This window comes from Melospiza georgiana, chromosome 15, assembly GCF_028018845.1.
Source record: "Melospiza georgiana isolate bMelGeo1 chromosome 15, bMelGeo1.pri, whole genome shotgun sequence".
In the NCBI taxonomy this organism is placed as follows: domain Eukaryota; kingdom Metazoa; phylum Chordata; class Aves; order Passeriformes; family Passerellidae; genus Melospiza; species Melospiza georgiana.
This window is the reverse complement of record NC_080444.1, coordinates 10933313-11073697: the sequence shown is the minus strand read 5'-3', so window position 1 is coordinate 11073697 and position 140385 is coordinate 10933313. Positions and strand designations below refer to the sequence as shown.

The 140385-nt window shown below is 46.2% G+C and overlaps 6 protein-coding genes across 8 annotated transcripts; 3 read left to right on the top strand and 3 right to left on the bottom strand.

Moving 5' to 3' along the window:
* Positions 1-2268: 2268 nt before the first annotated feature.
* On the top strand, positions 2269-10152 carry LOC131090028 (protein Shroom1-like). Its single transcript, XM_058035101.1, has 6 exons — positions 2269-3524; positions 4625-4704; positions 5489-5939; positions 6335-6482; positions 7593-7865; positions 9898-10152. Exons 1-6 carry the CDS (start codon positions 2269-2271, stop codon positions 10150-10152), a joined length of 2463 nt encoding a protein of 820 aa, XP_057891084.1.
* Positions 10153-17333: 7181 nt separating this feature from the next.
* SOWAHA (sosondowah ankyrin repeat domain family member A) lies at positions 17334-20590 on the bottom strand. Its single transcript, XM_058034701.1, has one exon. The coding sequence runs from the start codon at positions 20498-20500 to the stop codon at positions 19127-19129; it is 1374 nt and encodes a 457-aa protein (XP_057890684.1). The 5' UTR covers positions 20501-20590; the 3' UTR covers positions 17334-19126.
* A 9596-nt stretch (positions 20591-30186) lies between these two features.
* SEPTIN8 (septin 8) lies at positions 30187-70797 on the top strand. 3 transcript variants are annotated; one of them, XM_058035096.1, is made up of 10 exons: positions 30187-30267; positions 46443-46557; positions 47851-48046; positions 48700-48886; positions 54312-54473; positions 55846-55942; positions 56239-56407; positions 56658-56790; positions 57448-57638; positions 63891-70797. In XM_058035096.1, exons 1-10 carry the CDS (start codon positions 30238-30240, stop codon positions 63943-63945), a joined length of 1335 nt encoding a protein of 444 aa, XP_057891079.1. In that variant the 5' UTR covers positions 30187-30237; the 3' UTR covers positions 63946-70797. The 3 variants fall into 3 exon arrangements, with proteins under 3 accessions (XP_057891079.1, XP_057891081.1, XP_057891082.1); XM_058035098.1 differs by lacking the exon at positions 63891-70797 and adding an exon at positions 59437-62283; XM_058035099.1 differs by lacking the exon at positions 63891-70797 and having other exon boundaries at positions 48706-48886; positions 57448-57642.
* Positions 69794-77851, bottom strand: LOC131090027 (cyclin-I-like). Its single transcript, XM_058035100.1, is given in 9 exon segments — positions 69794-69952; positions 70789-71019; positions 72044-72184; positions 73248-73319; positions 74253-74296; positions 74299-74358; positions 74361-74385; positions 75519-75656; positions 77783-77851. Coding segments are annotated over 9 exon segments (939 nt in total).
* A 1884-nt stretch (positions 77852-79735) lies between these two features.
* Positions 79736-98724, top strand: KIF3A (kinesin family member 3A). Its single transcript, XM_058034685.1, has 19 exons — positions 79736-79819; positions 81044-81326; positions 81971-82115; positions 82370-82454; positions 82943-83048; positions 83803-83942; positions 84609-84806; positions 85173-85347; positions 86335-86424; positions 87989-88060; positions 89914-89922; positions 91500-91656; positions 92475-92655; positions 92937-93047; positions 93803-93928; positions 94571-94624; positions 94774-94842; positions 95047-95171; positions 95698-98724. The coding sequence occupies exons 1-19, from the start codon at positions 79814-79816 to the stop codon at positions 95744-95746; spliced, it is 2181 nt and encodes a 726-aa protein (XP_057890668.1). The 5' UTR covers positions 79736-79813; the 3' UTR covers positions 95747-98724.
* Positions 98725-115317: 16593 nt separating this feature from the next.
* Positions 115318-134952, bottom strand: RAD50 (RAD50 double strand break repair protein). The gene is made up of 26 exons (XM_058035023.1): positions 134921-134952; positions 133782-133958; positions 133306-133389; positions 132929-133080; positions 131955-132140; positions 131605-131809; positions 131061-131189; positions 130684-130849; positions 129822-130015; positions 129099-129305; positions 128066-128248; positions 127696-127853; positions 126848-127023; positions 126511-126748; positions 125845-126034; positions 124866-124992; positions 124450-124643; positions 124029-124139; positions 123405-123497; positions 123193-123306; positions 122281-122408; positions 121291-121515; positions 118114-118199; positions 117576-117718; positions 116120-116253; positions 115318-115805 (listed from the first exon to the last, which is right to left on the bottom strand). The coding sequence occupies exons 2-26, from the start codon at positions 133908-133910 to the stop codon at positions 115619-115621; spliced, it is 3939 nt and encodes a 1312-aa protein (XP_057891006.1). The 5' UTR covers positions 133911-133958; positions 134921-134952; the 3' UTR covers positions 115318-115618.
* Positions 134953-140385: the final 5433 nt, after the last annotated feature.

The following is a 140385-nucleotide window of genomic DNA, read 5'->3' as shown; positions in this document are numbered from 1 at the left end:
GAACTCCAGACATCCTTGAGTTGGTTTCTTACTAAAATGTTAAAAAACAAGGCAAGTGCCCAGAAAAAAAACCCAAAAAAACAGCAGGCAAATTACCACTTTGTGGTGTTAGGCTGCTTTCATTTCCCAGAAACTAGTTAATTTATTTAGTGTGCCCCACCAGTCCAAGTTTCATTTATAGATTAACTTGTGTATTTTGGCTCCTATCCATCTCTTCCTTTGGCTCAAAATGAATGATACCAGGACTGTCTTTGAAACAAGGCAGGAATGTGATTTTTTTTTTTTTTAAGAGAAATATCACCCTGAAACCTCTCTTTCTGCCAGCTTTTTGAGGTCCCACCACAGAAATATGATATTGAGAATGGCAGATTAGTGTCTGGTGAGTCCCACCTTTATGAATAAATCAGACATGTAATATTCTGGAGGGATCTGGACACAATTTGTGTCTCCTCAGAAGGCCTTTTACTGGAGCACTTGTTGATGAAGCTTTTCATGATTGTTTGTTTGCTTTCTTTTAATAACTAATCAGTTTCTAGAGCTGGTTTAAATGAGAAATACTAAACGAGGTTGCTGGTTAGCAGCACTCTGGTGCCAGGCTCAGTCTTGCATTTGGGTTCCTCCTGCCTGGGAGCAGTCAGGGGGTCTGAAGCTGGCAAAGGGGCTGAGAGGATCAGGCTGTTGGTGTGAGAATCTCCTGCTTGTCTCCTCTTGGCCCATTGGGTTGCTGCTTGAGGATCCATTTGTTAAACTAAACCTGTGGGCATCATGCACAGCCATCAGAGAGGAACTGTCAAGTGCTGCTGATAAACACAGGCTGTTTTCCAGACTGCAAAAACTGTTGTTGTACATGAACTCTATGCTGGTGCTTTTTCCTAGTCCATTTGGGGGTTTGCAGGGGAGTTCTGAGCTGCAGCCATAAATATCTGGCCATCTTTTAAAATCTGTGACTTGGGACTGGCAGCAGAATGTCTCACCAAGATGCTCTGTCGGTCTCAAGCACCTTTTTCTAGGATTCTGGGAAAGGTTTGCCAAGATGTGCCAGGAGAATCCTCCCACTGAGTCTTTTCACACATTTCTCTTTCTTTTTAGGTTCTTCTAGATATTACTGGAATGTAACTGTAGAGGAAAATGTTCATTTCTAACTCGGTTGTGGGCTTTTAATCAGACTTGGATTTCTGGAAATGCTGCAACATGACTTCAGCTGGGAATGAGATAGAAAGATGGGCTCAGAGGCAAGGTGGCAGAGCTGGGAAGCTGGTGGAGCCTGTGGCCTCTCCTGAAAATGATCATCTTTTGTCAGTGAAGTCAGTCAGCAGCATGGAGCATCTCCTGCACCTCCCTGGAAGGGCAGACTCTGCTTACAGCTCTTTCTCAGGAGGATCAAACATCCCAGAGAACCCCACACCATCATGCCAAGGTGATTATTTCTGTGTGCCTCCAGAGCAGGCCCCGTACATGGACTCAGAATACGTGACAGGAATTTATAACCTCAGTGCTGCCCACCCTGCCCTCAGATCCCCCCAGGCATGCAAGGCACCAGAGCTGAGCATCCCCAACAGCTCCCACAGCTGTGGAGTAACTCCTGCCCAAAGGACTTCAAATCAGGGCCCTGCAGCCCTGGCAGCTCCTCTGCTGTCCCCTCCCAGGTGTCCCAAGAGCTGTAACATCACTAGCAGGCCCTTGGACACGCCAAGAGAGAGAAGAGGCTCTGCAGGGCACACTGAGGGCAGCGGGCAGCCAGCCCCTGGAGTGCAGCACAGGGAGGGACCATGGGGCCAGCACTGGGATGCACTCACAGAGCAGCATGCAGGGCCTCCTAGGGAAAAGCCTCTGGAAAACCAGGGCCTTTCTTCTGATTTCACAAAGGTATCAAAAGTTCAGCCATTAAAGACAGAGGAAAATGGAGAGTGGAGACCATCACAACAACCTACAAAGAGAAGCAAACACATTTTCAGGAGACCTTCTTCGTTCATTTTTCAAGAATATTTAAAGACAGACTCTGTGGTGAATGTGCCCAAAATACTTTCTGCATATAATTCAGGTCATGGTAACAAAATTCCCAAAGAGATGAACTCCAAATCCTATCACCAAGCACATTCCAAGCCCAGTGCTGTTAATGATACACAGGAAGTCAAACAGTGTCCCAGGGGTGTGTGTAGGGCAGGTGCCAGAGAAGCAGCTCTGCCAAGCACTGTGCCAGGTTCCAGCCAGAGGAAAGAGTCCCTGCCCTGTGCTCAGGGCCCACTCCATGCTGAGTGGAGTTCAGACATGGATCAGGATGTGTTTGAGGACAGCTCAGAATTAAAATACATGGAGAATGCTCTTCTAAATAAAAATGCTCCCAGGAAGCTGAACAGTTATGCAGACAAAAATCAGTGCTGTGATTCTGAAGGAAAAATTATGAGCAATATTAGGGAATCAGTCCCAAACCAGCAAAACAAAGTGCAGAGATCACCACTGTCCTGCAGCTGCAGTGCTGTGGAAGTGGAGCACCCTCAGTGTGAGGAGCTGGACCAGGGAAGGAAGCAGAGCTGTGATGATGGCACAAGCCAAATGGCTTCTTTCAGACCAAAGGAAGAGTCCACATCTCAGTCATTACAAGAAGTGCAGAAAGGAAGGCAGGGTAACAACAGCAGTCCTGACCTCAGTACGTGTCTGGAGCAAGAGGCACCTCCTGCTCAGAAACTGCAGCCTGTATTTCAAACACAGCTCTCAAGACAGCTCTGGTTGGACCATGCTGGGGAACAAATAACCAGGCAGGCAACTCCCATGCTTTACTATCTGTCTGCAGGGAGAACCACCAGTGTCCTGCACCCCAGCAAGGACTCAAGGAGCTCACCAAAGGAAATTCCATCAGCACAGTGTCTGGAGATACAAAGAGAAGGCCATCAGCCCCAGAGGAGCAGCCACCACCACCAGCACAGTGCTGATGATCTCCAGCTTCAGAACAAAGATCTCATTTTCAGGAGTCCTGCCTCATTCACAGAGGAGAGTTTACAGAATGACTACATAGAGAAACTTAAAATGGCTCAGAAAAAGGTTCTCAAAGAAACCTCCTTTAAAAGAAAAGACTTACAGATGAGTTTGCCTGTCAGACTGAGACAGAAATCCTCTAAAAGGCCATCCATTGAACACCTTCGGTCTTTCTCATTATCCAGTGCAAGTGAGGATGCCAAACCTGTTCCTTGCTCCCCTTCCCATCTAGAATCCTTGGAAAGTTTCAATAGAAATGAAGAAATAAGGAGGCCACAAAAAGGTCAAGCAGGGGGAAGGAAAAGGGTAACCCAAGAGCAAAAGAAACTGTGCTACTCTGAGCCTGAGAAGCTCAATCACCTAATGGATAAGGAAATATCATGGAGTCAAGTTAGGGATGAAACCACTGACCAAGGCACAGTGGCATCCAGGAGAAGGGATCTGGAGAACAGAGGAAAGGCATTTTCCAGCTCAAGTGTCTCCAGGACAGAGCTGAAACAAATCCAGCACAGTGCACTGATCAAATACATGGAACGAAAGATCAGTCAAAGGCCAGGGGGGTCACAACACCTCCCACTGCATAAACCACCCCTGCAGGAGGGGCTGTCAAATCCCAAAGGCCCTCCTGGCCAGATTTCCAACCCAAATGGAAGCAGGAAGATGCAAAATGATGAGGTTTTCTGCCAACCTCTCTCTGAACAGAAATCACCAGATGTTTTTCCTCCTTTGCCTTCTGCTCCCCCACGGAACGGGAGCAGCAGGTGTGATCCCAACCAAGGGGACAGGAGCTGTACCAGCAAGTGTCCATCTGCTGAAAGCCTCCCACAGGCAGGGGGCTCTGCATCTGGGAGAGCTCCTGAGAGACCAAAATCCACTCCTTCTTCCACACAGGTAAGACACCAGTACCTGAAAGGAACTCAAGAGGGGCATAAAGAAACTCAAGAGGGACTCTGGCACTTGAAGATGCATTTGCAGAGAACATGTGCTGTATGCTGGATGAGGCTGTTTGTGCTCCAGTAGTCTATATTGTTAATGACAGCAACTTCATTAGAGCCCTATCCCAAAAAAGGTCATTATAGAGAAAATTTTATAAATTACCAACGTTTTTCTTTAAAAAGACAGTAGCTGTCAATATTGTTGAGGAGAATAAAGAAAATAAAGGGCCAAAAAATAAATTATTAAACGTACCACTAAAATTGCCCTACTGAAGAGACAAACTTCTACCAATGCTGAATTTCTGAACTGCTATGACGGTAGAGGTGTCTTTTGTTGACAGCTGGTTTTTGGTTTTCTTGGGGGAAAAAAATATTATTATGCTACCTAGGAAGAGCATAATAGCAATTTAATTAATAAAAAAGAGGTAGACAAAAATAACCCCAAAGATTAAAAAAAAAAAAAAAAAAGGAACAAAAAACAAACTTTTCGCCCTAGAAAAAACAACAACCAAACAAAAAAAAAAAAAAAAAAAAAAAAAAAAACACAAAAAAAAAAAAAAGGAAAAAAAAATAAGGAAAAAGCACAAACCTCAGTGAACCTACTTGGAGCTCTACCATCAGCTTCCCTTTGTGGGAATAACAAAAAATGGGAGCAAAATTCAGCAGCTGCCTCGCCTGCAGTGCTGGCTGCCCCAGTGTGCTGTTTTCCCTTCCAGGAGCCGTGCAGGTGTGCCAGATGTGCCAGATGTGCAGCAGCTCCGCGCCGGCGCCCTGGGAGCTGCCCCGGCCCCTCCAGGTGAGGCTGCGCTGGGCACAGCCCGTGAGCCAAGGGTGGGACCCCGCGCTGCTCCCTTCGCTGTCCGTGCGGGAATATTCCCCGCTGCTCTCTGGGTGTTTAAAATCGTTTCCACCGCGGGAAGCGAAGTGCCAGGAGCCCCTGAGCTGTGTCCCTGCTCCTTCCGATCTCTGGGACCACAGCTCCCTCCTCCGAGCCTGGAGAAAACGGCATTTCCATCGGAGATACCCAGTCCTGGACAATCTTTGTGATCAGGACTGCTGCAATAGGGGATTTTGGTGTGTTTTTCCACAGGAAAAAAAAAAACTGTGCCATTTACACATCACTAGTTAGGAAGTTTGTGGTTTAACGCTCTATATTTGTTTGCTAGTTTGAGGAGCATCAAGGGAGATAAACATCTGAATTCTGTCTCGGCAAGGCAATGATGCTGACTCTTTTGTAGTAAAAAAATTTCCACTCTTTCAAAAATATTCCAGTGGTTTCTGGACATTTGAATGGCTTATGTAAAATTAATTTTTTTCTTAAATTTCCTAGTTTAGCAGGTTAGCATAAAAGTAGCTGAAAGTTCCAGACAGAACCATAACCTCACAAACATCTGATCGTAGCTCTTAAACAGTCTGCAAAAAATCTGTTCCAAATAAAAGGAACTGTCTCCTTCCTTACAGTTTCTGTGATCCTGAGACAGATGAACCCAAGAATGATGAACATAATGACATAACTGGACGTGGGTGTGGTCAGGATAAAAAGGAGCAGACTCCTGAAACGCCCATTCCTGTCCCAAGAGGTGGAAGCAAGGAGAGTGCTGGAGTGGAGGAGGAATGCAGAACTCAGCCTCTGGGCGGGAATGCTGCACTCAAGCATGCAGAGCAGCAGCAGCCTGCAGCTTCTCCAGAGCAGGGGATGCATCTGCACACAGCACCAGCTGGGTCTCACCAAGGACACAAACATCCAGGCAAAGGTCTCCTTGCCCAGGAAACATCCCTGCACAGCAGCCCTGATGATGTTCCCCTGGAGGGAGACGCCCAGAGGAGGCTGCAGCCTTCTGAGGAGCAGCGGTACCAGGAGCTTGCTCTGGAGATCATTGCCAAAGACAGATCTCTGGAGGACATTCTCATGCCTCATCCCCTTAGAAAAACTGCCTTGAACCTGATGGAGAGTTTGTTCCCTGTCAACATTTCCATGCTGGATAAATCACGCAGGAAAAGGGGAAAGGCACAGCGTGTGCAGGAGAATGAGTAAGTAGACAAAGCAAATTTTCCAGCACTTTGGTCTATTTTAATGTACAGATACTATCCATACTAGTATGAGAGTAGTAAGATGAACTTAAGCACATGGTTTTATTTGTGTTTCATTAGAAAAACATATTGCTTTCTGATTTACAACCAAGAAATGTCTGAGGCTAAGGGTATATAATGGAAGAAAAGTGGTTCAGTGGTTCCTTATTAAAGGGACTCCAACAGACATAGGCTGCAAATCTTTTGCTCCATATCTTCTAAAAAATTAGAAGCTCTCCTGTGGTGAGAAGAGAGGAGAGTGATCCTGAAGTCAAGATGGATAAAACCAGTAATTCAGTGTTAGGGAAGAAATGTAAATGTTTGCTTTGGGTATTTATTTTCTGTTCCAATAGCAGGAAAAGTCATGGAGATGGACCAGAAGAATGTCCAAAATCTGAGCATGAAACCAAGCAAAGGAGCAAATATCCTGCCTCTATGAGAAACCAAGTCCTGAAGAGGAACAGGGACAGCACAAATGAGCTAGATGACCTCACATCTAAGAAAGTATGTAAATATCCATCACAGGAACCACTGGTTTTCCATCATGACAAAGAAAATCTTATTAATGTCATTATTGCTATGGATATTTTTATCCCAATAACATTTCACAGGTAACTTTGAATCAATTTTTGGTAGAAGGTGAAGTCCTGGCACATTGGCATATATTGATCATAGTTGGTGGTATTTAAATCCTGCCTGATTTGACTCAGATCTCTCATCTATCACCATTAAAGGTTTCCTTGCACAACCAGCTCCTGTGCAGCAGCAGCAAACTCCCAATTTAACACTCAATTCTAATCTTAAAATCTGTAAAATAAATTAGAACTGGCAGCCTAAATAAGAAATATTCTTTACTCTGGGAGCTGGTAGCAGTTTCTGCACATTCCAGTGTCCAATTAATTCCATACATGCAGAGAAGGAGAGCACAGCTGGACAGTAACAGAAGTATGGAGCTTGCAGGGGTGATTATGTAGCTTTGCATAGTTAGGTGAGCTTTTCCCCTGGCCATGCTCCATCTCAGGTATGACAATCTGCCTTCTTGAGGCTCCTCCTGCTGTCTTACTGCTGCTCCTGTTCACGCTGGCACTGTCCAACTTCCAAAGAACCGATGGTGTGCTCCCACTCAAGTCTTGAGGCCTTTTTCCATATAATTTCCCTTTGAAACAGCCTCCTCTGATTACTTTGCTACCCAGGCACCATAGCCTGCTTGGATTGCCCATGGAACTGACTTTTTCTGTGCATATGATAATGAAATTCCAATCAATTCTTCTAAAGCTTGGTGCAGAGCTGGGACTTCATGCTCATGTCTTAGAACAACAGTTCTGTGTAATCATGGTGTAATCTTTATTGCAGTTCCCTTCTGACTGATTGGAAGCTCTCTGAGCCAGAGAGTATATCAGCAGCTAGGGTGATTACCAGTAATTTGCTTTACAGAGTTTGAGAATTAAGTACAGCTTAGAAAATACTGCTGCTTTTTTTCCCCCTTTTTTCTTTCCTGTAGCTTAAAATGATTTTAAAAGTCAAAAATTTGGCCAAGACAATATGAAGAAAATCCATTCTCTAGAACTGATACGGATTCTCTCCTGTGATTTTTTTTATTTTTTCTTTTGGCAGCTGGAGCTCATGGCCAGTGTCCAATCCAGGCTGCAGGCGTTGTGGGAGGAGCAGGAGCTGGTTCTCCTGGAAGTCAGGGAATGTGCCAGGTGGGGCGAGGAGCTGGAGGTGCTGCTGAGGGAGCTGTGCAAGCCGCAGGAGTTTGAGCGCTACCTGATGTTCATCGGGGACCTGGAGAAGGTGCTGAGCCTCCTGCTCTGCCTGTCCAGCCGCCTGGCCCGCGTGCAGAACGCCCTCAGCAGGACGGATGGCAACACAGAGCCTGAGGAGAAGGTGAGATGGCTGAGCCAGGACATTCCTCTGGCTGCCCCAGAGGACTCAGAGACCTTGGCATGGAGTCAAAGACACCTGTGCCTTCGATTTTAACCCATGCAAACAATTACCAGCTTTGTGTGAGGAATTACAAGCCACAAGGGTTTGAATGGAACGACAGTGAGTTTATCACAGGGTGGAAAAGTAGATTTTTGGGGTTTTTAGAATGAGGGTTCAACAGGCAAGATGGAGGGATCTGGGTGTGTCCTGTCTTTCTTCTTCTTCTTGTCCTCCAACTTCTGCTGTGATGGTGGCACTTCTGGATTGGTTTAGGGTGCAGACTGTCTAACAGATTGTCTAACACAGGTGATAGGTATTGGAAATTCACTGTAAATAAAGTACACATAGTTTTTAGTATAAAAAGATAACACTGCCCTGAGGGCAGTCAGTGTGCCTCAACCAGACCTGCTGGACAGATCTAAGTAGGTCTGAAAAAGAATGTATCAGATAAGAGAAAATAAACAACCTTGAAAACCAGACCTGAGGAATCTCAACTTCTTCCTCAAGCACAGGGCTGGGAAAAAAGACTTTTTAATACCTCAGGAGCTTCCAACAACTCAGAACCCAAGAGTGAGAGACAGCAGAGCTGCTGGATTGGTTTGGTTCACACACAGATTAGCACTAAAAAGGTTCTCTCATGCAGTGTGACATAGAGAGCCAGGATTCACCTCTTCCAAAATGTCAGTTGTGTTAATGTGAATAATTTAAAATAGTATTTCATACTTACTTTCACTTTATGGTAGGCAGGAAGGGTGTTGTTTCTCTGGTATTACATTTATAGCCTTCATAGGAAGCGCATTTAAATAATTTATTCAAATATTTGAATAAAATGCCTAATGAAGACTTGGTTAAGTGCCAACATTTTTAACAACCATCTCCCCCTGACTGCATTTGCCCTCGTGTCAGCAAAAACAGCAGTCTCAATCTTTTACTCAATCTTTAGGGTGTCAGTACGCTGTCTGGAAAGAGAATATTTTCCAGCACTGTAATCCCCATGAAAATTATTATAGCTGAATGAGAATTAGCTAAAGGTGAAAGGTACAAAAATCCTGTAGAACAAGCAAGGCCCAACTCTTTAACAGAAACCTTTGATGAGCAGATCACAGTTATTTTATCACACTGGTGCCTTTCCGTGGTCTTAAAAAATTGAGAGCCATGCATGGTTAAGGGATAAAGCGTTTTTACCTGGGTATTTAATAAGGATCTTTGTGGTGCCCCACTTTGCTAAGGTGGAATGCACTGCAATGCACACACATGATAGAAGGCATAGACCATTTATAGACCTTACAAATTAGCATATCTAACAAAGATACCCCAATGAGAGGCTTGGATGAATGGCATGATGTCCCCCCATCCTGAGGAATTCCCCCCTGGATGGGCTAAATCTCAGTTATAGGATATTTTCTAGAGAGCGCCTTGGCTTCCCAAGACAGTGTAGGGTTTTCCCACCTCCAGGGTGTTTGGTCTCCTGGCCTAACAGAATACCAGGACTATGCTAAGTTATCAGACTTAAGCAATTACAAATATGCATGCTAAGAGTACTGAGGATATATAAAAGGTATATAAAATAAAAAAAGCAAAAAATCATCTTGGCATCAACCCAGACCTTTTAATAGAAGCCACTCTATCTTTTTAATATGATAGCAGCACTCTGGCCACATGCAACACACAAAACACAAAGATACATACCTTAAAGAGCTTCTAATTGACTGAAGATTGTTACAGGATACTTCAAAAGGACCAGAATGTTAAGTTTATTGATTCTGTTTCATGAGGGCAGCATAGGAGAAGTAAGCCTTGATGGCATTTACCGTGCCTTTACCTTACAAGCCACAAGAATGAGTAATTCAATTGAGAAAAAGCTCAAGTGGAACACAAAGCCCACAAGAGGAAGTAATTAAATTAAATCGACTGTGGCTTCCAAATGAAGAAGCAGAGCCTGCCAGGGATGATGGGTTCTCATGGTGTGCTGCTTTGTGTTTTATTCCACTAGCAATCGCTGAATGAACGGCACCAGCTCTTGTCTCGGCAGCGGGAGGATGCAAAGGACCTGAAGGAGAATCTGGACAGGAGAGAACGTGTGGTCTCTGGAATCCTTGCCAAATACCTGACAGAGCAGCAGCTCCAGGACTATCAGCACTTTGTTCAAGTCAAGACCTCCTTGCTGATTGAACAGAAGGACCTCGAAGAGCAGATTAAATTTTTTGAAGAACAATTAGAAAATCTCGAGCAAAGCATCCCCATCTAACACCCACCATCAGGCCAGACATTTTTATATGTGATGTTACCCTGGGAATCCACAGGTACTCTCATCACAGGGCTCAGTTTGGTGGATTCTTCCAATCCTGTTTGTGCCACTGACAAGTGTTCAGATGCCCTGGGATGCTCCAGGCACGCTCTGGACATGCCCTCCACTTGGACAGTGTGTAAGAAACTGCCTTGTGGACATGACTGATAGGACTCATTGCTCCTATTAACTGAATGTGTATTTCCCCTTCCTCTTGTCTGTCCATCTGTTTCCACATTGACATCATCTCAATAAAAGAACCATACAAATATTTGCCTCTTGTGGGTGGGCTGAGTGTTTGAAATGAAAAATTATGTGGGTGTTCAGATTTGAATTGGTGATTGCACAAAGCCATAGGAAATGTTATGGACCATTTCAGTGAAACTCCTGCACTCATTTCTACTGTTTATATGTGTGACACAGTAAAAATACACTGTAATGAAAGAAAATAATTACTTCCTTTCTTGGCAGTTGTCAGCCATGAGTCTTTCCTGGCTCTGTGTAATCCTGGTAGGCTGCTCAGAAGAGGTCAGGAAAAGGGTGATCTTCACTGACATCAAAGAGCCAATCAGTGATGTAAGCAGTTTAAATGAACAGTTTTGTGAATCACAAACTCTGAGCTTATTCCTGCACAGTCATTTGCAAAGTCCTTGCTGTGCTTTTGAAGAATTTATTTTTCAAGCAGCACCTTCAGGGCATTGTTTTTAGGTAGTTTTCAATTGTCAGCATGCCCAAAAAGCCTGAACATGTGGGGAAAAGCTCTGCTGCAGACTGGGCCAGGAGGAATCACCAGAAGAGATTATTCAGTTTCAGTGAGACTTTATATAAATCCCTTGGCAAAACTCTTTTAAGCCAGTGTTTGCTTTGAGTCAAACCAGTGATGTTGCTGTATTTAAAATCTCACTGTGTTTTGTTTGCAAGAATTCAGTGAGAACAATATTCAGCCTAAACCAAATACCTAGACCATGAATAAGGCAGCCACTAATTAAACTCAGGTTTCTTCCACAGCCGAAATAGATGTTCATTGTGCCATGATGCTGAGCTTTACCAAGTATTTCAGTAGTGCTGTGTGTCCTGGCTACAGAAGTAGCCCTGAGAGAAGCTGTCCTGCTCCTGAGGAACCTTCTCTGGAATTGCATGTCACTGGGCACAAGAACTCTGGGAGCACGGTGACCAAGCTGCCAAGTGTGTTTGTCTGAATACCTGAGGGAAAATGACCAGGCACTGTAGAGCCTGTGAGTAATCTGCACAGTGGTTCTCAGAAGGCCATAAATACAGGTTTTTAATCCATAAATCAGAAAGCTGCCTTTTGAAAATGGTCTTTAAAATAACAGAAGCAATGTTAATGGAGTCAGTGGAGAATTTAGAAAATACAAGCAATGTTAAATGAGCTGTTTACATTATTTGAGAAGCCTGACTTGAAGGTGCATTTTATTCTTATTATTCCTAGTTGAGGGAAAAACAGCTGATTGGAAATAGTTGTTCTGTAATAATTCCCCTTGCTTTTAAGGGGAAAATTAGGTCTGCCCTGTTTAGCTTATCTTTTTAGGGCATTGTGCCATGGGGAGGGCAATTGCTACCCCTTCCACACCTGGCACTCACATGTATGCTTCAAAGAGCAATAATTAAAAATAACTTTGTAAAAAAAAAAAAAAACCAAAACAATTGGCTTCTTGGTACAGTGTTCCAGGCAAAGTGAAAAATTGACACAGTGGCAGCATCAGAACCTCTCTGCAGGCAAGCAGAGAATCCCTTTCAAAGCACCACCAGGTCTGGATTGTCAAGTGGGTCTCAGTTGTGTTATTGATCATTTGTTAAAAATTTATTAGGAGGGTAATGGTGAAAGTTCACCTGGACCTCAGCCATGTGCAGCATTCCTGGCACACCAGCACACTCAGTCATGGTAAGTGCCCCTTTCTACTCCGGTCAGCTGTGGCCTCTGAAAGTACAGACTGAAGCCAAGAGCACATGCTCTTGAATCCTATTGCCTTTTGGTGAAAGTTTGGTATTCAGAGCACTGGTTACATCCCCATACCAACACATGGCAGCTTTTTCCCAGCTTCAGCTCATGCAGTGTAGAAGGCAAGATGGCCAGAAACACAGAGCATCTTCATTTTACAGCACTGTGACCCCACACTGCTCCACAGAGTTTTTTCTGACCCTTTACCATCAAAAGACAAAATCAAGATTTGAACTCTCAATAGCAGTAACTGGAGCTCTTTTGGGGAAGCAGATCCGCGGAGATTATGGAAATAAAACCCTGTGCAGTGCTTGTATATAATTGCTGCTCATACCATTACTCAGCAGCCCTCCACCCGTGACCTCTGCAGCAAGAACACTGAGTTACCTCTGCCCGGAGCCCTGGAAAGCCTCAGCTGCAAAGAGAGTTCTGCACCTTGGCAACGCCCCCGTGCCGGGAGACTCCTTGTGTAAACCAAGTCAGGTTGTGTGAGTGGGGGGAATGCGAGGAATGAAGAAGTTCCCCGGTGCCTGACCCTCCAGGAGAGCGGGCCGGGAATCCCCGCCACCGCCCAGCCCTGGCTGCTGCCTGCCACCTGATCCTCTCCCAGGTAAGGCACAATGTGAGCCCCGCTCCATGGAGGATTGTAACCGGAGCCCTCGGGGAGCTGTCTCCGTGAATTGATGGCAGCGGCAGCCAGGAGAGTGCAGCACAGCGGGGCTGAGGAGCAGGGAGAGCGAGAGGCAGAACGCAAGCGCCGGCTCTGCCCGCGCTGTGCCGGCGTGGGAGCTGCGGGATGCCAGGAGCCATCTCGGCACCTCGCTTGGCCGCCCACACACCAGTGCCGAGGGGGACACTCTGCAATAGCTCTGAGAACAGCTCCTGTCGTGCTGGGCGAAGCAGGTGGGCCGGATTGTTGGCTGAGAAGATGGCTGGTACTGCCCGAGGCAGATCATGAGCCTGCGGGAGCGGTAGTGCATGCTGCAGCAGTGCATCCTGCCTGGGAGACAGCAGCAGTGCATCCTGCCCGGGTGTACAGCAGCAGTGCATCCTGCCTGGGAGACAGCAGCAGTGCATCCTGCCCGGGTGTACAGCAGCAGTGCATCCTGCCCGGCTGGGAGCAGCAGCAGTGCATCCTGCCCGGGTGTACAGCAGCAGTGCATCCTGCCCGGCTGGGAGCAGTTCTGGCAGTGACTGAGACATGTTAAACACAGTCACTCCTTTAGAACTGCATTTAACATCCACTGCAATGTGTGGGAGTCACTGCTGGACCAGGAGCTGCTGTTTCAGCCTTTTGGGCACTAAATGGAAGGATTTTCATTATTTTGTTCTAAACCCCAGCCTCATTTTCTTCACTGGGGCGTTTTGCATATGGAGCTAATTAAAGAACAGAGAACTGCAGGAGTTCTCTGTTAGATAGATGTACTCCGCAAAAAGATCTGTTTTGTGCTTGTGAGAGCTGTATTTAATAAGTAGAAGGATGTTCTCTCTGCTTTGAGAATTCATGGCAACCATCTGAATAAATTTTTTAAAATAAACTCAGAGCAGCATTGCAAAGCTAATGTTCTGTGCCTGGAGGGAGCCCACATAGACATTAAAGAATAATCAGCCTGTAGGAATCGTGCAACCTCTGGGGTTCACAAAAGGCTCTCAAGAAGCAGCACTTGAATTTCACTGCTAAATGAGAGAGGCATTAAAGGTTATCAGAGACTCTAAAATACCACATGAGCCTTGAAGCTGAGTCATCTCATAGATAAATCCACAGAGAGACAATGTGGGCTGCACTGATAGTCTTTATTTAGAGAATAAGAGACATTTCTAAAAATGTGAATAAAGACCCAGAGGTCTTTGTAATGGGCTCAGCCCATGGTGGAAGAGTAAGAACATCCCAAACTACCTCAAAAGGGACCCACTTGTGAAACAATCTCTCCAGAGACCCCTGCCCTGTGACAGCTCCTGATGGCATGGCTGGTGCCTGCACGACCCCCCTCTGGGTCTCAGCCCAGGGTCAGTGTCACCAATGTCACAGTGGCTGCTTGGAGAGGTCTGGTCGGCAGCTGATCCCAGCCTGGAGTGAAGCCGCAGCTCTTTGTTGCAAAGGGGAAAGCTACCATGGGAGAGTGGTGGAAGAAAATACAACACAAAAATCATGGTGAGAAAGCCTGTCTGTATCACTGCAGCTTGTTATTGTCACCATACTGGTGAATCTTAGTGGTGGGACCATCTGCCTCATGCAGGAACCTGTGGGTGAGGACACCAGGGAAGGCCTGGCACCCCAATAGCTCCCATCAAGGGCTTGTGTGTTTGGGTGTCAGGTTCTATTCAGTGGAAATTAACATTATTTGGTTTGTGTCAGCTGTGACTCCATGGTGCTTGCTGTGCTTCTCAGCTGGAGTCTCTCTTCTTGTCTGGAGGGTCTCAAGGGATGGGGATGGATGATTTTCCTCTTGGGAAACGGTGGTTTGGGTTTGGCTAAGAACTCATGCTTTCAGGTGAACAAAAGTAATGCCTTACCTAGGACAAGCATAGAGCAGAAGTTCTAACGATAAAATGAAAGCTGAACAGTGCCAGATAATTCTTATTGCGCACATCTCTATTTTCTCTTCACAGAAAGGGAAGATGTACTAAAGCTGTGCTAATTTTAGCAGTATGGATCTATTTTGCATGGTTCCAGGTTACACACACAGTATAAAGGCTCAACATGCTTAATGACTTGCTTTGTCTTATAAATTACTGAAATAAACCTTGAAGCTGGAATAGAAATATTCTTCATTAGGACACAGAGTTTTTGATCTGTGCTGTCCTGCTCTGCCCCTGCTCTCCCCCTTCAGCAAACAAACACCACACTGTTTGTGCCCGTGCTACAGGCTGGCCAAGTCCTGTTAACAACCTCTTAATTTGGGGAGTCCCACAATAGTACAAACAACTGGACAGGGCAAAAACTGCCAAGCTGCTATTTTATTCAGATTAATATGCAAATCAGGAGGCAAGTACATCCAGGGAATGTAGGTCATGGTGGAAACATGAAGAAAGGGAGCAAGAGATGAGCAATGGGCAATCAGGGGACTGTCCAGAAATGCTTCTTTTACCTCCAGCTGGTGGCTGCAGCTCCCATTGGTCTTTTGGAGTTACTGTGACTCTTCCACTGGACTGTGGGTTTGTGATGAAGCTGAAATCTCATTAAAACTCCTCTGCAGTGCAGGAATGGGGTTTCCTGGGTTTTCATAATCCATGTTTCTGTGCAGCACTCACAAGAGAATGGTGACAGCCAAAACTCTCTGTGAGCCTGACCACAACCACACTGTCTCACACTGCCCAAACAGCCACAGCCAAGAGGACAAAGTCTGTCCCTTTGTGCAGAATTGTGGTTTGGAGTTTGTTTGCAGAGCTCTTCAGAGCAGGTTTTCGAGCTGATATTCCTCAGAACAAAATGTGCCAAGGAACAGACAAACCAAGTTATCCTTAGCAGGGAGACTGAACCAGGGTCAGCAAACAGTGGCTTTCCTGATCCCTAGTGCTGCTGAACTAAAATCAGAGCTAGTTTTCATTTGTGTAGGCGCTCCACTGAATGCACATTCACAGGGTGGGGGAACGGCACTGCTCATGCTGCCCACAGGCCTAAAAACATTATCTTGATTTCAATTTGCATATCAGTACTGACTGTGTACTTCAAAGAAGTGACCAAGGTGATTATCTACATTTTATAGCAGGAAAACTGAGACATGCTGAGAGGGCAGGCTAAAAACCAAGGCAAAATACCCCCAAGCTGCTGAGTCCTGCCCCTGTGCCTGATCTGTGCCTTCCATCTCCAGCTTTCCCCACCACTCAGCCCTCTCCAGGGGGCAGGAGCAGAGCCAGGGAGGCCTCAGGTTTTTTGGTTTTTACCTTTCCTGCTCTTAGCTTTGATGGTGCCTTGGGCAGCTCCCAGCTCTGGGCTGGACCGGGGATTCAAAGGCTGCATGCCCAGCCTGTGGCACAGCCCCTGTCCCAGTGTGCTGAGAGAACCCAGTTCTCCTCTCAGCTGTTCTTGTGAAAATATCCTGGATAAAGCTGTCATCCATTCAGGTGAAAATCCTACTGCCTTCAGCCAGACAGATTTGGGCTTGAAAATGATAATTAAGGAGAACCAGTCAAGCTGAGGGATTCATAGAACAGTCCTGCTTTAGCCTTTTGCAGGAAAACACTCTCGTGATCACTCATCACCCTGCAGTGTCCCTTCCCATGGTTTAAAGGGTGACATTGGAACCCAAAACACAGCCAGGCTGATGGACTGGTTTTACTCCAAACTGAAGGCACTACACATAGCTGTGAGATGACAGCAGTGTGTTCTCAGTACCTCTCAGTACTCATCTGCACCTGAAGTTATACTGCACTTCGTGTACTCATCCCAGCCTCCCTAAATACCATCTTTGCCTTCATCAGCTCAATCAGGAGGAGGAATGAGCTGAGTCACTGCACAAACTTGCTGGCAGAGCCTGGCCCAGCCTACCCCACCCACAGCACCTGGCCTTGTGAGCAGCTCTGTGACACCAGCCTCCTGCCAAGCCTGCAGCACTCCCTGGGGAATGCTGTTAGAGGGCTCTTGCTGCTGGCCGTGTTCTACCACACCAGCTCATCGCTTCCATGCCTCTGAGGAAGGACTCATGCAGAATTTTCTTGGTGATACATGTTGTGTTGCAATGAAGTCTTATCTCAGGTGTGACTTTGATAAAACAATAGAGAAGCAATGAAACCTTCTCCCTACTTCCCCAGGGGTGAAATCACAGCCATGCTCTCCAGATTAGTCAGGTGGGGTTTTTAAACACAAAACACTCCATCCTTGAACCCTGCCTCTGGCTCATGCAGGCTTGACTCTAAATGAGCACTAAGGTTCAGCAATGTTGTCTGAACAGGTATCAAGCCTATACTCATAATTATTGAACAAACTTCTCATAAGGCCAAGCCAAACTGGAGTGTTTGCAATTCCCACAGAAACAGAACGCTTTCACCAGGCAGTGTCAGTGCCTCGGAGGTAACCTGAATGTACACACACACTTCTGTGGTTTCAGGGGAGAAAAAAACATGTTCTATGTCTGTACACTTGGAAAGACTCTTTAGAACAGAGCCCTGTTTTTCCCAGAACTCTGCAAGCTGGCAGAGTGCAGCACAAATCACAGCTTCAAAGGACCACGCTGGTCAATGGTTACCAACAGCTAGAGAGCAAATTGGATTTTATTTTTTTAAACCCTACTCCAGATATAGAAGTCATGAGGTGCTTGATCATTAACCTCTGCTTAACAACTTAATTAGTTCAATCCAGAAGCAGACCGGAGCAGAATAATCCAGCCTCCTCCCAGAACAGGTGCATCAGAGCTGGCTGCAACCTCTGACCACACCCCCAGCGAAGGTCACCAACTCCAGGAACTTCAGGGAGAGTGTTCTGAAGGGAAGAGGGCAGTGCCTTCATCTTCAGTCCTGCAGCATTCCTTGTGGGTGTTTAGGACAAGCCAATTAGAACCAATTACAAGTACTGGGTTTAATGCAAGGCAGAAAAAAACAAACATTCCTCAAGTCACTGACCTGGAAGGAAAGGCAAAGCATGCAAACTGGTGTTTCAGTGCAGAAACCCAAAGAGAGCCAGTGCAGCATTGCTCTCACCTTCAGCACCTCTCAATGATACAGGTTTTTTATCACAGTTTTAGAGAAAACATGCTGGTTTTGCAGACTTGCTCCAGAAGTCAGACATTCTGTTCACAGCTCTGCCTCTTGGCATTAACTTTAACCAAGCAGTAATTAAAACAATAATAATCTCACTGCAAACCTAACATGCAGTTAGCATGCTTTTTGAGCTATGTGTAGTTCTATATATAGAACAATTATGTTTATAATTTAAAAGAAGAAGAGTTCATTTTAGGTCAATGATTCTGTTGAGATAAACACTGCTTCAAGAGGTCATGCAGAGGTTCTATCATGAAACACCTAACATTACATATAGCCCCATGTTTATAAATATTTATTGTAAATAGGTCAAAATGGGCCAAGTTTTAAACAATCAGACATACAAGCCTAACTTTGTTTCCAGTTGGCTACTCAGAAACTCTGACAGATCCAATTTCCAGGTTTTCAGTTCAATTTTTCACTATCAATAAGGTTCTTTATTCAGCTAAAGTTGATTGAACAACAGTGAAGTTTAAATGTTCACAGTATCATCAAGACACGTGGTAAGTACCACCTGGTAAAAAAGTCCTTCAGGAAGAGAGAAAATCTTCAGCCACTAGCCAAGCTTTCAAACTGAGGTAGACAAGTCATGATGACGTGAGTGATGAAGGTCAGGGTCTATCTTTTTAAGTAATTTATCTAATAAAATGCATCAGGCAACAATTGAGATTGTTATGTTAGTATTTCTGATGTGAAATACTGAGTGAGAAGCTCTCAAAGTGAGAAACTTTGTTTTGAAAAAGTATACCATTTTTGTAAATAGAAATATCCTTCTTCTACTACCAAAATAATCAGAAACATCATAGAAAACTATGCATCTTTCCTCTGATAATTTAATCCCATTAGATAACAAGCCTTGTTAAAGTAGCCAGCTACCAGCTTGCTGTTCACAGTGTAAAATATGCAATCCTTCATCTTGCTTCTGCTCTCCAGCTGAAGAACACAGATCAAGAAGGCTGTACCTCAGGCATTTTGACCTGTCCACACACACATATACTGTTTCAGTTTTTCAACCATTAAGTATAAAGTTTGGGGTCTCCAGCAAGAGATCGGCATGATGGTACATACAGCATGGATAGCACCTTCTGGCAGCTCCCTTTCCACAGGCACCTGGGGCTGGGTTTCATGCTGTGGCCTTTGGATGTGGACCCTATCACTGATTCAGCTAAAAATCCAAAAAGACAGACACAGAGACAAAAATATCCAAACTGCTTCTGCAAGAGAAAGCTGAGACAGCAGCCGTGCTGTTAAACCATTTTGATCACAGTAAGGCAGAGGCTAGTGGCCAAAGAACAGCTCAGAAACGGGTCTGCGTTTCACGACAACCTCTTCCTCCTCCTCTGCTACCTCAGAGAGTGAGGAATACGAAGGGAAGCCCCCTCTGATCTTTGGCTTCCTCCTCGGGCCCGTAGTGGCAGTCAGAAGCTTGTTTAAAGTTGAGGGCCTCCTCAAACCTTTGGTGAGATCATAGAAAGCCATGTCATCGGATATGACTCCCAGGAAAGTGCTCGTGGAGCTCAAGATTGAAGCCGCAAGCTTTGTGGATTTCTTGATGGGCACGGAGTGTTCCGTGTTTTGGGAAAGGCTGGGGTCCCCCAGCAAACGTCTAATTGTAAGGGAAGTCCCTTCCTTTAGGTACTGGTGCGGCTTCTTCCCGCTGTAGTCCCTCAGGTCAATCTTGGCATGGTAGCTGTAGACGAGCATGTTGATGATCTTCTCCTGGCCGTGAATGGCAGCCAGGTGCAGCGCCGTGTAGCCACCATGCGACCTGGCATCCACATTGACACGGGCGCCGCCCTTCTCGGCCGCTCGGATGATGTTGGTCACCATGTCGCAGTTGCCGTTCTTGGCGGCCCAGTGCAGGGCGGTGAAGCCGGAGATGAAGTCCCTGCGAGCCGCCAGGCTGGCGTCGCCCAGCAGCAGCCCGTGGAGCTGCTGCGTCCACTGCCCGTCGGCCGCCAGCACCAGCCACTGGTGCTCCGCCTGCTCCAGGGGCACCACGGTCTCCTCGCTGGCCCGGTGGTTCTTGGGCCCCCTCCGCAGCCCCGGCGAGCGGGACCCGGCCTCCTCGTCCAGCGGCGGCGGGGACAGCGGGCTGGCGGCCGGCTCGGGCGGCCCCGGGGCGGCGGGGGTCGGCACGCAGCGCACGGGCAGCATGCAGGGCTTGGGCGGCGGCTCCCGCCGGGCCCCCGCCGCGCCCCCGGGCAGGGGCACCCCGCCGCCGCCGCCCTGGAACAGGCCCCGCAGCTCGGCCACGGCCCGCGGCCCCGGCGGCTCCTCGGGGGGCGTCCCGGCGGGGTCCGGCTCGGGGACGGGAACCGGCTCGGGGACGGGAACCGGCTCGGGGACGGGAACCGGCTCGGGGATGGCAACGGGAACAGGGGCGCCGGCATCGCCCCCCGCCGGCGGGGCAGCGCGGAACTGCCGCTTCAGCACCACGAACTTGACGCCGTCGGTCTCCTTCACGGTGGCCACGGCGTTCACCGCCGCCTTGAACCGCTCCCGCCGCGCCGCCCGCCCCTCCGCCTCCCCGGCCCCGGCGGCCTCCAGCAGCGGCCGGAAGGCGCTCACCAGCTCGGTGTTGCGCACCCGCCCGCCGCGCTCCCTCAGGAAGCCCATCACTGCCTCCTCGCTGATGTCGAGCTCCGCCATCCCGCCGCCACAGGTGGTGGTGGCGGAGCCGCCTCCGCTCCCGCCGCCTCCGCGCGGTTCGGATGCCGGGAGCCCGCGGGGGTGGCCGGACTGGCGGGCCGGCGGCACCTGCTGCGGGCAGCGCGTCCCGCGGCCGCTCCCACGGAGGTGCTCCGGCTCCCGCCCCGCCCCGCACACCGAGCGCAGCGCCCCGGGCCCGGCCCGCCCCGCCCGCGGGGCGGCGCTGCCGGGAGAGCCCGGCCCGGCCCGGCCCGGCGGTGGGAGCGGCGGCGCTGCCGGGAGAGCCCGGCCCGGCCCGGCCCGGCGGTGGGAGCGGCGGCGCTGCCGGGAGAGCCCGGCCCGGCCCGGCCCGGCGGTGGGAGCGGCAGCGCTGCCGGGAGAGCCTGGCCCGGCCCGGCTGTGGGAGCGGCGGCGCCGCGCGGGGGAACGGGCGGGCGGCGGCGGATGCGGTCCGAGAGTCGGTGCGGGCACGAGGGCATCGAAGGCTCCTCGGGCATGACGAACGCTTCATCCATTTACTCGTCTTCCAGCTTCCTAAAACGATTTTTTGTTCTTGTTGTTGTTTGGGGGTTTTTGTTTGGTTGCTTTTGGGGTTTTTTTCAGTAGCAAATAGGTGGAGCAGCATTGGGTAGAAATCACTCTGCGGAGTTTGGTCTCCATCCCTAGAATAGCCTCAGGTGTTCTGTTGGGACATTGAGGACATTGAGCTCCTGCTGGGCAGGAGGCTGATGCCTCAAAAATAGCCAGAAGATGGGTGGATGGCTCAGTCTTTTGAAATATACTCACCTCTATGTGATACTATATGTTTCCATGTATACATACATAATCATATATTATTATCTGTGTATTTTACCTATATTGCATCTAAAATGTAGATCTATGTGTCTTTTAAAACAATTAAATATTTACAGCATGGCTGCATCTGTTCATGTCCACCAGGAGAAAGAGAGAGCTTCTCTTTTTATGGAGAAGCTGCCTCTGCCTCTTATCAATTACTTGTGCCTAAGCATTTAACATTACTGTTCTCTGTTCTACAGGAGAAAAGAAATCCCAGAAAAATGCTTTTCTCCAGGCAAAGTAGGAGGACTGAGGACCTCTTGGAGGGATGTTCAGCCTGCAAAATTGTTTCTCCTCTGAATGCTGCAGTTAAGATCACTAAATCGGTGCCTGAACAGTTTGTCTAGGAGAAGAGCAGGAGCAACTGAGAACAGAATGAACAGTCAGCGTGGTTTGAAGACAAATAAAAGTAACTGTATGAGGATGGGTAAGAAAATGCAAATAGATCTGGAGTTGTTTTCAGTCTGAGAACTTAATAAAGTGGAATATCCTTTTATGACCAAGTGACTGCCTAGTAGGGAAGTCTGTGCATCTAGTCTGCCTGGACTTCAGCAAAGCCTTCAATACTGTCTCCCACAGCGTTCTCCTGGAGATGCTGTCAGCCCATGGCTTGGAGCCCACTCTTCTCTAAAGGGTTAAAACTGCCAGGATGGCTGAGCCCAGAGAGTGGTGGTGAGTGGTGCCACATTCAGCTGATGATTGGTCGCTAGTGGGGCTCCCCAGGGCTCAGCATTGGGCCCAGTCCTGTTTAAGATCTTTATTAATTATCTGGACGAGGGGCTGGAGGGCACCCTCAGTAAGGTCACAGGTGACACCAAGCTGGGTGGGAGTGTTCATCTGCTGGAGGGTTAGAATGCTCTGCAGAGGGATCTGGACAGGCTGGATCAATGGGCTGAGGCAGGTGCCCAGCACTGGTGAGGCCACACCTTGAGTGCTGTGTTCAGTTCTGGCCCCCTCAATTCAGGAAATACTTTGAGCTGATGGAGATTTTTAGCCTGGGAAGACCTTATCACTCTACAGCTACCTGAAAATAGGCTGTACAAAGGTGGGGTTTGGCCTTTTCCCCGAGGTAACCATGACAGGACAAGAGGAAATGGGTCAAGCTGCACCAGGGGAGGTTGAGATTGTGCATCAGAAGGAATTCCTTTACAGTAAAATTTCAAACTCTGGAATGGTCTGCCCAGGGAGGTGGTGGGTGGCCATCCCTGAAGTGTTCAAGGAATGACTGGACACAGCACTTAGCGCTATGGTTTAGTAGACAAGGTGGTGTTTAGTCAAAGACTGGACTTGATGATCTTGGAGGTCTTTTCCAACTTTAATGATTCTCTGATCAGTCTGTGTCAAAGTCTCTATTTTGAAGGCAATGTGAGGTGTGCCGTCCTTCTGATGCTGATTTCCCTTCTGCCTCTTTCTTACCTTTACTGAGGATAGAAGGAAGGGCCTTTTCCCACAGATGGCATTTGGCATTCTTTCCCCTTCTCTCTCCATCTTTGTGCAAATGTCTGTAAAACTATTTCATGTTTTGCTAACGAGCTGGCACTGAACCAGCTCCTCAAAATAATTTTGCTGCTCTAATGCTCTTTCACATAATAATAGTGTGCAATCTTGTATTAGTTCTGTGTTTCTATGTGAATTGCACACCTCCCATTACTCCATTTTCACATGGCCTGAACAGCAGCCTTGCCCTTGCTGAGGCAGCCACTTGAGCAGTGCTCTGCATTGCCTGCCCTATGTAGAGAGCTAAAAATGACCCTGCATCCAAATACTAATTGCTGTGCCTTGTTTTCACTGTTTAGATCCTTACCAGAATCCCTTGCAGGCATAAGAAAATCTCAGCAGTCTGTGATTTTTGCATTGCAAACTTTCAGCTGTACCCTGGGATTATAGTTCATATCTGCAAATGAGAGCGAGGAGGAGGGAAAATGATTCAGAAGAACAGGCACTTATAAAAAACATTTTATGTTACAAATGTTAAAGGGAGAAGTTGCTCCAGTTGCTGAATTGGCTCAAGCACGGGGGTGGGGGAGAGAGGAGAATCTCAGGCTCACTGCACTCTGTCCGTGTGTGCACAGCATCACACCCCTGCCTCCCTGTGTCCTTTGAGACCCACAAGGCTGCTGTCACATCCCACCTGTGTTATCCCCAGCCAGAACCATTCCTGCAGAGGGATGTCCCTGCACCAGCCTCCCAGGACACCTCACTGCTCCACAGCCACACAGCCAAGCCTCTCTGAGCACTTGCAATGGGTCAAGGTCCAAAAAGAGGGGAGTTACTGAGGCTGTTCCCTCTGCAGATCCTGGCAATCCCCATTGCTGCAAAGCAGAAGAACACATAGCCAGGAGGTCTCAGAGGAGGAGACAGGATGTTTACACATGCACCTGGTGCCAAGCAAGTCTGAACTGGCTGCTCTGGTTTAACACAATGACCTCTTTGCCCAGGTAATGCCTCCAGCCACCTCTTCCACATACAGTCTCTTCATGGGCAACCCATGGAATGTGGTTGTGCTCCTTTTCACAATCTCAGTGGGTTTTAGTAACCTAGCACATTAACACATTTTTAGTAACCTAACACATTAACGTGGTTGTCCTCCTATTCACAATTTGTCAGTGGGTTTTAGTAACCTAACACATTAACCTCCTATATTATTTGTAATAAAGAAGAAAATAACACTTCTGGCTAATCACCCATACCAGTTCTGACCACAAACATCCTGTTTGCCAGTCTTTCCCTTTATCTGTTGATGCCTCTTGGTTGCCCACCATTAAGGATGGTGGTTCCAGAGCACCAGCTCCCAGTGAGCTCCTTTTAGTCTGCTGAGTGCTGGTCACACTGATCACATTGTGGAGCAGAAATTAAACCCTTTGAATGAATTTTATTAATATAGATAATAAAATCCTGGAACATTATGGGTGTTATATTCATCAGTCATCCAAAATTTCCAGCCTTAAAAAAACATGAGAAGTTTTGCCTCTTTCTGTGTCACCAAAAACCTACAAAGCAAGTATTTCTTGTTGGGCTATTTGCAGAACACTGTGGGCTGCTTCGTAGGAGATCTCAAGCCAACTGTCTTGATATTTTTCATTATTGCCTGAGACAAAAACAATATACATGAGCCCATGATTAGATTAATTTACTACTACTTTTTTAAACACAAATATTGCAGTATGTTATTCCTGCATCATAGGCTGTAGGGAGCTGGCCTTTATAACCATGTGACTGATGAGAGTTAGTTACCTTTCCTGGAAGAAGTATCCTCAAATAATAATAATAATAATAATAATAATAATAATAATAATAATAATAATAATAATAATAATAATAATAATAATAATAATAATAATAATAATAATAATAATAATAATAATTTATTATTATTATTTTATTGTTATTGTTATTGTTACAGTGAAGTAAACTGCACAGTGAGCCTGGGAGCTTTTCCCACCCCATCAGAGGAGGAAGGTGAAGGTTTTATCACTGCAATTATCCGCACCACACAAAACCAGGAAATAAAGTGGGAGATCAAGCACAGTATCTAGTCAAAGCAAAGAAGTTTCTACTGCCCAAAACCGAAGCAAATGGTCCCCTAGGTCTCACTCTTTCCCACGTGATATTTTCAGAGCCACAAGGAAGGTGAGATGCCAGGCTGGAAGCAAAAGGGGAAGAAAAGGGAATGTGAAGGATAGTCCCAGTCGGGATGCTGCTGCTTTGTAGAAAGGCAAAGCTTAGCTGCTAATGACTACAGATGGGACTTTTACCTCAAGGAAAACTTATTTTCCTCCAAAATGAAATCAGGTTTCCCAGAATAAATAGGATGACAAAGCCAATGATTTCCTACTTTTCTTGTTAATATATTCATGTGAAACAAAGAGGGCACATTGTGAGGGAAAATAGCTGTTTCTTTGTTCCATGGAGAAATGCAGTAACCTTCCACAGATAAACAATTGAGCAAAAGTCTGTGAAGGGGGAGGGGGGAAGGAAGGGGTGGGGGGAAGGGGAGTGGAGATTATTTACAGATAAAAGGCATTTTCTTATAAATGAGAAGGATTCAGCTCTAACTCAAGGACCTCAGTAACCAGTTCAGATGTTTCTTAACAGCAGCCATTCAAACACAGTTTTCTGTGTATCTCAGACTCTGTATTTATTAAATACTACTTGTTCTCACAGATGAGGCAAGAATTCATCCCAATCATCCTCTGGTTTTCAGATGATGCCTGTGAACTTGATGGGATTTTAGCAGGATAATGCAAACCTGTGTGAGGTTCAGTGTGGTAAAAGAATCATCAGCTCACAGAATTATTTGGGTTGGAAGGGACCTTAAGGCTCCAGCCATGAGCAGGGACACCTTCCACTATCCCAGGTTGTTCCAAGGCCCATCCAGCCTGGCCTTGAGCACTTCCAGGGATGGGGCAGCCACAGCTTCTCTGAGCAACCTGTGCCAGGGCCTCACACCCTAATGGGGAGGAGTTTTCTTCTAACAGTTAATCTAAATCTGCCCTCTGCTGCACTTTAGCATTAGGTGGCAGGGAAATTTTGGGTCTCTTTCTGTAAAGAAATGAATTTACAGCTCCTATTGATGTCCAGCTTAGAAAGATAGCACTTCTGTAGAAATACCTTATAAGCTCCATATATTGTCAATATAACCAATGAAAGTTTATAAAGTGCTTGGTGGTGTTGATGCTAAAAGAATAGCTATAAACCATTTGATTTCTAGTAATCCTTAGGACACATAGTGAAAAATGTACAGTCATCCAAAAGCTGCATTGTCTGGCCAGTGTTGAAAACCCTGAAGGAGATCTGTTTATCTGCACCACCTGGATTTAAAAATCAAGGATTTTATTTAGCCCTCAAAAGGCCTTGGTCTTGTTTCTGTACTCATGTGGCAGGTGGGATGATCTCTTGCTCTCTGTGTCTGCCTAGGAAGCCAAAGGGGCTGTGTGATAGCATTTATTTCCACTTTCATTGCCTATAGCTGTGCTCACAATGTGAAGAAGTAAAGCACCTCCTGCTGATGTCCCCAGCCATCAGAACTGTGCTGCTGCAATGCCACCATCCATGCAGACAGGGGCATTTCCCCTGCTCTCCCCAGGACAAAGAGGTTCCAGGGACACATCTGTGCCTCTCCAGCCCTTTGTGCTCTTTGGCCCTTTTTCACCTGTAAAAAGCCCATAGCTCATCTTAAATTCACTGGGGTTTTAGCAGGTACAAATATTCCATGAAATTTAAAGTCCTTGCAGGAGCATCCAGCACTATAATATAAATTTAATTACGGAGCCATTAAGAATAATTTGCATAACAATTAGCAATTAAAGGAGTCACCAAATCCAAGTCACTTCTCTTGAAGCAGTTTTTGTGCAACTGAACCTTTTGAAAACGGCAGGGTTTCTCTTGATTTGCCATTAGAAACAGTGTGCTTTTTGAAATAACAAGGTGATTAAAAATAACTGTGAGCTTTTGTACAGTGCTCTGTTGTCACAGAGACCTGCCCCATGCTGGTGGCAGCGCTGCTGGACAGAGGGACAGAGGACTCCAGCTCCAGGAGGTGTGAGCAGCACAGCTCAGAGCCAGGAGGCAGCAGTGCTGCTCTTGATCTGTTCCAATGTCTCACAATTTCCTTTGTGTTGTGAATCTTTGCAGCTGACCTGCAGCTCACAGAAACCAGCAACTGTTTGGGAATGAAAGGAACAAGGAGATGTCTTAACAAACAAACTGTGGGCCTGATGGGACATAAGGCCAGATACAGAGAGGTGAAATAAGCGATGGGGGAACCATAAATTCCATAGGAATTCCACTAATTGACACAGACTGTTATTCACTCGAAACTGTGCAAAATCTCTGGATTTAGAGAAAAAGAACAGAGATATGAGGAAAAAGAAAAATGGGGGATGTACATTAGAAGGGGTCTCAGGCATTTCAGGAAGTTTGTACCTCTCAAGTACTTCAGCCAATGGGGAAAGAGAGAGGGAAATGTGGCTGGGAAATTAGGATAAAAAGGAGACTGTGTCCTCTAAAAATTTTGAGAGATCCCAGGGGAAATGCCCCATGGCCTCTCCTTTTTTTCAAATAAAGTTACAGGACTCCTCTGTCTCCTTTTTGGACATAAATTTCTGGTAGATTAATTTTCCTGACAGGAATCAGCTTTTGTAACCATTGTCTTGTTACACTGTGCACTTTATTGTAACAGAATAGAGCTCTTAATGAATCAAAACCAATTGCTTCTCCAGAAGTACCTGGCATTACGGCATTCAGGTGTGTGTTAAGCAAGAATTTTACGTTGTCTTAAATAAGGACTCACAAAGCTGATTGTAAAGTAAAACAAACAAACAAACAAAGTTTGTGCCTTCAAGACTGGCTCTGAAGAGTGTAAAGTAAAACAAACAAGCAAACAAACAAACAAAGTTTGTGCCTTCAAGACTGGCTCTGAAGAGTGAAAGTTTTGTTTTGGTTTTGCTATCAGCCGCTCCCCCACAGCTGGTGGGACACAGAAACAGGGCAGTACATGACGCTGCTTTTGCTTTTTGCTTGGCTTTTCACTTTGCTCTTGCTCTTGCTTCTGCTTGCTCTTGTTTTTTTGCTTCTGCTCATTAGGTAGTTGCTCTAAGCAGTCCAAAATTTTCCTCGACTGTTTCTCCTTTCCCTTTTTTGGACCTACTCGAGCCTGCTCTGGATTGGGACCTGGCAACACCGAGATTTTGCACCTTGTGGCTGCAGCAGCTGCCCCGGCGGCGGAGGGACTGATTACAGAGTCGTCACCCCCAAGAGAGACTTTCTGAATTTATCATCTTGTTCAGAGCAGTGACAGAGTGCTGTCATCCGGTATTGTTCATTTTGTGTGCTGGGGGGTGCTGTGCCTCTTAAATAAACAGGTTCTTTCCGCTTCTCTCCGAGGAATCCTTCCCAAACCGGGGGGGTGGAGAGGCTGTGTGGGTTTGCTTTCTGGAGGGGTCCCTTTTGGAGGTTTTCTCCCAGATTTGCCCTAAACAAGAACAACTGTTTGATTTGCATCTGTACACCAGAAATACCAGATTTTAGCTTCCACTTTTTTGCTGAGGGAGCCAGGGAGCTGCCCGGGCACAGCCGTACCTAACTGCGACCCCACCGGCCTCTGCCGTAGCACCAGCCCGAAGGGACCGACCTGTGACCGCCGCAGCCGCGCCCCTGCCCCGCGAACCTGCAGCTGCTCGGGAGTGTGCCCGTGGCCAGGGCAGCCCGTTCCCCGCTGATGGAGGCACACGCAGCCTGCAGATGTTCGGGAGTGTGCCCGTGGCCCCGGCAGCCCGTTCCCCGCTGATGGAGGCACACGCAACCTGCAGATGTTCGGGAGTGTGCCCGTGGCCCCGGCAGCCCGTTCCCCGCCGAGGGAGGCACACGCAGCCTGCTGCTGCTCGGGAATCGCGCCCAGCCCGCCGCGGGAGCCACGCACACACCCCGCGGCTGCAGCACGCACCTTCCACCTGCCGGGCTGATGCTGACAGACGACCGGGGTTTTTATGGTAACGCTGTTCCTGTCCTCTGTTTCCTTCTCTCTTTTTCCCTCTCTGCTCCTTTTCCTATCCCCCCTTAGTTTACCCTTTTTTATCAATAAACGATTCTCAGATATAATATTGCTGGGTTTGCGCTTTATTTTCATCAGAGAAATCTATCAAAAGAATCCTCCCCGAGTCTCCCTCTTTTATAGTGGAACGGGACAAGTGGTAGAAGGAATTATTTTCTTGAGGGGTTAAAAATGATCCTCGTGACTCCCTTCGTCTCAAAAAGCATTGTAGGCAGAAGTATTTGGTCTCTTTGACCAAATTCAGCTCTCCAAATGTACGGAGTGGATTGCTCCAAGAGAGAGGGTGAGGAGGAAAGGTGAGGACATAGCAGGGACAAAGGGGAAAGCTTCAGACGAAACCAGGGCAACAGGGAAGATGAGCGGTGCAGGTCTGGTCTAGTGGCCCAGCAGCGCCGGGAGCGCACACGGCTCTGGTGAGCTGCTCCTGGGAAGCTGCACTGCAGCAGAGGGCACCAGAAAGCAACAGAACCCGCTCTGTGCTAGCAGCTCCTGAAATACCAATGTCTGCCTTACAGAGACTGGCGGTGGCCTTGGCTCTGTGCCCTTAGGTGGGAAGGAGCGACGAAGAAAGACTCCACAGCCCTCTGGTGCATACTTTAAATCAGCATAAACGCGGGCAGCGTTAATGGCCGTGCGAGCTGCGTGTCCCGGCTCAAACCCACGCTGTGGCCGCCGCTTTGGTGTGGCTGCCGCGTGTTACAGAGGCACCGCTGCCCTGCGGGATGCCATGTCCCGGGTCTGTGATACGGAATGCCATGTCCTGAGTCTGTGAGACCCCTGCGGAAAGCCATGTCTGTGCGACCGCTGCGGGATGCCATGTCCCGGGTCTGTGCGACAGCTGCGGGATGCCATGTCCTGAGTCTGTGAGACCCCCGCGGAATGCCATGTCCTGAGTCTGTGCGACCCCTGCGGAATGCCATGTCCTGAGTCTGTGAGACCCCTGCGGAATGCCATGTCTGTGTCAACCCTGCGGAGGATGCTCCCGGCCCTTCCGCAGTCCTTTCCCCTCTCCTCCCAGGGCCACAAGTGCCATGTGCTCGCCCCCAGACCGGCACATGACCCCCGGCAGGGAACCCTCCGGGGCAGCCCGACCGCTCCTCCCCGGTTCCACTCCCCTCCGCGCTGGGAGCGCCGGGCCCGCCCCGCCGGCCGAGGGGAGGCTGTCCCGGCCCTGCCCCGGCCCGGCGGGGCCCGTCCCCTCGGCTCCCCGGTCCGGCGGGCGGGCGGCGCCTGCGGCGGGCGGAGGGCGGTTCCAGGAAGTGGCCATATTGGATCCATTCAGCCGCAGCCACTCGCGGCGGGCAGCGGCAGCAGCGCTCCCGCCGCCGGAGCCGCGCCAGCCCCGGCCATGGCCGCCACCGACCTGGAGCGCTTCTCGGTGAGCACCGCCCCGCTCTCGGCCGCGCCGCTTGCGGTCTCTTTGTCGCTCGGGTGCGGGGGAATAGCCCAGCGGGTGGCGGGTCCCGGGCACGGCGGGGGATGCGCGGCCGCTGCCCCGCCGGCGGCGCGGGGGAGCCGGGGCGGGAGCGGACGATGCCGGTGCCGGTGCTCAGCCGCGGCGGGCGCGGGGAAAGTCCTTGCGGGAAGGTCCTGCCCGCGCCCTGGGCGGAGGGAGCAGCCGGGGAAGGGTTCCGGGGCCTCGCAGCCGCCTCTGCTGCTGGCACGGCCCCGGCACGCTGGGGAGTCCTGCCGGGATGCTCCTGCAGGTACCGGACCGTGTGTGTGCAGGCACGCATCGCCCCGCAAAGACAGGCGGCAGGAAATGGGGTCAAACAGCGATTGTTTACATACCGCTGGTATCCAAACACTCCGCAGTAGTAACTTAGCGGTGTGTATGTAACACAGGGAGAGGCACGCTGGTTGAAACACGGGTAAAGCAAACCCTTGAGGCTGGCTGCTCTCTGAGCCAATGTATGAGGAATGCTGTACAGCAAATATGGAGCGTGACCCGTGCACTGCCGCCTCTCTGCAGCTCACATGTTGTATAACTGCTATCGGAAGTCAATCTGGCTAAAATCTGTCGACCCAAAACTATTCTTTGTCTACAGCTTGAATTTTTTGTTGTTGTTGGAAGGGCTGCTCTCGTTAAATAGCTCGGTGTTGTGTCTTGTACTGTCTCAGAGCTAAAAAACATTTTTACCGCATTAAATAGTATAGTTCTCCAAAGTCAAAATAGTCTGGTGTGATATTACTAAATAAATGGGAACAGCAGTGGTGGCTGTCTGAATTATAGGCATGCCCTTTGAGCGCAAACAAGTCCCTGCTACTGTTTTCTCTGTAAGCTACTTTTTGCCAAGGAGCTCAATCCCTGCTTCATTTCCTTGAATCCTGGCCCAAAAGTTTCCAGCTCAGGAATGACTTTTCAAGACTGTAACTTACTTGAAACTTGCATAAAGGAAAATTGAACTGGGGCTCTCATTTAAGAAAGCTAATGTTTCTAGGCTCTGGGAGGAGTAGATTAAGGTAATGACAGTGACAGAATGAAAACACCAAGACTCTCTCACTGCAATTATTTCCGCATTTGTATCATATAAAAATACTTTTAATGTTAATTTGCTGTGCCTGCTGTTGCCTGTGCAGGCTTTCATAGGCATTAGAGGAATCTAAAATATTGCCTAGTTCTGGAGAAAAAATAATTAATTTGCTTTTTTGTGTACTTACATCAATACTCTGTCACTTTGATTTTAAAAGAGGAATGGGGAAAAAAATCCTTCTGATGGTGTTTGGCTCTCATTTGGGCACCAAAGGGAAATGGCTGGGCTCCAGCATGGCTTGAGTGCCCAACTCCGTTAGGAAAAAAACTGCTTGCTTTGTGCAATGGGTAGGGATGGGTTTATAGGGATTTTGAGGGTGGGAGAGCACCCTCTCATTTCCATTTGATGTGGGGCACACATCTGTCCCAGCTGCTGTTTCCTTTACCCCTAGCTTCCATCTCAGCTGTTGTTCCTCCAGCATCATGGAAACCTCATGATTCAGGTGTTCTGAGTTGTTCTTTCTGCAGGGCTTACAGGTTTCTTGTTGCCATTTTATATTGCCATACCTCAGCTCCTGAGCATGAAGTCCATGTGGGAGTAGCTTGTCACTGCCAAGCAAAGGTGCTGATAAATTCACTTATTTTTACCAGCTGTTTGTATTTGCAGTAGGAAGTAATGCTGAAAAAGCCTCTGAAGTGGGGTTTTGATACACAATGGGTCATGATTGGTGAAGCTATTTATAGGTGTCCAGCTGACAATGATATCCTGAAATGTAATGACCCTTAGGTTTGGATAATGTGTTTTGAAAACTCCCCAGATGCACACTTCCCTTGTGCAGTCCTCCAGATTGCCTCTCTCTCCAGCACAATAAAGTTCCCTTCAAGTGCTGCTGTTGGAAATGACCAACAAAAACAAATAAAAGGAAGCTCACCCATGGAAAACTGCCTCTGAGGCAGCAGGATCAGATCAGTGGTGCTCAACACCACCTTTGTTTTTGTGGCTGCATTGTTGTGAGAGAGATTTGCTTCAACCCCTGGAGACTGAAATTTTCTGCTCATCTGCTCTGGTAGCCACAGCTGTGTTCAGGACTTGGGCTGCAGGCATCACTTCTGGGGCTGCTCACCACCAGGGTGGAAGGAGGACTGATAAAGTTTGGTTCATTTATGAAATACGTTTATTTTGTCATTAAAGCTCACAGCTTCTCCATTGCCTGGGCTGGCCAGCGCTGAGTTAGCACATGTGGTGACTGCACTGGAGCAGACACAAGCAGTATTAGCAAGGATGTTGGGATGCTGAGTGGGAAACAGCCCAACCACCTCGTGCAAGTGGAAGCCAGAAGGTGCTTGAAATGCAGGAGCTCTGAAGGAGCTTGGAAAAGCTGGAAGGAGAAGAAGTGACTGGAGATGCATTGGAGAATAAATGAGATGAGATGTGAGACTGAGACTGTAAGACTTTCCCAAATCTGTTGCTTTCTCTCCTTTTAAATAAAGCACATTGAGCTCACAAAACTGTCTGCACTAACTCACAGCCTGACATGGTGGTGCAAAGGCAGTGAGCTCCAAACTGAGCAGTTCTGGGAGAAGAAGCAGGTGTCCTCAGTCTCAGGGTTGGGCTCAGATAAGAGTTCAACATGGAAAGCTAACTTTGGCTGATTGCTGTGTGTGGACACCATGACTGCCTGCACAGACAGGGGTGTGTGAACATTGCTGCCCAGGGCAGAGAGCAATGGACACTTCACCTGTACCTGGCAGTGTGTGAGCTGTGGCTGGGGACAGCTGTCCATTAGCAATCCTGAGGTTTCCCTTCATGTAAGTGATTGACAGCTGGGCTGGTACCGGCAGCTTTTTGATAAATTAATGTCCCTTGGAAGATCTTGGAGACAAAACACCACTTTATACAGAGGAAAGCTGAAGAGCAATTTCTTTGTTGGAAGTAGATGATGGGATTTGCTTTGTCTCAGAGTTGCTGAGTTCGGGGAGGATCTGACAAGTTTGTCAGCTGTGTGTGAGTGTTACCTGTTTACACACCACTGCCTTCTTGTCACCTGCTCCCAGCTCTGTGGAGGAGAGGAGCCTTTAGATGGTGCCTGTTCATGCCACAACTGCCATTGTGATAGACTTCATGTGTTGCTGCTGCTGCTTTCTGTAAGCTCAGGTTCAAACCCACAGCCTAAACCTGCTCTTCCTGTAAGGGGCCAGTGTGATGCCTTAGTCTATGAAAGATGGGCTTGAGGAGAGAACAGCTCTGTGTTTCATGACCAGAAGTCTTATCACTGCAGGTCCTAAGCACAGGGTTACATTTTCTTCTGAATGAACTCTCAAGGAAACCTTTCCATGGCTCAACTCCAGTGGAAAACGGGGTTGATTTGAATTCAGACATTCCCTCTGCTCTCTTTTTCACCCAGGCAGTTGGCACTGTTTGGGAGTTCCAGTATTAAATCTCTTTGTCTGTTTCTGCTATTCAGTTATTTTACCTTTTGCCTGGAAAAACTCAAGTGGTCCCCCATGCAGCGTGGAGCACAAGTGACAGATTTTTCTCCAAGCTGGTAGCAGGCACCAGAAAGCCAACCCAGCAGGAGCAGCCCTTCTTCTCCTGTGCTGGCCGGCTCTCCTGCCTGTAGTGTATGCTTTTTTGGGAGGGAACGATGCAGAAAATGGCTTTCCACTGGAGGGGACAAATTGCTGATTGCGTCTCCAAGCCTGAGATGCCTGCCCTGGAATTTCGCCTGTCCTCACACAGGAAGCCAGCTCTGCCTCAACCACAGAATCAATTACCTCAACCACAGCCCATGGCAGTTCAACACTTACTTTCAATGTATGCGCTGGGTACAAACATTGCCCAGAATAAGATGGTTTTTAGTTCTTTTTCCCCTTCCCCGCTGTGGTGCTGTCAGTGCTGGTGAATCCAGGGTGTCTCCTTCCTGCAGCATGTTGTTGTGCGTGGGAGCTGCCGAGCTCTCCGGAGCTCTCCTGCCTGCAGTGGGTGCAGGCCGTGGGTGGAGGGACGTGAGCTGGCGGAGCCCGAGGCCGCGTGTGCCCTCAGCACCGGCAAAACAAACGCAGGCCTGAAGAATGGCTCCCTTTCAGGAGCCGGCACGGTGTCAGGCCTTGTCAAGAATGGCTCCCTTTCAGGAGCCGGCACGGTGTCAGGCCTTGTCGTCTGTGCTGGGGTGGCAGCTGTCAGGCAGTCCCCAGCGTTGCTGGAAGGCCAGAAGCTCCCTAAATATTATCTTGTGTGGCAGAACAGCAGGGCTGTCTCCAGCTGCGGGGAGAGGCACAGCCCTGGCTCTGAGTGCCCCGCTGTGCCCAGTCCTGTCGTCTCAAGGCACCACTGTGCAAAGCAGGGCCCGTCACTGGGCTGTTTTTCTGTCTGCAGGAGCAGCAGTCACGCTCATCTCCTTCCCTTCCCTCTGGCTCCGAGCTTGGGAGGGGGAGAAGCTGGCATGATGCTGAATTGGCTTTTCCTGGGTTGTGCAATGAAGAGGAGGAATTTGGGAGGTGATGGGACTGAGGGAGACGTGCAGGGTGTGGGCAGGCTGTGCGCTTCACCCCACCTGTGTAGGGTAAGGCACGTTTGTGGGATTAGTTTTGATTATTCAGAATGTTTTGAACACACTTCAGGCTGTGGATGGGAGAAGCTGCTCTGTTTGTTTCAGATCCCCTGTTTGTGCAGCCTTTGGAAGTAACATTGTCCTGTCCCATACTTGTTTTGTTGAGATGGGCCTTGTGTTTATGCAGAATCTGCTTGTTTCTCTTCTTCCCCACATCTACATGACTGCAGCAAGCTCTGGATTGGTTTATACCTGAAGCTTTGCATTTGTATTCACTTATCATAAAAGTGTCAGCTAAGAGAGCCCAAGTGAGGAAAAAAAAATCCTGAAAGTGCTCTTTGTCCTCAGTCTCAGTCACGTGCTTTCCTTCCAGAGCCTCTTCTCTGGCATAAGTACCCGTGCTCCTCCAGTTTGTGACATTGGCATAAGTGTCCATGCTCATCCAGTTTGCGACATTGGGATGCAGAAGGTAAACCCAGACAGGGAATCAGCATCCTCCAAATGGGGTGATGGGAGACTTTGAGAGAGGAGTGGGGTCCGTGAGAACCACAGGATTCTTGGACACAGCCCTAATCACCGCTCTCGGCTTGTGGCTGACCAGGTCAGCGCTGTGAAGGCACCACTTTTAGATGTTAAGATTCCTTTGTGAAACCAAAAAGTGTCTGTCTCCCACAGGCATGAGATTCCAGGGATGTCAGACAGCTGGAGCAAGGTTCCCATCGAGCTCTGTCTCGGGGCTCTTGCCCTCTCTGGCTGCACGGCCTCAGCCCCAGACTGTCACAGGAGCCAGAGAGGCTGGGCTGGGTTTCCATCCAAGGCTTGGGGTTCTCCCATCCTCATCACCATTGCATGAGATGCTGTGATGAGTCTGCATTTTGTGTGCAAGGAAATATGTGGGGAATGCATCGAGTCCCCCACAGGCAGCCCTCAGCTGGCTCTGACTGTGGCAGAGGCAGGGCTCAGCCCTCAGCTCTGCTGAGTTCATGTCTGCCTGCGCAGGGCTGTACAGGCATGCCTTCAGCTGTGGCTGTGTGCAGCATGTTCCCTGAGCTTGTGGTGATGCTGGAAAATGGAACCTTGCTGTGTCTGCCAGGACCTCCCTGCAGCCCTCAGCTCTGCTGCTGGGAGAGGAGACCATCCCTGCTGGGTGCCAGGGCAGCTGGGGGCACAAGGGCATTGCCAGGTCTCTGCTCCACACCCTGCTCACAGCAGCCTTCCCTCCTGAGCCACACTGATCCTGCTTTCAGCTCTGCCACGGGGAAATGCTGCCTGGGGAAGGCGGCAGCTGGCCTCCCAGCAACATTCCCCTTCCCTTTTTCTGCAGCAAGGTGCTTCCAGCTCACATTCCTAAATATAGATTTATTCTGTATTTTCATACAGAACAAATAGTGCTTTCAGCTTATTTTTTTTTGCTGTGAGGGTTTTTCAAATAGAGGTTTTCTTTTCCTTTTTTCTGTTGCCTTGATTCTTCAGATTAAAGGCGTTCTGTGCTAATACACTTGGAGGCTTTCTGGAGGCATGTGTTAATAGGATATATAGCAGTCAGCTTATTAGTATGGTGACTCTGGTGTAGCCCTCAGAGGAGCTGAGTTGCTGTGGTATATTTTGGGATATTCTCTTTCTAATGTCTTCCAGTTATTATTACAAGAAGATGTGGTCAATAGCTGGCAGATTTGTTGGAGGAGATGCTGTGGGATGGTTGCATAAGCCAAACTGGGAAAAAGCATACAGTGGTGACCAAAAGCTCTTGGGTTCCCATTATATCTCTGTTCCCTTCTCTAAAAATATACTGGATAATAGTATTTATTGTAATTGGGCAATAAATTCTGGAAACGTATGTGGGAATTAGCCATGTTTATTTTAAGTGGTAACTAAAGCAAATAAGCTTGGTGACTGCTATCCAGCATGGCTTGTTTGAGTGATGGGGATCCAGATCCTTTTTCCCCTCTTCCACACTTCTTTTAAACTGCTCCAAACCTTTCTCATGCCAGTCCTTAAGGGTAGGCACTCAGTTTATCTCCTGGCTTTGTCCCACAGCCACTTGTGCTTGCCAAGTGTCTCCTCTTCCTCATGGAAGGATGCTGGGAAACCAAAAAGATTCCTCAGCTTAGAGCAGCTGAGTAAACTGGGAATGCATCACTGCCTTGGGTGAACTTGGAGAAAATCTGCACTAGATAAGGTGCTGAGATTAGGCCCTTGACAGGGTTAATTGGGAAGTCCATTAACTGAAAAGCCTCAGCAGCTTCTGAATAAATAATTTTTAAAAGAAACTAACTAGGGCAGTGTTGGGTGGCTTTGTTTGTATTTCAGGATCTTTTTTTTCGGTCTGTTTAGAAAGTTTCATTTGTGTTTTGGACTTTGCTTGGTTTTGAATAGCTTATGGGGGATGGAATTCTCAGGCTACAGAGAAGCTGAACTTTCTCATCCTTTAAGGTCATTTTGGAGGAAATGTCTTTCATTTTTGGTTCCATAGCTTTCTTTATTTTTAACCAACTTTCCTTATTCTCAAAGGCAGCCTTCATGTTTGCAAAACGCTGTATGCATAATGCCTGGTAAATCCTGCTTTGCTTCGTTGTAAACTCCCGTCCAGGACTTGTGATAGAAGCAAAATGCCCATTTAATCCTCTCTTGATTAAGAAAAACCTCACAATTAATTAATTAGGCTTTATAAATGTTATGGGGAAATCACTAAATAACAGCTTAAGAAAAGAAGCATGTGGGAATTTTGCTTGTGATGAAAAAAAGAGAGGAATTTAAGCCAGAAACAGTCAGTTTGTTTGCAGAAAATTAAAACTGAAGTTGCATTCACAGGTTGTGAATGGATCAACTTGGATGTGTGTGGTATAAGAAGATGAGGAGCTTTACTCTCCCTTGAGACTTGGCTTTGAGCATCAGCAAAAACTGTTGTTTTAAGCCTGTGCCATTTGATGCTGCAGATGCGTGTAGGATTTTTATTTTGTTTTCTGTGGTTTGTGGTGTTTCTCTGAAGGAGGAAAGGCTGCTGGGGCTGAAGTGATGCTGAAGGCAGTGCCCTCAGCTCAGCTGTGTGCTCACAAGTGCTGAAGGAACAGAAGGGGAGCAGTGAAGGTGCAGGTCCCTGCTGGGAGTGCCCAGCATCCGGCTGGTGCTGGGACACAGCCCAAGGTGTGCCCAGCAATCCTGAGTGCTTTGGCACCAGCCTTGGACACAGGAAAGCAATTAAGGAGTTTGCCTAAGGAGTTCCTCCCTTAAAGGAGCTTGGCTTCTCGCTGAAATCCTTGTCCACCTCCTTAGGGAGGAGGCTGCAGTGTGTGCTCAGCACTGGGTTTTGCTGCTGTGCAGCTGAGCCTTTGCTTCCCGAGACTGCCCTGGGGCACGTGGGGTGTTGTGAAACCTTGGCACTGGCCCAGGGATATTTTGAAATATTTGTTTTCCATAGGTGCTGAGCATTGCACTTCACAATGCACTCGCTGGTCACTTGCTGGTTTGTGAATAGCTCTCAAAAATGGGTGCAAAAGTTAAAGGCAAGAACCTCAGCTCTTGACTCTTCTTGCTTCTGTAAAATAAAGTGGCTCTGATTTTTACTTGGCATGTCTTGGTGGTGACTCCATATGTGGTTTCTTCAGTGATGTTTTTGCCTGCCTGCAGTGCAGCTGGGAGCCAGGAGGGATATGAATAAAGGCTTGAGTGTCTGGGAAAATTCTTGGCATTCTTAGAGGAGCGGTTTAACGGGGAGGGGGGCTGAGAATTGTGTTGGTTTAGTGGGAGGTTTTTTGGGGGGGACTCCAGTGTGGGCTGGGAGCTTATTGTGAGCATGCAGCAACTGGAGATGGCTGGCTGGCACAGCGGCCCACGCACCGAGAGCTGGCTTGGATGTGGCTGTGCTGCCTCTTGGAAAACAGAAGGAAGGAAAGGCACTTGGCATTGCTGTAGGGAAGAGCAATGCTAGGCATCACCATGTTACCTTTTACAGCTCTTTGGGGTTGCTACAGCAGGGAAAATGAGAGTTGCCCTCCCTGCACAAGCGTGGAAGGCTCGTGGTCTCAGGTGCAGCCTGGCTGACTGACCATGTACCACCACCAGAGTGGGCAGGGGCAGGAGGCGGCAGAGATGAAGCTCTTCATCTTCTATTGTTGGTGTCGCGGTAAACCAGCAGAAACCCCACATCTGTGGGCTTGCTTTTTCTTCCTTTCTTCTTTCCCCAGCCTATTATTAAGTGCTTCATGATGGGAATCTGAAGTTTTAAGCCCATGCTTAAGATTAATTGAAAGCCTTCAGAACTGGCTGTGTGCTTGCATTTTGCAAATCTCCTTGAGATTAGGTGCCATTTAGATGTGACAATCCACTGGCCAGCCCTAGCTGAGTGTGCTTCGTTTTGTCTCCAGTGCCAAAGGCACCCACAAGGTCACGCCTACTCCACCTCTGCTGAGCCCTCTGCTAAGACTGACTATGCTCAGAATCCTCTCACAGTCAAATCTGTCTCATTACCTCTCTTGGACCATCTCCTTCTGCTTAACAGGCTGCAAAGTGCAGTCTCATTCACTGGTGCTGTTATACATCTATCTAATAGTCATTAGCCTGTGAGGACAAGACAGGTGATGTTTTCATGTGTGCTAGTGAGTGTTTTGAATGTTGCTCACACCACAGAGGTGTTTTCCTTACATGGGGTGTGGTGTTGCTGTTAAGTGCCCCTCAGCTCTGAGCTAGGCAAGAGGTATTTTCTTCATGGAAACACGAGTCCTGCTCACTGCTGTCGCTTTGCAAATGTCAAGTGGCATTTATTGAGCCAGCATTCAGAGATGGAGAGATTCTCCAGAGAGAGGTAATTTGTCAAATTTCTCTGCATTGATCCAGAAGCTGGGCCAAGCCCAGGGAGTGCCTGCTTGGACAAAGAAGCTGAATTTGGCATCTGACACTGTTTGCCCAAAGGTCTCTAGGCAAGTACTCAACTGCTCCATGACTCAGTGCACTTGTGAAACGATGATAACTACAAGTGCCCTGGTAAGGGATCTTGCAGCAGGGGGCATTTGGGGGAGGTTGTGGGGCTGGGGACCTGCCTGTGCTGGAGCCTGAAGCTGCCCCTCTGTGTTTCGTGGTTTGTGGAGCTGCTGCCCCAGGTGCCCAGGCTGAGAGGGGCCAGGCAGTGCCTGTGGCTGGCACACATGAGCCTGTACCTGGGACTGGATAAACAGCCCCATACCACTCAGTCCTTGCTCTGCTCAGTTGCAAAATGAGCCTCCCTGCACCAGGATGGAATGGTTTCCTGATTCCATGTCTTTCCATGCAGGAGACAAGGGAATAGCATCCTACAAACACCGCTGGTGCATGTATTAATCTTTGTATTGCACACACTGCTGTGGATTGTGGATGGGGCATCAAGAGGGTGAAGTCATTGTTTTGTGCCCAGCTGTGCCAGGCCAGCCCCTGAGCTCTGCAGCATGGCCATGCAGGGTTTGGGGAGCCTCCCTGCTCTTCCTCCTGCTGCTCTCTGAGTCACTCTGCTCAGGAACCTGCAATCTGCTAGCTCTGGATTTTCCTTCTGCTTTGATTTGACTGTAAATCAGAAGGGAGAGGATCTGTGTGTGCCTGGCACTCCATGTCCACACGTTCCCTGCAGGACAAAGCAGTGCTCCCCTGGGAACAGCCAGTGCCACAGACCTGCTGCAGGGCATCTGTGTGACACAGATGATGCCTGGACCCAGCAAAGCACTGGAGGATTTGTCATGGTGTAAGGTCAGGGTGACATCCAGGATTGAGGAATGTAGAAACAAAAGTCTGCCTCAGCAGTGGGAATTGAAGTGCTGTGGAAAAGCACCATGCAGATGTTGTGTTGTTGCCTCTTTGTGTTTTCTAAGTGTGTGGGTAAAATGTAAGTAGGAAGACTCTGGGAAGAGAAGGATCTGAAATACAGCTTCCTGGTGAGCTCCTGGAAGACACAAGCTTCTTCTCCCTGTGTGGGGCTGGCATGTGGAGAGCTGCAGCCTGGCCAGAGATCCCAGGCTGGTGGTGCAGAGGTGCTGGAGGCAGCGTTTGGGAGCAGCAGAAACCTTTGGGTTGAAGGTCACTGCTCCAGTGTAAGCCCTATTCATGTAGCAGAAAGGAGAGAAAACTCAATTTCCTTCCTTCTTGCCCTGTAGATCTTTGCTGTTTGGCCTTGGAAAATGTTCATCTTTTTCACTTATGTTCTGTTGAGCTGTAGAAATGGGAAAGGGCAGCTCAGATACAGAAAAGTTCTGTGCTGTCCCTCAGGGTATATGTCCAGAAATCATCACTGTTTATCAGCTAAACCATGTGATGTTTTGTTTTCCCTCTTAATTCTATTCACCAGTTGCTTGCACGCTGATGAAGCAGGGCCCAGAGTTTACATTACAAGTCCCATCATGCCAGCTTCACCATTTAACAAAAATAAGCATCACCATTTATGATTGTGGCATTCAATTACACTTCTGTTTACCCATATGCTTTCACCTGCATCATTCAGGGAAAAAAGCCCCAGGGTTGTCTCAAGCAGGAAACACAAGCATATGTCACTAAGGAGAATTTTGTGGTGGGATTATTGAAAGATGAGACTTCTAGAGATATTTTTTTTTTAACCAACTGATATCAGAATGATCTTCTCTATAAAAGGCCCACTCTGTTTATAGTGCTCCTGGTGAAAGCAAAGGAAGCAGGGGCAGCACATCCTGAAACAGTCTCAGAGCTGCTCTGCTCTGCACTAGGAGCCCCAGCCAGGAGCACTGCAGTTGAGGGGCGGCTGGGCATGGGGCTGGTCTCACTGCTGACATTCCCTGCGTTGTGCAGGCAGTGGTAAAACCACTTTTCCTGGAACAAGCTGCTGAAAAATGTAGTGACGCAGAGTGAAACTGATGCTAATTTGGAGGTGAAGCATGAAGAGAAACTGTGATCGGGTTTTTATTTTTTGAAGAATCAAAGGCACACAGTTTGAAGCTGTAGCCTGTGCACTTCTCACAGGTTTCTTTTATCACTGTCTATGAAGAAGAGCTAAATTAGTATGTGGTGCTGTGTTGACTCTCTTATGGGGATCTGGATTTGGTCTTTCTGATTGTGTTTCTCTGCTGCTTTTTGTTGTTTGACTTGCAGTAAAGGGCCAAATAACTTATCATCTGCAGTGGATGTAGTAGTTGCAGTAAGGGCCAAGTAACATACCATCTGCAGTGGATGTTGTAGTTGCAGCAAGGGCCAAATGCCACATGCTCTGCAGGGGCTGTGGTCTGTGGCCAGCTGCCCACAGCTGCCTGCTCCAACTGCGTGCCAGCCCTGCTGCAGGGCACAGCTGTGGTGACCCTGCTGGGCATGGGCTCGGCAGCTGATGTGGGTTTGAAGAGCAGATTTTGGTTCCCTGGGCAGCTCTGAGCTGGTGTGGCCACAGGAATGGGCTGGTGTGCCATTGTGCATCCCAGATGCACCCTCAGCCTCCAGCAGGGTGTGTCCAGGAACTGGCATGTCTGGTAATTACAGCCCATTTCAAGCACTGTGGTTGGAGGTTTCATTTGAGTTCTTGTGGTGCTCAGCTCTTGTGTCATCCATCTATGCTACCAAGGACATGTCTGTCTTTCTGCTGCTAAGAAAAGGGTTCTGTGATGTTGCTGTCAAATCAGAGCTAAAGATACATAAGATATCTGATCGATCCCTCTGGGATGGCTGCTGTTCCTGTGGCCATGCCGCAGATGCCATTTCTGTGCCTGTTGACTGGACAGAACATTTGTGAAAACTTAAGGACTTAGGATTTGAAAATATTTAAGTTCTGCTCTGACCTTATGATGAATCTTTCATTTCCCACAAAATTCCAGATTCAAAATATGATTTATCCCCTTGGCTCTCTGCTTCAAGCCTGAAGATCAGCTCAAGGCATAGAAATCTTTGGAGAGCATGTTCAAAGACTGCAAGTAAAACCCTGGCAACTGCCCCATCATAGGATGTTATTAATGACCCAAGAAGGGATGTTCAGGGCTGCAGTTGCTATTTGAGGTTAGAGTTCCCACCTGGAGCCATTGCAGTGTCTCAATTATCATGTTGTGCAATGGTGAAATGGGCTTCAAGAAAGGCTGGCTGCCTCGTGGTTGTTTGCAGCCCCGGGATGGGGTCCTGCCTGGTAAGAAGCAGCAGAGTTGTCTCTGCAGGCTGTGAGGTGGAAGGACCTGGCTCACACTGAGTGCTGACGAGGGTAGGAATGTGCAGGGAGCAGTGCAGCTGGAAAGGGCAGGGCTGTGATCCTGCCTGGCTCTGCCCTGGCTGATCCCAGCTGGCTCTGCCATATGCCCTGCCCAGCTCCTGTCCTGCAAGGCACCCTCATTGCTGTCAGAAGTATGGAGAGAGCTCTGCTGAAATCCTTAGCTTTTGTTTAAAGCAAACAAAAACACAAACAACCCCCCCTACACTGCTGCATTAGTGCTGCCCTCATTTACTGCAGCATTTGTGTTCTGGATTGATTATTTATGCTGAGTGTGGCGGGCTGGCTCCTGCTGGAAGGGGTTCTATTTGGAGTGTGACCTTGCCTTCACTGGCAGGTGAACTTTCAGGCTGTCCTTGGGCCACCCTGGCATGTGGGAGCTGGCCACAAGGGCAGGTCATTTGGGTGCTGGTTCAGGGTGTGGGCAGGCTCCTCTCCAGCACAGCTCCTCACACCAAACTCCACAAGTGAGCAGTGGTTCTATTCACAAGGCTGTCAGGTTTCCAGGCTCAGTGGATTGGAGAGAAAGAAATAAAACAGAGAAAACTTTTCTCCCCCTTTCTTTATTTTCCTAGTCTTCCTACTTCCCAGCAGCTGTTGCCATTGTTTATCCTAACACAGCAAAATCCCTTTGGAGCTGAATGACAGCTGAACACGCTGCAAGCACAGCAAATGGTTTTCTGCTTTGGTATCAGCACTGCCTTGAACTTGAACCAGGTTATTTCTGCTGCTTACAGAAATAAAGGAAACTGCATTTCAAGGTCACTGGCAAAAATTATTCCACTGAAGTCTGGCTCATTGATTTAACAGCTTTGAGAGATGGCGAGCAGCTCTGAGTAGGTGTATTCCTGTCCTGTAGTGAACAGCTACTGAGTGCCAAAAAAAGAAGAGAAAAAGCCCTGTGTGGATGCATTTGGGTTTCCTGCAGCCAAGGCATGACTGAGTTCTCAATGCAGCCTTGCCTGGCTGGAGCCTATTTAAATGCAGCCTTGCTGAGCTGGAGCCTATTTTAAAATCTCGAGCAGTGGTGCTGCCTGTTGCCTGGAAACCTCCTCCCAGCCTCAGGCACTTTCAGCCCAATCATAGCCATCGGCAGCCTTTATTTATTTCCCATCCAAAATGTCATTCCAGGCTTCTGGTTTGTGTTTTTGTTTGCTTGTTTTTGTTTATGACTTAAAATGAAAAGACACAAAGTGTAACCATCAAAACCCGGTTCCTTTCTGTGGGAACAGCCTGCCCGGCTGTCACTGCATTGCAGAGCTGGGAGCTGGCAGCTGGAGCTCTGGGAGGTGCTGGGGAGGATGAGGAGTGGGGGCTGAGAGCCTGAGGAAGCCCCCCGAGCTCAGCTGGTGCCTGCAGTGGGTTCCTGTGCCTTGTGCCAGCCTCTTCCTCCAGGGCAAAGCCAGAGCTCATCAGCTCTGGGTCTCTGCCCAGCTCACGCGTGTCCTGGGTTCCCCTTTCCAGTTGAGGTTGTGCCACCCCATGTGGGATCCACAGCTCAGCATTTGGCTGACTGGAGCAGCACAGATTCACCTTTAAAACACCCTGTGTATCCTGGGGTCTGAGTTGTAGCACCTTTAATACACCCTGTGTATCCTGGGGTCTGAGTTGTGGCACCTTTAATACACCCTGTGTATCCTGGGGTCTGAGTTGTGGCACCTTTAATACACCCTGTGTATCCTGGGGTCTGAGTTGCAGCATCTCCCTGTGCTGACAGCTGGATGGAAGAGAGTTAAACTTGGAGATCTCCCTGTCTTAGGGGCTGGTTTTATTTTTAATTCACCTAAACTTTGGTCACCTCAAAACCTTAATTGCTGACATCAGTTACACATGGAAACTTTAAATGATTGCTCTTTCTGCTAAGTTAGTGAGTGTGATTGATCCTGAATGGACAGAATAGGATGGTGGATCACAGGAGCCCAGCTATGATTCAATTTATGTTTTTTGGGAGAGCACTGGGCTAAAATAATCTGAAAGTGGGTAAAAAATGCTAAATGAAACTGCTAGAAGGTTTGTGTGTGAGGCATGGAAGTTGTTTCAGCTGTTTACAGGTTGTTCTTGTGATTTAAATGGTTTATTTTACAAGACTGAGAATATTTGTTTTACCAAAGGCAGAGCTAAAGGGGGCTTTGACTCAAGATGCAGTTGAACAAAGGTTTGTGTTTTGTTTAGCAACCTTACTGCAGGCACAGAGGCAAGGCTTATCACATCAATTATTTTCCTCTTGACTTCATTTAAGTTTGACAGGCAGCTTAGGCTCTTCTCAGGGATGCTCTTGTCTCTCAGTCTTAGTGCTGGGACATTAAATTCCAATTGTCAGGAACAGACAGAAGAACCAGTGCCAAACCAAGGGCAGACATTTTTCCATTCCCATTTTCTGTGTGCTGGTGGTTAAGAAAAAAGCAATCAATTGCCAAAGAAATTGTGAGTGTGAATTAATCACAATTCATTCTCTGAAGTCCTGTCTCCTTGCTTTTCCTTGGGTGGGTAAGAGCCTGAGGGGCTCCAGGGAGGGTGGTCTGGTCCCTGGGTTCAGACACCATTTCTTAGTTGTGCAGAGAGGTGTGCATCTGTTAAAATTGCAAACTTTCCTGGTTTGGCCACTAGAAAGAGAAATTATCTTTCTGTCAGCTCCTCTTTGCTGGACTTTATGTCTGCGCTGCTCTGCCTTTCTGTCTAGCACAGGTCACAGAGCTGCTGTCTCCTCGGATTTTGTTTTCTTAGTTCCTAAGCAAAGCCTCTACAGGTGATCAGCTTCTGTGGGGGAGGGAAGGAACAGAAGGGAGAGCAAAGTGCACACGGGGGAGGCAGGAACAGGAACAGCAGAGGAACAGAGGGAAGCTGTGTGCTCACAGATGGCAAAGCAAGAGGGTTCCTTGCCCTGCCTGTGCCAGCGGCACCCCCAGCGCCGAGCGAACAAACCTCGCTGCGTGTGGCCATGGCAAGGGGCAGAGACAAGTACTCAGGGAAAATGCACAGTCTGTCAAGCTGAATTCTCTGCTGGAGGGTTTGAGAAAATGAAATACAAAAAAAAGTCCAAGAGAAATGAGTGCTAAAACACACCGTGGTAGGTGTTCCTTTGCTAATCTCTCCCAGCTGCATGCAGTTGAAGCTCACACTGGTGTTTTCTTTACTTTGGAGCCTGGTAGCTTGGTTCTCCCAGCCCCCATGAAGATCAGCATTTCACACCCTCTCCTGTTGTTAGTGGCTGTTGGGGGGTTGTGCTGGGGTGTGCCAAACACAGGCCCTTAGGGGCATTACTGGGCTTTGCAGTGCCCAGGAGGGTGGTGATCTTGGTCTCATCAGCCTGATCTGCCATCTCAGTGCAGTTTGCTAATCTGGCTTCTTCTCCCTGGCAGAATGAAGAGAAGAGGAACCTGTCCCTGGGGGGCCATGTGGGCTTCGACAGCCTCCCGGATCAGCTGGTCAGCAAGTCTGTCACACAAGGCTTCAGCTTCAACATCCTCTGTGTGGGTGAGCACTGTCCTTGCAAGCAGCCATGGGGGAGGCTGGGACCAGCATTTATTGAGTGTCCTGCTATGCCACCAGCCTTGGCAGTGACTTCAGCAAGTCAGAAATGCCAAACTCTTATAAAACACACTGAGTCAAGGCAGGAGGATTTCTGTAATCAGTGGGTTATTGCTCATCATCTCTGCTGCAATAGCTCTGCAATAGGAAGGATCAAAGGAAGGCTGTATATAGCAAGTTAAGTGTTTCCATATGCTGACTGGGGTGGCTGCATGAGCAGCTTTTGCTGGGTATGCTGTCTAGGTAGATACAGTCAGATGCACCATGGTTATGGTGGTTATGTGGGAGCTGCTCTTGGTAACTTGGTTATTTCTGAGTGTGAGCCTGCACCCCAAATCTGGGCACAAGAAGTTTGTGTCTGAGCTGTGCCTAGTCCGTGCTTTTCCAGGTGTCAGCATGGGCATCTCTGTGCTTAGAAAGGGAGGGGGACTGTTCCTTACTGACTTTAAAATAACCTTATTATATTCTTGGCTTTTAATTTTGATATTGATGTGATCTAGCAGGCAATGCTGGCTGGAGTACTAGAGACCAATTCCTTTCAGTGATGAGATGAGTGTCATTTCTTTTTTGGCTGGTTCTTGTATGATGTATGAGGTCTGAAGTATTGTAACCTGCTGGACCAGCAGAAATACAGCAGCTCCCACAGCTTTCTATAGACTGTGCAGGGAAGGTTATTTCCTCAGATTTTGCCTCTCTTCAGCCCTATGACCAGTAGGGCTGTGTGTAGTGAATAAGGAGTTTAAATGAGGAGTGAATAAGGAGTGTAAATGAGCCTCCTTCTAGGCCAAACTGGAAAATATCACTCTTGTTTCATTACCAGGAACAGCATTTCAAAGCCTTTCTGCTCACAAACAGCTTGTCAGCCAAATATTCTGGGACAGAGGTTTTTGTGATGCATCCCAGTTGTCCTTCAATGGCTGCTAAAATTGTCCTCTGCACAGCTTCTCTAGTGCAGAATCCCAGGCAAAGTCAGAGGTCATGGAAAGGAAGATAGTGTGCTTTGCTGTGCTGCTGTGTTTTGTGTGATATTGGGAAGATCCAAGTGCTCTGTTCTGTTTGCATGAAACATGGGAGCCCTTCAGGAAGGCAGACACTGTCTGTGTGACACCCGTGTGACAATTACGCGTCTGTGCACAAGCCACTCGCGGTGACCTCCCACAGTGTCATTCAGTTCTCTAATCAACATGCTTTGAAGTGGCAAATTCCCAGTGCAGTGAGCTGCTGGTTTGTGCTCCCCAGGTGAGACTGGCATTGGGAAGTCCACGCTGATGAACACCCTGTTCAACACCACCTTTGAGACGGAGGAAGCCAGCCACTACGAGAGCGCCGTGCGCCTGCGCCCGCGCACCTACGACCTGCAGGAGAGCAACGTGCACCTGAAGCTCACCATCGTGGATGCAGTTGGATTTGGGGATCAGATCAATAAGGACGAAAGGCAGGTCTTGTGCCATCTGCTCGGTGTTTCTGCCTCGTGCTTAGACATCAGCTGCCTGCAGTTCCCCTCACAGTGCTGCAGGAGTGTCCGTGTCTCCGGTAAAGGAGTCGCTGCCTGTAGGGGTTCTGGGGATAAAGGGTAGAGGGTGAACAGCCAAAAAGAGAGGTCACAGGAGGTCTTTCCAGCAGAGATTGCTGTCCTCCAGGAGTGTGAGCTGTTAACCAGCTCACACTGTCCTCAGAGCAGGGTCAGGAATTATCTGTTCTGAACTGGTCTCATTTAACTACACAGACATCTTGTTCAAGCCCCAGATAAAGGCTTTCTGGGATCCCAAGGTGTCTCCTTGGTCATGTTACATTGCTGCACACAGATGGCTGAGCCCTGAAATGTGGGCAAAGTTTGATATGGGGAAGTAGTCATCTTTCTGTGCTCCACTGTCCTTAGACCTTGCAGTGCAGCCTCAAGAGTCTCCAGCAAACTTTGGATTATAAGGTCTGTGTGCAAACCCCAAACTTTCCCATTGCAAAGCTGAATTGTTTGAGTCTTATAACTTGTTTTTAGAGATACCATGGAACATCTAAGAGAATTCCTTCAGCCTTTAGGCAGTTTAGATTTGTGCTGCAGTGGCTGGTTTGCTAATGGGCTGGTTTTAGTTACAGGCCAATCGTTGAGTACATTGATACGCAGTTTGAAAACTATTTGCAAGAGGAGCTGAAAATCCGCCGGTCTCTGTTCGACTACCACGACACGAGGATCCACGTCTGCCTCTACTTCATCACCCCCACCGGGCACTCGCTCAAGTCCTTGGACCTGGTGACAATGAAGAAGCTGGATAGCAAGGTAGGGCCTTGGAGACTGCAGTCCCTCTTGCTGGAATGCTTCTGTTGGTGCTGATTGTCCTGTGGAAGGTTTTATCCCTTCTGTGCAGTGCTGGACTCCTTCCTGCGTGGCAGCTGAGCTATTCTTAGGACTCTGGTTGTGATCTGTCTGGCCTGGGGGTTGCTCAGGTCCTGTGCTTGTTTTCTCACTGACTTTCCTGAAGAATGTCAGGGAAAGCCTGTTTTCCTGTTGGTTGTGTAAATTCCAGTGTCCCTCTACTGTAAGAATCTTACCCAGATTAGCTGATATTTATCAGAGCCATCAGCTGCAGCTCCATTGGGTGTGCAGGTGAGAATGCTTTCCAGCTCCAGCAGTTAGATTGTGGAGTCCCCTTTGCTGTCCTGACCTGTCAGCAGGGACAGAGGGGCTGAGAGCCCCCAAAACTGCAGTTGTTCTAAGGTGGTGGTCAGTGCTGAAGAGACAAGGGCTGAGAGAAGTGTTGGCTGTGTGTGCTGGTGCACAGGGAGTGTGTGAGCTGTCACTGCTGGCAATGCCACGTGATCTGGCTAGGAGATCACAGTATCTTCTATGGTGAGGAATTCCCAATGTCATAGGAATCCTAAAATGATGAGAGGGTCTGCTGGGGTTCTTTCTTTGTGCATAAGCTGTTCTGCCTTAGGGGGCAGGGTGTTACCTAACCAACAGCTTGCTTATGTTCCTGCAGCAGGGAGCAAGTTTCTGACGTGGTTTTGGGTGTTCCAGCTGGCTTGCAGGGAGCTGCAGGAGGCTTCAAAGGTCACTAGTGGCAGCAGAATCTCTTCCTTTCTTCTCAATGGTTTCCTGTCTCTCAGAGTATTGTTTTAGCAGCAGGGTGGTTCCTTTGAGGTGGCAGGTGCTGTTCAGCCTGCAGAGGGACAGGCATGGGACCCTGCAGGACCTGGGGATCCCCTGGATTACTGAGGGAGCATTCTCTGGCTGTTGTTCACGTGCAGCTCTGTTAGACTTTGCTGCTGGGTTGAGTTCCCCTGTGCAGTCCCTGCTGCTTGCCCTTGCCACCCTGGGCTCAGGGCCTGCTTTCCCTTGGCCCCAGCCCAGAGCAGGCACTGGCTTCCTGTTGCAGTGGGCTGTTTGTGGCTTTGGCTGTTACACTGATTTCATCAGGAATCTGAAAACTTTCCCTTAATAAACTTTTGTCTCTTGGTACAGTGCCAGCATTACATATTCCCAGAAATATTTTTGGAGGAAAGCTTTTGCACTGTTCCCCTTGTGCTGGTAGTCCCACAAAGCCCTTCTCCCTTTTCCTTCTCATTCCCTACTTTTCACATCTCCCTCTGGTTTCCTTTAATGTGGTCCTTTGGTAGTACCAAAATAAATCCTTTGTGCTTGTGCACAGATGAAAACTTTGTGCGCAGGCAAACTTTTTATATTTCTGAACTTCCACTTTAATAGCCCTCTCTGGAGTAATTTTATGCCTTTGTTCTCATCTCCCTTCTTGCCACAGCATGAGAACATCCTGGATTTCATGCTGTGGTGGCCTCACACAAGTGGGCACATGGAAATGAATAAGCAAGTGGAGCCCATTGATATTTTCTGGGCATCAGGGATTTATGTTGCATTTCTGCAGTGGTGTCATCCCAGGACATGGGAGCACTTCCCAGGCACTCCCTGAGGGGTTGTGCAGTGCTGTGCCCCTTTCCCACTGCAGATGAACCATTTGTGCTGGGTGAAGGGGGTGTCAGCAGAGCCCAGGCAGTTCTGCCCTCTCAGTGGAGCAGAGGTGATGTGCACTGGCTCCTGTCTGCTGCTGTGTGAGCACACTGGTGTGGTTATTAATTGTTGTGGTGTTGTGGATCCCAGGAAGAGGTGAGAGATGAGAATTTGACTCCCAAGTTCTCAGAAGGCTGATTTATTATTTTATGATATTATATTATATTAAAAGAAAATTATATACTGAAACTATACTAAAGAAAAAGAAAGGAGACATCAGAAGGCTCGACAAGAATGAATAATAAAAACTCATGACAGAGAATCCAACACCTCTGGCTGTGATTGGTCATTAAGTTAAAACAATTCACATAGAACCAATCAAAGATGCACCTGTTGGTAAGCAACCAACCACATTCCAAGCAATCAGGTAATTGTTGTTTACATTTCTTTTCTGAGGCTTCTCAGCTTCTCAGGAGAAAAATCCTGACAAAGGGATTTTTCATAAAATATCACAGTGACACACCTGAACCTGCTGTTCTTGAGAGCTTTGTGTGGCCCTTGTTTTACAGTTCAAGAATGGAGCTGTGGAGATGGAGGGTACATCAGAGGCAGTGCTGTGCTCTGCTGCTCAGCCTCTGGACTGGTTTAACAGGGAGTTTGTAGGACTGTGGCTCAGTTCCACCTTTGCTTTAGCCCACAAGTGACATGATGTGTGGATGTGTGGTCCTGGGCAGGCTTTTGGCTCTGTGACAATTTCAATAACCAATCTTGCTTTTAGTGTAAAGTCTACAAAATCCCTTCTGGGTAAAGCTTTGTAAACAAAATCTTCCATTGTGCTGTAAGACAATATCTGTTTGGCTGAGCTCATGGCCAGCTGTTATCTGGGGTATTCAGTTACAGCCAGGGAGCAGAAGCATCTTCACAAGTGGTTGTAGATAGATGGAATTGGCTGGCTGGCTGCTCGTGGGAAGCACATAGGGCCTGACAGGTGTACACTTTCCACTGGGTTTAACCTGGGAAAAGGAGATAAATCATGGTGCATTTGTATCGGATGAGAATGTGATTTATTGATTTAAAACCCAGCCCTGTCAGGGGAAATGTGCTGCAGTGTGTGCAGCCATAAGGGTCCTGGAGCTCACTGCTTGTCCTGGATGGTTTTCAGTCACCATGTGCTGCTTGAGCTGTGGCTGAGTGCCTGCCCTGCGAGAGATGACACATCCTGGGCAGGTGGGGATGCTTCAGGCAGCCTGTGCCTCAGCTCCTTGGCTTCCAAAGTAGGATTTGCCTCTTGGCTTCACTGCAGCTTCCATTCAGGAACAGTTTGGAGATGAGGAAAAATTCAGCTGTGTTTCACAGGGCAGAAGTGCCTACAGTCCTATTGCATCAGCAAAATTATTTTCTACCAAATGACAAGTTCCTGTAAGTTTTATTTTTGGAGGTGAGAAGCAGCTCTGGTCAGAAAGACTTGAGAAGGAGGTACATTTTTGTGTGTGCATGGGAGCTCCCTGTCCTGTCTGAAGCACAGACTTCCTCTGGTTATAATTCCAGCTCCAGCAAAGCCCTCCAAGACATGGCCTGACAAACAAGGGCACACTCCACCCCCGTCACACTCAGTGGGGTCACATGCCAGTAGTCAACTGTATGATTTGATTACTAGATCTTCAAATAGAGAATATTACTCTTCCACCATAGAATGTTGTTCTAGGATTTTGCCTTCTACCCAAGATCAACATTATTTGTGTAAAAAGACTAGACAGAGAACCGTCTTGTAGTTCTGGCATTCCTTCTTTCTATTTGGGTTTTAAAACCTGTCCAGGAGAAGAGGTGGCTTTTTTTCTCTAGCTGGATATCTATCAGTTTGTCACCAATCTCTGTGCCACAGGCTTGGCCTGGGCATGGAGGTCAGTGTGTGGAAGGGTCAGACATGCAGTTCAGTAACATCTCATGTCTCACTGGTTTCTTGTTTCCAAACTCTTCCATCCTTTCCCTAAGCTGTGAAGGAATGAACCCATTCTGTACTTAGGACACACTCAAATGCCACATCCATGCCTCCCCAGTATGGATGTGGCTGTTGATTATTGGAAACACAACTTGTAAAACCCCTTTGTGTTGTGAGCTCCGTGTCAGCAGGCGTTCACTGAGTTGCCTTTTTAAAATACAAGAAATCTGGTTGAGGGCACTCCAGCCAGCCTGGTTTGTGATTTGAGTGGTGCTGAGACCACAGTGGTGACCACAGAGCAGAGCATGACTCCTCTGCTGCTAGAAAGCTGCTCCAGGCTCTGCACCCCTGTGTTGCTGTGAGCGGGGCTGAGCTGGAGTCCCTTGGAAAAAGAAGGGGAGGTTGCTTGGGCTGACTGAAAAGGGATGTGAGCCCTGAGCTGACCCTTTTCCTGTGGGAGATGGTGAATCCAAGCCTCCTCAGCTCTTAGCAGGTCAGGGATTCACCCAGCTGTGGTCATGGCCCTTTTACCTTTGCAGTGAGGACATGGACCTGCTGAGCAGGGGAGGGAGCAGCAGGCAGCCTTTTCTGTGTGGGCTCTGCTCCTTGGTGAAAGAGTCCCGGTCAGTGCCTGAGAAAAAGAGGAATTTATTCTCTCAGATATGTTTGCAATGAGTAAATTTAGACTATTTTTATTCAAAGTAAATGCTTTTGTGTTTAGTGAGTGCTAAACCACTAAACAGAGACAGGGAGGGGGAGCAGGGAGAACCCAAGAAATGTGGAAAAAACACTGACTTACAAAGAACTTGTGCTGGGAAAGCAAAGCCTTTTATTTTAATGGGCACCCACTGGAGACCAACTGGTTGCTGTGAATTTCAGCTCTGTAGGACAAAAAGCATTGACTGTAGGGAAATGTTAGATGGCAGATCAGACTTTCCCCTTATTTGTCTAAATTCTTGTGTTTCACTGCTGTGAATTTGGCTGCTGTTCAGACAGATGAGTTCTGCTGTTTGTTTAAGCAGTGGTTTCAGTATCACACATGGCTTTTCTGGGCACAGCAGCATTGTCTAGCACAGGTTCCTGTGATAGATCCAGCCTCACTGTACCTCTCTTAAGCATGAGGCCATAATGAATCCCATCACTCCTGATGGATAGGGGATGTGGATCTCATTTACTTTTGATCTTGAGCACAGGGAGACCTCCCCACTGTGCAGCTGGTGGGTGGCTTTGAAGCACAGGTGGATGAAATTGTGTGGGGTATAGTGCTGCTGGCTGATGTGAAACCAAAGCTGAGCAAGAGCAGCATGAAAATAAATAAATCTGCTGTGTGGCACCCTGCCCCTTTCTCCATATAACCCACATGGCACAGCCAGGCTCGTGGAGTCCTTGGGGAGGGTCATCAGCTGCTGTCAGAGCATCTGAGGAGTGCCTGCTCTTTCCACTTGAGCACAGGAAGGCTTCACATCAGCTCAGTGTGCGTTTCACCCTCGTGCTTGTCTTGTAAAACATCCTGTCAGCACAGCCAGGCGGAGGGGTGACAGCTCGGGTGTGACAGCTACACTGTGTACAAAACAGAGCGAGAGCAGGGCTTTGATTTGCTCCTTGTGTGGTTTATCTGAAGCTGTGTAGCCAAGTGAGTCCTGGAGAACTCTTCCCTCTAGTGTTGAGCCGAGCTCCTGTGCAAGCAGAGCTCCAGGGTGATTTTGGGAGCTGTAGAACGCCAGTGGGGCAGGATCTGGGTCACCCCTGTGCTCAGCTGCTCACTGGGTGTTGGTCCTTCCTTGCTGCGCTGTGCTCCAGGTGAACATCATCCCCATCATTGCCAAAGCAGACACCATCTCCAAGAGCGAGCTGCACAAGTTCAAGATCAAGATCATGAGCGAGCTGGTCAGCAATGGGGTGCAGATCTACCAGTTCCCCACGGACGACGAGGCCGTGGCCGAGATCAACTCCGTGATGAATGTGGGTAACGCTGCCTCTCCCATCCCTGCCCAGATCCTGACCCCTTAAACTGCTGCCCAAAAACACACCTGAAGGGCAATTTCATTGGGAATGTCCAGACACTGGATCTGTTGGAAAGCCCGGTTGTGGGTCTCACAGCTGTTGCATACAGAGTTAATTAAAATGTGGCTTGTGTTTAATCTGGGGGCGCTCTGGAGAAACTTAGCTCTAGAATTTATTTTATTGAATTTTTGAAAAATGCTTTCCTCAAAATTAATTCTGTCTGTCCTTAGGCTGCTTTGCATTTGAGGAAGAAGGAGCTTTGAATAAAATGTGACAGTTAAGATTTACATTAGTCTTTTGACTTAAGGAAGCTGAAAAGAGAAAACCCAATTTAAAGTAAAGAAGAAAAATCTTTAATCTCTATTTTGTCTTTTTTGAAATTCAGAGATCAAATTCAGACCTGACTGAAGCACATACAAAAACACTTTTAAGCTTCTTGTCTCCCAAATCAGAGTGCAGCTATGGCAGTAGAAACAACTGAAATGTTTCCATGATAATTTTGTAAATCTAAAGTAGCTTTTTCATCAAAATGGCCATTTTCCTGCATAGCTGTTTCTGATTAAATGCTTTGTCTTTTCTTTCACCTTTCACCCATCATTTTTTTTTTAATTCAATCACCAGTTTATTTCTGGGTGGACTAGGTACATGTTTTCACTCTAATAGTACTTTTTTTTGCTGAAATCATGAGAACTTTGGAGGATTCACTTTTGCTTAAATTTTGTGTACTGGGGAGAAAACAGGAGTCATGCTTGTTTGGCTTTTTTTTCCCCCCTTCCTTCCTCCAATGAAAATATTTTTGGCCACTTCCTTATGAGTACCACACTTCTGGCTCCATTTCTTTTTAAAAAGTGAAGGATTTTGTCAGCCTCACCATGCTGATGCCCCCAGTCCTGGTTCCTCCCTGTGCCTGCTGCCATGCAGGCTTGGCGAGCAGTGGGGACATGCTGTATCCTGCACACGTCCCTGCTGCAGTGCCCACACACTCTGTGCTGTGCCAGGGCTCTGTGGGATGTCCCTGCTTTCAGCAGGGCAGGGAGTGCCCCATTCCTGCTGTGTACAGCCTGGCAGGGGATCACCATGCTGTTCCTACAGTATTCCCCAGCTGGTGCAGCCCAGGCAGCACTGCTGGTAAGCTCTGCTCTGCCCCTCGCCACTCTCTGCAGAGCATCCCAGTTTGTTGTAGACATTGCTCTGAGTGTCAGAAATTGGCAGGTTCACAGAAGGGACTCAGGGAAGCAGCTGCTGTGCCTGGGTGAGGGGGAGCTGAGGGTCAGGCTGATCTCTGGGGGTTACCCCAGGCACTGAGTCCCTGCCCCTGGCTCTGTTTCAGGCTCATCTGCCCTTTGCTGTGGTCGGCAGCACGGAGGAGGTGAAGGTTGGGAACAAGCTGGTGCGAGCTCGGCAGTACCCCTGGGGAGTGGTGCAAGGTGAGGGGCCAAGCCCACCCCAAACCCTCCCAGCCCTGCCCTCAGCAGCACCTCTGCATGAAGGTGCCCTGTGACAAGCAGCAGGCACGTCCCCTACAGCTCTTGTGGGCTGGGCAGTCTTTCCTTTGGGTTGCCATTCCTAGGAATGTCAGCAGGAATCCCTGCATGCAGGGTTGTGCTGTGCCCTGAGCAGGACAGCAGGCTCCTCAGGATGGGAGTATCTGCAGCCAGTCATGAGTGCCTTGTGTTCCCCCACCACACCTGCAGTTTGCTGACCTGTCCCTTCCCTCTGCCAGTGGAGAATGAGAGTCACTGTGACTTTGTGAAGCTGAGGGAGATGCTGATCCGGGTGAACATGGAGGACCTGCGGGAGCAGACCCACACGCGCCACTACGAGCTCTACCGCAGGTGCAAGCTGGAGGAGATGGGCTTCAAGGACACAGATCCAGACAGCCAGCCCTTCAGGTGAGTGGCCTTCACATCTAGCAGCAGTTTAGAGTGAGGGTTTGGTACTGATAGCCCCAAAAAATGGGAGGTTTGTAGGTAGATCTACTGTGCCAGGCTGGGAAATGCCAGTGCTGGGTTGGAGCTTTGCAGCTGATTTGGATGTTCCCTTCCCTGCCTGTTTTTCCAATAGCACAGACAGACATGCATTTCCCCATCACTAACTCATCAGCATCCAGAGAGTCTGGATTTCATTTGCTTTCTTCCCCAGCCTCCAAGAAACATACGAGACCAAAAGGAAAGAGTTCTTGGGTGAGCTCCAGAGGAAAGAGGAAGAAATGAGACAAATGTTTGTTAACAAAGTCAAGGAGACAGAGGCAGAGCTGAAGGAGAAGGAGAGAGAGGTGGGTGTGCCAGAAATTTGCAAGGAACCCAAACTGCAGCCAGCAGGGAATGTGGGTCTGGGCAATGCATGAATCCTGGAAAGCACATTCCAGCAAAGCTCACCAGCCAAAGCACAAACACATCACTGGTGTAGGTGTCTCAGAAACTTGTCCTGTGCCACGTGGAAATGCAGCTCTGCCTGGGGAGTGACAGCCAGTGGCAGGACGTTTAGGTGAGCATCCCTGTCACAGAGATTTCCCTTTTGTGGCTCACTGCACAGCAGAGTAGAGGGGGCAGCTGGGCTGGGGTCTCCAGTCGGAGTGAGTCCAGTGGAATCCCCAGTGAGGCCTCAGTAAGCAGCTGTGACTGGAATTTAATGGGCCATCCTCAGAAAGAGTGAGGAACAAAAGATCCTGCAATGTCCCCCGCCCCTGTGCAGAGCCAAAATCCCCTGTGCTCATCTCCAGGGCCCATGCTGCCTCTGGTTTGCTGTGTGGTGTCAGGCAGAGCTGAATTTATTGTATCTTCCCTGCTTCTGGTGGCCCTGGGTGCTGCGTTCTGCCAGCAGGTTGGTGCCTGTGGTGGGATTGGTGTGGGAGGTGTGGCAGGGCCCCTGGGGCAGGGAACACAGCCAAAACCAGCTGAATGCCACGCTCAGAGGGTCTGTCTCCTGCCAGCTGCATGAGAAGTTTGAGCACTTAAAAAGGATACACCAGGAAGAGAAGAGGAAGGTGGAGGAGAAGAGGAGGGAGCTGGAGGAGGAGATGAACGCCTTCAACAGGCGGAAAGTGGCAGTGGAAACCTTGCAGTCCCAATCCTTGCAGGCTACCTCACAGCAGCCACTCAAGAAGGACAAAGACAAGAAAAAGTAAGTGTCTGAGCTGGAGTCTTGCTCCTCTGCCACTGGAAAGCTGGGAGTCTGCTCGCATGCTTTAATGTTTGGTCAGTTGTTTAAACATCATACAGAGAAAAGGGGACTTTGGAATCCTAACTCCCATCCTTCTGATTCTTTGCTTAAAGCAGAGGAGAGATGAGCCCCTCCTGTGCCCAAGCACTGCCCAGAGAAGCCTGGGCAGCTGGGGGTGGGAGGGATTTGCAATTTGGGGCCGTTCTCTAAAGGCTGATGGGCCCATGGGTTCACTCTTATTTCTGTGAGAGCCAACTCAGGTTGTGGAATGGGGCTCCAGGGCACAGTTCTGATTACAAGAAAATTCTTCTCCCCTAAAGGCAGAGTTCTTATCTTAGCTTGCTGCACTTTAAGTGACATTGCTGAAGCCAGCAGGAACAGGGATATGTAAATATTGTTGTTCCAGCCGCCTGATTGTGTAGTGATAGGCCAGTAATGGGACAAACAGGTTTAAAAAGAAAAGAGTTGGGGAGGTTATCCTGCTTCCAATTGAAGCCAGTCTCTAAGGAACCCTGGCTAGGGACCAAAATGGAGCACTGTAATGCAAACTGGTAATTCTGCTACTGCAGCATTTTTTGGTACTTCCCCTTGCATGAAGGAGCTCAAGAGTCAGAACTGCATTCTGTCAAACCCAGAGCAGGCTGGTGGCAAAGGCTCTCTGAGCCTATTAATGATGGCAAGGAAACAAGACCATGAAGAGCAGCAATACCCAAGTTTGTGCTTGACAGCACAGCATTCAGCTCCTCACTGCTGATGAGATCTTGTGGTCTGTCATTCCCCTGCTGGGAGCTGCAGCACCAGAGGAGCTCATTCTGTGTACTGACATCCCAGCAATTTGTTTCTTCCTGTGGAAGATAACGGGGTAGATTACTTGAGTGTTTGCTTGGAATGTAAATGTGAAAAGTGCTCTCTTCTGCAGGCTGCTCAACATGCTCTGGGTGTGGCCCACCTCACACACAGTCTCTAAATGGTTTTTAAAATTCTTTGCTGAAAATAGGGTTTAATCTGAATTAGGAGCTGAATCCTAGGGCTTTCCTGGACCCAGGACTGCCTGGGGAAGGTGAGCACAGTGGTAACTTGTGCAGGTGATGCCAGGGGCAGGCAAGGACTGTGAACATGGGCCAAGAAATGCTGCAGCCTCCCCTCTGCTCCTTCTGGCTGCAGCAGAAAAGGTTTTCCTGCACTTTGCTGGGTGTAGCCCCCCTCCAGCTGTTAGTCTGGACTGTTCCTCTTCGGGATAACAATGGGAACGAGCTGTGCTCAGGAGCAGGGCTGGGAGGCAGCTCAGTGCCATGCAGAGGTCCCAGGGGCACCCACAGCCTGGGCTGTGCACTGGGGGACCCCACATGGAGCTGGGGCAGGGATTGCTTTTGGATTGGTTTTTTTTGTTTGTTTGTTTTTGTTTCTTTTCAAATCTGTGAGATAGCTCAAAATGTGGGGTTTTGGGATTTCTGCTCAAATGAAATACTGAGGAGAGCTTGTTGAGCTCTTGATCATCTCCTGGTTCAAGGCAGCGTCCTTAGTAGCTTTAATAAGTAAAAAATTGTGATGGAAAAATTGCAGAAGCTGGGGAAAAGAGAAGTGTTTGTGGTGCTGGGCAGGTTGTGCCAGGCTGCTCTCACCTGAAGCCTTCAGCTGCCCCAGCAGTGTTTGTCCTCCTCCTCCTTTTTTTGTTTTAACATACTTGGCTACACCTCACTTTTGTTTGATTTTCATAACTTTAATTCATGCTTTTTTTTTTATGTTTTGTTTCTTTCAGTTAATCACACACAGACTTTCAGGCCAAGAGTGGACTTGGTGCTTTCATGTGTTAAGTTGCTTGAGTTTCCCACCCTGAGTGACCCTTCTCATAACATTGTGTGAGTGGACCAAAGTGACAGTGAGCATCTCCGGTGGTTGCAGTGTTCCAGCCTGCTGATTTCTTTTCAGAATTATCAGGAGGTTTGCAGGAAGTAACCTTACATGTACATTTTGTTAAACAAAGCCAACTAATCCCTCAAGTAGGATGTTTTGTTCTAAACCCAGTGATGGAGCAACTGTGTATGAAGTGACCATGACTGAACTCGTCTTACCACCAACTAAATAATTCAATAATTACTTTCTGCATTTTCTTTTTAATTGGCCAGGGGGACTGCTGGAGGCTCATTGACCTCCCCTGTAGGTGCACAGTGAGAGGAGTGGTCTGAAGAATGCTGAAATGTTTGTTTTTCTAACAAAATTCTCAAGTATTTTTTAGAATGGGTGGAAAAACACAACATTTAGGCTTTCTGCAGGAATCTTAGAGTAACCCCTCATTCCAGTAATTCTGTATTAATTCCTGAATTACTCTAAACACTATCTACATCATTTATAATAATATATATATATATATATAAGGAGAGAGAGAGAGAGAGGTTAATAAAATTAATGGGACAATGTTTTGAATTTTCTTTACTGCTAAAGTAGAACATTTATAGAGAGATCTTTCATAAGAGTTTGTTGTACAAAGTGGAACTACAGGATTTGTGTAACATTTCAGTTGTCACTTACCAATGTATTTACTGTTGTGGGGGAACTATTTAAGCCAACATCTTTTTACTCTTTAACCTTAAATCTAATATGTGCCTAAAAAGTAGAATCCCCTGCTCTTGAGCTGTGCCCTGTGTTTATGCTGACAGGCTCTGTCCCTCTTAGAAGGTGCTTTTGTGACAACTCCTCATGCCTAGAAATCCCAGCCTTGTTTTCCTGGGCAGCTGAGCTTAGAGGAATAGTTAGGATCAATATTAATTTTTTCCACTCAAACCATTTTGTGAATAGGCAGGGCAGTAACTGAACAGAGAGTTCCTAGCTGTGTTGTCATGGAAAAATAGTTGGATCCAATTCCATCCACCCATCCATCCATCCATCAAAACCTAGGCTAGATGAAAGGAAATATATTAACCCTCACATAGTGTCTTTATAGTTTATAAAAACACTGGCTGGCTAAGTGTTAGTTGTGAGTGTGTGTGTTTTTATTTAGTTATTAATGTTACAGGATTTTTCTGATATGTTTTTTGTTAAAGACTTGTCCTTAAGCTGGCAGCAAATTCCTGATGTGCTGTGCAGAAGGAGATGCAGGGCCTGGGTCTGAGCTGTCACAGGGCAGCATTCTGCTGGATTCTGAGGTTCTTCAGCTGTCATATTCCATTAAAGCAGCTTTTTTTCACCCCCTTTCTAAATACATGCTCAGGTATTAAACTGTTTTCCAATGGACATTGGCCTTTTCTGTGGATATACTGACAGTGCTGCTTCATGCTTGTGGAAAAGAACCTCACAAAGATCTCACTGGTACCTTTTAGAGCAGGCTTTTGTTGAAAGAATAAAAATTCTGCACTTGTTGGGAGTCTGCTGAAAGCTGGACATTTCATTTTTAAGGCTGTGCCTCCAGGTTAGATGTATTTTAAAGAGTAACTATCAAATGTTAGGAGGGTTAGTGTGCTTTTCTCAAACACAAGGAACCCAACCTTCTGTTATATGCAAGAAGACAATTCCACCTCACCTCTGACTACAGACCAATCATGCAGCAGATTATTTTTTTATTGATCTTTTGCTAATGGGAGAAACTGTGGTGCACTAGTTGCCTGAGCAGGCCATGATTTTGGTTCATTGTTTGCCTCCCAAGGCCAGTGCTGGGATGCAGCAGTAACTGGTGGTGCTGGTGTGCACCCAGCTGCCTCACCAGTGTTCCCAGTTCTCTCCTGATCTCGTGCTGCAGCCAGCAACATCTATGCAAACGATTTCTCTCTGCCCTGGCTCGTCAGAGATCAATTATTTTTTCCTAGAATAACAGATAGTTAAAAAATATTATTATAACAGAGAATAAAAATCTTCAAATCCATGGGCATTGTGGAGAAATTTACAGCATTTTCTGAAGAAGACATTCAGAATGTATGTAACAATATTTTCATTATTATTATTATTATTATATTACTTTGATTTTATGTTGTGACAGATATCCCTTGTCCTAGTAGTTCAACATCATAATCTCCCCAGGGGGACTCAGTCATATTTTTTTCCCTTGAGTATTTGTTGTTTTCTTTTGGCTGAGACAAGATTTAAGTATTGTGGTAGGGTAGTTCTGTGTCTTGTTTTTATTTAACAAATTACAAATATGTTGTGATGCTGATCTCACCCAGTCTGAAGACTTAAAATCTTGTAGGCTAGAAAAAGTGAAAGAAATACCCCTCAGAAGTCATTGAAACCATCCAGCTACATGTCTTTCAGCTGTTTTATATATTTATCTGTAAAAGATTGGTATTAATGGGAAAAGTTATCAATTTTTTTTAATCATTTAAATGTTTATCATCCTGTATGTTGTCTGCTTTCTAAATTAAACTGTGTTTGGTGGGTCTCTGGGGGGTCATGCCTGGCTCAGGTGTTTGCCCAGGGGTGTGGAGGGGATGTTTGGAGCCACGGAGGCACCTTGGGGACCTGCAGGGGGACAGAGCCCTCTGGGACCTGCTGCATCCCTTTGCTTTGGCATTCCCAGTGTGTTGGGGTTCGTGGTTTGGTTTGGTTTTTTTTCTTTCTTTTCTTTCCACTCACTTTGTACTTTTTTTTCTTTTATTAAATCTCACATGTATTTTGAGTTTTTGTGGTGTCATTTATTTAGTGGTGCATTTTCTGTGCAATCTAGTTATTTTCTGTATTATCTGTCACAACAATAATGTGTCATGATTGCAAGCTCACCAGTCACAGGCTGTCTTTATGACTATTTGGGACATTCAGGAATATAATTAGCTGATTAATTAACAACTAGCTAATCATAGAGTATGTGGAAATGTACTTCCTATGTAATCTGGGGAGAAATTCTTAGACATTAATCCAAAAGCTATCAGTGTTTGGGCAGAAGGAGCTCTGAGGATTGTTGGTACATCTCCTTTGTGAGATCTGGTGGCTGAGCAGGGATGTACCAGCAGCTTTGCTGATTTCATGGTGCCCAAAGGTGATTTAAAGGTAGGGTGAGAAGGGAGCAGAGGTGGAGATGTTTCCTGGGGTGCATCCAAAGCTTTGTTCCTTGTCTGGAGAGGGTCATTATACACTTAGGTCAAGGCAGCAAACAAGCACAGCTTCAGTTTGGTGCTCTGCTTTCAGAAAGATGTTCAAGCTTTTCCCAAAGGTTTGTTCTCAGTGTCTGGTCTGGGCCATTGCTACATACCAGGTTATATTCACTCAACTTTGGGCCCTTCTGGGGCTTATTTGGTATTGTGCTGAGATCAGTGCTGCACTGCAGACACTGCCAGTGTGGGGTTTGGCTGGTGCACAGTGTTTGCTGTAGCAGTGCTGCTGGTGGGAGGTTTCTCTGCAGCCCCAGCTTGAGGAACAAAACCAGGCTGATGATCCTGGCTGCCTCTCCAAGCTTTTTAGGAATATGTATCTGGAAACCTTTTAAGCAAAAACTTTAGTAAGGAATTACCAATTGATATCAAGTGGTTTGTATGAAATGCTTACATCCTTCTCCATACCAATACATTTTAAAGCCCGATCTGGGAGACCAGAGAGGAGCACGTGCATTCAGAATTCAGGGAACCAAAGGTGGTGGAACAGCTGGTGCTTTTAAAGGTGGGCCACCTGGTGATTCAGATGATGTGCATTGGCAAGTCTCTTTCCAGAGGAGCAGTGTTAAGAGCATTCATTAATACTTGTGCAAAGCTCCTAGAGATGCTTTGAGGAGGAGGAGAAATCCGTAGGTTTGTTAGAGAAGCAGCTCAGCAGAGAGGTAGGTGCTGCCCATGCTTTGCAGTTCCCAAGCCCAAGCCTGGTGGCCAAGGCCCTGAGACATGCTGGCACTTTCCTTCAGGAGACAGCCCCACAAACCCAGCCTTGTCCTTGGCTGTTCCCTCTGGAGAACTCTGCAGCTGTGAGGGATGGAATGGGGCAAGGACCCTGCAAAGCCACTGCTCCATCGGTGTGGGTGGTTGGCTGCTCTTGGGGGTCTCCATCACCTGGGATTTCTCCTGTTCCACCAGCAGTCCTTTCTCCTGTTCCATCACCAGTCTTCTCATTAAAATTTTAAATCAATCCTTTTATTACCAGTTCCAAACAGACGTTGGCAGCTGTGAGAGCTTCTCCAAGTTGCAATGGGTTAAACTCAAATGTCTGTACAATAGATTGGTGCTTTGACCTTTCATGCTGTCTTTACTTAATGTAAATAACTGAAACTTAAACACTGATTTTCTTTTGTTCTTTCTATAGCTTCTTTAGTCTTCCCAGTGCGTACTCCATAACAACAGGAAGATATGTTAATTAGAAGATTTATTAAGGCCAAAACATCTCATGCAGAAGAAATTAATTGGTGCTTACACCTTTAAGCTTTCAATATGTTGCACAGAAGAGAATATGTAGCAAGGACTAAAATTCACCGTGTCTTTTGATGGGGAGAAGTTTGCTTAATCAGGTTTCTTGGTAAAGTTGAAATCCAAGATACTTGCAAAAGGTAAACTGCTAATTACACTGCTGCACGGCTGGCACTAAACCCAGAATGGTTTTGGGGCTCAGCCCAAGGGAGTTAACACTGACTGACTCCAGAGAGGTGAGGGACAAAGCTGGGGTAGTGTGAGGAGCTTCCAGCTTTGCTGCTCGAGCTGCTGCAGTAACAGGGTCCTGCAGGTCCTCTCCTCACTCTGGTTTTGGGGTGTAACTGGGGAACCCGATGTCCCTAACCTGACATCCCTAATCTTTCAGCTGGATTCTCACCTTTCATAACAATAACTCTTCTGTGCAGCTTGCTTCTGTATACTTACAGGTTTTATAACCAAAATGCCCCAACCTTCCTCTCTTTGGTTTTCTGAGGGCTGCACTTTGTGCCTCACACCATAACCCTTTCCCCAGAGCTCCCTGCCCACCTCCCCTCTGCTGCTTTGGGCCAGGTGACCCTGCCTGGCCAGTCTGGGCTCTGCTCATCCTGCTGGGATGTGATGGGTGCTAAGGGAGCCATGTTAAAGCACAACTAAATGTTATTTATTAATGGAGGAGAAATGGTTTAAAGCTGGAGACTCGGTGTTCCTGGTGTAAGTTCTGTGTTTGTAACAGACTGACTTCCCCTTACACAAACACTTTTCTTTAAGAAAAGGAAAGGGGAAAAACAAAGTGTGATGTCTGTGCCCCAGTAACTTCACACAGGAACAGGGAGAGGCCCCAGTTTATCTTTGTTTTAAACAACCTTGTAAATGAATCTCAGGAATGACCTGTACCAAAGCTGGGTTTAATAAAAACAAAACTGACTTGTTTAACAAACATCTGTTAAAACCATGGTTTGTGCACCAAGTATAACCAGAACAATGTTCTGTGTCCCTCTGTGATCCCAGTTTCCCCTCATTAACCCCGTTGCCCTCTGATTAAAGTGTGATGTCCCCTGTGCACCCCTGTGTCTTGGCAGCTGCTGTCCCTAGTCTCCCTCCCTTTTCCCCACTGCCCCAGGCTGGCAGGGAGGAGTGGCCAAAAGCCAGTCTTTGGCAGGAGCTTTGAAGAAATCTCACCCTCACCCTGTGCCCCTACCTCATGCTGACGGTGTGACCACAGTGGGACAAAGGCTGAGCATCAGAGTGTGGTTGTGTGTGACAGGAGCCCCGAGGCTCCCATGGAGGACTTTGTGTCCCTGTAACCCCCCGAGAGACAGAGAGGCTGCTGTAGAGGCTCTGAGGGTGTGGGACAAGTGACTAAACCCTCTGGATGCCCTTAGCCTGACTCAGAGCTGGGAAATTGCAGCTGTACCAGGTATGTGGCCTGTATAGGACTGAACTGGACACGAGGAGAAGCTGTGGAGGATGCTGCCACTTGCAGGCAGTAGGAATGAAACCCATGACAAACATTTTCACCCCATGCTCGTCACCCCTGCTGTCCCTGCTGCCACAGTGGGCGGGGATGAGGCCCCACTGGTGCCAGGGGAAGTGGGACCAGGTGAGCAGCGCCAGTGTGACACAGCTGGGTCCTGGGGCCATGAATTCAGAGCTGGAAGGCTGCTTAGGAGGGCTCTGTCTGTCTTCCCTGCATGGACTGGGACAGCTGATGCTGTGTGTGACCATCAGCTGAGCCATTGTACAGCTTTGCTGTTGCTTTGAGGACTCTCTAAACTTGCTTGTGTTCTCTTTTGAGGCAGCCACTCTAATTCCTTTGGCAAAGCTTTCAAGCAGCTTGGAGCTTTTGTCAAGTTAGATTCCCAGCAGGATAAGTGAATTGGAAATAGAAGCTTTTTGTTCTTTTTCCAAATTGCTCAGATTTGATTAAGTTCTGTTTGTCATGACCATAGTTAGGTCACCAGGGGGATTCCAGTTGCATGTCTTGCTGAGGAGGAATGGGAGGGGGCTCTGAGACCTGCCAGAAGTTAATGCATCTCTCCATCTCTGCACTTTTCTGCCTTCCTAAAGAATTGAACTGTAAGTACTGCTCAAATTCAATTTAACACAGCAAAGTCAATTAGCAGGAGAAAAAAAAAACAATAACTGTATTGCTGCAATGCCACAAATGAGGTATAACTATTGCATTACTCTTCCCTTTGCAGTTTTCTTGTCTCTTGGTCAGTTCTCTGACCGCAGGAGTTTATTTATTTGTGCAGCATTTCTCCTAGGTCATCACACACCCTCCACAATTAGTGCCCCTGAGTCAGGTTTCTTGTCAGAAAACCCCAGTGAGTGCTGTCTTGAAATGGGGCAGCTCCCTCCTCACCTGCAGTGGCTCCTGGGTGATTCCATGAGCTGTGACATGGTTCCTTTAGCTGGGGTTATGAATGGGGGCATTGTGGTGGGTGGGAGGATCTGAAATGCTTTGCTGTTTCTGTAGGTGGTTTAAAACAACCACAGAAAACAGTTCTGTGGATGTTTACCATAGGGGATTTCAGGTGTAATTGCAGCTTTGTTTACAAGGTGGTGGTAGCTTCAGGCATCTGGAAATCTGGTCTGAATTGAGGCAACAACAAGAGGAGTCTGGGTTTGAGAAATATGCCTCACCTGGGCTGAGATCCCCCAAGGGAAGGGACCTTACCAGGTCAGAGCTCTTTGAAAATACTTTATAAGCATTCTCTTTAGTTCTTCTGGGAGTGAATATTGCCCAAAACAACAATCCTCACAGAGCTGGCCATAACCACATCAGAGCTGTGCCAGCACTCACTGAATCTGGCACATTCTCACCAGTTACTGGTGTGGAGCAAATGGGATCTGCAGTGGTGAGTTGAGCTGCAGTTGGAATAAACTCATGTTGTACACACAGTCCAAACAGGTAGGCACAGGGGTGAGATGTCATCCTCTCTGAAACTCACTGGGCAAAACAATTGTTCCTGGCACTGCTGTGTGTGGGGAGTGTTCATCTTGTCACTCATTACTTGTCCAGGCAGGGAGGGAAAAGGTGTTGAAGCTTCTGACCCCGTACTGCTAGAAAAAGAAAGAGGATTGGTGCTATTCTCACTATCCAAAAATCTCCCTGTGTAACAAGAATGGTCCTGTGCAAGAGCAGCTCCTTCCTGTGCCTGGCAGCTCATCCTTTGGGGTAGGAAGCTCCACTCTGAGCAATGGCAGAATGAAGAGGTAAGTGACATTTTTAGCCTGTGGAAGCCAAGACAGAAGTGTTTGTTCCCTCATGGTAACTGCAGTGCTGGAGTAGGTGTGTCGAGGGAGCTGTGCTGCCGGAGAAGCAGCAGTGTGTCCTGGGAGCACAGGCAGCCTCCAGGTGAGCTGTTCCCATCCCAGTGTGGCATCTTGCACCCTGATTGGGAACATGGAGCCCTGAGGGGCCTTACAGCACTGCCTTTATCTTTGGGATTAACCCCTGTTAATGTGTACTTTTGCATGTTGATCATAGAGATGTGCAGAGACTTTGAAAAGCAAGTTTGTTCATGGGCTTTAACACCTCATCCAGCTGCAGGCAAGAGCTGTGCCCATAGGCTCACAGCTGTGAGGAGAAACATGAGGTTGGGATTGTTGTGGTTTGGAGTTACAGCGTGTTAATCACCGTGTGTAGAGCTCTGCTGCTGGTATTTCCAAGGGTACACACAGCTGGGGACAATGCTTGAGACAGGGCAAAGGGATGGGAGGGAAGCAGAGCCCATCACACAGCCACAATCTCAGTTTCCTGCAGGGATTGGTGTGGGCATCACCTTTCAGCTGGGCTGTTCCAGGGCCACAGAGAACAGGCAGACCAAGCTGATGTTTTATTTAGTGGAAACTATAAAAGACAACTCCCCTCCTCCCAAAAGCCAGGCAGTCAACTCACAGCTTATGAGAGAAAAGGAAGGCAATGCTCAGGGGGAGGGAAGAGCCCTAGCATTAAATGAGAACCTTTCCTGTGGTAGCATGAGTAAATACCATGTTCCAAACATGCTGCTGCCTGACCCTGAGTATGTGGGGGCCTCACAAACATCATGTGGCCTAAACCAGCCCCAAGTCCTGCTCCTGCAGCATCCCAGGCCTGGGCAGGGCCTTCCCTCACCACAGCATCAACAGCCTGAGGTAGCTTTGACCTGGCTCAAGGGAATTCTGTGGCTTTCACTGCTGGTTCAACTCATGTCTGTTCACACAGGTTATTTGCACTAAGTCTCCATTACTGGATGTTACTGGAACACTTGAGGGCCTCCTTTGTGGTTTCAAGAGCTGCATGGCTTTCTCCCTGCACACCCAGAGCTCACTCTGGCAAATTTAACATTTGAGAAAGCATGAACAGCTGCTCAGCACATCAGTCCTGCATGGTTAGTGCAGGAATTCCTCTCCTACAAGATCAGACAATGAAGAAGGGGGGAAGGCCAGCAATGTTCTTCTTGCACTGACGAGTTCTGCAGTTGCACAGCTTTGTCTCCTTGCTCCTGTCCCATCTCTGTCTCACAGTTATTTATCCTGTCATTACATGAGGCACCTGCTCAGTATTTAGCCTGTGCCAGTCCATATGAACCCCCTCCTGTTCTGTGACAGGATGGCAGGTGTGGTGCTGTTACCCATCCCATACTGGCTGGAATATACCCTCAAACTAGGGTAACAATCACCTAAAAATGCCTATTGGTTAAAACAAAACCTCCACTAATTTAAAAGGATTTGTGAAGCTGGTTTTTAAAAGTGCAAGAGTGGTTTATTCTGACCTTTGTGAAACTAGTTTGCTATGAAGATGAAGCAATTTGTAAGAAATAATGTGGTTGTAGTGGTGGAGGGGAATTATTACAGGCATTTTATTTTGTCTAGGCTGGTAAGACAGAATAAATTTTAAAAACCCCGACCAGCATGTGCTGGTTGGTGAGAGCTCAAGGCAATGGTGATTGTAGACAAGAAGTGATTTCCCACATTTCATAGGAACTGTGACAGAGTCTGTAATGGCCTAACCAGGAAAAAGCACAGATCCCAGCCCTGGACTGCAAGGTAAGGCCTTAAGGAAAACTGGAGTTTTCATTCAAGCTTCTCAGTGCTGAATGAAAGCCTTGGTTCCATCTGGGATCTCTTGCAGAGGCAGCAGTGGGGGCTGCCCATTCCTCGACAGCAGCAGCTCCTGTTCAGCTCCCATGGGCAGAGCCAGATCAGCTCTAATGAGAGAACAATGGCGTGAGCTGGATGAAAGGCTCAATCTGTCAAACTTCATCATGGCTATTTTAAAAATAAACTCTGAGGCATTTGGTTCTCCATGAAGTTTGTAGCTGCCTGCCAACTGGAACCCTGGGCTGCAGGACTGTGACCAAGTCCCTTCTCTCCCCAGCTTTCTGTCTTTACATAATCTTAAAAGTGAGGGGTAGCACATACTGCTTAGGGAGGACATAAAAATAGACTGATAATACCAAGTGTCTTTGGCCTCTGAGAAGCACAGTGATACTTTTGCCCTGTTTTTCTGGCTGTTCTGTTTGTTGGGACCTGCTGGTTCTGCAGGTGCTGCTTCCAAGGCAGTAATTCTCCATAAATCCTTTCTGGGTGGCTGTAAGGGAGGACAGGAGCAGCTCAGTTGAGGGCAGGATCCTTCTGTGTTCATCCTCCCAGCACTCACATCCCCACCCTCACTGTGCAGGAGTGAATCCATCTCAGCATTCTTCAGTCTCAGGGGTTTGATCAGGAATTTGGGCTGTAGTAGGTGTGAGAGGGGCTGAAACAGGCTGGGCTACAGCAGCCCTCAGCCTCCCTTGTTGGGAACTCTGCCATTCAGAAGGGGCTGGCAGGGTAGCCTTGCCTCGGGATGGCCCCGCACAGCTTGGCTGATGGGATAGGAAATATTAACAGAATTGGGGAATTGGGTGCCTGCAAGCATGTTAACTCCAGATCCACAAGCTCTTTGCAGTGCATGAATTCAGTGCTGTTCACCTGTAAAGAAAGATGCAGATTTATTTTAAGTTCTGGATATGTGACTCTCTTGTCTGGCCACTGCTCCTGTCACTTTGTAATCAGGGGAGGGTAGGGACATGCTGCATGCCTCAGCAATATGCTGCTGATCCTGATGGAAAACACTTATCCAGGAGCTCCTGATAACTACTCCTATAACTATGACTACCCCTTCTACTACACAGAACGTGGGCAATTGCTTCCTCTTTGCAGGAAACAGCAGGCAGGAGGGACAGCAGGAGGCCAGGTTATTTCAGACAAATTCAAGACCTCAAAATGGGTGGATGACAAGCTGGCAGCCTGGGTCTTTACCCTTCTAAGTGTGCTTTCTTAAAAGGCATGTGTTCTATGAAACCAGGGAAAAGCTTAAAAAAAAAAAAAAAGGAAAAATAAATACAGCTTGTCTTGAATCATTAGAAGTCAAACTGGTTATATTTTTAGAGCTATGTGACTATACTAAAAAGTTTTCTCAGTGTTCAGAGGGAGGCTGAGGAAACTGGGCAGATTTCTAGGTGCTCTCAGACTCTCCCATCATGAGAGAATTTCTCCTGGCTCAGGATGCAGGCAGCTATCTGTGGCCAAGAATTTGGAACCCTCCCTACCCTGCCAAAGGGATGTCCCTCTCCTCAGTCCCACCCCTGAACTGCACTTTTGTTCCCTTTTGTTAGCACCAGCAAGGTCTGCAGCAAAGGCAGGACAAGAACACAAGTCTCAGGAGCTGCTGAAGTGCAATACTGGCTGTAAATACACGTGCCTTTATTCTTTATCATGTCCTGCCTTCAGGATTTGTGATGACCAAAGGCCATTTTGCTTCCTACCTGTGCTTTTTTTAGCAGATCAGTAGTAACAACAAACCAACCAGGAGTCTGCCTCTCCAGCTCCAAGGTGATGATCACCAAAACCAACGTGGAGCCCTTAAACTGCACAAGTTGGTGGCAGGCCATACAGTGCTGCAGCTGCTTGGTCAAGAGTGCAACGTGGAGGGAAGGATTCCTCTGAGGCAGTCTGGGTGGGAGATGGGGCCAGCTGGACATCACCATGGCATGGAACTGCAGAGAAGACCAAGTGTACATATATATATACACACATATATATATATGAAAAGAAAAGCAGAGGTTAGTGAAGTTTATATGTTTTCATGTCATCACCCTGAAGTACAGATGAATTTCATCTCATATCAGGAAACCTGAAGGCTTCCCCCACCTTTTTTTTGTGTTTTGTGTTCGTACTTGCCAACCATTGAACTGTTTTTCTGAGGTGATAATGAATGTACAAGGTCTATGTTTCCTAACAATTTCTGAGATTTCTACATTATTCAGATTGCTGTCCAGGAGATTCAGTTCAGGACAGCAGCTCCAAATCCAGTAAAACCAGTAATACTGAACTCTGAATTCACCAAGGAAACAAGCACCTACGAAAGGCAGTTTTCACAATCAGCAGCCTAAAATGGCTTAATATTTGCACATAATTTTAAAATAGGGATCCAGGATATGTTCATATCACATGAATTTTGCCTTACTAGTACATGATCGTTTCTTGAAGACAATTCATTGTTTCTATTAAATGTTTAGTAACTGCAATGTGAACTAAGTGCCAGACCAGGGTAGTCTCATTGCATAAATGAATAATTAGTGGGATGAAAAGGAAAATGGTTAAAGAAAAAACCTATGTGGGAAATGTAGCAAAACTCTGACAGCTTTGTATGTACAGTATTAAGAGAAGGGAAATAGTTAGAAATATTTTTGCAGCTTGTATTTAAAAAAAAAATAAAGAAGGCATATAGTGCATTATGAGAATCTTTTTAATGTCCTTTCAGTTCTCCTATAAAGACAAGAGTAAATTTTTTTGAGCAAAATAGAAGGTTTTAAATAGTAGAAAATTTTAAAAAATTTTAAAAATATTATTACTGTAATATTCTTTAAAAGGCTTGAAGATAGGTAGGAATAGGTAGTTTGCCAAGAATCTTGGGAAGGATGTGTGGGTGGGTGTGTGTGTGTGCATCTGTGTTTTTTAGTCTTATTTGATAAGGAGTTGTTTCTTTAAAGAAAAAACATTGCAAAACATAGTGCTTACAATGTTTAAGAGATCCATTGGTGTTTCTGTGTAAAGATCCCACTGAAGCTTATCCAGTATAATTCTTTCCATTCTCAAGATCTCGGCTGGAGAGTGTTTACATCTGCTCTGCACTGCTAGCGTCTGCACTGATGGTATTACCTGTAAAAAATTTTTAAAAATTAAAAAAAAAATAAAGAAACCAACGTCCTATACAGTGCTGTGTGTGTTTCTCTGTATTGTGAAGGGATCTGACAAGTTTACACAAGTTTATGTTAAGCAGAATGCTCATTCAGAAGATCCTGTCCTAGGTACCTCCCATCCTAAATGAAGGGTGGTCCCTGCTCAGCCCAGGGCAGCTGCTGCAGATCCAGCCCACAGCAAGGATGATGGCCAGGGGCCTCCCCAGTGTGGCATCAGTGATGCTCCTTCCCTGCTACCACTGGTTTTGCTCTGAGGAGGCTTCTGTCAGACTGTTTTACAAGGCCTGCTGTGGATGTCTTGTTTCCTGTGGTCATTGACACAGCTTATTCTATGTAGCTGAGAGGAAAAGAACAATAACATCAGTGTAACACCACCTAAGAAAGGCTGTGAAGAACATTTCACTACTACAGTGGCTGTTTGAAGAGATGTGTATGTCTGACTCCAGCTCCTGCCTTTCCTCTTCTTTTGCAAAGCAGAAGGAAGAAAGGAGCAGGACTGCAATCCGAAATGCTTTTAGCTAATGCTTGTAAATGCCTGCAGAAGTGTATTTGCCATGAGAGCTATCCTGTGTAATTTCTCACTGGCTGCTGACTTTATTTTCTAATCTTGAGGTGCAGACATGAGTCAGTTCCTCACTGGGTTCAGAAACCAGTTTTGGCTCCAAGCAAACTCTGCTCTGTCACACCTGCTGTGCCCTCCCAGGAGGAAGGGGAATTACGTTCTGATGGGCATCTTGACTGTCCCCTCAGACTAAGCTCTACTGTGAGCCAAGGATTCTGAAAAGAGGAGAGGGGTTTGGGGACAGGACAGAAACACATCCATGACATAAACAAAAACAAGTCATCCATAAAGGTCACAATTCTTTGGAGCAACAATGAAACAGGATTGAAAATGCTACTCTCACCTCTTTAGGACTACTTAGGGTAAACAAATTAGCACTCCTTCATTCATTATGTTCAAGTTGATGAAAGATCTGGAAACATGAACAACTTTTAGTGTGTTTAAAATGAAACACACAGACCTCATATTCATTGGTTTCTGCTGCAAGGACAAGACAGGAAATTGCAATGCACTGCAGATATTTTAATTGGGCCTGAAGGGAGAAGAAGAAAACACTGAGTAAAGAAGAGTCTTGGGGGAAATAATTGTCAATCTATGATACATACACAAGTTTCAGACTTTCATTTAAGTTACAGTTGCTTCTGAATTAATTTAGCTACAGAAGCTGGAAATAGAAGAAGGAAATTCAAAATGAAGCAGAATAAATCATCTTATAGGTGCCATTTTTATTCATGTCTCTCACAACTTTTAGACTCTGCAATGTCACAATATTTACACTGCAATGTTGCTCCTCACTTTCAGATATAGGTTCAGATTGGACTTCTTCAGGAAGTGTTTCTTCATGGAAAGGGTTATTAAATATTGGAACAGGCTGTTCAGGGAGGTGGGAGAGTCAGCATCCCTGGGGGTGTTCAAGAAACTAGATGTGGCACTTAGTACTATGGTTTAGTCGATAGGGTAGTGATCACTCAAATTTTGGACTTGATGTTGGAGGCCTTTTCCAACCTAAATGATTCTGTGATTTTATATGCCAGTATCAACCTAAATAGAATGGGGAGCTGCAAGGCTCAGCTCAATTCCTACCTTTGCTGTAACTTCAGTGGCAGAAAAGCTCAGCCCCACAGTTTAATTAAAAATAGTAGTCTAAAAACCAGAATATTAAAAGTGATAATGCGAATAATTTCTGTTTAGCAGAGAAAACCAGATGAGTTCTTGGTACTTACCACAGCAGTTGGACTGAGTTCACACAAACAATTCTAATGAGGTCAGTGGAACCTCATCAAACACTCAAGTTCATACATGTGTGTATATATATATTTGCTTAATGGCCTTCCCCAGCAACGACCCTGACTGCTCCCTAAATCTGCTGCTGAACATCATCCCTGCTTTGTGTATAAACTGATTACATGCTCCTTACATTCCCAGTCAGTAATCTAGCCAGGGAAAAGCTGACAGAGATCTTTACCTTTACTGATGCAAACAGCCTGTTGAAGATGCTGGTGGCTAAGGAAACGTTTATGGGTAAAACTGCAACTGGGAGCTGATTTCTGGAATCCAGAGAACTGCTTTTTGTAACCTGGCAGAGAGAGATCTGTGCCCTGAGGGGACGGAAAAGTTAGAAGAAAAATACAGTTAGTGCTTTGATGATTTTGTTAACATATCTCCAAAGGAAGACTCAAATTCTTTTAAGTGCTCTAATTAGCATTTTAGATGGCTGGAGGCTTGAAATTAAGGAAGTTGTCAGCTGTGTCCACAGAGGGAGGGCAAGGGTACCTTTTGGAGCAGTTTAAAGCACATGTTCCACTCATCAGCCTCAACAGAGAAACTGGAGTCAGGAGTAGGTTTTGATTTACTCTGCAAGAGTTTTAACAGCCCTTGGATGTGCTGAGTGTTGGGACCAGAGCCAGGTTTGTGACTCCCCAAAGGTACATGGCAAAATGTACTGAGATTTTTCTTTTTTATATCTTATTTGAAGCTGCATTGAGGTGAAAGGGAGGACCATGGCTGCTGTGAGAACAGCACCCAGGAGCCATGGAACACACCTGAGCATTGTTGTAGGAGAAATAAAAAGGCCAAGCAGCTACACAGAACAGACAAAATTAAACATCAACTTGTTTAATATTACTCATCCCATTATCTGTTCCACTATTTTGCTTAATTTGGTAGTAAAGGTACTAGGTAAAAAGTAGCATTTCTAGACTATTGCAAAGAAGAGACAAAGCTGTTAAGGCACTTCTGTGCATTCTTCCATGGTTCTGCTGCGCTTACAGAAGCAGCCAAGCAAAACTGTTTTGCATTGTACACAGAGGTGTCCTGTAGCTTCCTGAGGCAGCTTGGAATGGGGCTGGGTTTCTGTTAGGCCTCAGTGAATTCCATCTTCTCCCACCTTAACAGATGGAATTCACAGACAGTGCTGAACACAATTAATATGTCAAATTTATGGTTTTACCATCAATTGGCTGCTCTTACCTGCTCTACCACATTATCCCAAACTATTTCACATTTCCCAAAACTACTTTTCTGACTGAGCTAGAGCAAAATGCAAAGCCCCTGCTTTATATAAGGCATCAATAAAATATAAAATGGGATAAATACAGACCCTCCTGCTCCTCCATTCCTTAAGCCTAGCCCATGAGGGATGGCTTTTGCATTCAGGTGAATCAGATGGCATGATCAGCACTGCATCTTTGCAGGGTCCCTTAGGGAATTCCAAAGAGGATGGGGAGGATACCTTCACAGTGGGATTCTGGAAAACTGGCACTTTCCAAATGCTGGCCTCTCTGGCTAAGGCATTTTCCAAAAAAAAGAGGCAAGTTGTGACCTCTCTATATGTCCAGGATACTTCATGGCAGCTGTTTGAACCAGTTTCCTGATGGGAGCCACTGACAAAACCAAACAAAATTGTGAAACAACATCCCAGCTCCTTGTGCTAAGGATGATTTCCTCTTTTGATGCCTTTCCAGTGCTGAGAACTGAGAAGCAGCCACAGGACTTGTTTGTTTGCAATCCTGATATTCATATTTCCCCTGGAAGTTCCTGATGAAAGAAAACATGTCAGATGGCTGAAAACAACACAGCCCAGCTTCCTCACTGCTGAGCTGTGCAATGGCTACAGAAACCTTGGGTCAAGCAGTCCAGGCTACTCCATTTGTCCTGTTTCACACATTTGGCTCTCCATTTGCTGAGCTATTACTCTGCAACCTGTTAACACCTGATTTCAAGTTTCTGGTAAAATAGAGGCTTATGGTTTCCATACAAAGGGTCAAAGATGACTGTTCTTAGGAAGTTTATGAATTCCCAATTAAGTTTCCCTCAGAGCAGTTTAATATTTGGAGATACCACTTTGGAAATTCCCCTTTCCAGACTAAGGGGAATATTTACAGGAAATAAACATCTCTGAATCATATCAGTACCAAGTGAATGAGAACATCCAGCCTGAAACTATTTCAAGGCTTACATTTTGGTGTCTCTTTAACAACAGAAATGAGATGTTACTAGATATAAAATTCTTGCTTTTCTTTCCAAGGAGTGGTGAACGTGGGCTTCCTCACAGTTTTTTTCTGGAAGCTCACACCATTATCTCTGCAGTTCCATTAAAAAACCCCAAAGCGACATGAATCCTCTGGAAACTGCTCTACATTTCTAAAACTGGAGCTCTGTGAGGTTTCCCTGAAAGCAGGAACCACCTCTGACTAACTTCAGCTGCCACTGGATGTCAGTCAGAGCATCCAAAGCCGGACCGCTTCACAGAGGGAGAGCTGGCAATGATTTATCTGACGGCTTTGATTAACGGAGAAGTTTACTCTTGTGTAGCTGGGGGGAAATAATAATAATTACAATCTCGCCCTCTGGCTAGTTTCGACTGTCCTTGAGAACGGCACCGAGCAGCTCCCGCACCACCAGCGCTCAGAGAACCCCTGCAGCCCTGCAGAGCGCCCGGGGGCGATGGGGACCCGTCCCTGGCCGGGGAACCGGGTACCGGGCACGGGGCACCGGCGGCGCTCAGAGAACCCCTGCAGCCCTGCAGAGCGCCCGGGGGGCGATGGGGACCCGTCCCTGGCCGGGGAACCGGGTACCGGGCACGGGAGCTCGGCGCGGCTCCGCGGCGGGACCGGCCCGGGACGGAGGAGAGCGGGGCGATCCCCGGCGGAGAGCGGCCCCAGGCTGCTGGGGGCCTCCCCCGGCGCTTCCGAGGCCGATCCCCGGGGCACGGCCCGGCTGGAACACCCAGGGGTCCCTCGGGGGCCGTGTGGCACAGCCCAGGTGAGCGCTGTCTCAGCCCGTGTGGGTCTGTCCTACCTGTACAGAGATCATGGTGCCAGGCAAAGCGCTCCCGGGATCCCGGTGAAATTCTGCCTCGGTGATAAACACTGTAACCTTCAGTACAGCCCCCAAATCCGCTTGTCCCCTTCTCTGGCACCGATTATTGCCTTGACAGATGCGCTGTCTCTTGTCTTCGATTTGCCCTGCTCCAAAACACACATTTGCTGGATCCACGCAATCCCAGCACCTGCCAGGACCTATTTTCCTTCCAGTCACAGGAAGTATCTTTTCTCTGTGTTTTTGTATGCACTCTTGTCCCCTCCCAGGGCTGGACCGCTCTGCCAGCATCCGTGTTTCACCCCACGTTTTCTTCCACCCAGGATCTCGCCATGTCTCAAAGCCACTCTCAGCTTTCCCCTCAGATCCTGGACCCCTTTGTTTTCCTCCTGCAGCATTTTCTGCAGGAAGCTGGTTGGAACATTCCATGCTAAACCTTTTCTCGTTCCGCAGCTTTGCCTGCCTACACATGACTCTGCTCTCTCACCAGCCCCTTGGGCTATACATTTTCTGGTGCTAAATTACAGTCCGCGAACCTGTGCGTGCAGCACAGCTCTGAGTAACACCGCGGCAGTGTCACACAAAGAGACCTTGCTGAATAGCTGGTCTTCAATTTCCTGACTCAGCTGATTGCACACACCTGGGGCTGAGGGAATGGCCCTGTGCTGTCATTACCGGTGTGTGCCCGCCCTGTGACACACCGGTCAGTTTGGTGGGGGACGTATAGACCAGCTCTGTCCACATTCCTGCTCCTGCAGGAATGCAGAAATGCAGAATGATCCTCCCTCTGGCAAAAATACAGCACAGCCCAGGTACAGCCCTTGGTTTGTGTCTGTGCCTGGTGCTGGGGATTCCTGGCCTTGCCCAGGGTCCTGGTGGTCCACAGCAAAGGCAATGAGGGGAAGAGCGGGGCTGGAGCAATGCTCTGTGACCTGCCAACGGGATTTGGGTGTGCAGGAACACCTGGGGGGAATGAGACAAGTGTAATTCAGGGCATCAGGTACTGGGGAAACTATTCCTGGACCTCTCATGTTGAGTAAAATTGTCTTTGACTCTTAAGGACATAGATTATGAAAGGACAAAGTCAGATTGTTGGAATAATTTAATTTAATTCCTTTAAGTAACTGACACATGGACAGTGTGATGTTGGGAGTAGAAGAGAAGCAGGTGAGGCTGTGGAGGATCCCAGCAGTACGCTGTGAAACTTTACACTAAATTACAAATAACTTGGGAATGTGCTTCATTAATGAGGGACTAACTGATTTATGCGCCACTTGGACTGTATTGCTTGTTCATATTTAAGTTATTCTGCAGTCCCTCTATTTCATCAGCAAGGAAAAGGAGATGGATTTTCTTCCTTGTGTGGAGAACAGGCTGGGGCTTGCAGCCCGGTCAGAAATCCAGAGCCTCCTGAGACCCCCTGGAGCCCTTCCAGAGCTGCCGGAGCCTTGTCAGAGCCTGTGGAGCCCTGCCAAACCCGCTGGAGATCCCTCAGAGCCCCGTCAGCCCCTCAGAGCCCGTCGAGCCCCGCTGTGAGCCCTGTCACCCCTCACAGCCCCGCGCTGTCCCCGCTGTGAGCCCTGTCACCCCTCACAGCCCCGCGCTGTCCCCGTGGTGAGCCCTGTCACCCCTCACAGCCCCGCGCTGTCCCCGTTGTGAGCCCTGTCACCCCTCACAGCCCCGCGCTGTCCCCGCTGTGAGCCCTGTGTCACCCCTCACAGCCCCGCGCTGTCCCCGTTGTGAGCCCTGTCACCCCTCACAGCCCCGCGCTGTCCCCGTTGTGAGCCCTGTCACCCCTCACAGCCCCGCGCTGTCCCCGCTGTGAGCCCTGTCACCCCTCACAGCCCCGCGCTGTCCCCGCTGTGAGCCCTGTGTCACCCCTCACAGCCCCGCGCTGTCCCCGTTGTGAGCCCTGTCACCCATCACAGCCCCCGCTGTCCCCGTTGTGAGCCCTGTCACCCCTCACAGCCCCCGCTGTCCCCGCTGTGAGCCTTGACTCCCCTCACAGCCCCGCGCTGTCCCCGTTGTGAGCCCTGTCACCCCTCACAGCCCCGCGCTGTCCCCGCTGTGAGCCCTGTCACCCCTCACAGTCCCCGCTGTGAGCTCTGTCACCCCTCACAGCCCCGCGCTGTCCCCGCTGTGAGCCCTGTCACCCCTCACAGCCCCCGCTGTCCCCGCTGTGAGCTCTGTCACCCCTCACAGCCCCGCGCTGTCCGCGCTGTGAGCCCTGTCACCCCTCACAGCCCCCGCTGTCCCCGTTGTGAGCCCTGTCACCCCTCACAGCCCCCGCTGTCCCCGCTGTGAGCCCTGTCACCCCTCACAGCCCCCGCTGTCCCCGCTGTGAGCCCTGTCACCCCTCACAGCCCCGCGCTGTCCCCGCTGTGAGCCCTGTCACCCCTCACAGCCCCCGCTGTCCCCGCTGTGAGCCCTGTCACCCCTCACAGCCCCCGCTGCCCCGGCCCGTGCCCAGCTCGCCCCGCCCGCCCGCCGTTCCCATGCCGACGGGACGCTCCGCCCCCCGCCGGGGCTCAGCCGCTGCCATTGGTTGCGCTACCCTCGGCCCCGCCTCTCCCCGCCCGCCGTTGGCTGCGCGGCCGCCGCAGCGCGCGGGGGCCGGCAGCGGGGCGGGGCGCGCAGGCGCGGTGCTGTTATTGTTCCGCGGTGCCGCCGCCTGGCCCGGCTGCCGCGGCCGCCATCGCCATCGCCATGCCGGTGAGATGCGGGGGGGACGCGGGGTGCGGCCCCCGGGGCCGTCCGGGCACTGCGCACCGCTGCCCGCCGCGCCCGGGGTTCGCAGAGCCCGTCGGCTCCGTGCCCATGTGCGCGCGGGAGGCGCAGGGCGGGCGGTGCCTGTCAGGCCGAGCGGGCCGGGGGTGATGAGGGGCGGCGGCGGCACCTTGGCAGCGGGGAGCGGCGGTCCGGCCGCCCCGGAGGGTCCCGTCCCGTATCCCGGGGGCTCGTGGGGACACCTGCATCCCGCTCCCGGTTTTGGCTGGCGCCTCGTGTGCCGTCCCTCCCCCGCCCAAGCGGGGCTGAGCCGCTCTCTGCGTTCAGCAGGACGCACAAGCCGCTGCTGAGGCCTGAGAGGAATGGGGGCAGGTGGCAGCTGCAGGGAGAGGCGCTTGGAAAGGGTTTGTTTCGGCTTGACAGCCAGCGTAGCTGCTCTAGGAGCGGTTAAACGCTCAGCTGCAGCACCTCTAGCCCACGGGAGTGTCTCTTAACTACATTCATCATCCGTGCCTCGAAATTTGTTTTGGTAACTACATGAAAGAAAATGAATGTGAGGTTTTATAATACAACATTCAGGTATTCTAAAGGATTAAACTTAAGCATGTATACTGAGGGTTGTAATTAGAATGAATTCCCTTCAGCCAGCACTCCCTGGTATCTGGTTCTGTGCTCTGTGGGGTTTGAGAGTGTATATTTAGTGTTACTGAAAACGAATGTCGTGGATGCACTGAATTCCAGCAAACTTCTTGCAGATTGCAAGGTGAAATTGATTCTTGAAAAAGATTCTTAGATGATGTTGAATGTGAAATGTGCAAGGTTTACTCATTCAGTTTCCTTGTTGGCCAGCCAAAGAAGATCCCATTGCCTGAATAAGTGTGTTATTCTCTCAGCTTTAATTATAAACTGGTCCTGGTTTTAAGTTCCCAAGTTCATGATCCTCTGGAGATGTAGTTGCCCAAGCTGATTCAAGACTATTTGTGCTTAAACACACAGTAGTTATGAGGCTGTGGCATAGGTTGTCCAGAGCAGCTATGCTTGTCTAATCCCTGGAAGTGTTCAAGGCCAGGCTGGAGCAGCCTGCTCCAGTGGAAGGTGTTTCTGCCCATGGCAGGGGGTGAAACTGGATTTCTTGCACCCCAGACCTTTCTGTGATTCTGTGTTCACACTGGTGTTACAGGCTGTGTATTTTTGTTTGAATGATTACAGATTAACAAGGCTGAGAGGCCGGACAGGCCGGAGAGCTGTGACAATGTCAAGGTGGTTGTGCGCTGCCGGCCTCTCAATGACCGGGAGAAGACCACGGGCTACAAAATGGCAGTGAACGTGGATGAGATGAGGGGAACCATCACTGTCCACAAAACTGACTCATCCAATGAGCCTCCCAAGACATTCACATTTGACACAGTGTTTGGACCAGACAGTAAACAGCTGGATGTCTATAATTTAACAGCGAGACCAATTATTGATTCTGTCCTAGAGGGATACAATGGTAAGTCCCTTGTTGTAAGGGAAGGATCCCATCCTGTCTCCTGTCCTTTGCCTTGTTAACATTCCTGCTGATCTTGTGTAAGGGAGTTTCACCTTCTGAGGGCTGTAGCCTGAGATCATTTCTGTTGTGGCCTCTAACTTAAAATAGCCTGAAGGCACTGGCTGTTCTGAGTGCTCCGTGGTTGTTCCCACTGCTGTCATTAAGAGTGGTAGATGGGTGATGAAGGAGACTCCTCTGAGGTCATTTAGCTGCATGTTGTTATCCTTTATCCTCTCTTTGCAAAAGATATGTACTTATGTCATTATCAGGATTCTCAGCAGCTCCTCACTGTACAATTTCAGTACCCAGTGGAACTGAAGTGTACTAGCATTCCATGCTTTAGTCACTCTGCACTTTTAAAACAAGCTGACTTTTTATTAGACATCTTGCAGGCTGGATTAAGCAGCAGATAGGTGCTGTTTGCCCAGCATTTCTGTTACTCCATCCTTGTATTTCAGTCCCTACTGGAGTGGGTGGAAAGTTTTAACTCCATGAAAATAGAGGTGTTTGGTGCTATCATACTAAGAAGGGATGAAGTAAAACTGCAGTTAGAGTTTAGAGAAGACTCAACTTCTTAAAGTTTGTTCTTTTATCTTATCCTTCAGGTACTATTTTTGCATATGGGCAGACTGGAACAGGCAAAACCTTCACCATGGAAGGGGTCCGAGCAGTTCCTGAGCTCAGAGGCATCATTCCCAATTCCTTTGCCCATATATTTGGTCACATTGCCAAGGCAGAGGGGGACACAAGGTAAATGCCTTCCCTTGACTGCTTCTGGTTTTGTTTTCGGTTTTTAACACGAGTCCATGTGTAGCAGGGGCCTGACCTTGACAATGACAACAGAAATGGTCCTTCTCCCAAGATGAAAGGCTGCTACTTAGGCAGTTCTTGAGGGACAGCAGGACTGTGTTGGTATTTCAGTGTTTTCTCTGCATTCTGTGACTGTGTTTGTGGGACTTCAGCAAGTGTTTTGCTAAGTGAACTACCCAGCTGTTCATCTGCAGGTTTTTAGTTCGTGTTTCTTACCTGGAAATTTACAATGAGGAAGTACGGGACCTGCTGGGAAAGGACCAGACCCAGAGGTTAGAGGTGAGCCTCCTCTTCTGAATGTGCTGTTTGTTTTGAATCAGAGCAATATTCTGTTTTCAAGTTCAGAGAAGCACTTGCTGGGAAGTGGGAGGTTGGGCTCCTCAGCAGTTCTCTTTCCTTTGCAGTGCAATAGCTGGGTGTCACTGCTGGCTTCCTTAAATCTCTTCCACTTGGTCAGTTGCACAGATTGGCTGTTCCACCTGAGGCAGTTTCATACCTGCAGTTCTACCCTGAATGCCCCTCAGCAGTCCTGAGAATTGGAGACTGGGATTTAAAATCCTGTCTTTACAGAGGAAAACTGTAGCATATTGTCATGCATGAGTCTTTATTCCTTTAGAATATTCCTATTCCTATTAGTCTGCTCTAAGTGGAGTGTTCTATGTGCAAGCCAGAAAATGGAGGAATAAACCATTATACTGTTACAGTATCTTTAGAATTGCTGTGGGGGATCTCCTAGGGATGCTCAGTCTGAACTGTTTCTCCCTTAGGTGAAAGAGAGACCTGATGTGGGAGTTTATATCAAAGACCTTTCAGCTTATGTTGTAAACAATGCAGATGATATGGACAGAATCATGACTCTGGGCCACAAGAACCGTACGTAGCCTTGCTGTGGGCAGGTTTATAGCTCAGACAGAGTAAAGGTCTGGTTGCCAGACCACAGTAGGAGGTCCTAGTTCTGTTTCTGGGAATAGTGTTTGGCTGAACAGAACAAAAAGGGGATCTCCTCCCAAGCCCCTTTAGTGCAGGGCCAGGAAAAGAAGGCTGTGCTTCCCACATTGGCCAGTGCCAGTGGGGATCAGCAAAGGGAGGATGAAATGAAGGCAGTCAGTGTTGTCAGAACTGCTTGTGTATCTCTTGGTCCTTTTTCCACTTCAGTTCTGATCAGGATGAACATCAGCCCTGTGCTGCAAGTGGGAGGTAATTTATGTGCTGGAAGACTTCTTAGTTAAGCTCAGATTATTTAATGACTTAAAGTTCTGATTCCTGTTCCCCTTGGCATGGATTGCTGTGTTCTTATTTCCCAAAATACAACTGTTTTCAGGGATCTGCTATGAACCCCTTAAGCTATTGATCTGTAAACAGATGAGGACATTGGCTGGTCTTGGGAGTCTGTGGTTGTCTTAGAGCTGTAGCAGGCTGCAGGACCTTCTAGTCCAGGCTGGAAGTGTACTGCAACTTCAGTGCCCAAGAACAGACTTTGCTGCTGAGTCTGAGCCATCCCTCTGCCATCTTCTGAAATACAGGGTTGGGTGAAGAGGTGGGATTGAGTCTCCTCAGAGAGCAGGAAGAGTTAGAAGAAGATGTGATTAACTCTGAAGACATCACTGTTTTGTTTCTCTGTTGAAAGGTTCTGTTGGTGCCACCAACATGAACGAGCACAGCTCTCGCTCGCACGCCATCTTCACCATCACCATCGAGTGCAGCGAGAAGGGCGTGGATGGCAACATGCACGTGCGCATGGGCAAGCTGCACCTCGTTGACCTTGCTGTGAGTAGGACCAGCCAGCTCTTTGGCAAGACACTTGCTTTGGGTTGTGGAGGTTTTTCCAGAGGGTTGTGACCACGTTGTTCATCACTTGCAGGTTCCTTCCCTCAGTGTCACACTTTGAACCATGTAATTGTGCTGGTAAAACATGGCTTTAGCCCAAGATTTACACTGAGGTACCTTTCCTTGGGGAGGATGCAAAAAAAGTGAGACTAAAGGCATTCAACTTACTTAAATGCATTTTAACTTATTTACATGATGTGTATATAGGATGCTCTATGAAACTCTTTAAAATAATTGCAGTGTTGCTGTTTGCTCTTTCTCTGCTGATAGGAAGGGCTGTAGATGGCAGTTGGCAGCTCCAGCTGGGGTGCCTTTTAACTGCTGACTGACTTCTCATAACATTTTTGTTCATGGGGAGGAGAATCTCCATTTTCCCAGCTGCATTGCTTTAAGCAATCCAGAATTTCCTGGCACTGAAGGCTTCTATTAAGGACTTGTTTGCCTTGTCTCTTTAAAAATGTCTGTGATACTTAGCCAGGTTCTCTGATAATGGATGAAGTGGTTAGTGACATGACTGCTAGCAAGGTTTCACATGTAGCTGATCTTGTTTGGAGGGAGATGTATTAGGGGATCTGTTTTAACTCCTGCTTCATGTTCCCTTTGCAGGGTTCTGAAAGACAGACAAAAACTGGAGCCACAGGGCAGAGACTGAAGGAAGCCACTAAGATCAACCTCTCCCTCTCCACGCTGGGCAATGTTATCTCTGCCCTGGTGGATGGCAAGAGCACCCACGTGCCCTACCGTAACTCCAAACTCACCCGGCTGCTGCAGGACTCCCTGGGGGGCAACTCCAAAACCATGATGGTGAGCCAAGAGATGCCCTTTCCACTTCCAGCTATTGGGCTGCATTTTTGCAGGGATAGCATAGTGACTTGAACAGCCTGACATTTACCTCACTAATCCTAAGCTGTTTGCAGCTTAGAGAACCTTCTGTGTGCATCTCTTTCTATCTTTTCTCTTTGCCTCTGTGTGGTGAGGTTCTAAACACAGCACATGGGTACATACATGCATGAGATCCAACAGAGCCTGTGCTTGGGTAGTCAAAAGTGGCTTCAGTGTAGGAGCAGCAGGAAAGCTTGGGTGAGAGTAGCAGTGTGATACTGTCAGAGCTGAGGCTGGGTTCCTGCAGTGCCTTGTGCTGGGTCTGACACTGTCATCCACGTGTTGCAGTGTGCAAACATTGGACCAGCAGACTACAACTACGATGAGACCATCAGCACTCTCAGGTATGCAAACAGAGCCAAGAACATAAAGAACAAGGCCAGGATTAACGAGGATCCCAAGGATGCTATGCTCCGCCAGTTCCAAAAGGAAATTGAAGAGCTTAAGAAAAAACTGGAAGAAGGTGAGACTGTCCTTCCCCCTTGTGTTCCTCTCTGCACTATGCTTGTTCTGTTTGAATGGGAACATTCTTTGCTACTTGAATATGTATCAGATGAGGTTGGCTGCTGGTGCAGGTCGCTGTTCTGGTTTTGTTTGCCCTGCTGTATGCCAGGGGAGGTGTCTAAGGCTGCTCGTGGGGGTCCAGCTTTCCCACTAGGTGGCACTTGGCACTAGGGTGAGTGGTGGCCTCCAGGCTGGGGTCAGTGTGCCCAGGGTTTCCTGGGTTTCCCTAGCAAGCACAACTGACATGGTATAGGGAATTAAACTGAACTGTAACAACAGATCACACTTCTTCTCTGACTGGGGAGGAGGGATGCATTTATCAAAGGAAAATTGAACAAAATTTGTGGAGCTGGATTTCTAAGCACTGTAGAGCAACAAGAAGCCTCTTTAAGACATGTAACTTATAGCCTCATGTCTCTTTATTAGTCCATCAATATGGAGTGACCCTGCTAGAGGGATGCTGCTAAACAGTGACCAGATGTCACAACATCTCTCTCCAGAGGTACTCACAGAACAGCAGAAACTCCAATGTGATTTGCTGTTTGTGTCTGCCCCATTCAGGAGAAGCAGGAAGTGGTCAGTAATGCTTCTTTCTTTTTATTTCCTCTGAGATGGAAGTGTAAGGTGGAAGAGAAGGTATGGTAGAATCCTGCTAGGAAAACTTCATAGCTTCAGCTGTGCAAAGATGCTCTGTTTTCCATAAAAAGTGGTCTCTTGAACTTTATACATTCACACTGACATCACAGCATTCAGTTGCTTATCTTGATTTTCCCGAAGTTTCCTGAGCCATGGCAAGCTGTCTGCTTGTGCAACAGCTAAGGACTTCTGCAAGTATTTATAAGTTGATGTCAGGCAATACTGTGTTTGGATAAATGCTGCTGTCAGAATAACAAGCTGATATGAGGTGAAGGAGAGCTTTTGATAAAAACCCACTCTTTTCTTCTAGGGGAAGAGATCTCTGGCTCTGAAACCAGCGATTCTGAGGAGGAGGATGACGATGGGGAGATTGGAGAGGAGAAGCGGAAGAAACGGCGGGGTAAGGCAGCAGAGATTCCTGTCAGTGCCACCAGTGTCCTCTTACCCACAGGCTGCTGTAGGAGGTGTAGCCAGAGCCAGGCAGGGACTAGAGCAGTTGTGAGATGCCCTATGCCGCTGCAATTATCATGCCTCTCCTAGAAACCAAGGCCTTTGGTGCCGTGTGTCAGAGGGACAGCTCCAGAGCTGTGTGGTTCCTGCTTCCACTCGGGTAGCTGTGCTTGTCCTGACATCATCTCTGTGGTGGCTCCCCGGGTGCCGCAAGGTGGCTGCGTATGGCTTGTGGTGGTGTGGAACTTCCCCTGCTTACAGAGGTGGGAGGAAGAAGACACCAAAGATCATTTGTAGGCAGGTGTGGTTTTTATAGCCATGGGTATGATTGGAGGGGAATTCTGGCTGTGGTTTAGGCAAAGGATTCATCTGTCTTGCAGATCTTCAGTAATTGACTCTACTGGTGTCCTATTTTATGTTGATAGAGGGAAAACTTGACCTTTGGGTGTCTTTGTGCTGACTGAAAAGCTTAATGGAGCTGCACATGCTTTTTTTGGGAGCAGTCTGAAAATCCCATGGTGGAGTTTCCTTTGTCCCACATCAGTGTTAAACTGCTGTGTATAATCTAAACTCCAGGGAATGTTGCTGAACCTGGAGCTGCAGGTCACTGTACCATGGGATGCTGTGGCTTCTTGGGAGCTTGCTGTTCTCCTAGAACCCTGCTGGTAATTCCTCGTGGATAGTAGAGAAATCAAACCCATTGCTACATCCCAGTTTCCAGCTTCTCTACTAAACTTATTTTGACATTCAAACTGCCTTCCTGTCCTGAAGCACCCACATCTGTTGAAAAAAATTTCTATTAAAGCATTCCTGCTTTGAGGTGTGCTCTTCATTTTGGTGTCTGTCCAAGTAGGCATAAATTACTTTTGCCATGCCTTTGGTGATAGCTGTAACAAGTTCATTTTTCACCTTTTGGTTATTTCTAGAAGTGGAAAGCTTGACTACTGTCTCCAAATGTCCTGCCCAAATCTCCTCCCAAGAGGAGACCACCTTCACAGTGCTGCTTGGAAGGAGTATTCAACTCCCAGACAAGTTACTCTAGTTAAGTTCCCTGAGGGAGCTGCTTCACAGGAGTACACACTGACTGTCCCTGTGTAAGCTGATTCTGCCTTCCAGAGTGAGAAGTGCACATTGCCATGTGTGTAAGACTGGAAGGGATTCATGGTCACTGAATCCTCTGCTATGGCAGATATCCACAGCCTTCTCCACTATGATCTGGTGTTCTCTGCTGTTGTTGCTTGAAAAGGAAGCTGCCTTGGCATGTTTTAAGCTGTAGTCTGATTAAGATGGGTTTTAACTGAAATGTCTTTCTGAGCATGCAGTTTTGTGCTGGGAAATGGTGGCTTTGCAAGCTGAGTCTGGGAGGGATCCTAGCAAGTGCTTCCTAATGGGAACCTCTGCTTTTTTGAACTAGGTTGCTGGCTCTTCTGGGTTTCTTTCCTTCAGAACTAACTTCCCATCTGCATGTTTCTTCCTCTCTGGGTTTTTCTGTGGGACGCGTTTCTGTTTTCCAGGCAGTAGCAGCAGCAGTAGTTCAGACTCCACATGCTCTGTCATAGAGAAACCTCTGGATAAGTCCTTCACTAGTGAGTGGGAGCTCTTAAGTCCTTTAAGCTTTGGCCTTTCCATAATCTGCACACTCCATTTTGCAATGTTGCACTCTTCCCTGCTTTGTCTGTTGGAAAGATAAACCTCAAGCTGTAACTCTGCTAAAGCATGCCTTTCCTTTGCTGCTTCCATGCTTGAAACAGTTACTCAGTGTGCACATTGTTAGCCAGGTATGGGAGAGGACAGGAAACAATGTAGTAGGCTGCTTGAGCAAGATTTAAAGATAATTGAGAAATAACAGGTTAAAAAAATCCAGTTTGCAGCTTGTGCTAAATGCACCTTTTAAAATACAGGGGGGAAAAAAATCTGAGCTAAATTTTTACAGGATTTGCTACAATATGAATTCATAAAAAGGACTGCTAGATATGTATTCTATATTATATTGGACTCTGCCTTCTCAAAATTAGTGTTGGAGAACAGTCAATCATGAGGCTTATACTGGCAGAGAAAATGTGGCAATGCTTGGTTGATTTGCTTTATTTTTGCAGATACTTTAAAAAATATCCTTGGTGGTTGGGGTTTAAGTGCCCCATAATACTAAGCTCTTGATCTCTGTGGGACTTAGTTCAGAGGAACAGGAGATCCAGATTTTGATCTAGTAGTAAGGAAAGTCTGGGCTGCTCCTGGGCAGAGAAGTCACTGTGCCTGTAAAAACCTATAGTCAGTGAGAGCTGAGGAAACAAATCACATCTTGGGACTTGGCTTTTGGGGACTTCACCTGGTGTTTTTATCCTGGACAGAAGCACTCCACTCTCCTCCCTGTGTGGAGAGACCCTGGAAAGTATTGCTGTGTAGTTCACTCCCTTTTACTCTGTCAGTGGAGAGCCTCAGCTCAGAGAAGGGTGGTAGCAGGGTTAGAGGGAACACAGCCCAGGGGAGACCCTTGGTGGATCCTATGACTGTAGCCTGGGAATTCCAATTGCTTCAATCCTGCTCCTTTAAAGCTTGCTTGGAACCTGTTTTATTTGGATGAGGACAGTTAATAGCAAACTGCTGATGTGTCAGCAGGTGCATGAGCCCATCTCCTGCAGCTTTGGAGACAGCTCTGCAGGGGAAGTTGTGCTGGGCTTTTGGCATTTGGGATAAGTGTAGCTTTTTGTGGTTTGGGATATTAACTGTCCTCTAGTGTGACCCTCCTGCATGTGGTGTCTTTCATTATCCCTTTCCTATCCTGCCTTTTTTGTTGCACTTGCTTGAATAACCAAAAGTGGCTCTATACCTCTATGGAAGCACCAGTTACTGCAAATTAACCTACTAATCCCCTGTGTAATTACATGGAGAAATCTTGTGTTGAGACTCCCTGTGTGCAACTGTCTTGTATCTTGCAAAGAATTGGCTTGGAAATCTTGGTTAAAACTTAGAACATGTATTCTGGATGCTAATATTTTACAGGTAATATAATAGAATTGGCTCTCTTGAGTGTGGGGAGCATTAAGTTAATTGAAGGAGAAATCCACCCCTTTTAACTGTTTCTTAGGTCATGATCCTTGCAGCTGGCTCCTAATGTTGTGTTTAGATCCAGCATTGCATTGAATGGGCAGAAGAATGCATGAGTGAGCTGAAGAATATCCTGGATTTGCAAAGCACTCTGAAGCACAGACACATTCTCTGCTTTAGCATAACATGATGCATTAGTGTTTGCTCTAATAGAGGAGTTTTTAGTTATGATTCTCATATTTTCTATCTTAGAAACGTGAATATGAAATTTGTTGTTTGTTCTGGTGCTGATGATCTTTGTCCAAATGATCAAAGCAATAACATTTTCTCTCCTCCTCTTTTCATGTGTTTGCTGCCTCTCTGCGATTTGCTTTCTACTTCCTCTTAACGCAAGATCAAGCAGGTTGGTGTAATTGATTTTCACCTCCTTACATGTGCAAAGCTTGTAAAATTATCTTACAACTTGCTTCACTTCAGCTTTTTCTCCTAAACTGAGAATATATAGGTCTGTGTCCTAGTAGTAAGAAGCCTTTATCTGGCTTATCTCATATGATGGGCTCTGTATAGCACTTCCAGAAAGCTTCTTACTTAAAGGCTAATTAGTGAGAGATTTTTTTGCACCACAAGCCCAGAAAGAAGTGCTGATTATCTGATTCTGAAGTGGAGCAGATGGCAATGAAGATGTTTGCTGTAGTGGTGAAGTCCTTGCCTTGCAATGAAATTAATTAAAGCTCTTGTGCACATGAAGAACTGAATGTGCAGATGTGAAAATATGTTCATGCATGTTTACATATGCAGGACACTTTGCTGGAGTGTTTGTGTATAATGTGTATATGATTATAAAGAAAATACATGTATATAAATGAAGCTGACTATTTTGAAGACTGGAGAAACCTTTTACTGAACAGCTTCCTTGACTGTGTTCTGACTGTGTGCATTGTGTCACCATGGAAAGCAGTCAGGTGGCAGTCAGTGGCTCCTGCTAGTTTCAAGTACAGCTGGATTCTACACAGTAGGGTTTTTTCATATCTAGAAAAGCAAGAAAATTGTGGATTCACTTGTGAATAAATGGATATTTAGGTGTTGTGGATTTGAGGAAATGCAGTCTTATTCCACATAACCCCCCAGGATCTCTATGTTCACCTGCCTTAGGCACTCCTGGGATTGCAATGAAGGTTGGCTCAAGACTTGCAGAGTGGCTTTGTAGAGAAGCAGCCTCACACTTTGTTTCAAATTTGGGGTGTTTGGGACCAATTCTTGAGGTCAGTAGGTTCAGTGAGTTGCTCTGGCCACTCCCTTTGTAGCCCTACAAGATATGGACCTGGCGTGCTGCTGTGGCAGTTCTGTAGTAAAGACACAGCTGATTGAGCCAGAGCCAACCTTGGTACTTTCAAATCTGTGGGTAGTCACTGTTACATAGACCAGATATCATCAAGAAGTTTCTTTAGTTGCCTGATTTTCATAGGGTTGTTCTGAATTTCTCTATTTCCATAATAGTGTTTTCTTAAAAATAGTTACATGCTCACTTTGGAATGGGTAAGCCTGTAAGGAGGGCAGTGAATGAGGGGAATGGTAGAGATGCTAATCTGAACTTTGAGTATGTAACTCTTGGTAGCTGAGCTCTTGTAGCTGTGGGTCCTCTGGCTTGATCTGCCTTGTTAGAACATCTGGGTTTCCAGATTGGGCTTCTCTTCAGGCAGTGTTCCTTCTCCAGGTGTTCTTTGTATGTTTTATATTTTGGGGGCATTAGGTTCCAGTTCCAGTGACAGTTACACAGCATTGCTGCTCAGTAGGAGCTGGTGACAACTGGCCAATGCTGAAATGGGCTTTGAAGGACTGAGCTTTGCCCATTTTGAAGCTGATACCTAATGAAATTTTTGTTAATTGCAAGTATTGAATCTGAACTTGGAAAAAATGCCGTGATACAGAGGTTGTTTTACTTTTCAGTGAACTAACTTGTTTTCCCCATATCTTTCAAAGGCAAAAAGAAAGTTTCCCCTGATAAGATGGTAGAGATGCAAGCAAAGATTGAGGAGGAGAGAAAAGCTCTTGAAACTAAGCTTGATATGGAAGAAGAAGAAAGAAATAAAGCCAGAGCTGAACTGGAGAAAAGAGAAAAAGACTTGCTCAAAGCTCAGTGAGTACCATGCTCTGAGCAGTTTGTGTGGTTGTGTGGGTTGTTCCTTCCTTAATCATACAAATATTTGGAGATGCATGTAGGATGCCTGTCAAACTTTGCAGAAAGTGAACACCTTGCTATTGTCAAGGTGAAAGAGCTTATTCTGCTTTGAGAGCATAGAATATATGGGAAAGACAAACTTTTATCCTTTTGCCACTTCTTTTCTTAACTTTACTCAGTTGTGCAAGGTAGCCTAGGATCATAAATTAATCTCCCAGGAGCTGTGGGGAGCAGCAGTACTGCTCTGTAACAGGCCAGGTTTCCTGCAGCACAGCCACAAGCATGGCATTTTGGGTTAGGGGTGCTCTGTTCTGAAGCCAGAAAGCTGCTAAGGTCACACTGCCCCATGCAAACAGACTGCTCCAGCAGCAGCCAGCATTCCTGCTTTGCACTTCAGCAGCTGCCTTGATCTCTGTTCACTTCCCTCTATTTCAGCTGCTGCCTCTGGGCACTGCTGTGCTGGCAGGGCCCTTTTGGGCAGAGGGTGCCTTGAGTAGCCTGGGGATGTCACTGGGTGCTTGCAGCCCCTCACTGAGGTCACTTGCTGTGGGAGGCACTTCTCTGCTGACTTGGTTTTGCTTGAGAGAAAGTGGTGGGAGCTGGAGCTTGAGGAATTTGCTGCTTTCACTTGCACTGCCTCACCCCCAGTTAAACCCTCAGCAGCAGGACAAGTTTTTCCAGCCCTGTCAGTGCTGTCTGGGCTATAAAACCAAGCTGGACCTGATGCCTGCTGAGCCTGGTAGGACAGGAAGTCTCACACCTACCTGTCTGTCTAGGCAGGAGCACCAGTCCCTGTTGGAGAAACTCTCTGCATTAGAGAAAAAGGTGATTGTGGGAGGAGTGGACTTGCTGGCAAAAGCAGAGGAGCAAGAGAAGCTTTTAGAAGAATCAAACATGGAGCTGGAGGAGCGAAGGAAGAGAGCGGAGCAGCTTCGCAAGGAGCTCGAGGAGAAGGAGGTGGGGCTGTCTGTGGCTGTCTGACAGCTGCAATGGCAAGGCACACCAGCATGTGTTACCCAGGTGGGCTCTGCTCTGGGAGCACTGCAGGAGCCACCCCTCCACAGGCCACTTACTGGCTGTGCAGCTCCTGCAGGTCTGAGCCAGCCTGCCTCAGCCAGGCCTCTGTGCTCTTGGCAAATGCTTTGTTTGTTCAAGTAGTTTTTCCTCTTGTTCTCACTGTTGCAGAGAGTTTCTGTCATTGTTAATATGTGTGTGTCTGTGCTAAATGTTGTCCACAGCAAGAACGTTTGGACATTGAGGAGAAGTACACCAACCTCCAGGAGGAAGCACAGGGGAAAACCAAAAAACTGAAGAAAGTTTGGACCATGCTTATGGCTGCAAAGTCAGAGGTTAGTATCTAAAGTCCTCAGCCAGTGATCCTGGGAGGCACTAGAGCTGAGAAGGGTAAGCCATCAGCTTTGTAATGCTGGAAAATGTGCTGTATGCTTAGAAATGTTTTTCTGTACTGTGCATTTCGCTCACATAATTCAAAAATACTAAGTCTGGAGTTGGAGCCTTAGAACAGCATGCTGTAGAGCTTTTCCCCAGGCCAGGCTGAGGAGGGTTATGTGTGACACCTTAAGATATCAAGAGCTTCAAGGAAAACCACTGATTATTTCTGAAACAAAATGCAAGTTGCTTTTTGGCAGCCCCATGTCCTGCTTTGCTGCAGCCCAGAGGTTTCTCTGCTCTGAGCTGCCTGTCCTTTAGGACTGATGCCCTGGTTACCTCATCCTCAGTCACTGGGGCAGTGTATCTTTGGCTGGTAGCTGCAGCTCCTGTTTCATAAAAAATGCATTTGGTTTTTGGGATCAGAGATTTTCCTTGAAACCTTGCCAGTGATGCAACTTGTCTCATGCTCTTCATCTAGTCTCAGCTGAATCAGCTTGGCAGAAGGCCAGTTTTGGGTTTATGAAACTGAGAACTTAATGTTGTTTTCAGCCATCTGAGCTGAAATCTTTCAGACGATTTATTGTTCAGAGATATTCTGGTACTAATAACCAGAATTTGCTTTTGTTTTCCAAAAACCTCATACAGACAAAAGATGCTGTTACCATGTCTAAAGATAAGTCTGATGCCTCTCAAATGCCTGATTTATTTTCAGATGGCAGATCTACAGCAAGAGCATCAGAGAGAGATTGAGGGGTTGCTGGAAAACATTCGGCAGCTGAGCAGGGAGCTGCGGCTTCAGATTCTCATCATAGACAACTTCATTCCTCAGGACTACCAGGTGAGGGAAAGCACCTGAGCCTGGGGCAGGAGTTGTGCTGTGCTAATTTCAGTTCTCTTGCAGCATGTTTTCCTAAAGGCTTATAAAAATAAGAAAACCACATTGACCGCATTCTTAACTGGTATATTCACTCTGTGCCCATGCAGTGGGTCTGTTCAAAGTCTTTTTTTTTTTCCCACTAGCTTGAAGTTGTGCTTCCTATTGTCTGATATTAATACAAAGACTGGATTTTTAAATCTTTGACATTCTTTGTGACTCCAGTATACAGAAAATTCACAATGAGCTTAAATATAATGCACACTATTTAATGGGAAAAGGGAAATTCTTTTTATAGTTTTCATTTATTCTGTATTACAGTGTTTGCTTACTGCTGTCTTGATGGTGTTGGCATAATGGAAACACTGCTTTAGGGAGCTCTCCAGTACATACCATTTGGGAGTGGTATTTTTCTCTTCTGTAGACTTTAGGGTATAAATGGGGGTGGTTTTTGCTCAGGATATAGCTATCCTGATAGGAACAACTTATAAGGAATCAAGACTGTTCTCAAGCAGCTTGCTCAGGCCTTAGGATGTCTGTTCTGGAAAGTGCACCTGGAGGGTAGATTGTGCAAGTCTAACACACACTGTCCTGGCTCCTTTGTAGGAAATGATTGAGAACTACGTTCACTGGAATGAAGACATAGGAGAGTGGCAGCTGGTAAGAGTGGTTGCCTGGCTTGTGTACAAGTTAATGTTGGTATGAGCTTCTGAGGGGTTTAACTGAGCCCAGGAAGAAGCTGCTGAAGCTGCAGTCAGTTTCACTGTGAACAGTGGACTTTGCTAACAAACCTTTATTTCTGCTTACAGAAATGTGTTGCATATACAGGAAACAACATGAGGAAACAGACACCTGTCCTGGATAAAAAAGAGAAAGATGTGAGTGACTGTTGAATTCATTGAACTGTACAGGCCCAAGTCCTGCCTGAGATTGCTGCTCTGTATTTAGAGCCAAACTGTCCAATCTCAATTTTCTTTTCTTTTGAAGATATGAGTCTTTGAGTATCATGAAAGCATCATTGATGAGTGCATAAAATTATTCTGATGACTTCATCTTATGAGATTTTTCTGGTGTTTTTCTAGCCCTTTGAAGTGGACCTTTCCCATGTTTACTTAGCCTACACTGAAGAAAGCTTGAGGCAATCTCTGATGAAGCTGGAGAGGCCAAGAACTTCAAAAGGAAAATCCAGGCCCAAGACAGGGAGAAGGTGAAGAACTCTGGGGTATTTATATGCAATGAGGGATTTACCCAAGGGAAGGCTGAAGTTTGTATATGCAAACTTACCACAAGTCTTCAAACATTTGCTTAATGAAAAGGCAAAGGACAAAATTTTTGCATGGTATAGTTCAGTATTGCCAGGTGTGACAGAACCAAGTCTCTTTAGCACACTAAATCTTGTCCAGAAAGACTTGTCTAGGGATTTACTGGTGTTCTTTTGCTGCATTCTCCTCTTCCAGCTCCTTGCTTTACTTTGCTGCATTTGGTGGTCCAGTTTAACCCAATCTGGCACAGTGCAAGTGCAAACACTGGTACCAGAGGAGAGGAGAGGGCTGTTGGGGGAGAGTTCAGCATATGCTTTCTTGTGCTTTTTGTTTGGTTGGTTTTGCTTATGGAGAAGTCATGTCATGTCATGTAGTTTTGACTTTAAATGTGGCTGGTCCCTGTCTTTCCTAGACAGCATAATGATGTGTGTGTGGTGTTGTTTTTCCCTTTCCTTTCTGCTCTCCAAACAGAAAACGCTCGGCCAAGCCAGGAGCTGTCATTGACTCCCTGCTGCAGTAGTGTCACCTGGTCAGAATTCCTGTAAAAATCAGTGAGTGTATAAGGTTTGGCCAGAATATGGAATTCAAGAGATGGCACAGTTTGACATGGCTATCATTTTTTTATTTAAAAAAATGTATTTTTCCTTAGTTGCCTGTATATTGTATGTTATATTAACATAATATTAAAATGGTATGTATGATTGATGGTTGTGAAATTCCATGTATTAAGTGTGTTGTGCAGGGAAACTTATTGGTAATCCTTGTTGAAATGTATAGAAAATAGGGTTCTAGATGTGTTTAAGTGCTAGATGTGTTAGTTCAAAACAGTTAATGAAATCCTGAAATTAAGGCTGGTAAATCTGACTTATGCCCTGCTTTGCACATAACTGGCAGCTTTCACTGTTGTCCTCTGTTGCACTGATCTGTGTTTGAATGTAGTTGCTGCAAACCTTTAAGAGCATCAAATCTTTTTATTTAATATTCCTCACTGTGGCTGTTAACACACTGTTATGTGTTGGATACACAGTCCTTTTCCCTTTTTGCTGTACAGAGAAAGTAGCTGGGTAGGAAAAACCATGAACACATGAGATTGCTGAAAAGGGACCATGGGTGTCTAATAGTTCTTTTATTTTTATCAGTTTGTTTGTGATCTGCTGGCACTGTGGAGAATGAGACCTTGGATATTAAGGCAGAAGAGAGCTTTTTTCCTTCTTTTAAGGTTGTGTTACTTTGGCAGCTTTCTGTGCTTCAGGGTTGGTATTTTTGTGAGTAGTCTTGTAATCTGAACAGCTGAGATGCTTTAAGGAGGGTGCTGTAATAATGCTTGGTGTCAGCCATGGGGCTGTGGCTCTGTTTCCTCATCCCTGGCTGCAAGGCACTGGGCCACTGAGAATAAATTTGACTCTCCTTTAGTAAAACAGAAGGAATTGTCCAATTTTCCCAGAACAATATCCCCTGACCTAGCTGGTGCTGTGTTCCTGTGTATACTGTGTTCCTCTCTGGCTGTGCTCTGAGAGGAAAAAATTTTTGGTCTCTGATAATAACCATTTATTTGTGATGGCTGCTCTTTTTATTTGATATTTATGCTGCTAATAGACACATATCACTTTAATATGTTGCTTTTGTGTCACAGAGAAAATGCCTCTCCTTCAGACTGTGTGTGTTTTATAACTCCTCTCATCAGCTGTGGGTGTCTCAGCAGCTCCTGTGCAGGGTGGAGGGATGAGCTGTGACCTCATCTGAGTTCCTGGAGGATTAAAAGCTGTGATTGCTCACAGGGGAAGTGGAGTCCTTCAGTGTGACAGAAAACAAGGCAGCTCCTCAGGTGTTTTGAGTCCTTGCTAGCAGCCACATCTGCTTTTACCAGAAAGTTCCTGTGAAGTACTTAAAGACATCAAATTCCCTTTCTTTCTGTCATGATGGTTATCTGGAGGTACCTTGGGGTCTGTGACAGGATCTGTAGTGGTTAAAATTGTTCTTGTAAGGACATCTTGCTCTGAAAGATATGTTCAGTGCCATTCTAAACAAGTTGTGAGCTTTTTCCTGGTGTTTTTAATGGGTTTTTTTCAGGATCATGACCTGGAAGAACATGCTGCCCTCTCTACTGGGGGGAGTGCCACCTGAATTCATACAACATACAGATGCAAACACTAGCATTTGTTATTTCTAGCCTGTCATTTAGGGGTAAATACTCAGAAACTTTCTTGATTGAAGCTGTAGTTGGTTTTGCTTGTGAAGAGATGATCTTATCTTAAATGTGCTCGACCAGAGTTGGATTATCTCTTATTACATACATACATACTTCTCATCAAAATATCCAGACTGAAAATGGCTTAAATGCTGCTTAAAGTCTTCCAGTTCTGAGTCCAAGCAGATAGATGCATAGCTGTGGCCTGTACTAGCTCTCAGAACCAGGGATAACTTCTGTTTCCTTTTTGTGTTCTATCTTGTGCTAACATTTCTTGAATGATCTGGTTTTGCAGGAGTTAACCAGAACTGTGCTTTCAGAAATACCATTAAAAATCCTTTTACCTGACAGGTATCAGTTCCTCCAAGATACTACTGTGAACCATGGCACTCCATTTAAAATATTGAAATATTTAAAATGCTTCACATGTAAAGGCATGTGATTTACAATTAACATAACAGTCCTGCTGCTGAAAACCTTGGTACTCTGCATGTTTAAGTGAGCCTTGGAGCAGGGGTAAACAGTAAGTAATTTCTTGTGCACCTTTAATTGGCAGATTGGAGAAACTGGTTATCTCCTGTTGCAGAGGCTTGGAGGACAAATAATTACCTCTGTAAGATGATTTTAAATCAAGTGGAACACTCTCATGGTCATGTGCCCTGTCAGCTGGGCTCACCTGTTAAGTTCTGGGAAGTTTCTTGTAAAACCAGGAGTTTGGCTTGTGGATTTACCACATGGGGCCTCTCTATAGGCCTGCCCATCTGTGAATGTCTCATGGGCCCCTAATGTGTTTTAATAAGGCAAGGATTTGATTTATATGGACTTTAAAGAGCTTAATACAGCCTTTCTTATTGTGGGTCAGTATGTGCTCTATGATATTTATCAAAATTCATCTTGCATAACATACACTGTGTGTGCTCATCTTTGCATTTGCTAACAGAAGAGTCTCCTCATTCCAAGAACATTGACCTTAACAATGAGATTTTTGCTTAATGTTGTGTAAATGAATTATTTAACTTGTTCCTAATCCTTTAAGAGGAGGGGAAATGGTCCTTAGTGCCTTTTACTGACTACACTGTCTGCACATGTCCAGCTTTCACCTTTCTCCACAGTTCTGCTTAGCCAGGCCTACATAGAGGGAAAAATTGCTACTCTGTATAATTTGTCTTTCTGTTTATTGTTTTTTTAACTCTGTTTATTTCTGACTATTTCTTGTTTTATTAATGCTAATTCATTATACTGTATATATCAATATTGTGTCCCTGGAGCATGTTCATACCATGAAATAAAATTCTTGATTCCTAATTCCACCCTGTGTGCATGTTTTCCAAATAACTTTATGCATAGCTTATCTTTTTAACTCAGTTGTGTGAGGAAGGGTGGGTGAGGTGCCTCTGGCTCTGAGCTGCCCAGCATGCTGGAGAAGTGTTTGGGGTGTGTTGGAGCCTTGTTGCCAAGCCTCAGTGAAGTGAGGAGGGAACCTCAGCCCTGGCTGCTCCCTTTGCAGCTCCAGCATGTCCTTTGGAGTTCCCAGCTTTCAGGAGCATGCCCCATTTGTGGCCTGGCTTCTTCCCTCTTGGGCTTTTCTTTCTGTTTAAATCTGTGTTCCTTGTGTTAGCATGAGCTTAATGCCATAGCAGGACAAATTGTTTGGCAATTCCTAGTCACACTATGTCACAGACACATTTTATGAAAAATCCTTTCCTTAGGATTTTTTTCTCCTGAGAAGCTGAGAGGCCTCAGGAACAAAATGTAAACATTGATTAACTGCTGGTGTGGAATGCAACAGGTGCATCTGTGATTGGTCTCATGTGGTTGTTTCTAATTAATGCCCAATCACAGTCCAGCTGTCACAGACTGTGTGGTCAGGCACAAGATTTTATCATCATTCTGTTCTCCTTTCCTTGCAAGCCTTCTGATGAAATCCTTTCTTCTATTCTTTTAGTATAGCTTTAATATATATATCATAAAATAATAAATCAAGCCTTCTGAAACATGGAGTCAGATCCTCATCTCTTCCCTCTTGCTGGGACCCCTGTGAACACCACCACAACACTACCCTTGCTCCATAAACTTGGAACTCTCTTAACTGTTGCCTTGTGTAATGTCCTATACAATGCCAGCACATTTAATCCAAAAATACATTTATTTAAAGAATTATTATACATAATCTTTGAAAAATAGGGTCATAGTTTAAAAGGGCAAAGTGTTTTTTCACTTCAGACTCTTAAATTCTTCTTGGAGGATGTAGTCTAATTCCTTGAGGAAATTCTTCAGTGAGGTGGTGCTGCCTGGTGCCACAGGACATGGCTTCTGGAAAGGGAAAAGGGCTGTTAGAAAGCTTGCTGGGGTGGGATTGACTTCTGCAGCTTGGCTTGGGCTGCCAGGGGTGGTGGGAGAGTAAAACAAAAACAGTGACCAAGGGAGAAGCCTGAGGGCTTCTGTGGCACTGCTGTGGGCAGTGCGAGGGGAACTGTGCCTCACCTTGTGCCTTGCTCTGCCCAGGCTCAGCAAGTTGTGGTAAATGCCCCCGAGCTCCCTGTGGCAGCTCTTGGTCTCCCGAGCAATTGTGGCAGCTTTGCAGAAGATGTCTGTGTTGTTACCTCTCTGGGAAAAGACACATGGCTTTTTAAAAATGTTTGTATAGTCATTGCTCTTACTAGCAGCAGATTAAATCACTACAAATAATAAATTTCTATCCTGAAGGACAGGTGAAAATTGTGGTTTGAGGTGCCAAAGCCTCCCTGAAGGTTCCCAGCTCCACCTGTGCACAGCTGGCACTGGTGCCATCCCGTTCCTGGTGAGGAGTGGGGCCCTGGCAGAAGCTGTGGCAGTGTGGCACAGAGGGAGCCCCCTGTGCTGGAGCATGGGGACCCTGTGGAGCTGCTTTGGGCAGGCAGGGAGGCTGCAGGAATGACCTGAGAAGAGTTTGCCTTCATTAGGGGCTTTGAGAAGCCCTATGGCACAGACACCTGGGAGATGAGCAGTGCTGGTGGCAATAACAAACTGATTTCACTTTCTTCCGTGGGGGATGTTCCCAGTGCTGCCTGCTCTATCCCAGCTTTCACAGTGTCTTCAAACAAGTGACCAGCCTGTCCCTGTGAGTGTGGGGCTGTGCAGCATCTCAGGCATCTCCTCTCATGAGGTGAGGGCATGGGCTTTCTGTGAAAACAGGAACTCAGGGGCTGGTGAGCGTGGCTTAGGCAGCAGTTTTCGGAGCAGAAAGAGGCCTTATTATCTGCTATTAAATCTTGTGCTAACTGCAGAGGCTTCCCCAGATAAGGGGCTGAAGAGGGATACCCAGCTCTCAGGATGCTGTGCAATAGGTGCGTGTGGTTGTCTGAGCTGGTGACAGCTCTCCAAGGCAAAGGGAGGTGTTCCTCTCTCTGAAAAGCTGAACCTCTGTCTGCTGCCCAAGCACAGGTGCCCATCCCTGCCCTTCCTCTGTCCCCAGGGTGGCCAGAAGGCACCAATGCTGCTTTGGCTGGAGGTGGAGATGGGTGTGGGAAGGTGAGGGCACCTGTGCAGGGCACTGGGAGTGCTGAGAACCAGCTGGGCAGCCCAGCGTTTGTGCTGGGGGCTCACAGAGGGCTCCTGCTCCTCCAGAGCACCACACCAGGACAGGCAGGATCCCAGGCTCCCCACCTGCCTCCCACCCCCCTGTGCTCTCCTCTGGCCCCCAGCACCCACCAGGGCTACATGGTTGGGGTTTTTTCTTACCTTATGATCTGCAAAAATGTTTATCACATTCACCTTGTCACAGGAAACCTTGATGAAGACACAAAGGAGAGGAGCAGTCAGGCTCCAGACAGCACAGATCCATCCTGATGTGCACACACAGACACAAATCCATCCCCCCCCAGGCCCCAGGAGCATTGTGACCCCATGCTCATCACCTTCCTCTGGCTCAGCATCGCTCCCTCCAAGCCTGGTGAAACAATCTGTTCCTCCCATCAGTGGGCAAAGCACCAACCAGCCCTACCTCCCGCTGGACCTTCTCCAGCAGCTTCATGGTCTCCTTCAGTGTCCTGCTCCGTAGTGTGTGTGGCTGTGGAGTCACCACGTCACCCAGGCAGGCTGACAGCAGCAGCAGGGTGAGCAGCACCTGCACCAGGACACTCATGGCCTGCTTGGGCTGCACCCCTTCAGCTCTTAGGCTCTGGATTCTTTGGTGACCTGTAACTGTGTGCGCTTTTCTGCAGGAAGCACCTCAATTTATTACCGTAAAATTGCTGAACCAGAAGGAAAAACTTATTTTTCCCTTATAGGCACTTTCCAAAGTTGCTCCCGATTAGGAGAGCAACAACTCTTTTTTGTGCAAGTCAAAATTTTCTTCTGATCTTGCATTGTGAAATTTCCACTGTAAGATGAGAGTGACAGGAGTCAGGTCACATATAAACCTGATTTGGGGATTCTCCATTTCTCCGTATCTCAAGGCTTCCTCTACACAGTGAATTGGAAGTGGTTAAACTGGGTAGCCCATAGCTCTGACACTCCCCAATAGCAACACTTTTCTTTTTATTTTCCTTTGACTATCCTGCAAGATCTTCTATGGTGTTTCATTTGAATATCTCCAGATCACGTAAAGCATCCTTCAGCTGCACTCTGATTTCCGTCCCTGGGTTTCTCAACCTGGGGAGGAGCAGAAAGAATGGCAGAGCTGTGTGGGGACAAACCTGGGCAGGGCAGGGCATCAGCTGGGGGGTTTGTGGAGAGCTGGGGACCCCCTGACCAAAGAGGGTCCCCCGAGCAGTGTGGCATCCTGCAGGGCTGTGTGCAGGGAGGGAATCAGAGTCCTGCTGGGAAACTGAGGCTTTGTGGCCCTGTTCCAGAGTTTCAGGGAGCTGGAGGCTGCCTTGTCCATCCATCCTGCCCATCCATCCTGTCCATCCATCCTGCCCATCCATCCTGCCCTGCCTGGGGAGCAGCAGCCTGAGCTTTCAGACCAAGGGCTCTGCCATCCCCACCAGCCGCTGCTGCCACAGGAAATGGCACTGAGAAACGCTGAGCTGGGAAACTTTGGAGTTTTGTAATAACTAATAGGGATTTTTCTAACTCAAACAGCAACTTGTTACCAGATAACAACTCGTGAGCACTTGATGAATCTGGGAGTAGCCAGACTGAGAGTAATTTTGTTTGTCTGGTATTCATCCGAGATGCCCCGGATGAAGTTATGTGAAGTCACTGACACAGAGAGACCTTTGTGAGGGATTTGCCAGTGGAGAGCTGTGCTGTGCTGTGGAGAGCAGACAAGGGAGCTGCTCTGGCTGTGTGACTGCACCCACGGCCTGCAGGGATGGTGGCACAGAGCTGTCCCACCAGGCTGGGATTAGTGGTGGTGGTGGTGGTGGATCCCTGCCTGAAAGTGATGCTGGAGAAGGTGATGGAGGCAGGAGCCCCATCGTGCAGACACAGGGATTCCCCAGTGATCGTGGTGGAAAGCTCTAGATCAATGAAGAGAAAATGCTCAAATCACAGAAAAAGTTAACCTTTGCTCTACTCAGGCTGAATCATGGTGGAAAACTGCATTGCTGTGTGATGGGAAAGTCACCAGGTGTGTTGGGTTTCCATGGCAAGGTTTTGGTAGTGGGGAGCTCAGGGCTGGGCTCTGTGAGAAGCTGCTGGGAGGTTTCCCAATGCCTGATGGAGCCAACCCCAGTTGCTCCAAGAGGGATCTGCTGCTGGACAGGGCCCAGCCCATTGGGCAGTGCCCTGGGGGAAATCCCTGCACAGCTGCAGCTGGAAGAGAAAGGAGCGAAAATCCAGAGCCAAGTTAAGCCTGGGAGGAGGGGAGGGGTGGGACTAAGGTATTTTAAGATTTAATTTTTATTTCTCCTTTGCTGATTTAATTCACAATAAATTGAATAATTAAATCATTAAAGTAGTTTTCCCCCAAGTTGACTCTATTGTGCCCGTGACAGTAATTGCTGATTGTGTTTTCCTTGTCCTTACTCTGACTCACAAGCCTTTTGTTATGTTCTCTCCCCTCTGCCCAGCTGAGGGTGACAGGGGTGCTGTGGTGGGACCCTGACATCCCTCCAGGGTCAATAACCCAACACAACAGCAAATTAAACATTTCCATGTCCTTTCCCAAGGGAGGGATGGAGCTGATGGCAGTGATGGCCCCACTGCTCTCTGAAGGGGCAGCTGCAGCCCCCGTGGGGTCCCCAGTGTTCCTGGAGCCCTGGCTGTGCCTGCATCCAGCCACCATCCAGGGATGAACCTGCCCTGTGTCCCCACCAAAGATGTGCTTGATTCAGAAATGTGTCCTCAGTGTTTCACCTCTTGGAACTCCTTGTGCTCTGTGGAGCCTTTCCCATCCCACAGGGGTCCAGCACCTGTGGCTGCTGAGCCTGGGCTCTGCCAGAGCTCACAGCCACCAGGTCAGGGCTCCCTTCTTTGTCCCAGCCAGAAATATCCCAGGACAGCCACTGGGACAGAGCCTTGGGTCTGCCCAGCTGTCACCTCCTGCCTGAGGGGACTGATAGCTGATGGCAACAGGGATCACGGAATCACAAATCCCAGAACGGGCTGGAAGGGACCCACAGGGCTCACTGAGTCCAGCTCCTGGCCTGTACAGCTCCATCCCAAGGGTCACACCATGGGCCTGAGGGAACTGTCCACGTTCTGTTCTCATGCATTTATTTCTGCTGCTGCCATGGCTGCTGCTGCCAGTGCTGGGGTTTATCCAGGGCACATCCCAAGGCTGCAGCTGAGCCCCTGTTGCAGGCACTTGGAGCACGAGCAACAATTTCCAGCAGTTGTTTTGTGGATTTGTTCCCTCCATGTGTGCAGCTGGCCCCAGGCAGGTTCTGGTCTGCGAGGCAGCCCCGTCCCTTCCCTGTCCCACCAGACCAGGCTTCCCCTGCCTGCAGCTCCCCTTGGGCTCCTGCTGGCTGCCCCCAGCCTGCCCCCAAACCCCTCTCCACCCTGGCCCCATGCACAAAGTCCTCTTCCCAAACAAAGGCTCCCATCCTCCCTGCTCCAGCCCTTCCTTTCCCCAATTTCCTAAGCCACGAGCCAGGTGGATTCTTTGGTGCCTTTTCCTTTCTCAAGGCCTTGCTCCCAGTGGCACAGTGGGTAAATTACTGTACATTGCCCCAAAAATGCCAGCATTCCTGACCAAGAGGCACACCCCAGTGCTCCTCACTAACTGCTGAGGGTAAGAGGGAAATGACAGCATAAACTATGGACACCAAGAGCTCTTAACTCAGTTGTTTATTGCTTAAGCCCAGGGACACTTCAATAAAATCAGTGCATACTTATTATTAACAAAATTATAAAATGAAGACATTCAAATAAATGGGAACTTGAATATATTAACTCTCATAATACCAATATTTTAAATAGAACAACAATAAATTACAAATCAGGACATGTTCATTCGTTGTTGTGCAAAGGCAGTCAGACAGAAAGAGTTCCTTGAAATGAGGTAGCAGTATTTTAAATATGATTGTATTCCACAGAACTACCATGTAATTTCAAAATAAACCTTGAATACTGGCTTTCCCTTTTTATTTTAGGTCCCCAGCAAAGAAAAGCTTTCAACAAGCCAGGACTTCCTGTAGGTTACACAGTATAAAAATAAGTTATTTAAATAACATATAAAAATAAATAAACAAACTTCAAATTATTATGCCAGTGAGCACCCATTAGACTCAACGTTATCCTACAGACTCTCCTGTCTTAAGAATTAATGACTTAGAAGTCGCCTACAATAGAAGAGACACGCTGAAATTGCAGCGACAAGTCCAACCCCTCTGACCCATTTCCCCCCCAGCTTTTGCTCGGCTGCTGCGCTTCCCCAGCCCTGCTCCCAGCGATCGCCTCCCCGCAGCTGCACCCAGCCGCACATCAGAGAAAAATTCACCATTTCAGACAGATTCCGATCTCTTTAGGAAGAGAAGATGATTGTGAAGAAACGTCCCGTCGCTAAGCGGAACAGGAAGCCGATAATGAGCGGGGTTTGGTGTTGGCGGGCGGTGCGGAGCTGATGGATGGGCTGAGGGCTCCGGCCGTGCCCGGGGTGCCCAGCCCGGAGCGGGGCTCGGTCCCGGCCCAGGAGCCGCGGGGCAGCTCAGGGCGGCCCTGGGCAAATGGGAGCTCTCCTCTGTGCTGAGTGAATGGAGCACACGGCCCTGCACGGGGAATCGGGACACGCCAGGTGCCCGGCACAGGGGCATTCCAGCCAGGAGCGGCCCCCTGGGCTCAGCCCGCCCGGGAGAGCCGGCTGGCATCGGGAGGGACGCAGCAGGGCTGGGGGAGCGCAGGAAACCAGGAGCAAAGAGAGACAACACAAAACAAAACAAACCCGAAAATAACCTTTGGGCAGAGCCCGTGTGAGAGCTGCCAGCAGCGGGTCCCGGGCTGGGGCTGGCAGCGGTGCCGGCCGTCATCACTGCGCAGCCCGGCCCCAGCGCCGGAACATCGCCTGCGTGAAGTTCCCCAGCGCGGGCAAGAAGTGGCGCAGGTAAATCTCATTGTCATCGCTCAGGTTGCATTTCTGGGGAAGGAAAAGCGTCAATACATCAGAGCTGGCAGCAGGGTTTGGCGGCTGGCTCGGTGCGTAGCTGGGCTCCCAGCACAGAGAGATGCTTTGCTTGCCTCCGGTGCCTCATAAATAACTCAGTAAATAACCCAGAGTGGTGAGGATGCTGGCCCGGGAGGTCAGGAATTGTCCTTTGCTAAGGACAAACATCTGTCCCCTGTGGCCAAATGGCCCCTGCTGTGGGCTGGCTGGGGACGCTGGGAGCTGTCATCCCCACAGGGGCAGATTAACCCAAGCACTGGTGGGTTTGCCATGCCCAGCTCTTGCCCCACTCGAGAGAGCAAATTCTGCTCAGTGCCACAGCGGGGCACAGGGAGCGTGGGGCAGAGCTGTGGGGCACAGCACAAGGAGGAGAGGAGCAGCACCCCCTGCTTACCTTCTTGCCGTGCAGGAGCTTCAGGTTGCTGATGAGAGGCTGGTAGGTTTTTTTGCACATGGTGACTTTGGAGAGTGCCCCCTGTGCCTGGCACAGCAGCTCCTGCTCTGGCACCTGAGGAACACGGAGGGGAATTGTTAGAGCCGTGTAGCTGAATTGAGCTGAAGTTGCTTATTCAGGTGTCCAGGGCTGGCAGGAGGTTCCACAGGGAGTTCCTAACGTGGTTCATGTCAGAGCAGCAGCCCAGGGCTGGGGCTGGAGGCACAGCCAGCGTGGAGCTCCACACTGACCCCAGGGACTGGCACTGGGCAGCCCTCAGGGACTGATGGAGCCCTCTCAGCTGCAGGAGCTGTGCCCCACGGGGAGGAGGGCCCTGGCTATGTCTGCACTTACGATAAAAACATTTTCTGCCTATCCCCTGTAGGTATTTACCTTTGGATCCGTGAAGGGAACCTGTGCCACTCGGGTGTCATTGCAAGGCACCTGCAGAGGCAACACAAGGGAGAGCCACGGTTATGGGACTGCCGTTGTAGGACCATCACTGTGAGACCATGCCAGGGGTGCCCCTCTGTGCCCATCCCTCTCAGCCGGCCATGGCAGGGATGCAGCCCTGCTGCTGCCAGCACTGAGATCCCTCTCTCAGCAAATGGCTTCCAAACAGGCTCCTGGACACAGGACCTGCGTCTGCAGAGCACTTGTTTGGGAAGGCACAGGAATCCCTGTGTGCTCACTGGGAGCAGAGGAGCTCACATTGCCCAGACCACCATGTCCATGTCCCCGAGCTGCCTCTGCCACCCTGACACAGAAGGTTTTCTTGTTCCTCAGCACAAGTAGCTAATGTCAGGTGGAAAACTTCACCTGACCCGACCCCAGGAGCTGCTTGTACCACCAAGTCAGGTGCTGATCACACAAAGTCTAGGCTGAGATGGGCCAGGGTGCCCAAATGATAGGTGGGACACAATGGATTGAGCCAGCAGGAAGGGCTCTTGCCACCCAGGTGGGCACCAGTCCCTGTGGTGGCAGTCCAGTAGCTGGCCTTGGACACTGAAGAACATCATCCCCATCATCCCCATCATCATCAATAACGAGGTCAGAAAGCAAAGCAAAGCTGAGAGGTGCAGCAGCATTTACCTGCACTTCTGAGTTGAACGCCTGGATCCTGGTGGTGATCTCCTTCAGTGCTTGCTGAAGGGGAGATGGAGTCACAGGTGTGCCAGAGACGAGCTGGAGCAGGGAGAGCAGGGTGAAAGCTGCCTTCAGTGTGGGGAGCATCCTGGCACCGCTCTCTGAGCACGGCCTGGGCTGGCTGGGCTGCACAGCTGGGGTCTCTCTGCCTCTCTGCTTGAGACAGCACCATTTTTATAGCCTGAAGAAGGACCTTCATTCCTGCTGCCAAATTAGGTGTCTTCCGGTGAGCAGAGGGTGTCATGGGGCGCCAGACACGTCTAAAAGAGGCGTTACGTAATGATGGCAAAGACTCCTCCATAAATAAACCTTATCTATCATTCGGTGTATATATGCAGATTTTAATCACCTAGCTGATAGACCACGAGATACTGGGATGAGGAGATGAGAATTTCATTTCAGTGCTCAAGGATCTGTTTACTACTGTTGGGAATGGGCTGGACTGAACCAAGCACCTTGCGAGGCTTGAGTGAAGCCAAGGCATGATCAGAGAAATACCCATTGCTGCTTTACTGGTCTCTGCCGCAGACATCCTTTTGTGAAAATCCTTTTCCTTAGGATTTTTCCTGCTGAAGCTGAGAAGTTTCAGCAACAAGATGCAAACAATGGTTATCTGCTGCTGTGGAATGCAACAGGTCCACCTGTGATTCAGCCACCTTGAATGTTTATAATTAATGGCCAATCAAGATGGTGCTATCTTGGACAGAGTCCGAGAGAGCTGCTTTTTGTTATCATTTATTCTATTCTTAGCTTAGCTAGCTTCTGAAGAAACCTTTTCATTCTATTTCTTTTTAGTATAGTTATAATGTAATACATATACATCATAAAATAATAAATCAAGCCTTCTGATCATAGAGTCAACATTCTCATCTCTTCCTTCACCTACAAGCCCCTGGGACCACGGTCACAGGTGCCCACAATGGGAAGGACAAACAGTTATGCAGCAGGATCAGCTCTGGAGTGCAGGGCTGGGTGCCTGCCAGGCTCCCGTTCTCAGGTGTCTCATGGGGGATGATGTGGAACCAGTGGGTGCCTGGGCCTCTCCTCCTGCAAAGCTCCTTGTGCCAGAGGGCCCTGGGCCATGCTGGGACCTCATGCAGTGCCCTACAGCTCAGCCACCACCAGCAGAATGGGAATCATGGGCATTAGCAGCCTTCAGGGAAGGGCCTGTCACAGGGATGCTGTTGGGGAGGAAGAGCTGAGCTGTGTGCCAGAAAATATTCATGTCCTTTGGCCATAATTGCAGCAGCCCCAGCAAGCTCAAGTCATCAAAGATTTGAAGGAAAAGAAAACCTCAAAATTTTTATCAAGATGTTAAACATCTGCAAAACCAAAAAAAGTGTTCTCGTTTGTAAAGGAAGAAGCATCTGAGGGCGTTTTCTGGCACATTGGTACTTGGTTTCAAGCAGGACTTACTCAGCTCTGTAGCACAAATCTCATTGTGGGAGGATGCGTCTGGTAGAGCCCAGCTTGGCCTCACACACCGTCCCATGGTGTCCCATGGTGTCCCATGCTGTTCCATGCCATGTCACATTGTCCTTCTCATGGCATCCAAGGGGACATCAGAAAACCAGCAGCAGCTCAGGGATTCAAACCACCACATTCCTGAGCAAGAGACCAGACAAAAACCCATTGCTGTTTCCCACCATGGCTGGTCTTGCCAGCAGAAATTTTGTGGGGAGAAGAGTTGACTTGACAAAATGGCTCATTTCTTCCCAAATTCTTAAATTACTTTTGCTGCTTTTCCTGCACACACAGGTGAAGCAGCACTTGTGGCTCTGCTCTCACCAGCTCCCCATGGCCCTGCAGTGCTGCTGCCCCAGATGGGGCAAGCCCTGTCAGGGAAGCCCAGTTTCAGCTGGGACCTGCTTAGAGGCTTATAAACAATGCAAATTGTTACATGAATTTAGAAAATCTAGACACATTTAAGTTCAAACTTTTTTTCTCCCCCAAATTTTCAGTGAAACTGAGGTGTCACAGAGCCTGAGGAAACCTGAACTTCATATTTCAAACAAGCCCCTTCCCACTGCACTGCATTCCTTCTCCATAGGGTGACCACTGACTTAAGGGTGCAGTGGCAGGACTGGATGCAGCACTCACCATTTGTTCCTGTATTAGCCTGACAAACTTGGTTTTCCTGAAAAAAAAAGGTGGTGGCAGTTCCCAGTCATTGAATTTCCTGTGAATTTGAGAGGCTGTGTCAGAGGCAGGGGGAGCCTGGAGTGCCCCCATCACTGCGGGTGGAGGGGCTGCTGCACATGCAGGGCTGCTCAGGGCAGGGTGTGCTGTGCCCACCTGTCCCAGGCCACTGACCCTGGCTGCCCTGAGCCAGGCTGCTGGAGCAGGATGCACCATGACCCCAGGAAGCATCCTGTGCCCCCAGCACTGTGCCCTGCTGCAGTGTCACAGGGCTTTGGGGGGATCAGGAGAGGGCTCCCATGGGTTTGGATCACCCCATTCTGCAAACCATGCACTGGAGAGTACAGACCACCTTCCCCAAGGGCAGATAAAACCATTCCCCAGACTATTGATAATGCAACATGAACCTGCCGAGGGGAAAAGCTGACAGAAAATGGTACCCTGAAAGTTCTGAGAAACAGCATTGAGGGGGGGTCATGCATGTGAGAGGGGGTCAGAGCTGCTTGGAGCATGGGAGCTGCAGGGAACTGAAACTGCTCCTTCCAAGAGTCTTGGTCCTTCCCAAAGGGACATGGGTGCTGGGACACCACCACCACCACGAGCCCCGTGCTGCTGATCAGAGTGGACACAGAACCCCAGTTATGTGAGCCCAGCCTGAACTGGGACTGCTTGCTTGGTTTTACTTTTGCTGGTTTTTGCCATGTATGTTCAGCTGCAGCTACAGGCAGAGTACAGAGGGGTCCAGAGGTCTGTGCCCACCCTCCCTTGCCACTCCATGTTCTTCACGCTTGATTTAAGCCACCCCAAGAAGGTCCCAAGCAATTCAGAGAAATGATCCAAGTGGTTATTTTAGGTACATCATGCTCCTCTTGCCCCCGTTTGGAGGAGAACCCAGGGGGTGATGGTGAACATTGGACCAGCACTGGTTGGGCCTTTCCACAACTGCATCTCTGATGATGACACCAGAAAACAGAGAAGTCATCTGGAGAGACCCTCAGTGCAACCAAATCCAGAAATTTTGCTTTGTTCTGTATCCAAAGTCAAAGCTTTTTTCTTTATTTTTTTTTTCCCAGCAGCAAAGCCAAGGATGGGTGCCACAATTACCACACAAAAGGAAGAGCAGAGGGGTTGGCTGGAGCCATGGCCATGACCAGCTGGGATGGCATTGGTGGACATGGATGGAATTGGTGGAAATCAGTGGAAAGAGATGGGTATGACCAATGGCTGTCAGATTTCCAGGGGCCACAGCTCCTGTGGCAGTGCTCCCTTCTCTACCCTGGCTCTGCAGGAAACGGGGGAATGCCAGTCCATCATTTCAGCTGGGCTCAGTTTCTGCCTCCCCAGTCAAGCAGGCAGTAATTTCACCTTGGTACTGGGCCATGCCAGGGCCTGTTGGCCAGCAGGAGGGGTGGGAATGATCTCCCCCAGCTGCTTTGGCCATCCCTGGCTCAGCATGGGCACAGCACCCAGCACAGCTGGCAAGGGAGGCACCTGCTTCTCCCAGGTCCTTTCCTTTCCTTTTCCTTTCCTTTTCCTTTCCTTTTCCTTTCCTTTTCCTCTCCTTTTCCTCTCCTTTTCCTCTTCCTTTCCTTTCCTTTCCTTTCCTTTCCTTTCCTTTCCTTTCCTTTCCTTTCCTTTCCTTTCCTTTCCTTTCCTTTCCTTTCCTTTCCTTTCCTTTCCTTTCCTTTCCTTTCCTTTCCTTTCCTTTCCTTTCCTTTCCTTTCCTTTCCTTTCCTTTCCTCTTTCCTTTCCTCTTTCCTTGCCTTCCCTCTTTCCTTTCCTCTTTCCTTGCCTTCCCTTGCCTTTCCCTGCAGTCTCCTCATGCTCAGCTCCCTCTCCCTGGCAGTTTGAGCAAGGGGAGATCCCTGAGTCACCTTCCCACCTTCCCTTTAGCAGCCAAATTCATCCCTGTGGCAGGTGGAGGATTTGTGGAGGAACAGGATGGGATCATGGCATTAAGAAACAATGTCAGAACTCAGGAGGTCCAGGGAATGCTTTAATTGAGGTGATACAATAACTTCAGTTTGTCCTTGATGGCCTGATTTTGGATGACCCTACTAACCATTTTCTCATTTCCAGCATTGTTCCAGCCTTGCCTTTTTTGAACTGCTCATGGAGAAGCCATCACACGTCTTCCACGCCATTCTCGCGTGTCTGCTGTTTCTGACTTAGCAGAGCAATTCAATAAAACATTTTATAAGCTGAGAAACCTGAATGTGGGTCACAGCATAATGTATAGCATCAGCACATGTAGTATCTCTTGAATCAGTGGTTGGGTTTATTGGCTGTACAATTTCTCCCTCGTGCAGGGCTGGCAGTGCTGGAACCTTCCTGCTCCCTTCAGCCGCTGCAGCTGGAGGGAAGGCTGCACTACAGCTCCAGAAATTCACTTTTCCTGCATAGATCAAATTACACAAGTAGGATGGAGCCAGATGAAGGAGAATTTGCAAACTGCATGGTATTCCCCAACGGTGCCATCTTGCAGTGGGCAGAGAGTAAATGCTGGCTCCTGGTAGATCGCCCAGGGGGACAGCAAACCCTGTCATACTGAAATAGATGAGATGATACTTGGTGTGACATTTAAATGCAAAGTTGCAGGGAGACAGCAAATGCTTAAGCTTTTGAAAGCATCATCTATATTTATTGCTTTGGTTTGTGGTGTTTGTTTGTAGATAAGCTCATCTGCTTGAGTTTTTTAATGCAATTTCTAGGGCATGTAAAAGCTCTTTGCCTAAAATGTGGCATGGAGGAGAAAGCTGCATGGAGATGTTACACCTAGGAGTAGTGAGTTAAGTCAGCTTTTTACTTCAGGCAGGTCATAAAGCAGTTTTTGTTAAAAAAAAAATTTAAAAACTTATCTTTGAAGTTTGCAAACCCAAAGTACTTCAGTGCAGGCTGTAAACAGGCAGCAGTGTTGTATTGCAGAACTAGTACTGAAGGAAGCATCAGAAAATCAAAGTATTGGTTTTCTGTTCCTAATGTAAATTCCACTTATAAACAAAATGTTTAGACAGGAGTGTCTTGGAGATCTCTGGGTTCTTCTTCCTAGTGAAAGAAGTTCTTGCTAAGTGCAGACAAGGCAAATATAATCATGGTACAGAAGAAAAGGATGCTGTGGCACAGGGGTGGAAGGACAGTTTCTCATCTGAGCAGTGCATGCCAATGTCCTGCATCCCCTACAGATCCCTGGCTTCAAAAGCATTTGCCAGGGCTGAGGCTGCAGCCAGAATAAATCACCTGGAAGGGATTTGCACCCAACCAGCCCTTCCAGGCCAACGTGACGGGTGTGTGGTGCTCTCAGACAAGTGGCTCTGCCATTACCACCCCAGGCAAGGGCCTGAATCTCAGCTCAATCCCCTGCTGCAATTCCACTGACTTGATATTTTTGTTGTTTTGCAGCTGTTATTTTGGCTCTTAACCACAGTGGATCTGAGTGTGTGCATGGATTGCTGTCTGGAGGCTGGATGCTGTGGTCTCCCTGCTGGAAATCCACCCCCACTCCCACCAAAATGGGAACTGGACAGAAACTTTCTTCACCTCTTTGCCACCTGCCCAGTGAGGTACAGCAATAAATCCATGCCCTGTTTGCCATAAAATGGCTCTGCTTGGTCCTGCACTTTGTGTATTATCACACAGGGGCAAGAATTCCTCTGCTGGGATGTTCTGCTCCTGTGCCACCCCTCCCCTCCCAACAGCAGAATATCATGGAAGTGCTTTAAGTTTCTCTTACACTTGATTCACATAAACACATTTTTTATTTTCCAGTCCACATGAAAACCATGGGACTGGCAGAGTCTCTTTTCCATGCTGTTGGCTGTCAAGGATTATTCAAATTAATCAGTGAAGTTTTTTGAAATAATTTTAATTGATTTGATATAGGAGAGGTTGGTTTCCCAATACATTTCCTGTGTTTTCCCTATCTTTTGGAAAAAATGTTTGATGTCAAAGTGAGGATAAACTTGGGAAAGGCCAATTAGGCAAAAATGCGCCCAAAGTGCTTCACAGAGAAACTGTGAGCCATGGCCTTAAGCTGGAAAAAATAGCAGGACAGAATGTACAAAGTCTGGGGAGTCACTTCTGGTGACAGTGCAGATCTGGGGTGTACACATCATGCTAAAATAAACAAGGATTTACAGGGAAATTTGAAAAGACAAAGCACATTTTTTTTCTGTTGACCGTATCTTTCAGAAAATTTCCCTGCCGGAAGTAGTACTAGAGTCAGCGAAGCTTCTTATTTAAAAACTGCAAACATAATGCAGGTTAGTAGCATTTTCCTATCTCTGCCCTCCCCCCTCCCTCCCTAGTTGTGTGTTCATTGCTTTTTTGGGGAATTGGTGAAATCGTAATTGCTAGGAAGCCTCATTCGTTTTCTTATCTTTGAGTGGTTTCCCGATGACTGGGGTCACCCTGACACCGGTTTCAGAAAATTTAGGTAGAAAAAATCCTTAGCTGAAGGTCTTGGTTTCTGCCATCACTCTTTGAGGCACTCACTGCCATTCACCCTGGCCAAGGCTGAGGCCGGAGAGCCTTTGCCATGGAGAACCAGAGCTGGGGATGGATATGGGGCTCTGTCCTTTTCTGTGCAGATATCCACACTCCTCAGGTGCTGTTAGAGGTGTGTGACATCAAGTGAGGGCTCAGCTGCACCATCCTCAGGGGAAAAGCCCTGGTCCATCATGCTCAGCCAGCCCCAGGCCCTGCCTACACAAGCCAGGTCTGCTTGCACCCCTCCCCTGTCAACTTCTCCTTATCCCTGCAAAATAAAGGGATTCCTGCACCCTGAAAGAGAAGGAAGACAACATGCAATGTTCTTAGGCTCATTTGAGCATCTGCCAAAGAGAATGTCCTGACTACAGAAATTAATTTTCTTTAATGGCTGTTTAAAGATTTTTCCTCTGAAAATTGTGCTCTGGTAATACACTGATTGCTGAGGAGTGTCAGCCCATTGCTGCTGATTGAAAGGATTTAAAGAACTGCAAGTCCAACTTCTGCTTGTGGACTCCTTCCAAGAATTCAAGGTAGCCCCTGACTTGCTTACAAAGAAAGAGGGATCCAGAAATTCCTTCCATCAGCTGCATGGCTTTGGAAGCAGCAAGGCACAGTTTGTGCAACCTCAGGACTCTGATGATCAGGCTCTTTGCATTTTGCAGCAGGCCACCCCCATGGCTTTCCACTGTCCCTCCCCTTGAGAAGCAAGTTCCCTGGGGCTGCCAAGCTGCAGGGCTGCTGCCACCCCAAGGAAAAGAGCTTCACGAAGAGCTCAGAGCAGGGCAGGTGAAGCTCAGCATCCACACTCCATCTCTGAGACACTTATGCTCCATCTTCCCGTTTGCAGACACTGCCATGAAGAACCAGAACATAACTCCCTGAGCAGAATTCACCCATTCATCTGGTTAGAGATGGGCCTTTGCTTTATTCTGAAGCAAGGGAAAATTCTGTTGTTGAACAGCCAGAGTTAGGTTACCCTGTAGAGAAAGTAATAAAAGTTCTCTTTGAAGCTTGTCAATTTTGGGTAGATTAGGAGACAGCAATGAACTCACCTTCAACCAAAGTGACACCCATCACTGCTGACCTTGCCAGAGATGGACAGCAAGCTGTATTCCCCTGGGAGAGCCACAGCTATTCCAGAGAATCTGCAACTTGTCCCACACAACATGCAAAATAACATCACAACTTTATTTTCACTTTTAAAGCATAAAATACATCAAAATTTAACTGTGTGGCACTCATTTAAATTCTTTCAAATTATGGTGATTCTTAGCTCAGGTACAGAAATATGTAGAAAGGTAAGTTAAGAAGTCTCACAGTTTTAGACTCTGGCTGAAATTGTTACAAAGTTTCAGTAGAATAGATAGGAAGGAACTACATTTTCAGACACCTACACTGAGCTCTATCAAGGCAGGCAGTGTACAATGTTTCAGGTTGGGCTGTCTGCAGCATGTAATTACTTGGCATTCTAATGAACATAGGAGCCTAAGGAACTGACACTGCATTTCATGATCTCAGAGCACTGATCAATGTTCTTCTTTATCCTGTAGAATGTCTCCACATACTCAGAACGGCCCAGAAGTTCCACAAAATCTTCATCGTGAGTAATCACCAGCAGCTGAAAGTTGCGTTGGTGTAAGCGGCTCTTTATTATCCTGCAAAGAGAAATATCCAGTGTGCATTTCCCTACAGCCCAGGCCAGCATCACAGAACTTGCCAATACACAGCACTAAAATATTTCAGTATTGATAATGAATGATATGAACCACTGAGTAATCTAATGCTGATTATCCGCTCTTTTTAACCACATAAAAATCCCCTGAAATTATATAAGAAATACCTTTTTTCTTTTCCAGATAGAGATGGAATCTGAAACTACTCACAACAAAGACATGCCAGCTTAAAATATAATGCCAAATGGGTATTGAAAAATACCCACTGTTAAGCACCACAAGGAGAGCTCACTTACTCCACCAGGGCATGTGCCAGGGACTCGATGTTTTCTCGGTCCAGGTTGGTTGTAGGCTCGTCCAGGGCCAGAATGCCACAGTTGATACAGAATGTTTCTGCTAGAGCAAGGCGAATGATGAGAGAAGCAAGCACCTGAGGGAAAGGAAAAACCACAAAAATCTCAGGCTTCAAAGTGTTTAAAGAGGATCTACACAAAACAACTTGTTTTTAATGCCATTACAAACCGTGACTGAAGTTTACAGAACAATGTGCTGACAGTGCACAAAATGACAGTAACTGACTACTTACTGAAAAACTACATTGAAACTTCTAGTTTGAATTCAAAGATTGACTCTACAAAGAAGCACTCAAAATTCAGAAGACAAAATTCAGAAGACACTGCAAGTAAGGATTCTGATCTGAGGTAAAGCTGCTATGACACTGCCATTTGCATTACCCCAACACTCTGCTCAAGCCCACTCCACTGCAGCAGGTGGAAATCTGTCTGCACATTACTGAGTTACTGAACTTCTTACTATAATGGAAGACAGTGGGATTTACTACCTTCTGTGTTGGCTTTGCATCAAATGATGTGTAATGAACCACTGAAAACTACAGAACGCTCAATGGAAACTGCTGCCAAAAATATTTTCCAATTATCATGAGTGCTGGCATCACATTTTACCATCAAAGAATTCTCAGAACTTCAGCTAAGGAACTTGTTAAAGTTTCACTCTCACTTACATAGGACTCTAACGCAACATCCTAAAGTACCCCAAGGAAAGGACACATTGAATAGGACAGACAGGTGGAAAGAACCCTCAGCATGTGTGGGTGTGGTTAATGGTGATGAACTCTGACCACAGGTCACAGCTGTGTGTCACCAGGCAGCTTGGCCAGTGTGTTCCTGAAGAGGAATGGACAGCTCAGAGAGCTGCAAGCTGACAGCACAGGGGGAAATGCAATGCCTGGAAGTATGGCTAGGTGTGATATTGGTGTGACAAGAACTGAAAGGCTGCAGTCAGCAGCAGGTGAAAGCAACATAATTTGGTGGAAGAGAGATCCTATCAACCTAGAAGTAGATGCAGGTGCAATAAGAAGACCAAGGGCTCAGAAAGAAAGAAAAGAAAGAGGAAGCAAGTCAATAGACCTGAAGCTGAGGTAACCTCAGTGGTAACCAGGAAGAGACAAAACAGGAGGACTTGAACCTGAGGACAGAGGAAGTGAAACCCTTCACTCCTGCAGGGCACCAGCCCAGTGCTCATCTGAAACAATGGATTTTGGCAGCCCAAAGCAGGGGTCAGATGCTGAGTCACACATTGTGTGTGTAACACCCAGAGAGAGTGAAGGGAAGTTGTACACAATAATAAATTAGAGCTGGAGCTGCCTGTGCTTTGTCACTTCACTCTCCTGCATTGATGTGAGTCAGGTTTCAGCATCCCTGTTGCTGTGTACTGAAGACAAAGAGCCATTACCTTTTGCCCAGCACTGCACCTTCCTCTCATATCCAGTGCTGTATCTCCCTTCACCATCACCACCCTGTAATTGTAATTTCTTCTCTTGTCAGTGGCTGAGGCATTCTCATCTGCATCAGAGCGGATTTCTATATACTCAATATCTGAAAATGGAAAGGAGACAGCTCATACATTATCAAAAATCTTGAAAGATATCATAGGATTAGTGGGAGATGAGAGGTATAATATGTAGTAACAATAAAAATTCCATTCAGAACTCCCACTGATAGATCCATCTTGGAAAATACCTTTTCCAAAATGGAAGGAATGAACTCATGCACTGTCCTGTGACAAAGAAACCTAACCTTTGGAAAACACAGAAAAGTGAAAATTAACTCTATTTATCCTGCATGTTTCTACATAATGTGCAATAAAAAGATTATAGTGGTGAATAACAGATACAGCCTTTCTCATTTTGCCAACAAACACTTTTCCTTCTGCAGTGCCCAATATCAAACAGATCCATTTGGGTAAAACTTTAAAATATATTATTACCTACCTTGTCCTCTGTAAATGCTTCGCCACAGGTCCCGAATTATTTTGTTAATTTCTTCCATTTTCATGCTATGAAATGTCATTATTGCTCTAAAAACAGCAAAAAATATAAACTGTTAGAGAGGCAACCATGGACTTCTATGGACTGCTAGGGGCTTTAAGGCAGGTGGCAGCTCCCTTTCCATTCCCTTCATACTTTTACTAAAAATAGAGAAAATACTAATTCATTTTGGACAGAGAAGTACCTAAAGAATAACAACATGCCATTGTGTAAATAATTCTGTGCTCACAAACAGCTCAGTTCTAAGAAGTAGGAAAGTAATGACAACAAATATATTTGCAGTTACTCAAGGGAGAATGACTTGACCTGACTTTTTAAGAGATTTATGATTTATGTGTGAGGTTTATTGTCAGCCTGACACCAAGATGATGAATTTGATGTTAAGCTTTCCAGAACAGGAGTGTTATTCTGGCACAGTCTGCCAACAGGGCAAACAACAGGTATTGTCACAGCAGGAAAGGAGAACCTGAAGTCTCCTCAGAGCAGAGAATTCCATCTGAGAATATAATTTGTAATTATCCAAACAGGCATTATGACAAGAAATACTTAGCAGCAGCAAGAGTAACACAGGATATCATTAATAACTTTTAATTTAATTTCTCTGGTTAACATAGTAGCGTGACTTTAGTTTATTAACAGATGAAATCTTACAAAACACTCAGAAAAAGACAGGACAGAGCATTTCTAACTTGTCTTTTTACAGAAAAGCTACTCTGTAATGAAAGAAATGCTCACTTGCTTTATGGCAATGTCTTCTTTCAAAAAATGTGGTGGAAATAAAATATCCTTCTGAAATGGACTTTTACACATGCTTTTTCTACCTTAGCTCTTCCACCTGTTCTGGGGAATACTGAGGTATCAACTCTGATAGGTTTTGTTAAGTGAAAATGAAGCATTTTCAACTATTTGCTTAGGCCCAAGAATGCATTCCTCATCAATATTTATCACAAATCTCTAAATAGAGTCAACAAATATCATCTGATAGGATGGAACACCCAAAATGTTTTCCCAGCCCCAGATACAGCTCTGGCCATTAGTTAGCATTTTGCCTTGCTGATTTTTCAGACGATTACCGCTAAGTGATGCTTATCTATTTTTCTTGAAATTACAAGACTGTTTTCCTGTTTAGCCTTAAATAGAAACAATAGATGATTTGATACCATACAAAAAAATTCTAAAAAGGAAATTCTTGGAGTGCATTTCCATTACAACTGAAAGGGAAGACTTATACACGCTCTGAATAACTTAGATCTTCACAAAGATTTTGGATTAGCTTACATTTTAATATCATGTTTACTTTATTTAATGTTATTATCAAACCAGCTAAGAACAGGGATCCTCTAGAATGTCCTTTCAACTTGGAAAGTTCTCATTTATTTTGTTTCTTGACCATTATGCTGTATCCTCAAGCACGTAATTACTCTTTTGTGCTCCTTTTCCAGCACTAGCAAACCCTTTTCAAGAGAAGGCCAAAATTCCATACTTTATTCAAGGCATGGGTGTATTGAGAATTCCTACAGTGACCAAAATGTTTATTTTTCTCTTTTTTTCAATCCTAATACATATCTTTCTGCCACTGAGAACCAGTTTTCTATTTCCTGAAATGTATCCACTGATTCCAAAATCCTCTCCCACTGTCCATCAAGATGTTCACTGCTATTCCATCATGATAACCAACCAAACAGGGTTTTTAGGGAGCCACATGTTTTATTTTGTATATGGTTACCAATTTTGAGATGCTCTTTTTGCCCAGTCAGTCCAAGACTAGCTAACAAGCTTCCAGAGGAAACAGAAACAAGAACAAACTTGCTACACTTTCCATCAAATGCCAGATATGTTTCTTATGACCTTATTTTCTTTAATATAAGCACAAAACCACCCACACTGGAAAAGGGCAAAAAAATCCTCTACATTGTAATGTTCTTTAAAACACAATTATTTACCTGAGCAAATGCCATAGGAAACAAGAAATTTACCTGGCAAATGTTACTCATGGTAAGATATGACCAGAAGAAGCTAAAATCTATTGCTATAGAAATGAAAGCAGAAGGGCTCTGGTTAAAAATGAAGGATTTAAACATCAATCTCACCTTGCCTTATCTCTCTCCTACTGCAGTACTGCAAATATAAGTCCTAACACGTACAACCAAAACTCCAAGTAAGGCTTTCAGAGAATTGGGAATACAAATATCAGACTTACCTATGACAGTATTAAATTCCAATTAGTACCATCAAAGCATTTAATATGTGTACATTACAGACATTACCTTACAAATTTCCTACATCATACCAATCCTGTGCAGCTTCCAGTACAGTTTCATTGATTTACTTAGGAAGTTATACCTTGTCATGTTTTCTTAATATTTAAATGTCAAAATATATGAAGAGAAATTATGTATCTCAAGGAATGATATTAATTTCCTCTAAGTCACCCTGGAAGCCTGAAATTGAAAGCTGCTTTGATGTGGAAACCCAGGGCACCAGGAATATTTCTCTGTCTGCTCTGGGGTGCCCTGACCCCCAGGGGAGCACTGACTTTGACACTCATTCATAGAGAAAGTTTCCTAGACTTCATAATAGATTAGAATCCACAGAAATGTGAAATAGATTACAGAGAGCAGTGTAGGTGTATCGCATGGTGAGACATTTAGGTTTGGGGATTTTTAGTATGATGTGGATGGCAGCAAGATGGAGGGCACAGGGTGTCATCCTGGGTTTCTTCTTCATGCTTCTTCTTCCTTCTTTTCCATGGGTTTGGGTGGCATTTTGTAATTGGGCAGAAAAGTTCACATTGCAGCTGTTTGGGATCAGTTATTGGGTTAACAGGGAAAATAATCCAGGTATCAGTTCTTAATTGGATAGTTTAAAAGACCTTGGAACAAAAGATTGCTGGCCATTTTGTGCCTTCTAATGAAAAGCTGCTGAACTCACAGTAATGAGACTGTTTTACTGATAAGAAATAATAAACACCTGAGTATGAACATGAACTAATGTCTCAAGTGCCTTCAATCCACACCCAGAGAAACCCAACAACTGGGACCCCCACACTTCTGCATCAGGGTTATCAATACCAATGAAGATGAAAACATTTAAGAATCACCCTCATTGGACAACACTTACTTATCAAGAGCCTTGTAATAGAGGTCCAGATCTTTGTTCACCAGCTCTGTGGTTCTCATGACAATCATCATGTCCCTGTATTTTTCCTCTGCATCTCTGAACTGGGGCTCTCGGAGCTCCTTCCTGAAGCGAACGATCTCCTCCTCAAAGCCCCGCTGCCGGCCAAGGGCCACGTGGTGGTTCCTCTTCAGGGATTCTATCTTCTCCTCCAAATGCTTCTGCTCACTGTCAAACCACAATTGATACACTTGTATTTTGTGTTTAGTGTTTCAATTTTTTAATCAGAGCTCTAATTTCGAGTTTATGTTGGACAACAGCTCATTGTATCATATCTATAAAGTATGTAACAGTTAAAATTATAGTACTAATGCCACTGAAATGAAGACATTTTTTAAATAAAAATAGTTTTAAGTTTGTTAAGTTTTAAGTTGTCAAGTTCAAATGCTAAAGTGCTACATGTATAAACAAAAAAAAATTAATTTTATAGATGGATACTGAACAAAATAAGATTAATTACTGGGTAAGCTCTAGCATGCTAAATAAATATTTCACATACAAGAACCAGCAAAGGGCTAATTACTTTTCAAATGTGTTTATTATCTAAGCAATTATTACTAAACTATTGAAGTAAACAAAATTTGCTGCTGGGAACTAAGTGAGCAGACTGAAAATAAAAACTAAATACTCTCATCCAGAAGCATGAATTATTTAAATGTGGATTTCTCAGTAAGCATCATGAAAAGGATTGGACTGGAACAGGTATGAGCAGATATCTCTATTTCTAGCCAGAAGCACTGTATAATTTCACAGAGTCATTCACACTGTGGTCACAGGGATATCAACCAAACACAGGTGTGAAGGAGAAAGTGGCCTGCATGAATGGGGTGAGGAGAGGATCAGACACCCTAAAACACAGTGAAGTCACTACAACATCCAGATGTTCCATGAATTCTTGTGCAAAGCACACCATTCTGTTCTGATGGTGCTTACTTTTTCATCTGGGGGACTTTCATTTCTCCCATCTCCTTCATAAGTTTTTTTATGTCATCTTCAACTTCTTTTAGCTCCTCATTCCGCTTCCTCAAGGTGAGATTATCCTCCAGCCACCTCTCCTGGATCTAGCTCCAAAAACCCAGAAATTGTATAACGTTTCAGTATGTTGGTTATCAATTACAATGTATCAGTTCTGCACAACTCTGAAACGTGCTGCAAGCATAAAATAATTGAAAACAACAAAAATTATCACAGGGAGAACTTAGACTGTCCTAAAAATAGAATAAAATGGAAATCAGCAGTATTATTTAATCTTTCAAACTGGAATAACACTTAGCAGTGTTTACTGTCACAAGTGAACACAAGACTGATTCTTTTTAAGAATATTAATCCATGTTTCAACCATGGATTTCTAGACAAGTAGTTTTCACCAAGGACAGATTTAACTAAGTCCCCTATTGAAGTTTTACAACAGTAGACAGTAACTGAAAGGGTAGAATGGGGAAGGACATATTTCCTATAAGGAATGTAAACTGTATTTGAAACATATACACAAGAATTCAAAGTACAGGATAAATCTGGAATAGCAAGCAACTTTTGGTACCTGCAGTTTGTACTTTACTTATAAAGGCATGTATCCTCCACATAAAGATACTCCTGAAAATGCTGACTACTATCCCACCAGACTTAACTCTTAGAAATACCATCAGATGATAGTTAGAGATAAATGGTTTTTAAATTTCCACATACAAATCTCAAGACTATTTTCAGCCTAATGCACGTATAGCAACTCTCCTAACTAACAACTGATCAAATAAACCAAAAGGAAGCTCATTTCACACCACTACAGACAATCCAGAACTAGGAATTATTTCAACTATGCCAAGTATAATTCAACAATATACCCACCTTTTGAGTGTCAATATCTTGTCGGGTCACTTCCATCTCTTTACTTATCTTTTCCTTCTGTTTCTCACAGGCAGCCAAACGAGAATTTACTTCTTCAAGTTCAGACTCCTTTTGCTAAAGAAAGATGAAGAAAATGGCATATGATTTAAAAACAAAAGTAATTTTGATGCTAACCTTTTACTGACTAAAAAAAGATTTAGATTTTAGATTACCTTTTTATAGTCTTCTTTTCCTTGTTGAATATAGTTTTCAATTTCTTTCACGTACTTGTTTATATCTTTAACTTTCTCATTTATGTTATTCATCTGCAGAGAAAAGATACCACATGAAATATTGTCTTCTGTCCAAGAACAGATATGCTCTGTATCAAAGATACTGGATGACACTACCACAATTCCTTATTCTAAGTCCTTTTAGTTTTCTAATAAAGTCTTCACCTTCTACAATCCCAGTACCTCTTATAAACATGAAAATGTTTCCCAAAACAAGTGAGGGCCACTTAACCTGAGAAGAATCAGTGTGTCCCTTGGCAAGGATGGATGATGGTCATCCTTGCTGCTCCTCTTGGGTCTACTTAGGAAGGGCTTTTGAATGCCATCAGCTAATAAATATTGCCAAATGTCCCAAGCAGTCTTTTTTCAAGACTGCCAAAGGTGAATTACAATTGAGTTCATGTCCTGAGTGACATGTTTCTTTTATTCCCTGAAAGCTCTACCAATCTAAAGCACCTCCTGGTGTCACTGATGTTTTCTAAAAGCAAACTCAGTACCACAGCTCCCATCCACTGAAAAACAATGTCTAATCCTATCTCACAGCTATGCCAAGAGCAAACAAACCTTCTCTTGTGTTTCTTTATTACTTGCAGTCCTTTTATTCACTAGCTCCTCCTTCTCCTGCTGCAATTTGTCTAACTTTGCCTCCAAAGGAAGTACTTGTTCTTCTGCTTCCTGAAAAGTAGTTGGAAAAAGTAGTTCTTATTTTCACATTCTGGTGAAGATCAATACTTTTTCAAGCAGTAAAAAAGGTAATATGGTTGCTTATTTCTTTTTTGTGTGTGTATTAAAAAAAGGAAATATGAAAATATGAATTAAAAAAATTCAAGAAATTCCCATAGATACACAACAGCAACACAGTACAAACATTTAAAAATCCATCCCACTGTCTAGGATTAGAGACAATATTAAGTATGACGAGATTATTATTTTTTATTTCAAGGCCAGCAAAACTAAGGGTTAAACAACTGAGAGTATTTGTCACCTTGATCTCTCTGCATAAGGACTGGACCTCAGTGGTTAACTCCACAGTCTGCTCCTCCAGCTGCCGCCGCCGCTGCATGCTGCTGACAATCTGCAGCTTCTCTGCCTTGAGCTCATTCACTGCACTCTTCAGCTGCTGGATCTGGCTTTGCTGGTCCTGCTTGTGTTTCTGATTTAACTCAATTTTACTGGTAACTGCAGATGAAAACAGAGTCAATCTGTTATCAAAACCATTGTTGTAATCCTTATGAAAATTCATCTCTAAATGAAGCTGGTGCAACGCCAAAAACCAGTAAGAACAAACTAGGAGAACAGAATTATTTAAGAACATAAAAGAAGTAAACTAAAATTTTAAGGGCAAGAATTTTGGAACATTACATTTAGTAAAAAGTGAAATAACAGGTTTGTAGGACCTACCTGTATCCCACAGCTGTTTTTTCTCTTGTTTTTCTCTGCTTACTTGAAGCACAGTCCTACTTAAATTGACACCTAGCAGCTTAGCCTCTTGCTGAGCAATTTTTCGTTCAACATCCCTGATATCAGTCTGAAAGCATGAGGAGAAGAACCATTACTACTGAATTAGTCTTTAACAATGGATTTTTTCACCTCTGGCACATAAGAACAAGCTCAGGGCTTGAGGCACACAAGAGCTTCCAATTTCCTTCCCTTGTAGAGCAATGTCACATCATTAGCAGTAGGGTTATGTCAGCTGCTAGGATCTGGAATTCCTAATTGTGGAAGGAATCAGCCAATAAGGATGCACAGGCCTTTAACATCCCCATCCCAGTTCAGGACAGTTCCATGTGCAATCTGTCCCTGCAACACTGCAATTGTTGGAGCCTCAGGAGTTGCTGACATCTCCACCTTGTGAAATGCTCTCATTCCTTTGCCTGGCCCCAGGTTCCCTAAGAGCTCCTCTGAAGGTTTTCAGTCAAGCAAAGATTTCATGTAGGTAACAGAGCCATGAAGACTGCTAAAAATTGTCTCCCATGCCAGGATAATAAAAAGTTCAGGATTTATCTTTCCCTTTACCATATATTCAGATGGCACAGAACCAGGAAACACTTGTGAGATGCTGGGAATACAGAGAGCTATAGTGACTATGAGGATTAAAAACTCTTAGGTGTACTCATGGTTGTGCTCACTTCTGGATTACATCTCTTTTTTCAGTTCATATAGCACAGAATTGAATCAGAACTCAAGGGACTCTGGAGTGCTCAAAAAATACCACTTTTGTAAATCAAAGTTTTATTAGTACAAGATCATCTAGGTTATACAGTCTTTGGAAGCATTTTAAAATAAGGACCTCAAAGTTATGTCATATTACTGGATAACTACATATTTAAATGCAAAGGAATATCATTTTATGCATTAAAAAAAAGTTACCAAAGCATACCTGATACCTTTCCATCAGAGTTATATCTTGTAAACGTGCTTTGGCACCTTCTTCCTCAGACAAAGCTGTCTGGAGAAGTGATTCCTGTTCTTCTATCTCACCCTTCAGGCCTGTTAAATCTCTGTTTGCATTCTGGATCTTGTTCCTCAGGTCTGGAATTTCCTTATCTTGGAGTTCAACTACAGTTCGCCTAAAATAAAATATAAATCCCTAAAATTTCCTTGGTCAGAAACAACAGCATAAATTGAAGACATTCAAGATCACAAAATCTGTGATATGATTTAGTAGTGGAAGACTAAATTTAGCTAAAATAGTACCTCCTTAACCTTGCTCACATTTAAGCTTGTATTACACACCCAGCCAAGATAATACATCCCTCATTTTAGGTGAGATAAACAAGCAAACAAAATCTCTTTTGGTTTTTAACCAACTTCATTACAGCAAGTGCTCAGAAGCACTGAACAAGAGTGCCCTCTTGTGAAGGACAGCTCTACCCTCATCCATCCTCAAATTCTCTCAAAGTATTTCTCCCAACAATGACATTTTGAAATTCATTAACCAGCCCTAGAATAAAGCCTCCTTGATGTCTGCATAGCTTTTTATAATCAAACCCCACACATTTAAGAGAAAACAGCCTGTAACAATGTGGCTCCCTAAGCACTTTACCTCAGGGGTTTCAGACTCATCATTTCATCACGTTTTTTCTCTTTTCTCTTAAGCTCAGACTCTGTGGACTTCAGTTTGTCTGGGGCCAGGCGCAGTTTGGACTGCAGATCACTGATGACATCCTGCAGCTCAGCCTCTGTCTGAAAAACTCTTTGGCAAACTGGACAACAAGACTGGTTCTCCTCTGTCAGCTGTGTAATGAACTGTGAATAAACTGCAGTGGCTCCAGCAAGCACAGCTGGGTGAAAAACAAACAGAACACTTATGTTGAATAAACAGTGAATAATCAGCTAAATTAGTGTTTCAGAGAAAAAAGTCAAGCTATGCACAAATTTACCTCGCTGTTTGGAACTTTTTTCAATTTCATCTTGAAGTTTGTTCAGGTCACTATCAAAATCTTGACTTCCACAAACATCAAAAAGTTTTGCTTCGTGACTGGACAACTGGGTTTCTTTTTTCTTTAGCTCATTACTGGCATAAGTTTTATCATATTCTACTGATGCCAGTCTCTTGCTGAAATATTAATGCAGAAACACTTTTACTACCTAAACACAAAGATTTAGACTGTTTAAGCAAAACCAAAAGCCATGGAAAGGTAATTTGAAACTGGAATTAGAGAACTATTCATGAGTTGTTTTTTACTGATTTTTCATGCAATCTATAGCATATACTTTTTATTCATCCAAGTACAGCACAAGTGTTTAATTTTAAATCCCTTTTATTTTCTAGATGATTACTGATTAGAAACTTCCTACTCTTTCTAATCAAATAAAACCAAGAACAGGTAATCACACATGAATTTGTGATATAGTCACTAACCACTAATAACAACAACAACAACAACAACTCTGTGACTTATTAGAAAATCAGAAGACCAGCAATTTCCAGCCCCAGGCACATTCATTCAGCTAGAATTAATACAAACAACTAAGGATGTTCCAGATCACTATTTTGCTATCTGCTTTTGGTGCTTTCTTTGACACACTACAAATACTGTGATTTTATTAACCAGCACAAACTATATCAGCTCTGTATCACAGGAATGTTTTCTCTGATTTTGCAGATACCTAAATAACACTAATAAATTAAAGTAAAAAGTATTTTGAACATATGAAACTTTTCAACATTTAAATTTGTAATTACATAAAAACTTGTGAAGAAATAATCTATTAAATTAATACCTACTTCAGATTAGCAAGAGTATCCCTTGTCTGATTAATCTTTTTATTTTTACCATGAAGCCAGTCTTCAAGTTGTTTTTTATTGGGAAAGTATCCCAGCAGTGATGTTAGTTCCTCAGAATGTCTTGACTTTACTTTTCTGATCTGATCTTCTTTCTCTGCCTGGGGAAATGAAGCATTTTAAATGAAATTTTCCTATCTTCAGGTTTATAGCCATCAATGCATTTATTAAACTAATAGTTTCTATCAAGTCAGACAGAAGCTATACATTTGATTGTTGATAAATACACAAATACACTGAAAAATACACAAATGTTGGAGGGACTGTATCAATTCCATGTCCCTCTCTCATGAGATATTGATAAAAACATTACTTTGTCTTTCTTCAGCATCTCCAATTGGGTAATGGTTGTGGTGTGCAGATTCAACTGCTCCATCTCTTGATCCAACCTCCTAAGAGCTCTGTCCAGGTTTATTTTCTCATTTTGCAGAGTCTGTACTTCCTGTTCCAGTGTTTCTATATTGCTGTTCCTCTCAGCCTTCTCCAGATCATGTTCCTATACAAAAAATAGAAGTCCAGAAGACACAATAATTACAAAAATCAATAAAGTTCTAGCTAAAGGAAACAGAAGAAACCTCTTCAGCTGCCTGGCAGCAGCATCAGTAGCTGTTACAGGAATGACACAAGATTTGTAAAGAATAAATGCAAAAGGACAAAGGCTGTGACTGGTGTGGGACAAGAAAAGCCACAGGAAGATACTGGATGCAGTCCTGGAATGCAACACTGCCCCAGCTTGCTCATGCTTTTACCAGAAGCTCACTCATACTTAGTTTGATTGTCTTTATTTTAGTATCTACTGTATATTAAATTTGGAATTACCCCAGTGAGGAGGTTAGAAAAACCACTGTCAAGCAGAATTCATACACTGCTAACAAACATAAAATATTTGGCTGCAAAGGCACGACCAGCTGTTCAGCTGGAACATAAAATGCTTGTAACCTTACTTCATCATATAAAAGACTTATAACCAACTAGTCCATCTCACAGGCAAGTTATCTCCAAAAATGTAGGTAGCACAGAACTTTCAATTCAAAGTTTCTGGCCCAATAATTTGAGAGTAATCAATCTCCTACTTGCCAGCTGTGCTATTGCCCTGTTTACAACTCACCAAGCAGCAGCAGCCAGTCTGTGTGTGGACTGTACAAAACCAAGGTAGTGAACAGACCCTGCCCCAAAGAGTGCACTACCTGAACAGACAAAGCATAAAGGGTATGAAAAGGGCAGAAACACATCTGAAAGAGTAAACATCAAGGGGGGGTTATAGGTTTTGGTACATTTTTTTAATGATAAAGACACAAGCTTTTACTTCAAGCTTCTATAACTTCTTCAATTACACACTAACTTACCATTTTGCCAATCTCCTCATCCAACTCACTAATTCTGTCTGAAAACCCCTCCAATTGCTGCAATTCACATTTGACATTCTTCAGCTCTGCTTGTTTCTTATTTTGAATGTCTGACTTCAGGTCAATGGTTCTTTCTAATCCAGTTTTCTTGTCTCTTATTTCATCTATCTGTTTTTGTTTCATTGCTTCTTTCTGTGCAAATTCTCTCTGAAAGAAGATCAGCAATAATATATTCATTATTTTTTTACAGGAAAATATTTTAAAATACTTCTTCACACTAGTGTGCCAATATTCACCACAGTAAAACACCGAAATACTGAGAAAATTACAACTTGTCCAAAATTAACTGCTGAAATGTTTCTGATAGCAAAATGCAGATGCACCATACCAGTAGCATTCTGTACGTAGCAACTCTATTTTGAAGATGACTTCAACAAAAAGTTGGTTATTTTTAAACCAGCTGGCCATTGTAATTCTTCCTCAGGTTTTTGAGCTTATCAGTAATGCACCTGCATGAGGACTGCTAGAAGAACCTTTCTGATGAACTGCCTGTTCAAAAGCCTTGGTCATCACTCCTAATTCCAAAAGTTCCATAATTCCAAAAAAAACCAGCTTCAGCTCCCCCCCACCAACACTTTCTCCCAGCACCATAAAGACCCATGGGGACCAATAAAACATCAATGGCCCATACAAATGACACCACTTAAACAAGAAAATTCTCACCATCATACGATTTGCAGCTTCTGTGTCCCTGTCCTGCCTGTCCTTCACCAGCCTGTGAAAACTGGCAATGTGCCTGTCAGTGAAAGGGGCTCTCTCAAAGCCATCCAACTCCAGCTGTGCTGCCAGAGACTGAATTAAGGAGTCCCTGGTCACAATGTGCTCCTGGTGACGATCTGCCTGCAGTTGAAGACGACCTCCACAAAAAGAAAAAGTGACACAAATGCTCAAAAACTGAGGCAGGAGACATGCTGAGGATTCAAAGCCAGTTGAAAGCCTTTGAAACCTTGAAGTATTTTTCAACAACACAAAAAGAATAAAAAGCTATAGGTTGAGATTTATATTTCAGGTAACTAAATTTTTATGAATTAAATAAATCAATAATTCAAAAGTAAGCCCCTAAAATCATGATATAATTCTGATAAAAAAACAAAGCCCAAATGTATTTTATGAAAGCATGTATTCTGTGACTCAATACTAGAGCTTTGCTGAAATTCCCATAACCCATCAAAAAAGGATACACAATTGAAAGAACATTAACTTCAAGCTCTCTGACTTGTCCCCAGTCTCCACATGAGACATGGACAATGCCAGGCATTCAGCTTTCATGCTTTTTCTGTTATATGACAAAATGTACTACATGTTGTAATTATAGCTCAGAAAAAATGCCTGTTAGAAACTCCAGGAGAAAAACACCTAAACTTGTCCACCAGCAGGACTCTCCCACCCCACTGTGCAGGTGAACCTGAACTAACACACATTTTAGGAGTTTTGTCCAGTTCAGATCACTTCAATTATCAGTAGCTCCATTTCAGATTTAATTACATTATAAACCACACAGGACTATAGATGAAGTCTGAATTACCTCGTTCAACAAGCAGCTCTGATTTCTCACTGTTAAATCTCTGGCACTCTTTAGTGGCTCTATCTAAATCACGTTTGCAGTCCAACAATCTCTTCTCCTTCTCCTTCACTATTCTCTGGTGGTTCTGGTATCTATCCCTTAGTTGTTCATCTGTTCCTTGAAAAACCTGTACACCACAAACTCATAAATCAATTATTGATGTTTTAAAAAGGTATGGTTTTTACTACAATAGAATTAAAGGAATAAGAATTTAACACCTCACATGCAGATTTTCTACAAGACATACAGGGGGAAAATCTGCAGCAAGCAAAACAGGAAAACTGTTTTTGTTAGACTGATAAAGTAAAATATTCTAAGTTTTTTGTCAAAAAGGCAACCTTTTCCATCTTCTGTTGCAAATCTTGATTATCTTTTTCCATCTGCCGCTTCCTGCTCTCCAGGGCCTTCACATCATTGTCCAACCTCATTACTTTTGTGAGATTCTGCTCAACCACTGCCAGAGAGCTCTGCAAAAGAATGTAGTAAGTAAAATATCTCATCAGCTCATGAATCTCATAATCAATTATTTTAAGTGCAAAACCTCCAGTTTCCTTGAATATGTTTTTAAAATAGGGAACGTTAAGTTTTAGTTTGGTTTTTGTTTTAATTATAGCTTAAAATGGTTTTAGATACCAGCTAAATTTGAGAGAGATTTTAAACCGACAAAAACCCAAAGCTGCTATAAGAATTCTGTTCTTAACCCTTCAATGACTGTTTACAGATTAGAGAAGCATCTGCCAGGTGAGTTGAGGTATGCTTGAGTCTGCTACAGGTCAAAGGATTAGATTTAAAAGTGCAAGATTTTAACCAAGAAATTCATCCACCTTTCACTTCTTTTATTGCTTCGTATTAAAGTATTAACATAATCCTCATGGAAGTTACCTTTAGAGGCTCAAGCTGGTTCTCAATTGATATTACATTCTCCTTAGAAGCAGCCAGCTGAGCCTCTCTGTTGCTGAGATGATCCTGGATTTCCTGAGCTTTCTCTTTATTCTGTTTCAGATATTTCAGTTCTGTCTGACACTCTTTTACTTTTAAGCTTTGTTTCAGCCGTACCTGACGCAGAGCTTCAAGAGCTTTGATGTACCTTTAAAAAAAGCAAAATTTCAGCTGCTTTGGCAATACAGCAATTCTGATGTATGAAACAGCGTCTTAGACATTTTTATTAACATTTATGTTATGAGAATACTGTAATTAAATAAAAACTATGTAAAAAAAGTCAAGGGAAAAACCTTGTTGCTGAAAAGATCTCATCAAATTTTTGTTTCAGGGCCTTCCCTTCACTTAACGGCCAGTTGGATTCTTCTTGGTGACAGAAAATGACATTGTTAAGCACAGCTTTGGAAACACCAAGGGCGTTGATCATCTCCCGATCTATTTCAGCACACTTGGAACTCAGACTGACCTTCTCACCATGCCTGTGGAGACAAAGAAAATCCCCAAAGAACTTACTGGCAAGTTCTTCAAAAAGTGAACTGCATTTTAACAGTATAACCTCATTTTAACATGCCCATTCAAAAACAATTTAACAAGTAACAATTTTTAAGCACAAAATTACCATGCTCAGCAAAGGCATTTAACACTGCCAATTTCTGAAGTCTGTTTCACATAGTAGAACTCTGAGGAACCACTAGAGGGGGCAGGACAACTCTTGAGTTAAAGGAATGTACTTAAACAGTGGAGATGGGAGTTAAACACGGGCCAGAAAGGATGTGAAACTGAAAATGTAAAAACATACTCCACACAATGATACTTTCAAACTGTACCCTACAATCACGGAATCATTGAATGATTTGGGTTGGAAATGTCCATGCCACCCACCTCATTCTTTCTGCCATGAGCAGGGATGCTACACACAGAATCAGGCTGCTCCAAGCCCCATCCACCCTGGCCTTGAACATTTCCACAAAGGGGGCAGCCACAGCTTCTGTGGGGAACCTCTGCCAGTGCATCACCACCCAATAAAGCTTTCAAATAAATACAAGTCAACAGATATAAGTATTTCTTAACACCACAGCTATCAGATGTGGGATTTTTCAATCACTTAACAGATAAAGTAATGAAACTACACAGCTTTATAATCTAAAAGCACTAGTAGCTATGTCAAAGAATACGTTATGCAATTTTCTCTTATCTGATGCATACAAATATACCAAATCCAAACCTATCTTCATGCCAAAGTAAGAAGAAACACTTGACAACTTACTTTGTTCTAGTAATGACAGATTCCAGTGTTTTAAACTCAGGTTCCTTGCCTTTCTGGGTGCAGATCATGGAGCGCTGCACAGCCATGACCTCCCCGTTGACATCTCGGAACTGTAACCGGATCTGAGCTCGCACGTCCGTTTCATTGGCAATCTTTGGCAGAAGCAAAAAAACCCAGAATTAGTGGAATTCTTCTCAAGGGAATGTGTGCCTCTCCAGCTGTGGGGCATGTTCTAATCACCCCCAGCTCTCTGCTTTTCTTCATTTCAGCTCAAGGCTGGCTACAATTTGAGCATCTCTGTTTTATTCACCACCTGAGTGCAGTGGAGTATTTTACTGAGGAGTAAACACACATTGCATCTAGTCACTAGGACTTACCTTTGGATCATGAACAAATGTTTTTCCTTTGGTGCCAGGAGGAAAATCACCAGTGGATATATATTTAAGACATTCAATGATAGTCTAAGGAAACAAAAGTAAGTATATAGTTATAAAGACAAATTTAGAGTAACCAAGATGGACTACAGGCAAATCCACACTAACAGCCCAAACACAAATGAATCAGGTACATAAACAAAGAGAAATAACATTTTAATTTTTGAGTACCATGATACTTTGCAAAAGCAGTTTTAATCAGGATCTGGATCAATTTCCTATGAAAAAATATCAACCAGTGCTCTGCAAATTCCAGGCATGAAAGCAGATTTCTAATAACACTAAACAACACAATATTTATAGCAAACAGCATGACTTTTGCAATAGCATTAAATACCTTTCTGTAGAAATTATTATTCGCATGTTATGGCCTTCCAGAGCTATTTACAGATCAAATCCGAACATAAAGTGAGGCTTACTGTTTTTCCTGCACCATTTGGTCCCACCAAAATAGTTAATGGATTAAAGAAAGTGATAACTTGTTTGTCTTTATCTTCTATCCCGAAACTCCTCACTCCGAGGATGCTCATTTTTTCAATCCTCGACATTTCTGCTGAACTTCTATTTCAAAGTCAGAGGTGAAAACACTGTAAATCCTGTAAAACGGAGCTTTGTGAAAAATCCAGTAGGCAGAAATCACAATAGATTACTGAAAACTGGCTAAACACCTATACAAGCAAGTAAAGCCTACATACTCCACACATTGATACTTTCAAACTGTACCCTACAACCAGAGAATCATGGAATGATTGGATCATGGATCATATATGATAAACGTATTTTAAAACACAGCTAAGGTTCTTCAGTTACTGTTCAAGGTACAAAACATATGAAGGCAAAACCTTATTTCTTTCAAACTGAGAAATTGATCAACTCCAAGCTAAGTGCCATACTTTGTATCGTGAAATCAAACACAATGGCCTGGATAACCCTTTAGTCCACTTCACAAACACTATGCATGTGCCTTCAGAATTCCCCAAACACAAGAGAAGCCTCAATGTTTTTTCCCCTTTGACAACCCACTGTTGTACTGCTACACCCAAGTTTGCCAATGCCTGTTTCTCACAGGCACATGCAGCACCATATCCAGCACCATATCCATCACCATGTCCCCATCGAGCTGTGAAGAGGAAGGCTGGAGCCTTCTCAGGCCATGGGGCGGGCACAGATATGGGGCTGTGCTCGGGTGGGAGCTGCCCCGGGCACTGGAGGGCTCTGGGGGAGGCACCCCGGCCCCCAAGGCGGGTCCCCGGCCCGTGTGGTGTGTGTGTGGCTGCGGGGGTACTCCGGGGCTGTTCCCCATGGCGCGGGCTCGGCCCTCCCGCGGCTCCTCCGGGGGTGCCCGGCGGGGCTCGGCCCGGGCCAGGGCATTTCCTGCCGAGGCAGAGGTGGCAGCGGGGCTTTCCCGCCCGGAGCTCCGCGCCGCGCCGGGGGCGGACACTTTCCAGGGAGCCATCCCTTCCCCTACCCGCAGCCGAGCCGAGCTGAGCTGAGCTGAGCCCGCCGCGGTACCGCGCCCCCGGCCCGGCCGCTCCGTTCCCCCCATGCCCGCCGTCACCTCCGCCCGCCGCCGCCGCCGGCTCGCGCCCCGGCAGCCCCCGCGCCCGCCCCGCCCCGGCCCGGCCCCGCCATGGCGGCCCGCCCGCCGCTCGCACCGCCCCCCGCCGCCCGGGCCCGCGCAGCGCCCTGAGGGGGCTGGCCTGGCTGCCGTGGCCTCTGAGGGCTCGCAATGGAGCTTTGAGGCGGGATCGTGGTTCGAACCCAGCTGGAAATCACAGAATCACAGAATAAGCTGAGCTGGAGGGACCCGCAAGGATCACCCAGTCCAGCCGCTGGCCCTGCGCAGCGCCGTTCTTAAGAGTCGCAGCATCGCCCTGAGCCCTGTCCGAGCGCCTCTTCAGCGCTGTCAGATCCGTGCTGTGACCGCTTCCCTGGGGAGCCTGTGCAGTGCCCAGCCACCCTCTGGGTGCAGAGCCTTTTCCTGATACCCAACATAAACCTCCCCTGACACAGTTTCAGGCCATCCCTCATCTCCTATCACTGCTCACCACAGAGAGCAGATCTGTATCTGCCGCTGTACCCGGCTGCAAGATGTACCCTCAGTGTCATCCAGGCTGAACACACTGAGTACCCTCAGCCGCTCCTCGTATGGCTTCTTCTCCAGACCATTCCCCATCCTCATTGTCCTCCCTTGGACATTCCCTTATAGCTTTAATGTCTGTCTTATATGATGGGGCATCACAAAGCCTCTGGCTCTTCCCCCCCAGCTGCAATGGAATGGGAAGAAGAATCAACTCTAAAACTTGTAGGTTGAGATAAGACCAGTTTAATAACAGAAAACAAAGCAAAATACAATAATAATGGTAAAAAATAATAATGAAAATAAATAAGGAAAAAACCAGAAATAACTGATGCCAAATAAAATTGCTCACTGCCTGCTGACCAATGCCAGCCCCTTTCCAGGTAACTCCCCCAGTTTATCTACTGGGCATAATGTTCCATGGTGTGGAATATCCCTTTGGCCAGTTTGGGTCACCTCTCCTGTCTGTGCTCCTTCACTGTTTCTTTTCTGTACCTCTTCACTGGCAGACCACAAGACACAAGACACAAAAAAAAAAAAAAAAAAAAAAAATCCTTGACTCAGGATACAACAACTTAGAAAGAACCAGAACATCAACATACTGGCAATTGAATCCAAAACACAACATTGTACCAAATACTGAAAAGAAATTAGCTCCACCTCAGCTGAAACCAAGACAGGCAGTTTTAGGGACTGCAGGAAAGTTCGAGATGATCAGGGGAAGGAAAGGGGATCACTCCCTTTGGCTGGTCATGTTCATTTCTCTCAAGGGCCAACAGAGCTCCTTGCCCCCTTGTACCTGTCTTCCACATCTTCTTCCTCTTTGCTCTCTATCCCCTATTCATCATCCAGCTAGAAAAAAGTCCAAGCCAGAGCACTGCCCCTTCCTTGTGCTTCTCTGGAGCTTTGTTATCCTACTCCTGAGGACCTGGAGTCCCTCCAGAACTACACACAGGGTCAGCTGCACGTGCCATGCACACCCTTGCCTTGACCCAGCAGCCCCTGGCCAGCTGGGAGCCATCTCAGATTCACTGTCTGAGCTGACAGCTCAGATTGGGAATCTATTTCATCTACACTTCCAGTAAACTCCAAAACTGATTAATAACCTGCCAGCATATTTTAGTATTCTGTTATATTGCAGTATTTTTTACTGGATTTTCACCGTGAAGAGAAAGAACTTAAGTAGTTCTTGTGTCAGATCAAGTTCATGGTTAGGTAACAGAGACAAACTTTGGAAAACAGCCTTTTGTGCTCAATCTCAGCATCATCTGTAATTAAAATGAGTAACAGAGAGGATAAGTGAAGTAAGTCTGGACCTTATCAGAAGTTGGTAGCCAGCAGGTGGTTTTGTGGCCAACAATTCAGGCTTTCACTGCAGTTGTACTCTGGTGATAATTGTACCTTTTATGAGTGCAAAAACGGTTCACAAGACATAAGCTATGGCCACTTCAGATTTTGAGACATTAGAAGAAGAAATTAGTGTCCATATTGGCCGAACAGCCTGTAAAACTATTGCCAAAGTTCACACCTGTACAGCTTCCCTGCAGAGGAGAAACCAGATTATACTCCATTTGTGTGTCACCTCCTGCCCTGCAGCTGCCTCAGTATGACTCAGTTGTTCAGCAGCACAATACTTTCTCTATGGCAATATTTTTCCACACTGCCTTTAGATGATGCATGCATCATACCCTGATTCTGTAGCCAGCCTCACCTCCAGAATATTCTGCGAAAGTTCATAGTTAGGAGACAATTTTTGGCACTTTCTGGTAGAGTTTTCTGTTTCACACACACTATTTTTCCCACCAATATGCAATCTGTTTTCTAAATAGTGTATGTGTATATGCTGCTGTGAGATGGTTTAGTGGGAATTATTTCTTGGCTTGTGATTGTTCTCCTTTGACCAGCACAGTTATCAGTTTCTCAGAGTCTGTAAATCTATGAATATGAGTGTGAACATGAAAGGCTGAGGACTAGAAGAAACAACCTCTTTCCTGCAACATTTATTATCATGTCATCCCTTCTAGAAATCTGTCAATCTGTTTGGAACTTAGGTAGAAGAACAAAAGCAATTAGACACTTTTATCTTTCCAGCCTAAACTACTATAAGAACATCCAAATGCTGATTTCTGTGGAGGAATGGAAGTATATCTTGTATTATTTCTACATACTCTTCTAAGAGCTCAACATTTTCATCTGGGGACCTCTTGTATTTCTTTGGCTGAGGCATGACAACAGAATGTTTCATAAGTTTATTGTTAAAAGCTTTATCAGGAGCTTTTTCAGTTAAGATCAAAAGATCCTTTCAATATGGCTTTTTTAACTCATAGTTATTCTTTTCTTCCAGAATTTTAGGACAAGAATTTTAAAAGAGTATTTAAAAACATAGTTAAGCAGTATTTTCAACAAAACTTAAACAGATCTGCTCATGAAATGATGTGTTGAGAAACTGATAATTTGATGTGCACAAGGTCTTTTCTCTTTCTGGGCCTCTCAAGCAGTAGCTATGGAAAACCAGATGACTCTTCTCACATCGTTGAATGATTTGTCCAGTTTTGCTGGAAAATTGTAACCTTTTAATGAGTGAGTGTTACCTTCTCATAAGCCCTTGCCAGTCATCTGAAAGTAGTTTCAGCCATTTTTAAGCACATTGTTTTTTTTCAGTAGATAGAGTTTTTCCACTTACGTTAAGGGACAAGGTTTTCACCTGGTGCCAGGACAGATAATTCCAGCTGTTAATACCTGCCATGCTTTCACTGATGGGCTGCCAATTCAATCCATGCCTTTTGCAGCCATGTGTTCTATGCTGAATTTCCCCAAACAGCGAGGGTGAGGGAGGAAGGGTAAAGAATCCAAACTGGTTAAGTAGCATTAGTGACTGTGTATGTCTAAGGAGTCACTGATATTTTTTACTCAGCTTTGAACTGCAGTTCATCTTAGAAAATCCCACTGAGCAAAGGATGGCATATTACTGAGTGAGATGTAAAATCTACATAGCTTTTCAGATCTCCATCTCTCTGATTACGTGATACAAAAATAAGAACCACATAAAGATCTATGGTACAGAAGGAATGCTCCTATTTCCTGTGATGAATTTTTGATATCATGTAAGTAAATGACATCTCTTATCCACAAAGGTATTTTCCCCTTACTTGATGTCAGAAGGAAGGAAACCCCCAACCAGTCCCCAGTGAGGCATCCCACAATGCTTGTGGTAACTCACACCATGGTCTTGTGCCTTTTCCTATATGAGAAAACTTTCCCTTTCATCTAATATTCAAGGTGTATATATAGGCAGCATATGGTGCATAAATCAAACACAGCTTTCCTTGAACCCAAAATGCTGTTGCTCTATATTTTCTTGGTGAGTTGCAGCTTACCTGGCTCAATGGGAGGTGCGGTAGAAGAATTTCAAGCAAACCTCAAGGATGTAGTGGGTCTAGCAAAGAAAGAGGTGGGTCGTTATCTCTTTTTCTTCATTTCCTACAGTTCTTTTGATGGAAGTATAAAATGAAGTCTGGGTTAGTTTCAGCTCTAGTTTGTATGTCCTGTATTGTGTTTGTTAAAGTTGAGATGCTCAAGGCACTGCGTGTCAAGCTTTCCTCAGAAGCTGGTAATTGTTTCCCCAAAGGAAGTTCAGAAATAGAAAACCTGATGAAGATGATATGTAGTTCTAGATGTTTAACAATGTTGCAGTCACTTAGATGAGAAATACCTTCTAACAGTACATTCTTTTTAAAAATTTTAGATCTTTCTTCCAGTAGCCAAGGGGAAATTTCAGGTAAGACTTTCAAACTTCTTTTTTCTGCTGTTGTTAATTATTTGAAAAAAGATGATGCTTTGTAGCAGATCTTGAAGGAAAGAGAGTTAGACTACAAAAAAAAGACCAAATCCTACTAAAAGGAAATACATATGCTAATTTTTCACGAGCAGTTCTGTCAAATTCAGTGAAGCTATGGAAATAAAGAACCAGTTCTGTGACCATGGTCTCTGAGACTTGGTTGTACTCCTGCTGAAGGCAATCTCAGGAGTTCTTGCAGAGAGTTTACTTCTGAGGCTCTTCTCAACATTACTGTCTGAGCTGCAGACCCTGAACATCATCTGCTGTCATTTAGAACCAAAGGTGGGTGAATAGGGTTAGTACTTGAAGCACTAAAATGTTCTTACCTCTTGGCAAACAAACAAGTTGAGTGTTATAAAGCACCATAAAGTTTGTGTCTGAAGAAAGCAATTTGTTGGCATAAGAAGTTATTGCCCACAGTAATAAACCTGTTGCTCAGTGGTTTCAGTTTGTGGTCTGCAGATTTCTCAAATTCTGTGAACTGAAAAAAGGTTCATGAAAAATAATTAAGAACAGCCAGCCTGTTGTTTTGAAGGAAAAAATGTTTAGAGCTTGCAGCTTTAAAGAAGGCTAAGATATACACAGATGGGCAAAGTGCTTCTGTCCCGTGTGGGAGGTGCAGCTGGGAGAGGGAGCTGGCAGATCTAACATTCTCAGGCCACTCAGTGTGGTTTTGATAAAACTGCAACCCCAGTGGATTTTAGTCTGCCTTTACAATTCTTTTCTCTATTTTCCCTAATAACAATTTTTAAAATGTGTTTACTTACTCCCCTGCTGTAGATTTTTTATCAAACCGCAGAAAACATAGGAAAGTACCTTCTTCTGTATTTATACAGAATTTCTGTTTCTGCTATGCATGCAAATAGTTATTGAATTTACTGAAAGATAAAAGTTCACTCATTTGTCAGAACATAATTTTACTGTTATTTGATTTTTTTTTTAGTGCAGTCAAGTTCCCTGTCAGCTTAAAAGAACCATAGAAAGACTGAAAGTTTCCTTTGAGAATGATCCAGCAAGAACCCATATTTCTCTGATGGAGAAAAACATGAATCACATAACATCAACTTTAAAGAAATCACGTAAAGTAAGTTTCTCATGAATTATT

Coding starts and splice junctions, on each gene's coding strand:
- SOWAHA (XM_058034701.1), bottom strand. CDS start 20,500: ATGGCGGAGCTCGACATCAGCGAGGAGGCAGTGATGGGCTTCCTGAGG.
- KIF3A (XM_058034685.1), top strand. Junction 85,348..86,334: donor TAAGAAAAAACTGGAAGAAG/GTGAGACTGTCC, acceptor CTTTTCTTCTAG/GGGAAGAGATCTCTGGCTCT. Junction 92,656..92,936: donor AGGAGCTCGAGGAGAAGGAG/GTGGGGCTGTCT, acceptor TGTTGTCCACAG/CAAGAACGTTTGGACATTGA.
- SEPTIN8 (XM_058035096.1), top strand. CDS start 30,238: ATGGCCGCCACCGACCTGGAGCGCTTCTCG. Junction 48,887..54,311: donor TGAAGAAGCTGGATAGCAAG/GTAGGGCCTTGG, acceptor GCTGTGCTCCAG/GTGAACATCATCCCCATCAT. Junction 56,408..56,657: donor CCAGACAGCCAGCCCTTCAG/GTGAGTGGCCTT, acceptor TTTCTTCCCCAG/CCTCCAAGAAACATACGAGA.
- LOC131090028 (XM_058035101.1), top strand. CDS start 2,269: ATGGATCAGGATGTGTTTGAGGACAGCTCAGAATTAAAATACATGGAG. Junction 5,940..6,334: donor CAGCGTGTGCAGGAGAATGA/GTAAGTAGACAA, acceptor TTCCAATAGCAG/GAAAAGTCATGGAGATGGAC. Junction 7,866..9,897: donor ACACAGAGCCTGAGGAGAAG/GTGAGATGGCTG, acceptor TTATTCCACTAG/CAATCGCTGAATGAACGGCA.
- RAD50 (XM_058035023.1), bottom strand. CDS start 133,910: ATGTCGAGGATTGAAAAAATGAGCATCCTCGGAGTGAGGAGTTTCGGG. Junction 133,390..133,781: donor CAAATGGTGCAGGAAAAACA/GTAAGCCTCACT, acceptor TTGTTTCCTTAG/ACTATCATTGAATGTCTTAA. Junction 124,644..124,865: donor AAAACAGCTGTGGGATACAG/GTAGGTCCTACA, acceptor TTTCATCTGCAG/TTACCAGTAAAATTGAGTTA.